This window comes from Mytilus edulis, chromosome 11, assembly GCF_963676685.1.
Source record: "Mytilus edulis chromosome 11, xbMytEdul2.2, whole genome shotgun sequence".
NCBI lineage: Eukaryota > Metazoa > Mollusca > Bivalvia > Mytilida > Mytilidae > Mytilus > Mytilus edulis.
Window position 1 is genome coordinate 43,627,919 of NC_092354.1, and position 144,179 is coordinate 43,772,097.

The 144,179-nt window shown below is 32.0% G+C and overlaps 2 protein-coding genes and 1 long non-coding RNA gene across 16 annotated transcripts in view; 1 reads left to right on the forward strand and 2 right to left on the reverse strand.

Moving 5' to 3' along the window:
* Nucleotides 1–6,161: 6,161 nt before the first annotated feature.
* Nucleotides 6,162–97,004, reverse strand: LOC139495658 (neogenin-like). 14 transcript variants are annotated; one of them, XM_071283949.1, is made up of 27 exons: nt 96,763–97,004; nt 74,453–74,769; nt 68,369–68,561; nt 54,182–54,318; nt 52,801–53,085; nt 48,257–48,422; nt 46,340–46,482; nt 45,561–45,836; nt 42,261–42,501; nt 30,224–30,369; nt 28,765–28,922; nt 25,890–26,069; nt 25,187–25,442; nt 24,393–24,590; nt 22,820–22,915; nt 21,570–21,887; nt 20,562–20,867; nt 19,930–20,025; nt 19,026–19,215; nt 18,407–18,624; nt 17,023–17,139; nt 15,989–16,141; nt 13,675–13,701; nt 13,053–13,136; nt 11,475–11,696; nt 8,191–8,339; nt 6,162–7,295 (listed from the first exon to the last, which is right to left on the reverse strand). In XM_071283949.1, the coding sequence occupies exons 2-27, from the start codon at nt 74,544–74,546 to the stop codon at nt 7,197–7,199; spliced, it is 4,548 nt and encodes a 1,515-aa protein (XP_071140050.1). In that variant the 5' UTR covers nt 74,547–74,769; nt 96,763–97,004; the 3' UTR covers nt 6,162–7,196. The 14 variants fall into 14 exon arrangements, 13 of the variants coding, with proteins under 13 accessions (XP_071140050.1, XP_071140051.1, XP_071140056.1 ...); XM_071283950.1 differs by having other exon boundaries at nt 6,162–7,298; XM_071283953.1 differs by having other exon boundaries at nt 7,065–7,298; nt 42,261–42,447; nt 96,763–97,001.
* Nucleotides 81,404–83,617, reverse strand: LOC139494278 (uncharacterized). The gene has a single exon (XM_071282447.1). The coding sequence runs from the start codon at nt 83,615–83,617 to the stop codon at nt 81,404–81,406; it is 2,214 nt and encodes a 737-aa protein (XP_071138548.1).
* A 42,998-nt stretch (nt 97,005–140,002) lies between the features above and the next one.
* The window catches only part of LOC139495643 (uncharacterized), an 8,429-nt gene continuing 4,252 nt past the window's right edge, over nt 140,003–144,179 (forward strand). Inside the window, exons 1-2 of the long non-coding RNA XR_011657422.1 lie at nt 140,003–140,954; nt 141,328–141,439. This is a non-coding gene — a long non-coding RNA (uncharacterized lncRNA). The remainder of the gene's footprint in view (nt 140,955–141,327; nt 141,440–144,179) is intronic.

The following is a 144,179-nucleotide window of genomic DNA, read 5'->3' on the forward strand; positions in this document are numbered from 1 at the left end:
AACAATGAGCAAAGCCCATACCGCATAGTCCGCTATGAAAGACAATGTAAATCAATTCAAACGAGAGAACTAACGGCCTTGTTTATTTAAAAAAAAAAGGAAGTTTAGGAAATAAAAATGAAAAATAAGCGTTGATGAAAATAAGTTTACATATTAATCAATGAGGATAATATTGGATGTCTGTTCAACATAGACTGTCACTTTAAAATAGAGGGATGAGATACCAAACGGACATTCAGAAGCCAAATTACACACCATGACAAATCAACTTAATTTTGCTAGACCCAAAACACTGAATAGTCAATAAGAAACTTGGCTTAATACATAAACAGATTATTCAGACTCTGTTCCTACCAGTCTAACTCCTAAATGCCACATACTTAGTGGAGATGCAGCTTAAAGTCTTTGGTTTGATTTACTTTGGTATCAAACTCAATCCTTTTCCCACTGGAAGTGATCATGCAAGAAGGGGGGTAGGAGGGGTCCTGATCCTAAAATCCCAGGCTTAAAAACAGGAAATCCTGAGGTCCTGAATTTAAATAAATTTAAATCCCAACATCCCGAAATTCGAAAAATAGAATTCCCGGATCCAGAAAGAGTCAATCCTGAAATCCCGACCTTAAAAACACCCGATCCCGGAGTCCTGATAAAGGTCCTATCCCCCCTCATGCAACCATCAGGTTTATTATCAATGAAACAAAACAGAACTACTTAGAAAAAGATTTTATTTTAAGTCAGTGTATAAATTATTCTCAAAAATGTCACATTTCATCCATTACTGACACACCAGCATATAATCACATGATATTTACAAATGATGATTGATGATGGAGTTTATACACAATGTTTTAATTTACTATTGTTGCATATATGATTTTATAATGACACAGAGGTGAAAGTTCATGGATGATAACCGCTCAATCACATTGGAAGTACATGTATTGTCTATTTAAAATATGCACGAAATGAAACTGTTGTTTAGCATTAGTCTAATTAGTATAAATTGTAAAATAGCTTTCAGTATTCTACCAAATTTGGCAACTCCTAGAAATGTTTTAATATAATTTTTAGGTCAAGATGATTTTAACACACAATTTGGTTTCGAATGGCTTTCCATTTTCCATGCACGCTTTGTATAATTTACAAGATAAAGAGAGTTCCATACATGTTGATCTACTTATCATTTACTTCCAATACTAAAATGATTTATAAATGAACAAAAAAAAAACCTATAAGCCAAAATAAATTTTCTGAATGACAATAAAGAATTCAAATTAATCATTAAATAAACTTGTACAAAGGCAATTTCTTCTTAAGGTATTTTTTTTTCTAAATAGTCAAAAATACAAATAAAAATTCACAGCAAATGACTATTACACAACATTCATGCATGCTCCATCTTTCAGACTAAACATCTGAGAGTTCACATCCATTACCTAAATAGATATTGAAAATAATGATCGATTCACTAACTCAGTATAAATGTTTATAAAACTAGAGGCTCTAAAGAGCCTGTGTCGCTCACCTTGGTTTTTGTGAATATTAAACAAAGGACGTAGATGGATTCATGACAAAATTGTGTTTTGGTGATGGTGATGTGTTTGTTCATCTTACTTTACTGAACATTCTAACTGCTTACAATTATCTTTATCTATAATTAACTTGGCTTAGTAGTTTCAGAGAAGATTTTTGTAAAACCCAACAACAGGTTGTCCGATTCACCTGAAAAATTCAGGGCAGATAGATCTGGACCTGATGAACATTTACCCCATGTCAGATTTGCTCTAAATGCTTTGGTTTTTGAGTTATAAGCCAAAAACTGAATTTTACCCCTATGTTCTACTTTTAGCCATGGCGGCCATCATGGTAAGTTGACCGGGTCACGCCACACATTTTTAAAACTAAATACCCAAATGATGATTGTGGCCAAGTTTGGTTTAATTTGGCCATGTATTATCAGAGGAGAAGATTTTTGTAAAAGATAACTAAGATTTACAAAAAATTGTTAAAAATTGACTATAAAGGGAAATAACTCCTAAAGGGGTCAACTGACCATTTCGGTCATGTTAACTTATTTGTAAATCTTACTTTGCTGAACATTATTGCTGTTTACAGTTTATCTCTATCTATAATAATATTCAAGATAATAACCAAAAACGGGAAAATTTCCTTAAAATTACCAATTTAGGGGCAGCAACCCAACAACAGGTTGTCCGATTCACCTGAAAAATTCAGGGCAGATAGATCTTGACCTGATGAACATTTTTACCCCTGTCAGATTTGCTCTAAATGCTTTGGTTTTTGAGTTATAAGCCAAAAACTGCATTTTACCCCTATGTTCTATTTTTAGCCGGGGTGGCCATCTTGGTTGGTTGGCGGGGTCACGCCACACAATTTCTAAACTAGATACCCCAATGATGATGATGGCCAAGTTTGGATTAATTTGGCCCAGCAGTTTCAGAGGAGAAGATTTTTGTAAAAGATAACTAAGATCTACAAAAAATGGTTAAAAATTGACTATAAAGGGCAATAACTCTTAAAGGGGTCATTTGACCATTTCTGTCATGTTAACTTATTTGTAAATCTTACTTTGCTGAACATTATTGCTGTTTACAGTTTATCTCTATCTATAATAATATTCAAGATAATAACCAAAAACAGCAAAATTTCCTTAAAATTACCAATTTAGGGGCAGCAACCCAACAACTGGTTGTCTGATTCATCTGAAAATTTCAGGGCAGATAGATCTTGACCTGATGAACATTTTTACCCCATGTCAGATTTGCTCTAAATGCTTTGGTTTTTGAGTTATAAGCCAAAAACTGCATTTTACCCCTATGTTCTATTTTTAGCCGTGGCGGCCATCTTGGTTGGTTGGCGGGGTCACGCCACACAATTTCTAAACTAGAAACCCCAATGATGATTATGGCCAAGTTTGGATTAATTTGGCCCAACAGTTTCAGAGGAGAAGATTTTTGTAAAAGTTAACGACGACGGACGCAGGACGACGACGGACGACGACGGACGCCGGACGCCAAGTGATGAGAAAAGCTCACTTGGCCCTTCGGGCCAGGTGAGCTAAAAAGTACTTTGATAAAATGGATAAAGAAACAAAATAAAATTGCCATTACAGATAAGTGCTTCTAAAACCTGTATGCCCCTAAAAATATAACTTCACAACCTATCTATAAAGCAGCAATGTAAAATTAAGCTTATCACAAAACATATACCTGTATTTTATAAGACACCTAATTGAGATATTAAGGGGAGATAATTTTGATAGTTTAGCTGAAATATTCTACATATGATTTATTATTTTTCAAAATAAAAATTAATGTAACTTACAATTTTTTTAAATTGAATTTAATCTTATTTTTTTCAAGAAGAGTTACAATGTTGTAAAAGTTTAACAATCAGTCCTAAAGCCTAAATGACAATAAAATAATTCTACATTAATGACATTTCTTTTTCAAAATAAAGATGTCCTATAAAATGTCTTTATAAGTAAACAAATAAAATTCACATTTGAAAAATAAATTTTATGTTTTCTGATTTTGACATTATCAAATTTTTATTCAAACTGATAAGTTTGTTTGTCCCTTTTCGTAGTTTTAAATTTATTTTCCCTTAAAGTTGACTAAATCTTTTAGTCTGTCTGAATTTATTCAACATAATGATAAAAGCAAATGGCCATGACCCTATAACACAAAGATTGTAGTACATGACCAGGTAGATGTCTGATAAATGAATTATGGCACACTATTTAAAAATTCTCTTATTAATGACAAAAAGCTAATGGTTTTTGGTGATGCTGAACACTTAATGATTGATTGATTGATTGTTGGTTATTTAACACTATACATATTAAACCTGAAAAACAACATAGCACTGTTGTTCAACTTATCTTAACAAGGTTAGAATTTAACCTCAGGTTAAATGCTTTACATTAGTAATAATATTTTATACCAGTTAAACTAGTTGAACAACTGATTTTTAATTGATAGATGAAACAAAATTTGAAGAAACAAATTTCAATGTTTGTAAATTATTGATACACCTATATCAAAGTCGGGAAAAAAAGAAGTACATTTAACAATGCCAGCCATGAAAAAAACTTTAAATTACGTGTTACAAATTTTGGTAAAGCTACTATTAGAATTTCATGTCAATATTTTATTTAGAATAGTGAAATGAATTTTGTGTTTGTTTGACAAATCTTTCAAAAAATATTTCCTTGAAATACATTATTGATAATTTTGATGCAGTACAATATTTTTTTCACTGATGTTATAAAATGATATCAAAAACTTAAATAAGAAATAAAAATAAAACGGAAACACTATCCCCCGACACAAATTCATTAAATCTACAAAAATAAAAAATAAAATAATCTCACTTTAAGTTCAGATCTATGTTTCAATAAACTTTAAGTGCCGATCTATGTATTAATAAACCAATATCTTTGTTACCAATGATGATCTCATAATATATCATTTCAAAAGGGAAGTAACGATTAATTGGTCAAACTGGTTGCCGATGCAATCTCGATAAAGAAGAATTTTATATTCCACAATACTTTCAAAGATGTGATGATGTTTTATGAACCAAACATATTTTTTCATTATTGTAAGCCATTTTAGTATTAACTCATGACATTTAAACCGTTTTTTTTTTTAACAGGTTACAAAAATTGAAAATATTACATAACACATGTTTGGGAAACCAGTTTGTTTACAGTAGTGAATCGCCTCCCTTTTAAAAAATAATAAAAGAATCAACTTGGGTCATCTTAGAATTGCCTTTACTAAGTGTAGCCGAACGAGAGAGGGCTTAACAGCCAGTCAAGGTCGTTAAAACCACCTAGATACTAATTGTAAGCCTTATCTACACTGCATAGAAGATTTTGACATACAATACATTAAAACTAAGTATTCATATTATATCTCAATTTAATAAGTACTATCTCCTTAAGTCAGCACACAACACAAAGAATGCTGCCTCTACTAATTAATAATTATAATAATAGCCACAACAAAATAATTCTAAGATTTTTTTTTTAATTTTCATTTTTTCTCTTAATTCTAAGATTTATTCCTTTAAAATTGGGTACATAATTTCTTTTCATAGATATTTTTTTTTTATTTTGAACTGTATTCATTAGATGTGACTGTTAAAGAAATATTTGTATTCAACAATTTTTTCTTTTCATATCAAATAATTTTAAAGATTTACCAAAAATTAAAATTAATTGTTTTTTTAGCATTTACATTGCATGTAAGTGGAGATAGCGTACCATTCAAATTGTAAAGGCATGTGCTACACTAAAATTTTGATCCTTTTAATAGCTTTCGAATCTAGCTTCCATTTTGAATGGCTTATTATCCAATAATACTTTGAAAAAAAATTCATAGAATTATTTTGATGTAATATTATTATCAATCAAAATAAAATTTACATCAAATTAAAAAAAATATTAATAAATATATCTATGACAAATTTTAACACTACTGACATCTTACAAAGCACAACATTCAAATATGAATTAAAATTATTTATTTTTAATAACACTACTCTAATTGTGAATGACATCTAAATATGACATTTTAATAACAGGGACCATCTCAATATGAAAATACTTATGCATTTTGAGACAATCCCTATCTAATGCACACCCTTCACACACATATTGACCTATACATACATTTTCAATCATTCTTGTACAATACACTTTTTATAAAATCTTTCCACACTTACAATTTTTGATTGGATTTTACATATGAATTGAGAACTATATGTATTTCACTGTACAAAAATCGTAAAAATATTCAAAGTTTGTTCAAGGTATTGTTCTCAAATTTATCACAAACTATTTACTTCAAGGCAAGAGAAATAATTTGTTTGAATAATTGACAGCAATTTAATTGAAAATGTCTTAAAAAAAAGGGTAAATAAACCCTTCATGAAAAATAAACCGTAATTGAACTGCTAAAAAATACAACAACCATAAATTAAAACATGACTGCATTTTGAGGTACATGTAATATACATTTATCCATTTCAAAAAGACATCATTTATGAAAAAGTCAATATTTTAAGTACCATGTCCTTGTAATGCTTCTAGGAAATCTTTGAACGTTAAGTATGATAGATAAGTATTCTAGTTTTTGTAGATTTTAAATTATATATTGCAACTAAACATTAATCTAAAACTATTCAAAACTATAAAGTTCTAATTAGAATTGTAAATTCACTCATGTCTATAAAACTGTCAAATAACAAAAATAATTTTCATAAAACAATACAGTCAAAAAACATGATTTACATAGTAATGAAACTAGCAATGCACTTTCTGCTATGTTGACTTATTCACTTTGCAGAATTTGGTTGTTTGATCCATAGAAGTCTGATCCATAAAATTTTGTTCGACTTCTTGTGTAGATGAAAAATGAAAAATAGCAAGAAATTGATTGCTCTTAAACTTGCAATTTCTGTGTATGTTTAAGATTTTCACTGTTCAGAATTTGCTTGTTCAGCTTCTTGCATTGATGGAGATTGATTTGGTGATTTAAGTAATTGATTTGTGGGTGTTTATGATGATAGTATGCTTACGTCTCTAGCACCTAAACAGCTTTGGCTTTATAATATGGTCCTTGACAAGCGTCGCTCATTTATGTAAGAATTTACTCTAGTTCTCATCGCATCAATTTAGAATTCCATTTTAACAAGCCAATTGTCAGGCTAAAATGTAGAGTCCTTGTACTCTTGTACGAATATACTCTATTTCTTGTCATACCAATTTAGAATTCAACTTCAAGAAGTCATTTGCGTGGCTTCATTGTAGAGTCATTGGCAATTGTAACTCGTGTATGAATCAACTCTATTTTTTGTCATATCAAATTAGAGTTCAAATTCAACAAGCTATTTCTCTTGATTCATAGTAATGTCTCCTATGTACTAATTTACTTGATATCCTGGTCACGTCAACCAAGAATTCAATAATCAACAATAACTCTTTTCCACATTTTTCAAATACCAGTAAATTGTTACTATCATTACAAAACTGGAATTTTTCTTTCAAACAGCTATAGATGAAATTGTTCAAATTCTCACTGGCCGTCAGATAATTTAGATGGTTCATGAAAATGTATGCATAAACGATGTGCTATCACAAATCTATATGACTAATTCTCTAACTGTTAGCACTGGAAGTCTTGTTGTGTAATAGCATTTAAGTCTTTCATTAAACAATCTAAGTTCTCCATTTCTGCTGTTAATTCTTCAGTACTGGCTGACTTCTGCTGTGGAGAAAGCAGAAAATAAATGTTACAATATGCCTCAGTAAATGTAAAAGCAGATAATTTTCGAGGCCTTTAATAGCTGACTACATGTATGTCGTATGTGCTTTGCTCATTGTTGAAAGCCATACAGTGACCTATAGCTGTTAATTTTTGTGTCATTTGGTCTCTTGTTAAGAGTTGTCCCATTGGCTATCATACCACATCACCTTTTTATATTTAGAATTGTTCATAATAACTAGATCCAAGTCTTGTTTAAAAGACTTTGTATCATCTGATAAATGTTGTTATACTAGCATACTGTGGATTCATTTATTTTCGTGGGTATCAATTTTCGTGGATTGCTGAAAACTTGTATATTCGTGGATATTTGATTTCGTGGTTTTAATAATCTCTGTATACAAAGCCTATTTAAAGTATGTTTTTCCTCGAACATTTGATTTCGTGGTTCACCTGCACCCACGAAATCCACGAAAATTGGTATCCAACGAATAATAATGAATCCACAGTACCATTTTCACTGAAATTTTAGTTAGTGTCTTTTTTTTTATGGTCCTTGGTGGCCTTGGGATGTTTTCTGCACTTTGGTCAATTGTCTCTTCCACATATTCACCTTTTCCATTCTCAATTTTATGTTATATACAGTACTAAAGATTTTTTTCTAAGCTTAAATAATTGTTAATAGACCTCTTAAGTTTTTTCTCATAAAAGATAAATATTGTGTCAATCGGCAAAAAATACAAAGAAAAGATACATTTATATATATGTGGCCTCTGGGATCAAAATTATTGTCCAAAGTTCGGAAAAAACACTATTAAAACTCACTCCTTTAACAATGCTTTGCACTAAAATGTACCCAACCCCCCAATTAACAAGCAACATGCACTGTACTCACCTGAAGTTCTCCCTCCGGTTCTTTCCCTGCTTTCAGTATTATATCAGGAGCTTTAGGTGGTGGTGTGCTAATGACCGTCATTGTCCGTGGTTTGATTGGTACACTAGATATAGGTGTTGTCTTCTTGTAAGGAGACTGCTGAGGTTTCACTGTAAAAAAACAAAAATAAAACTCATTATATTGACATACTGAAATTACACTCTGCATTCTTCCCCCCTAACTTAACTTATTGATTTCACATGTTTCAACTTCAATATCTATGTTTTTATTTTGTTCATTTTTTAGAGTTGGTTGTGTTGACTTGCCTCCCTTCCAAACAGGGACTTTGTACTGTAAATTTCCTGAAGTATCTGAAAATTTTCACACCCTAACTCGATAACTGGCTAATAAAATAATGGGTATTAAAACCTGTGATAAAATAAGTATTGATGTATTTCTATAAAACTCTGATCATTATATCAAAGTCCATTCAAACAAAAATATTTTCTGAAATATCAATTATCAAACCAGTTTTAATAATAAATGTATGCCAAAAAATGGAATTTACAGTACAGAAATTTTTCTGTAAACTATCATTGTTTTTGATCTATTGCTCACTAATAAAGTAAACAGGTGTTATTTTAACCATACTGAGCTTTCATTCTCATGCACCTCCTCTGTTACCTTAAATATAAATTATTTAATGACCTTTTAACCTTGGTCATTTGTTTAAATCTACCATTGTTACACCTACAACAAGTTCAAATATAATCCTCCTACAAAATTTCTATCCTACTGTGGATTCATTTGTTTTCATGATTGCAGAAAACTCGCCATTTCATCATGATTGCAGAAAACTCGCCATTTCATCATGATTGCAGAAAACTCGCCATTTCATCATGATTGCAGAAAACTCGCCTTTCATGATGCTGTGAATTCATTTATTTTCGTGGGTACAAACTTTCGTGGATTGAACAAAACTTGGACTTTCGTGGATATTTAATTTCGTGGTTCTGACAAAATCTGCAATGCAAGTCTATGGAAAATTTGAATTCGTTGATCAAATAAATTCGTGGTTCATCTGTACCCACGAAATCCACGAATATTGGTATCCAACGAAAAATAATGAATCCACAGCATGTGATTTTCATGGTTTTGCCAAAGTCTGCAAACAACCAGATAGTATTTTGTTATTTCTTTAATATTTAAATTGAAGATTTAAATTCATGGTTGACTTGAACCCACAACGAAAATCCACAGTAAATTGTAATTGTTTGTTAAAGTATCACTATTATCTACAAAGGAACATAAACTAAAACTAAAGGAAAAAGCCAGAAGCAAACTAAAAATGAAATAGAATGAAATATCTATGACTCTATAAATAACTGGAGTTTAAGGTGTCTTTGTATAGTGTTTTGGGTGTGTTTGGTTTATAAGATAATAGAAAACAGACAAAAACTTGATAGTTAAAACTTAATTTATAAGATTCTCAACTTTTCATTTTTAAGAAGTAATTATTCATTTAATCCTTTTATTATATGGGGTTGTATTTGTGTTGATCTAAATGAAAGAGTTTGAATATGCTGATAAAGGGAACCAGATGCTCCGCAGGGCGCAGCTTTATACGACCGCATAGGTTGAACCCTGAACGGTTGGGGCAAGTATGGACACAACATTCAAGCTGGATTCAGCTCGTAATTTGGATTGTGATTAAATAGTTGACACAGCATAGGTTTTGGACACAGAATGAATGTGGTCTAATGAACTTAAAATAATTTTTTTGTCTTTGAGCAATCACTATGCTGTTGAATATTAATCCTCTCAAAAAAATGTTTGAAGAAATTTTCTTTTTATTTATGAAATCTGAAATGAGAAAAATTACCCCCCCCCCCCCCCACCATTTTTTTTTCACATCCCCCTTTCCCTTTTTTCAAAACTGATCTCAATTCAAAATTCTAATGGAGTTTGCAACAATAACTACTCATTTAAATACATCATAAAACATTAAAATGTAACAAAAAGTGCTTGTTATCACTGAATGGTAAAGAGTGTTTTAATTTATCAGTTGGTAGTAAAAGTGAATATACATTGTGCATTGTATAAAACAATGATTTAAGTTGATTCAACTACTATTCTGGACAAAGAAAGATAACTCCAATCAATTGAAAATTTCTTGCTATTGCACAATATTGTGCAATTAGATATTTCTTGCTATTGCACAATACTGTGCAATTGAAAATATTTGCTATTGCACAATACTGTGCAATTAAACGGGACTAAAAATTAAGAATCTACATACACAGTTAGATTTGGCATATCAAAGAACCCCAATTATTCAATTTTTGATGAAATCAAACAAAGTTTAATTTTGGACCCCGATTTGGACCAACTTGAAAACTGGGCCAATAATCAAAAATCTAAGTACATTTTTAGATTCAGCATATCAAAGAACCCCAAGGATTCAATTTTTGTTAAAATCAAACTAAGTTTAATTTTGGACCCTTTGGACCTTAATGTAGACCAATTGGAAAACGGGACCAAAAATTAAGAATCTACATACACAGTTAGATCCAGCATATCAAAGAACCCCAATTTTTCAATTTTTGATGAAATCAAACAAAGTTCAATTTTGGACCCTTTGGGCCCCTTATTCCTAAAAACCTATTGGGACCAAAACCCCCAAAATGAAACCCAACTTTCCTTTTATGGTCATAAAGTTATGGTGCGAAAACAAAGAATAATGCTTACTTGGGCCCCTTTTTGGCCCCTAATTCCTAAACTGTTCAGACCTTAACTCCCAAAATCAATCCCAACCTTCCTTTTGTGGTTATAAACCTTGTGTTAAAATTTCATAGATTTCTATTCACTTTTACTAAAGTTAGAGTGCGAAAACTAAAAGTATTCGGACGACGACGACGACGACGCAGACGACAACGACGCCAAGGTGATAGCAATATACGACGAAAAATTAAAACTTTTGCGGTCGTATAAAAAGCTCTTTGTCCACGAGAAGTTACATAAATATTTGCATATAGAATAATTCTAATGTTAGGAAATAACAAGAAATAACACACATGTGCTGAACCCCATGTTTAAATTTTGTTATTCAAAAAAGAAAAGCCCCAAGTTTGTTTTTCCAACATTCTGCCAAGCAAATTTATTTTGGTCTGTTTTCATCACATTTAAAATTTATTTTTGTCTGTTTTCAACACAGTTAAATTCATTTTTGTCTGTTTTCAACACAGATAATTAATTCAAACATTCCATCACCACCTAAAGGTTATCATCTATAGGTAGATACATACCAATCTGATGTTTGGGGGTCAGGCCACCATGTTTATGTCCAAGAGGGGGTGGGGTTGGCACACTGAAACTTCTCATGGGATGCATGTTTCTGGGTAGACTTTTGTGATGGACCTCACAATGTCGAGGAAGACTTTTATGGCCATCGTTTATCCGTTTATCTGGAGTAACGATGGCCGTGGGTTGAGAACGTCCGGTAATGGACAGGGCTTCTGTGGAACGAGCTGAAAACATGGATTTCAGTTTTATAGACTTTTTTCAGGATGTTTTTTTTTCATTTTTCTTTGACAAATTCTTGTTGATCATATAAAGAATATTTTATTTAAATACTGGTTGGTACAGTACTCATTTTCAATGCTTTTTAGCTTCCTGGATTCCTGAAGACATGTAACTCTACATGGACTGACCAGTCTTAGCTCATAATCCTATAAGATGCAAGCTTGCTTGAAAAGCTTCAAATGCTAGTTTTAAAGATTTTGGTATGGCCTGAGGGTGTTCAAACTACAAGGTCTGGAAGACAATCTAACATATTATTTTTTTACATTAAGTTACTGGTATATAAATTAACTGCATATCTGTTAAAAATTCAGAGATAACTGTGAGCTAGTACAAACTTATGATACCCCCTATAAGTTTAAAACCTAGAGGTTTATGAACAAAAGTGAAAATATCTCACAGCAGGACAGGGTATATAGCATGCTCATTGAGCATGGGGTAAAAAAAGACAAAAATTTCTTAACATTATTTAAATTTTAAATTGAATTGAGATTGGACAATTGTTACAAATCTGAAAATTGTACCACACTTTCTTACCATCCATGTAAATTTTCTCAAAACCTTATATGATCAACAAGAAGTTGTGAAGTCTTTTAAATGATGTATGATTTGGATGCAATATGAATCTAAATGATAAAAACCCAATTACTGTCATATTTGAAGGAACAAGTTTACAATTTTCTGTGTAAAGAAAACTTTGATATACTGGTTATACAATATGTTTAATTCTTAAGACATTTTCTACCTAGAAATATTATTTCTAAAGTTTCATTTTCACTCATAATAACGCAGCCCAATACAACTAGTACAAGTCATGCAAAATTGCCCCAAATTAGCATAGATTGTTCATGAAAAAAATATTTTTTGTGAATTAGAATTTTTACATAATCAATGATAACTTTTTTCCATAATTTAAAGAATTGTTCAGCTTTAACTCTTTTCAAATATGACAGCATACATGCATTACAACCATGCAATAAAAATGCAACATTGAAAATGAAATCTGGACCTTATTAATTTAGTAAAAAAATAATAAAAATATGATCTTACAATGATATAATGTGCTAAAAGCATTAACTAAACTTTGCCAAAATGCAAAAAGAAATAATCAAGCTTTAATAATAAGCTTTAAATATGCGTTGCAAAACAAAAACATTAAATATTTAATAGTTTTATGCGAGCGTTTAGCAAACTTATTCACACAAATATTCAAACATATTCATATTTTGTAATTTTTTCAGCAAAATGCAAAGTTTTAAATATTTGAACTGGTAACTGTTGCATAATATTTTCAAAATACATGCCATAGCCAACTCTAGCAGGGTAGCAGTCTTCCATCATGTCGTTAGCACTGCTGAAATCATCTTCGTCCAAGGTACACAATTTATCTGTCAAAATACACAACATTGATACATGCAAAAACATGCTAGGAGGTAAAGGTCAAACAAAGGTCAAGAACGTGCAGGTATTGCAAAGCATACTTTAACTAGAATAATTCTAGCAAATTTATATTGTTATTGATTATATATTCACTGAATTTCTAAAGTATGCTTAACATATCTAATTAACGAACACTTAAATAACAATATTTACGAAAAAACTTTCACAAAAAATCTAAACATTTAAAGGAAAATTACAGAAATAAAGAAGTGCATTAAGGTCATACAAAATAATTATCTGGTTGTAAAATAAGTCTGATAGTGAGGGGGGACCTTTATTCTCAAGATTGGATTACTTATTTGAGACATTGTAAAACAACTTTTTTCAGAACTGGTAACACCATATTTTTTTTTTAAAGGCTGTACATATAAAATGTTCTCAACATGTAGAAACAAGGAGCTGTTTGTATTTTCTGATACCCTATCATACCTCCACCATTGCCCTCCCCTTATATCTCATCCTACTATTTACTGAAATATAACTTACAATGATAATCTGTGGTCAGAAGGGGCACTGTTGAAAAATAAACAAAAAGACTTTATTAAAACTAGTCTACAGATCAACAACATACACTAAACACAGTTGTGCTATAAATAACAGTTTTAATAATTATCAAAACTTGTAGAAAGTACACAGATTAAAAAGTTTGCTGTTTTGCTAAGTTAACTCCTAATGCAATGATTCAAGGATCTGAAAACACTCCACTCTACTTCAGTTTAAAAATCTTTGGTGATCCTCTGTTTTTATGGTGACAAGACACACCATCATTAATTTGAAGGCGTAAATTTAATTAACTTAAGTACAAAATGTAATATCTACAAGAACAGATAGCAGATTTTTGTAAGCAAGGCATGGAAACATGTTCACTTTTTTAATCAGACTGCTATGAATTTTGTTATTAGATTTGATAAATACTTGAACCAGACAGTCTAATAGGTATAAATGACACTGACAAGAAATAATGAAAAAAACAATTTCTATTGATTTCATGGTTCATTTAACAAACAAGCAAACTTGAATTCACTGTACTTTATACACAATCACAGTGTTAAGGAAACTGGCTCGTCATGTTTTGGATTTTTTGTCAGATTTTCGAAATCCTCTGGTTTTATCCATTTGACTGCCTTGAAATATTTTGCCCCATGACACCCATTTTTCTTTTTGTAAAACTTTTACATGTACAAAGATAAGCCATCTGTTAAAGTTTTATAAAATTTTAACTACTTTTTAACAGTTTCTGAGATCTTCAACTTGTCAATGATAAATCTATAAAAAGTCAAAAGAGAATATTTTCCCGCCAAAATTTCAATGGCTAATATCTCGAAAACAAGCAGGGTGACCTATTTATTTTATTTGCTATTTGGATTCATTTATTAATCCCCTATCAATATAAGCTAGTGTTTTGAAAAGTTAATTACTTTGAAACTGAGAAGCGAACTTCCTTAACCTGTAAAAACAACACACATTCAAACTTCAATAAATGCAAATTTTATGTATTTTTCAAATATTACAACAATAATGCATCAAGTCTTACAGAAAGTGACTCCTATGGTGTTAACACTGCTACACAGCACATTGTAAAGTTGTGTAAAAACAAAACTGAAGCACATTCTGATTGGTTGCAATTTTTTCGTTCATGATAACATGCTCTAATAAATTCCACATGTGTAAGCATTATATTCATTCATCTGCAAATTACATGCAAGTGAGATGAAATGAGTAGGACATCAACACTTTAGGTTTAAGGTGGTACCCAACACTTTCACTAAAATTAATTTGGCTTGTTTCATTTTCATAAACTTTTCTCAAAGTATTTACTTTGACACAAAGTATTTACTTTGACACTTTAACAAAATTATAAAAATTTAAAAAATTTTGAACCAACCGTTTTGTCAGAAAAATTACACTGGTTATATCGCAATTTGACAACCACCAATTTTGATCATGAAGAAGCTTAATTTTCCTTTTACAACACAACGTAATTAAAACGTTTAGCTGACTTTACAGAGTTATCTCCTTGTAGTATTAGGTACCACCTTAAATGTTCGTAATATGATGCTAAAATGATGATATAATAAATTAAAATGATATCATTAATTATATTTGTATCTTGACAACCTTTTCATTTTAAAAGATGGTGTGTTACACTTACCTGATTACCTCCCTTTGTTTGGTTTCCAAAGCCACAATTATATTTATACTTATGTTCTAATATATAAATTATATTTAATAAAGGGAATTATTGCATAGCAATATAATATTTCCTACAGAAGGTAACCAAAATTTAGCGTGCAATAAATTCTAATATTGCACTAGTTCAATAAATTCTAATATTGCACTAGTGCAATAAATCTTCAAAATTCATGATGTCAGCAACGACAAAATCTTAGTTTAAACCAATATTACTTTCAAATATTATATTGCTATACAATACAAGGGTTATTGCATGAATATTGGGGAATATTGTCCCTTGTAGAACATATATCGTAAGCTCGTGCAATATAAAATTCTACTCGGGACAATATTCCCTAATATACATGCACAATAACCCTATATTATCACTTCAGTTCCCACCTGTACTGCATGTTTGCATGCATTACATCTAAAAAACAAGATCATGGCTTTATGGCACATGCATTATTATTACAAATGCTCATAAGTGCACCAAGCCTTACACCAGAACTAGGCAGTTGTTTAGTCATACCAGATCAGGTTAAATCAATTGAGCAGTACTTACATTTAAGCAGAAGCATGGTTTAGTTGTTTTTTCACAACCATATTACCGACTTTTTGTACTTACTTGAAGAAGGCTGTGGCATATCCCCAGCATTCACTCTTGGTGTACTACTGTACTGCATATTGTATTGAGTCCTAGGGAACCCTGGTCTGGGATGACCTTGAGACTGGTTGTCCTGAGACATACCATTTGGGAGGGCTGTTACCATAGCAACTGCTGAAAACATTATTTAAATTGATTTTGAAATCTATGATCTATAAATAATCTGAATACAGTGAAACCTGTCTTTACTGAACCTCTTTTAGGGACTGAAGATTTTATTAAGTTTTGACAGATGTTAGGTTTATCAGGTTCACAACACATACAGTTTAATATGACTGGGCTTAAGGATATGTTTGGTTTAACAAGGTCTTCTGTGTATACAGTTACCCTTTAGCCAGGTTTCACTGTATATAAGTATCAAATATATGTGAAATTAATTTATTGTTCAAAAGTTCAATAAGTGTCTATTTACAGAATTTAAAATTCCTACATTTTAAAAGTATATTGTCAAACCTCTATTCAATTTGTCTAGATCTTTTCTTTAACTTAGATACTTAAACCATAGATGACTAATATAACAAGGTTTGTTTAAGGAATATAAAAGCTACCTTTTATTATATAGACATACTGAAGTCCTGTAATAAGCATATTATATTTAAACTGAACATTAGGTAGTCTTTATTGATATTCTATAGTGTTTCTTTCTTTATTGTAATGTTACACCACTACTTCAAGTTAGGGTGAAGGTTGGCATCTGTTTAAATGTTTAAACCTGCTGATTTTTTTGCACCTGTCCTTATCCAGAAAGCTGTTGTTCAGTGATGATTGTTTGTTGATGTGGTTCCTAAGTTTTCTTGTTTCTCTTTTTTTCATATAGACTAGACCCTTGGTTTGGCCTCCTTAAACCTACAGCGGTTCTCTTTTTTAATAATTGTGACTTGGATGGAGAGTAGTCTCATTGACACTCATACCACATCTTCTTACATTTATTTAATTAAATAACAGCAGTGTCACATTTCGTGCCCACTTTATTTTTATGAATATTGAATACTAACGTTCCCTCTGTGGACCTTGGGTGTCCACTGATATAGAAAGTTTGGATGGTTTGGATCTCATCATTCCTTGTGAACGACGAGGGAAACTGTCTTCACCACAGTAATATACATCGGAATCTGAAAAATAATAAAAATTGGTGATCTCCCTTTTCGTTGTAAACATAGCGGATTTGATGAGACTGTTATACAAGTGAGAGGTTTAGTGTTATAAATCCAGGTTCAATCCACCATTTTCTACATTTTAAAATGTCTGTACCTAGTCAGGATTATATGACAGTTGTTTTCTATTTGTTTAATGTGTTTTGTCATTTGATTTTGCTATTTTATAATGGACTTTACGATTGAATTTTCCTCAGAATTCAATATTTTTGTGATTTTACTTTTTATACAATATTCAGTGTTCAATATGATTCAAACAAGTTCTACAATAAACAGGTATTAATTATGGTTATTTAATTGGTACCCAACTCATTATGACATCATGCCATTGGTAACTTTGTTAGAGATAGAACGTGAATACAAATTATACATTTAAAAAACAGAAACACATGGATGAAACAAAAACCCTTTCTGATTGCTTGTGAAATTCAATATTTATACACTGTTGGTAGTTGGTTTTAGATTTTAAGATGCATTCTACAGCTCCTTTTGGAAAGAATGTTTTATATTGCTGTGTATAGCTATCTTAGAGATAGAAATATAAATGTTTACACACGTAAACATGTTCCCTAAAACTTCTTTATAGATGGAATATTTGTTTCTATTCCTTATACTTAAAGATAAACATTGAATATTTTCAGAGTATAAGGCCATAAAAAAGAATAGGTTTGTTTGCCCAAACCCTACCTACCCAGAAAAAAGCTGCCTACTCAAATTCTTTGATTTTAAGATGCATTCTACAGCTCCTTTTGGAAAGAATGTTTTATATTGCTGTGTATAGCTATCTTAGAGATACAAATATAAATGTTTACACACGTAAACATGTTCCCTAAAACTTCTTTATAGATGGAATATTTGTTTCTATTCCTTATACTTAAAGATAAACATTGAATATTTTCAGAGTATAAGGCCATAAAAAAGAATAGGTTTGTTTGCCCAAACCCTACCTACCCAGAAAAAAGCTGCCTACTCAAATTCTTTTATTGTCTTGATTTGAAGAAGTTGTTTTAATCAGATAGGCATGAAGTTTAATAAACATCCGATATGTAAATATCTTTAAAAAAAAGAAAGAAAGAAAATGCCTACCTACCTACCCACTATCCAACCTTGGGTAGGGTTTGGGCAAACCAAAATATTTTTAATTGTGGCCTAAACTTATCTATCTTAAAATAGAAATAAGAACCTTCACACCTGCTTAATAATCTAACAATTGCATATAACTTACTAGATTTGTCAATATCTGGTCTGTATGGTGGCAGATTATCGTCAATGGATTTAGAATCCTGAGAATTCCGTCTAAGTGTACTCATCGTCAACATGGAGTCACTACGATCAGGCTTGTTTAAACTTTTCAGTTCCATTGGATCATGGTGTATCCATAGGTCTGGAGGTTTTAAATCTTTCTGTCCTGGTTTTTTACTGGGAGACTGCGTTCCTTGTGGCCTTTAATAAAATAACATTATATATTAAATTATAGTAAGTGTAATTAAATGTAGATGTAGTGGCTCTATATATTTTCCTATTTTCAATAAAGGCTAGGTTTCTTGTTGGTTTTTATAAAATCAAGTTAGGTTAATAAATCAAAATTGTCATACAAGGAAAGTGTATGCAAAATTAATACAATATGATATTTCCTAGTATGCAGTTAACAGCCTTGACAAAATAGTACAGGCCAAAGGCTAATGGCACTAAACATTTTGCAAACGTTTTCTTCAGTAGTCCACTTTAATGCTAAACTATTTATGCTTCATTGCAGAGTGGTACTGAAAAATACAGGCGAGGCCAATAAATGTAATTTCACTTGACCACAATAGCCATCTAGTACAAAATTGTTGAACACTTACGGTCTTTTCCCTCTTTCTCCATAATCCCTCCTCCTACAGAAAACAATGGCCACCACAATAATCACAACACAGAACACAGCTCCAACCACTGAAGCTATAATTATGATGATAATGTTGGTGGACAGTCCCCCTACTTTATCCTTCCCTTCATCTGCTTTATTTGGTTCTTGGCCTTCTGGTTGTACAGGAGCTGTAAATTAAAATATACACTGATAGATAATGGTAGTTTTTTTGTTTTTTTTTAAAATTTAGACTGTTATTGCTAGAAATGTTTAAAATAAAGACTTAATGCTAGATATTCTTCAAATTTAGACTGTTAATGCTGGAAATTATTAAAATTTAGACTGTTAATGCAAAAAATGTTTAAAAATTAAGAATGCTTCTGCTAGAAATGTTTAAAATTAAGACCCTTCCGGAGCAATTGAGATCACCTCTGGTTTTTGGTGGGGTAAGTGATGCTTATTCTTTAGTTTTCTATGTTGTGTCATGTGTACTATTGTTTGTTTGTCTTCTTCATTTTTAGCCATGGTGTTGTCAGTTTATTTTGGATTTATGAGTTCAACTGTCCCTCTGGTATCTTCCATCCCTCTTTTAAAGCTAGAAATGTTTTTTTTAAAAATTGACAATGTATATATCACAAAAATGATTCAAAAAGCTTGGCATTGGTGCTGACATCCTTTTTTCCATTTTTTTTATTGCCTCCTAGAACTGCAATGACCTTTCGACCTTTTCTGACAAGAGTTCTAACTGTCTCAAATTAATTGACATATGCTATAATATGCATTCAGAGATCTGCTACAACCAGCACAGTAATTTAAGAATAGGATTCACTTTTAGTTTAAAGGAAGAGATCTTTCAAGTCCAAAAACATTATTACATACACTAACTAGTATTGTCAACTTACGAAAATAATCTTTTGGTGGAAAATTGTCTGTATTGAACTGATTTTCAAAATCTGGTGGGTATTCTGGGTTAATCTTTCCACCACCAGTACCATCAGCTGAAAACATAGAGAATGCACCATGTTTAATTTACCATTGCAAATATCAGAACTTGAAGTTGTACTTTTTATAGATGTTTTGTGAGAAGTGAAATTGAAAGTATGCCATTTTAAAGGGTTAGCATTGGACTTATGATTTTAATATTTTCTAAAACAAGTCAAAATACTATGAATTTTATATAATAATAGTTGTGACATTGCTCTAGATTCCTTGTAAAAAATACTGAAAGTTCAATTTCTTTATTTAATCAATATTTTTTACTCCTGTCTTTGTGAGTTGAGCTAAGAATAAATGAGGGCCCTCATGGGGTTTTTGATTATGTGATTACTTGGCCGTTTTTTTAATGATTATTTGATTATTAAGCCAAATATTTCATCATTATTTGATTACCTAGGACTGTATTTTTAGTTTATGATTATTTGATTACTAAAGATAAGCAAATATTTAATGATTATGTGATTATATTGGCAAAAAAATGGTGATTATGTGATTACTAGGACCCCCCCCATGAGGGGCCTCATAAATAGTTTCTTACATTTTGGTGTTTTATAAATAACAGTAGGTGAAATCGGTCCATATCCTTTACTATTTCGAGTCTGCATTTTGAAATAATACGTTGTGTCTGGGGTAAGACCTTTGATTGTTGTGGTCAACCTTTCACCAGGCAGTACACCTTCCACGACCCAGTCTACATCCTCCAAGTTAGGATCAGTGGTGTAGAATATCAGATATCCTGTAATCTGACCGTTAGGGGTGATGGGCGGCTGCCAGTTTAATCTAACAGCCTTTGGATTTTTTTCTATGCTGATTGTTGTCAAGTCCCGAGGGGCTGATCCTGGCCCTATAAATAAAACACATATTTATACAATGCTGGAACTGTGGATTCATTATTATTTGTTGGATACCAATTTTCATGGTTTTCTTGGGTACAGGTGAACCACAAATTCAAATGTTCAACAAATTACACATTTTCTATAGGCTTTGTCTGTAGAGATTGGCAAAGCCACAAATTCAAATACCCACACCATGAAATTGTTGGTTTTCCTCACTCCACGAAATAAATGAATCCTCAGTAATAGGTTTAATCAACAAATATATAAATGGGTTTACACAGTACTATTTTCTATCTGATAATGTCAGATTTTTTTTTAACTTTAAATGTCATTTTGACAAAAATCCCCATGGGAACACTACTTAAAATTAGATGTTATTTGGTTTTAGTCAAATGTGGAAAATCATATTGTGTGAACAGAAAGCAGTACAATTAACTAGGGAAATGATAAAAATTCAGATTATAACTAATGCTTTGAATTATAAACAACCTTTAGCATGCTTTGAATTATAAACAACCTTTAGAATGTTTTTTATAGTACACGCCTTGATCAATTGAATGAATGAATTTTTTTGCCTATTTTATTGTCAATTTTTTTTTTCCATTTTTCTATAGTATTTGTCTAATTTTCTCTATTGTGTTAACCCCACCCTGACCCTCTTAAAACTGCACTTGTATAAGAGATATAAAACTATTCAAGGGATTCCATACCAGCTTCCTCTGTTGTGTTGAGAACACTCATACTCCAGGTACTCTGTCTTCGACCTTTGATGACCTTGACACTGAACTCGTACTTTGTGTATGGCTTTAGATTATCTATGTGACAGTTCAGTCCTGTTGAGTTGACGTCTCTATTACGACGACCTGATCCTTGTAAAGGAGTGTATCGAACAGTATAGAATCTGTTATCTGTGTTCCGCTGACTGCTTCCAAGTGACGTGTCTGTCCATGTTAGCAGCACAGTCGAGGATGACAACACAATGGTCTTTAATCCAACAGGTGGCATCATTGGCGTCAAATGCTCAACAACTACAACAGAGAATGGAAATGTTTACTTAATAATCATTAAATTTTCTAATAGTCTGGCAAAAATGGACATTACAGACATTCCCAAGAAATTTTGATAATTTACGGGTGCGGGAGTTTCTCGCTACATTGAAGACCTGTTGGTGACCCTCTGCTGTTGTTTTTTATTTGGTCGGGTTGTTGTCTCTTTGACACATTCCCCATTTCCATTCTCAATTTTATATCTAATGGCAAAAAAAACAGTGATTAGTGTATGATGTCAAAAGTTGAAATCTCTCAAATAGCTGTAAGTTCTATGGTGAAAGTATTAGAATTTAGATGCAGTTTTTTGTTTTGAGTCAGATTGGAGCTAGAATAACAGTGACTCTAACTTAATTTTACTTATCTCAATAGCCCAGATTGACATTATCTTGTTATTGATTTTGAAAGATTTTTCAAACAACCAAAAGTTTTTTGAAACTACTGTCAGACTTCTTAGGTACTGTATACTTCTGGTTGTAAATAATATCAAATTCATTAATACAAAGGTTCCTGGTTCGATTCCCGTCTGGGATGAAAATTTCAGGGACTTAATTTTCGGCTCTCCCTTGACACCATTTGCGAGTATGGTCTCGAGGAAACCATGATAGTCCGTTGGAAGGGGATGATAAATGGCTGACCCGTGTTAAGAGAGAGCCATATCTCTTGCACGTTAAAGACACCCTTGTAGATTTCGAAAAAGAGCAGGCTAATGCCGTTACAAGGCAGCACTCGCACCCGCAAAGTGGAAAGGGATTAATATAAGTTGCAAAACTTGTTTCCCAATCCACTATAAATAAATATGTTTAAACTAAATCAATATTAGAAAACATTTTTTGTTATGCTTTCTTGTGCACTTGCTTTACAAACATTAATTTAACAGCTAATCTTAAAAAATAAATAAAACAAGTTTATACCTTCTGCTTCACTAGTTTTCGCTGTCTGATATTTTGGTGGACCATCTCCTTTCTTGTTATAAGCTCTTACAGTAATGACATACTCAGCATTTGGTTCTAAAAATAGAATACAAACTTAATTAGAAACAAATTTTCCAATTCATTTTCTAATTATCTTTTTTTCTTTCTACAGGGCAGGTAATTAGTCTTCCCTTCATTATATCACATTTTTCAAATTTTTCATTAAAACGTTATTTGCTTAAAAACCTGATCTGTGTTTGTTAATTATATTGTAAAAATAATGTATAGTGACAACTGATAATACATCAAGCTTTTGTTAAGGATAAATTCATGGCTTTTAAAAAATTAAATATTACTTAATATGCACTTAAGGTGGTACCTAACACTACAGGGAGATAACTCTGTAAAGTCAGCTAAACGTTTTAATTACGTTGTGTTGTAAAAGGAATATTAAGCTTCTCAATGATCAAAATTGGCGTTTATCAAATTGCTATATAACCAGTGTAATTTTTCTGACAAAACGGTTGGTCCAAATTTTTTTTAATTTTCATATTTTTGTTAAAGTGTCAAAGTAAATACTTTGACAAAATTTTATGAAAATTAAACGAGCCAAATTAATTTTAGTGAAAGTGTTGGGTACCACCTTAATACAGATAAATCAGAAATTATTGCATGCATTTTTGAAATGTGATTTTTGAAGAATGGAGAAAATGTGTGATTAATTATCATGATTTAAGGAAAAAAGACATACTGATATATGTATCAGATATCAGAATTCAAGTTCGTATATTCCAATACTTATTTAGTTGTTCTATTCACATTAATAAAATCTCACATTATTTCTGAATTGACAGTACCATTAAATATGTACTGCAAAATAAGTGAAAGTAAACCACGAAAAAAACCTATAAATTTTAGAAAGAAATTCTGGTTAACCAATACATTCTTTTTCATAGGTCTAAAAAATTCCAAAGTTACTGCTGTCGATATATATCATAAAATTAAATAGAAGTTTGTTGGGTATATATATCTAAAATCTATTTAGCATCATAATGCTCGATATATATCATAAATTTAAATAGAAGTTTGTTGGGTATATATATTTAAAATCTATTTAGCATCATAATGCTTATGTTTGATAGATAAGGAGAGGGTTTGGCACCAGAAAACATGTTAGATCCTGCTACGTGTCTGTCCAAAGTCTAGTGTCAAGCCTGTGATTCAACGAAATGCCTGTGTTGCTGTGTATCATATTTGCTTTTTGGTTATCACTTTGTACAAAAATTAGGCCATTAGTTTTCTAGTCTTACTTGTTTTACATTTGTCCTTTTGTAGCCTATTAAAGCTTATTATGTGGCAATGGTTTTTGGTCATTTTTTAAGTCAGTACTTAGACACCTATAAATTTGTTAGTTCGAAGTCATTTGGTCTCTGGTGGAAACCGACTGTGCAAGGGCTGTATAGCCAGTCAAGGTCATTAAAAACTTCAATTGTCATCTGGTGGATAGTCGAGCAATTGGAAATCATACCACATCTATTTTCATATTTAAGTATTAATGACAGTAAAATGTTACCTAGACTTTCTATAGTGAAGACGTTAACATCTGGCCCCAAGACTTCCATGTAAACATCAGCGATTCCTTTACCATACCCCAGTGTGTATCCTCTCACCATGATCTTAGATTCTGGCTCTGGTGCCGTCCAGGATACTCTGATTGATGTGGCATAAGATGTCACTCGTAACTTCCTGGGTGTTGTTGGTACCACAGATTCTGTAAAAAAATATGAAATATGTGGAAATGTTTTCAAAATAACTCAGAATACAAAAGTATTGATAAATTTAGTCAGATATGAAATCTAATAGTAAACATATTATATATCTGAAAGATTTTTGTGCCAAAGATCTTTTGGTTTAGGTAAATCTTTTGAAATAATTGAAAACTTCAGCATCACAATTTAGATATTAGGACATTGTAAATAAGCATGTATGTTGAAAATGAAAGTAAAGAAACAGTGTTTGTATATATACCCGAGACAATGATCCAATGACATAAAATGCTTACAGAGGTCAAAATAGTGGTCATCAATAAACAAATAACGACTTTTTTAAACAATGATTGTTAGAGTTGATTTTCACTTATCAAAAACGAAGAAAGTAGCTGTAATTTAAATGTAAATTATTTTAAGCATACATCTGATTAAAAACTGAATAAACCAATCCAAATCTTACTAATAAAAATGCTAAGAACAGTGTGTGAAGCCTCTGTTGGCCATAGTCAAGAGAGGTAATGTATTGAGCAAGGACTAATCATTGGCAAATCGCCTCGATGGCTAGCGGTAATTGTTTTTAATAGTACAAAAATCTCACCATCCAAATCATCCCTGAACGTGGTAGCCCTCAGCTTATTAGTATAGGGTCCTGTACCATTGACATTGATAGGAGCTATTTTAACCTGGTACTGTGTGTTCTTCTCAAGATTGACTAGAGCATACAGACGACGATTCCCATCAGTGGTAACAGTCCGACTTCTCATGTCAGTCTTTTTCTTGAATCTGATCTTATAACCAGTGATGAGACCATTTCTTGTTTCTTCTGGAGGTGGTTCCCATCTCAATATTAAACTCTAAATACAAAACAGATTTATTTTAGTGATTAAGTGAATAAAAGTTATATACAGTGGCGGATCCAGGGGGGGGGGGGGGGTTCCGGGGGTGCGTACCCCCCTTTATTTTTGCCGATCAATGCATTTGTATCGGGACATATGTTTTGCACCCCCCCCTCCTTTGCCCTGTTTGCCCTGGGTTAGCACCCCCCCTTTCGAAAATTCCTGCATCCGCCCCTGATATATCTCTCAATTTAAACTTTTAAGATGTGGTAATTTTAAATCATATTTTATCAATACATTTCTACTAGGTACTTTCATTAAATTTAAATTTTTGTCATATTTACTCTTTTTTCTGCTTTTATCATAAGTTAATTATTATAATTTTATTCTTTATCATCACAAGCTATAAGGTTGGTGCACCTTAAAAGGCTTTACATACAAGTAGAACAATAAGTATAAGCTTACCGTGGCACTAGCTGCCTCTAGTGTGACGTTCTGTGGGATGTCACTGGGACGGTCAGATAATGTTCTGGCCTCTATCTCATCTGACCGTCCACCTTCACCGTTCTCATTGAAAGCTACTACACTGATGCTGTACTCTTTAAATGTCTTCAGACCTTGCAGCATGTGATTGGTTTTTATGATCTGCAAAGGAAATATAAATACTGTAAACGTTTGATCAATATAAAGAGTAAATCTTGATGATGGTCTTCATATGTGTATTCTTTAACTTTTTAGCCAATTTTAATCTATTCTTTTTTTTAAGGATCATAATCCTGGTACTGTTAATTCAGTATTATTTGTTTTTACTTTCAATGTGAGAGTGCAAATATCACATTTATAAAAACTTGCATCTTAAGTATTTGTATTAGAATATAATTATATCTGTGCAGCATTTCACTTGTTCAATAAAAGGGGTTTATTGAAATATATGTATAAAAAAAGATAGAACTTGTTATGCCTAATTCTTTTTACTGATACATGTATAACCAAATTCCTCCACAAAACAAAATATTTCAATATGTACACCAAGGAGTTGATAAAATCTTAAGGTGGTACCCAACACTTTCACTAAAATTAATTTGGCTTGTTTAAATTTCATAAAATTTTGACAAAGTATTTACTTTGTCCCTTTGACAAAAATATAAAAATTTCAAATAATTTGAACCAACTGTTTTGTCAGAAAAATTACATTGGTTATATAGCAATTTGACAAACACCAATTTTGATCATTGAGTAGCTTAATATTCCCTTTACAACACAACGTAATTAAAACGTTTAGGTGATTTTACAGAGTTATCTCCCTGTAGTGTTAGGTACCACCTTAAGATCAATAGAACGAAATAGATGCGTCATTAAATTTTAATGGATAATAGCTTAGTGCAACTGACTTGTACATGTTACAAACACTTGAGGCAAAAATAAATAAAAGTTGCATAATGTGTCACTGTTACAGAAGAAAATAATACTCATGGGATTTCACAGTATAGTACGTTACAAACATAATAGTATTAACAGTGCTAATTTTACTGCAACAGATGTGCATCTAAACAATTAATGTCTCTTCAGTGAAACTTGAGGTGAAAAATATTTGTAAAACAAAAGTGCTGATAGTTTTTAAAACCAAAAAGATTAAAAACATCATCAAGGTATCGATTGGGTATTCATTGTACAGGGAATTGTAAATACAAAGATTATATTTATATGTACAGTTTGGGAAATATTTCCTGAAAGTCATCGGATCATGAAAATTAAAATAAGTTCTAAAAGTCAAAGCCTATATACTCTTACTAAAATGCTCTGTTTTTGAGGTTATAAGCAAATAATTGTGTATAATTTCATAACATTTTGTTTAGGCAAACTTAAATCAAAGAATGGAAACGGAAATTCAGCAATTTTTCATTTGTACAGGGGTTAAGAAATTTTGTTGTAGCTCACTAGCCCAGGGCTAATTGGTAGCAGGATTTTACTAGCCCTGTTGGAAAAACTACTAGCCCAGCAAAACTGACCTGCTAGCCCTAGTATGACTTACAAATTCAGAGTTTGCTGCAATGAATTCTATAAAGTTAACAATTTTTTTTCCATTGTACAGTAGATTTTTGCAAATCGGATACCCAAAACTTATGTTAGCAGACACTATCCGATTACTGACATTAGCAGATATATTCAATTAATTGATAATTGAATATTTACTGAATATTCTGTAATAATGAGTTGACCAAATCCCAAGATGATACAATTCTTGACCACTGCTATACATGGGTATATAAAGGATTGGAGGGTTTATATCAGATACATCATCACGTTTGTGTAAAAGAATTATCAGCTGGTTAATTATGTAATGCTCATATTTGTTTTCAGTTTTAAAATTCTAACTATTTAAATAAATTAAATGACCTCAAATATTTATGTGAATAAATATCACTATCAATAGTTTTGGTCTTTTATAATTGTTTTATAAACGAAGTACAGTAATGTCTATATTTACATTTATCACAGGTAAGCTAATTGTGGGCTATAAATAAATAGATTACAATATAAGCACAGTCTCTAAACTAATATTGTATTTGTTATAAATTTTATTTCTTTAAAAACTCGAATTCATTTGAATATCAATGAAGATTATCATGATTGATATTATTGCATAAAGTTTAAGTTTTCTGAAGACTGTTAATGTTTAGATCATGGTCTGGAGTCTTTTTCACAGTATGTAAACAAAAACAAAATGACGTCCATAACATGTGCACGTGTTTCAAAAGTTATATCTAACAAAAGTCAGGTTTCTGCTGTCAAAAAGGATTCACATTTATATTGCAATAAATCATTCAGAAGGAGGTACAATCAGGTTGCATAAGCAATGTACACTACCCCTGTACTGATACATCGACATTGAAAGTACGGGATCCATCCGGAGTTATTTGTTCTATTTAAAAACTTGTACAAAATCAGTTCAAATTCTGGGAATCCCCGATGACGTAGTCAAATCTGATTGGCTAAGATAGAAAAGTGATGAGGGGAGTTTCCCTTTCTATTTTAGAAACGCCAAGAATTTTTTGTCACTAGTCCGTCGGGCATATTGGGTTACAAGTTTTGGTTGCCCGAGGCCTAAATACTGTAGTCCCGGGCGTCGGGCTAGTGGATTTTTTAACCCCTGTTGTAAAGGGGCATAACTCTAGAATGTTTAAAGTGAGGCCATATAAATTAATTGAGGCAAACTAGGGTTAGAGAATAGAAATCAACTTTGGAATGTACAGACAGAAGTATAGAAGGACAACAGTAAAACTTAATGCCCCCTCTGTTATGGAGGGGGCATTAAAATACAAGAATTTAAGAGACCTACCTCAATTCTATGTTCCTGTGCATCTCCTTTCATATAATACATCAGTTTATATTTAGTTATTTTCCCTTTGGGTTGGACTGGTTCATCCCACGACACACGAATGGACTCTGGACTCTTAGCTTCAGCTCGTACATTAGTTGGAGGTGTAGGCACATCAACTGAAACAATGCAATATTGATTGTTATTTTGGACTTCAGAAAGATAATTTTCGAACTTTCTGTCATATTACAGCAGTTTATTTTGCACTGTAGCTCCCATAGAGTTTCTATTGATATACAAAATAAAAGAGTGTTTATGATCTCTGCTAGCACATCATAATAACGAATTTCCATAGTTAAATGTGAAAATAATATAAATTCTTTGCCCCAGAAGAGATCACCTAGTTATATGTGACACCTTGCGGAAATTTTTGTCCCCAATGCTCTTCAACGTCATACTTATTTTACTTTCTAACTATTTTTTTTTTAATGTCATTGAAATTTTTGGTCTGCAATGCTCTTTAACTTTGTATTTTACTTGGCCTTTAAACTTTTTATATTTGATAGTGACTGCACGATAAGTCTTTATTAGACAAACACATGCGTCTGCCACTCTTGTGTACAAAATGATAGGCCTGGTTTCTTTGATTAGTTCTGAAGTAGTGCATAGTTTTGTAATGAATAGGATTTTCAGATATGTCCATAGAGACTGAAGAACTACTATATATACAGCTATTTACTATCACAATTTGCTTTTAAATCATATACAGATCATGCTTTTATTATTAATGAATACACAGTAGTGTCTTAAAAACTATAATAGAATTTGAAATTCTGCTGCAGACTCTCAGGAGGAAGATCATTTGTTCTTATCAGATGACGAACTCTACATTTTTATCATGGAATCAAACTCTCTAACAATTAGATGGAAATGGCGGTGAAAGGTTATTTTATACACATGTTGGTAATTTATAATATACATGGTTTTGTATTCAAAGCTCATTATTTATTGTATTTCATGAAAATTTGTAAAAAACTCCAACATGTAAGCTCTTTTATTTTATTGGGAAATGGCAATTTCATTTCCAGTGTACCCATACAAATACTTCCCCCTCCCTTTACAGCCTGCATTGCAGTATTTTACTGTGTATTCTTTAATTTTCCTTGGATACTAATTTTCATGGATTTCCTGGGTACAGAGGAACCAATTTAAGTGACAAAAATGTTCAACGAAACTTTTTCACAATCCACGAAAATTGGTACGCACAAAAATATAAATGAATCCATCGTATGCCACATTACAGAAATCTAATAAATCTTCTATGAGTAGTGATGTTCTGAGTAAAAATTTTCCCTTTTTTTTTTTGCCAGTAAAAATCTTTCTTTCATTGCTTAACTGCTGTTCAAAAGTTCTTATTAGACCTCAGCCATTATGGACTCCCAACCATTTACTTATTTAGATGAAGATTCTATAAACTTACTGTCTCTTTCAGTTGTAATGGAGAGCCTAGCAAAACTGGGACTTGGTCCATTGTTGTTATAGGTCCTGATCCTGAACTCATAACTGGTATCTGGTTTGAGATGTTGGATGTTAGCTTCATTCAGTGTGGTGTTTAACACTCTCTCTCTAAAATGACAAAGAATATAATTTTCAACTTTTCTTTTAAATTGGCATTTTAAATATTTAACCTTTCTTAAAATCGACCGCTATTGATGATTCTTAAAGGCAAAACCTGGTGTAAAAGCCTGGTTTCTGTGAGATTCTGTCAAACATATGCAATTCGCCTTTTCAGAATCTAAAGGACTATGGGTAATTTCATTGTTTGTACACCAAAATGAAAATAACATTACGTTATTGGTTGAGTTTCTATTGTTTATCCCGTTTAAAACCAATAACAACATTTTGGTGTACGCTTTTGAAAACATTACCCATAATGCATTAGATTCTGAAACGGCCAATTGACAATGTGCTGTGGGCTTTTACATTTTTTACACAAATCATCAACTTTCAACAGTTTTTTTTACATGCAGTGTATCTAATTTATAAAAATAAAAAAAAGTAAGGATAAAAGAACCATGAAACTGAAAGTAAAGAAACCTCTAACAACCGCTTACAATGTCTAAAGATAAAATGTACTTTACAGATTTAACAGTGGAGGCTGGTAGCTGCAACAAGTTACATTTCAACACATACAGATCCCCATACATAAATTTTAATCTAAACAATTTCTCCCAAATTTATGAACTTTTGTAATTCTAGAATCTCTCACCTGGCATATAAAACCCTAACTGTTACTACTTCAAACTTCTAACACTGGATTAATTACAATTTTCCTCCAATAAATTATGTTTTTGATTTACAAAGGTCATTAAAGGTCAGGTTTTATTGTACAAGATATGTATCTCTCAATTTTTTCTCTAATCTCCTGCCACTTGATACAATGCTTCAATATTCCCCTGCCATGAATTTTATTACAAATAAATGTAATGTTTTCTTAAACAGTAGATGAAAACGAAAGATACTGCTAATAAAACCACTAAAACCAGCATGAAACACAAAAAATAAGGAATATAAACAATGAAAAAAATCTCTAAGCTATCAACACTTTCAAACTTTAAATTGCATCTTAATCTGAAATCCTCTTGATAGAAAAACAACAAAGTCCCACTTGTAAAACATAGAAGTGACTTATCAACACTGATTTGTATCAGTATATTTATGATGACATAGTGCTTTGTAAAAAGTGGCAGAAATGCTTAATGTTAGGCAATTTATACAATGTACTAATTTGTACAAGTGGGTATGTTAAAAAGTAAAATCACAAAAATACTGAACTTAGAGGAAGATCAATTGGGAAAGTCCATAATCACATGGCAAAATCAAATAACAAAACGCATCAAAAACGAATGGACAAAAACTGTCATATTCCTGACTTGGTACAGGCATTTTCAAATGTAGAAAATGGTGGATTAAACCTGGTTCTATAGCGCTAACCCTCTCACTTTAATGACAGTCTCATCAATATCTTAGCCAAAGTGTAACCTCCAAGATGCACTTATGTTTGAAGTGTCTTCTAAGTTTTTTTTAAGGGGGAGTGACAGCAATAATAGTGATGACCTTCTTCAAAATAATGTAAATTCAGAAATTATTACCACGTTTTTATTAATGCAAAAAAAATAAATAATAGCAACAGCATCAGGTTTCAAATAATAAAACCTAGCAGTAATAAAATATTGATTTTCCATCAAAAAAAATCTGCAATCCCATTAAAAAGACTTTGGACTTATGGCTGTGGTCAAGGATTAGGAATAACAAATACACACCATTTGATGTGGAATTTTCTTGCTGTGTTGGAGACCCATAATTAGTGTTAATTTTCATGGATTTTCATTTGCGGTTTGGCAAAAGTCTGTATACACTATACAGGCCCCAAATTTGTTTTACTTCATTGAACATTGAGACCTATGGTTGCCCTATACTGACAAAAATAATGAAATATGAAGATAGATGGATAGATAGTTTGGTTTGTAAGACTATGAATTAAGATGTCTACTTTGGGTAAATTGCTATGCTGTGTCGCTATTTGTCGACTATAACCGTATATCTCCTTTCATTAAAATTCATGCATTCTAAAAACATCTACAGACTTTTTTTTACAGAAATAATCTTTTAAAGCCATTTCTAAAGTATTACCCCTTCACATTACTAACTAAAAATTACCATTAGTGACTTACAGATTTAGTTTACTGTAAATTGAAGAAAAAAAAAACAATTTTGTTTTAAGAAAAAAAAATCAATTAAAGCAGCCAGACTGAAAAATTAGTGACTTACAGAATAATTTTACTTTAAATTGAAAAACAAAGTTCTTTTTAGGAAAAAATAAAGCAGCCAGACTGAAAAATGGTACAGAAAAGATTAAAATTTTCATAAATAGCTCTTCCTAATCAATTATAAACCTACTCGCACAAGAAAATATCTTTTAAGCCATATCATAGATTTTTATTAGATTTTAAGACAAACTAATTCATCCCACATCAGACAGACGATATATTAAGACTGGGAGATAATCGTTAAAATTTCCGAAATAAATGATCAGTCTTTTGACATGCTGATAACAATAGTCAAACTGCTATAAAGTAATACATGTTTCTTCCAAATTCTAGTCAGTGAAATATACACCATTTTTCACCTTTCAAATTCTAATCGGTAAATATATATCCTTTGATTAGATACATGTCTCCTGCTAAATTCAAGTTAGGGAAATATTCATCATTTCATAAGATATAGGTTACTTCCAAATTCTACTCCTCAAGGGAAATATACTTCATTATTTAATAAGATGCATGATACTTTCAGATTCTACTCAGTGAAATATACATCATTAGATTGATACATGTTACCTTCAGATTCTAGTACTCGAAAGATACATTATTTAATTATCACTAAAATAATGTTAATTGATATGCACATATTTATCTCTTTGTAAAGATGATTCCTGTTAAATATTATGAAAAGATCTTTCCAAATTGTAGTCAGTGATATATTTATCATTTCATGAGGTTCATGCTACTTTCACTTTCTACTCAGTGAAATATTCATCATTCTATAAGAAACATGTTACTTTCAGATTCTAATATCTAAAAGATACATTATTTAATTATCACTAAAAGAATGTTAATAGATATGTATATTGATGAAATATTTATCATTTTATAAGATACATGCTACTTTCAGATTCTGCAAGGTGAAATATACATCATTTAGACGTTACTTTTAGATTCTAGTAATTGAAAGATACATCATTTTATTCTTTCAGATTCTACTCAGTGAAATATTCATTATTTGATTAGATATATGTTACATTCAGATTCTAGAACTTGAAAGATACATTATTTACTAAAAGAATGTTAATACATATGCTGCATTATATGATGCACAAATCTATCTCTTTGTAAAGATGATTTCTGTCATATTTTAAGAAAAGTTCTTTCCAAATTGTAGTCAGTAAAATATTTATCATTTTATAAGATACATGCTACTTTCAGATTCTGCATGGTGAAATATACATCATACGATAAGATACATGTTACTTTCAGATTCTAGTACCAGAAAGATACATCGTTTAATTATCGCTAAAAGAATGTTAATAGAAACATGTATATTGATGAAATATTTATCATTTTATAAGATACATGCTACTTTCAGATTCTGCAAGGTGAAATATACATCATTTAGACGTTACTTTTAGATTCTAGTAACTGAAAGATAAACTATTTTATTCTTTCAGATTCTACTCAGTGAAATATTCATTATTTGATTAGGTACATGTTACTTTCAGAGATACATTATTTAATTATCACTAAAAGAATGTTAATAGATATACTGCATTAGGCCTTTTTTTTTTAATTAGTTGGTTTACGGATCCGCCGACCCGATTTTGTTTAAAAGTGAAATAAAATTAAAATTTGATTTCGTGTTGTTTTTTATTCCGCCGACCCGATTTTTCGAGTGCTGTGAATAAAAAAATCCGAGGCGTTCCAAAACGTTTTGTCTGTGTCAATAAAGCGTTTGTAGTGAACAGCGTATTTTGAAAAGCTTCGAAATGACGCAGACGAATTCAAAAACCCAACGAGGGAGGACCATGGAGTCTGACGGCTTCATCTACTTTCAGTTGAATATTAACTTTGATGGTCAACGTACTGAGAGCACTTTTATCAAATGCAAACCTAAGCAAACAATCGGCGATGCCATATTCGACAATATGGCTGATGAAAATCTTGTCTGTACAAAATATGTGTTTTAGTCAAACTTTGGTACATTGCTATTTCTTCATCAGCATGATAGGATCATGAACACAGTTGATTATCAAACATTTCATAAATCAAAGAAATTTGTTTATGTCAAGTATATTGTCCTCAAAAGATTTTTGGGTCAAACATGCACATATATTCATACGTGAAGACCATGTGCACCTTAAATGTGATGGTATTGTGTTCACCTGGAGAGTGAGAGATCTTGGGTTTGAACCTTGACCCGGTCAAATCAAAGACTTAAAAATTGGTATCTGCTGCTTCTTCGCCAAGCACGCTGCAATTGCAATTATAAAAGGAGTCAGAATAATGTGTTTGGGTAAGGTAACATATCTTTGGGGGAACTGTTACCTTGTGAGCTACCACATTTAAATTCTGGCTCAGTGTGTCAGTTTAGCATTTCATTTCTCATTATCATATTCTCATCCTAATTATGCATCTGATTAGCCACTAGACATTAAACAACAATTGACCATCCATCCATCAAATGCAAAGCATATCAAGATAAGAGCTAAACTATTTCTCCTCCTCAACCCCTGTAATGTCATGAATGAACAGCATTTTTTTTTTTTTTTCCCTCCAACTCAAATTTTTCAGAACAGTTATACGTGAACAAAAAAAAAATCTAAGATTGCTATTTTATTTTTATTTTTTTTACCTCCTCCGACCCTAACCTTTGACACTAGTTGTCCGCAAACCAACTAATTAAAAAAAAAAAGGCCTTATATGCACAAATCTATCTCTTTGTAAAGATGATTTCTGTCAAATATTATGAAAAGTTCTTTCCAAATTGTAGTCGGTGAAATATTTATCATTTCATAAAAACATGCTACTTTCAGATTCTACTCAGTGAAATATACATCATTCTGTAAGAAACATGTTACTTTCAGATTCTAGTATCTAAAAGATACATTATTTAATTATCACAAAAAGAATGTTGATACTAATAGATATGTATATTGATGAAATATTTATCATTTTATAAGATACATGCTACTTTCAGATTCTGCAAGGTGAAATATACATCATTTAGATGTTACTTTTAGATTCTAGTAACTGATAGATAAATCATTTTATTCTTTCAGATTCTACTCAGTGAAATATTCATCATTTGATCAGGTACATGTTACTTTCAGAGATACATTATTTAATTATCACTAAAAGAATGTAAATAGATATACTGCATTATATGCACACATATATATCTATTTGTAAAGATGATTCCTGTCAAATTTTATGACATGTGATGTTTGGTAATTTACTTCCTTATCAAAAGAAATAAATCAACCAGGAAGTTATATTAAGATTTCTGGCAACTGCTTTTTTCCCCCAATTCCATTTATTTTTATGAAATGCACTTTGCAGCAGATTTTAATTTATTTACAGAAAACAAAGATAAGAATTTAACAGTACATAAAAACCTATTCATTTTGGTGCATTAAAGGTGGTACCTAACACTACAGGGAGATAACTCTGTAAAGTCAGCTAAACGTTTTAATTACGTTGTGTTGTAAAAGGAATATTAAGCTTCTCTAATTTTTGTGCTATTTTCACATTTCCTGACCGGTGTGAGAAAAATATTTCTCCTCACTAGTGAAAAATCTGTTCTCGGCAAATGATTAGTCGAAATTTGATTATGACGTCAAAATGTTTTGTTTTCTTCTCAATTTTCCTATTGTGACGTCATGAAAAAAGGCGACCTTGCCTGATGACGTCGCATATAAAGAGCACAATTTTCTGAAAATCTTTGAAAAAGAACGATAAAAAGCATTAAAGAAACAGATTCCGACACTATAACTCGTGTATTACAATATTTCTCCACTCTCGACAGTTAAATTTTATTATTTAAAGGGCTCGGCAAGCCTCGCGCTTTAAATAATAAAATTTAACTGTCTCGAGTGGAGAAATATCGTAATACACTTGTTGCAGTGTAAGAATCTATATTTCTCAATGATCAAAATTGGTGTTTTTCAAATTGCTATATAACCAGTGTAATATTTCTGACAAAACGGTTGGTTCAAATTTTTTTTAATTTTTATATTTTTTTTAAAGTGTCAAAGTAAATACTTTGACAAAATTTTATGAAAATTAAACGAGACAAATTAATTTTAGTGAAAGTGTTGGGTACCACCTTAAATTTGTGTTTTGATTCTTTTGTCTAATGTGTGGTGTTTTGTATCTATCTTCTGCAAGTGTTTTTGTCTTACTGTTTTTGTACTCCCCTTTTTCTTAATCAATTTTCCACAGGTAAGATAGCTACTAAATAGTTAAATGTAAGATTGGGAGTTTATTGTTTTCAATGAAAGAGAAATATAGACTTTTAATTTGAGTAAAAGAAGAATGCTAACATGGGTCACTCTTAAACCATGTAAGTGACACCAAACAAATTCATATTTGATCTGTGGTTGTTGTTATATACATTCTATAGTTCCATATTTGGTTGAGGAAAACTAAAGTAAAAGTGGTGAAACAACAAATTTGTCATTTTTTATTTCATAAAGAAACATAACTAGAGAATGGTAAAAATTACGCTATCCATATTCAAACTTAATCCCTCAGCAGTGGGGGCATAAAAATCAAAATGCACCATAATCTAACATGTCTAAAAAAAAATTAAAGTTTTGACAGAAGATATACTATACTTATCAATGAAGGTTTCCATTTCTTACAACTATGAATAAAAACAAATACTTGACATGAGCTGTTTCTTTTCTGCGTTTTTCTGTTTGTCTCTATCACATTTCAACATTTGAACATAAAACACAGGTGTCACAAGTTTCAAATTTGAGTTTTATTTATTTTTGAAGACTTTCTTTCAATTATGATGGACAGTGACTGACACTAAAGACAACACAGATTCACTCAAATTTAACCAGCTAATTATCTCTGACAAGTTAAAGTATTGAACTTATCATTGGAGTTCAGTTTTGCTGATCTACATGTTTTGAAAGTATAATTTTTCACAGCAAAATTTCTACCAGAGATTACCACCAAAACAGTGTAAAAAAAATTTCAAAATAAAAAAAAAAAAAATTTCTACAGACGTTTTAATATATCATTTCTTTTCATAGCTTTTGTAAGTTTAAGTTTCACTGCAATATTTGTGAATATTGTATTCCCGTTTGTATTTTACAATTAATTATCTGCTAAACCATTTTACAAAATTCTGTATATCAAAAAAACAAAAAATTTCTCCAGACATTCACATTATTTCCTTTAAGGTTCAGTCACTTTACACTTTAATGGCCTTTATATAATGTTGTAAAAAGCAGCCTTTTAAAAATTTAATGGAACAAATTTTTGTTGGAAAATAGGACAAAATTTGATTTCCAAGATTTCTCTATTTCTAATCCTTAGTAAATTGACTCTAGTGAAAAAAATTCTATCTATTTGTTTCTAAATGTCATTGTTAGTTTACTCAATCATGACAGTTTTTGTCTGGCCTTTTACTAGTTTAAACATTTCCTCCTGATATATGTGTAAATGTTCACAAAGTCTTTTCTAAGATGATTCATTTAACTTTGTGGATATCAATTTTCGTAGACTACAGAAAAAGTCCCTTTTTGTGGATATTTTATAACTGCATGGTTTCGCCAAAGTTTGCATACAAGCATATAGAACAGTATAAAATCCAGAACTTTTTGAAAAGGGGAGGGCCTACTGACTTACCTAAGGTAGGGCCTGCTTCAGTTATTCCTTTAATAATCAACCAAATTTTCCCACAAAAAAAGAGGGGGGCAGGCCCTCCCCTTGTATCCCCTTATGGAAGATGTGTAATTTGTTGAACATTTTAATACACCTTATCGCTATTTGTCCACCATAACTGGATATCACACTGGTTCCCGTAAATTTTTGATGTCACAAAACAAAATATCTGGAAAAGTGATCGTTGAATGCATCAAAAGTTTAAGCAGCCGGTGTCATTTATACCGCATGGTATTTTGACCCCGGGTTCACTTTTTAGGGGGTTCAAAATACCATATGACACAGGGATTAGCGATAAGATGTATTAATAACTCGAATATTTTCACCCATGAAATCCCCCCAAATTGGTATCCCACTAATAATAAACAGCTGCGCCATGAGCGCATGATACGCCCGACGTCTTGTATGGAAGTTTTATGCAATGATCATAAATAGTTTCTGAGAAAGTTTTAAGCAATTACCATTTATTGCTTTTGAGACATGGCGGGACATGTGAAACCCCCCCCACCCTGTTTTCTTTTTACAAATATCACTAAAATAAAATTTTGAATCAAACCAAAAAGTATACAGATCTTTAGATTAATATAACAAAGAAGTGTGTACAGTTTCAAGCAATAATCATAAATTGTTTTTGAGATACGGCGCGACATGTAAAATCAAAGAGCTGATAGCTCTGAAGTGGAAGAAGGTGAATAAAAGGTAACTTGAATTACCATAAAAGCAGCCCCACTAACCCAGGCTGCTTTGTTCCATTATCGTTATAATGTATTTTTTTTCTTCAAACAAGAAAAGGTCATAAGTACATGGATTTCCCATCCGTACAATCATTTTCTATGTTCAGTTGACTATGAAAATTAGGTAAAATCTTTAATTTGGCAGTAAAATTAAGAAGATCATATCATAAGGAACACATGTGTACTAAGTTTCAAGTTGATTGGATTTCAACTTCATCAAAAACTACCTCGACCCTAAACTTTATAACCAGAAGCAGGACGGACGGACAGACTAGAAAACATATTGCCCACAAATGGAGCTTAAAAAAGTAAGGCTCGTTACATACCCGCCAACTTTTGAAAGTTCCCAATTCCCATATGGGTTTTTCCTGCACAAATTTTTTTTTAAAGGTTACAATTTTTAGCGATGTATTTTGCACGATCTTGATTGTCTAGAAAAAGTGTCATATTTGTATGATTAACTTACATGCCTTTTTCTTAAGTCTGTTTGCATGATTCTAGTTTTAATTCGGTAGAAAAAATATACATGAAGCTAGCAGACCAGGGTTTATTTTCCAGAGTAAGAATATTGGATGCTTGTTGAAATTTCCAATTTTAAATTATGCACAAAGATGGACCTTTAACAGGTTGGGAACAACACTCCAAATGAGATTAACCTAACTGGAAGATCAGTATAACCCACTGTAAAAAATGAGCACCAAAAAAAAGTCATTTATATTCATATTATTTGGTGAAACTTTACCCCAAGAACTATGCATCTATAAAGTACTGAATAGTCAAAACATGTCAAACGAATTTTCTGTTCAGTTGTTTCTAAACTTATATCTTTTTTAATAATTTGACCCCTCATTTAGAAAAGTTGTTCCAAATATGAATTTTCCCACTTTTGAGTTTAATACAAATCTTCAAAATGTACTTTATTTTTTTTCAACAGTAAAATGACCCCTTGTTTTAGGGACAGTCCCTCATTTAAGGGACACCACTCATAATTGGGGTGGGGGTGGGGTGGGGGGTCCCAACCTAAATACAAAAATAAAATATGTTACAACCAGTATTGTCAATAAATTGTCAATAAATTAGTGAAAAAATACTATTTACTATCTTTATCATGTTTTTGGTAGTACAGTAGACTCCGGCCAATGGGATACCCAGATTGTCAGCTAAAAATATCTGATTACCCGATATATTCAATAAGACGATGAATGTATATTCATTAAATATTCTACAATAATGAGTAGATCTATTGCTTAATATGTGAAAGGGCTGGAGGATTGATGGAGTGATTTTTATCAATAACATCACCACGATGTTTGTGAAATAAAATTATCAGCTGATTATGTAGCTAATGAATAAATTTGTTTCCACTTGCAGTTTTTAAATCCTATATTTATTAAAATCAATTAAATGTCCTGAAGTATTTATGTAAATTATTATCTTCCATCCATAGTTTGTCTTTACTTGTTTAGTAAACAAATTATTTACATTTTCACACAGGTAAACTAATTTGGCTATAAATAGATTAAAGCAGAGACATATATACACATGTATATATGTCTCTGATTAAAGCATGTCTGTGTAGAATCTCTTATCAAAAATCGTAATTGTTATAATTTTATTTCTTTAAATAATCAAATTTAAATTTATGAAAATATTCATGATTGATAAAATAGTATTGCTTGAAGTTTACGCTTTCAGAGACTATTTATGTTTAGGTCATGGTTCTTAACATAGTTGTAAACAAACCAATATGGCCGACACACGTGATTACCTTTGCACATGTGAAAAAAATATTTCTGACAAAAGTCAGATTTCTCTTGTCAAAAGGAATTTATATTTATATTGCAATACATTCTTCAGAAGGAGGTACATTGAGTTTCAATTATATTTCTTTTTCTATGAGCTTAGATTTTAATCACATTCTCCAAACAGCAACGTATTGCTCTTGTCAACTGAGTCTTGAATAATTTTATAAATAGATTCAAACCATTTGGAGTAGAAGGGCATCTAATTCACATGACAAAGGAAAACAATGAATTAAGACAACAATTTAATAAGAAATATATCCTTTTTATTTACAAAAAAACAAAATCTTCTTGTCTGCAGGATTGCAAATTCGTAACTTCAAGGGCGAACTTGTAAACAGGGCGAGTTGTCCCGATACCAAATTCACGCATGCGTAATACAAATATCTACAGTTAAAACATCCTGTGACAAGTAAACAAATAACGTTCATGTGGATGAGATGAAATCTGATAATTTACATAAATAAAAGGGTCATATTTACGATAGTGATTGTTTTTCAATCCTAATTTACAAATTAAATGATTCAGATGCCTAATCATGTGTAAAAATCGGTGTCAGGAATCTTAAGTTGTTATGAAATTGTAATACACGAAACGAATGCGGCATACGGAGGCTCAATGCCGAAGGTCAGCCCCTTAAGTCTTCAGAAGACTTGACGTCTTCTTCCACTAAAAAAAACTCCCCTTTTTTACAAAAAACTCAATAATAAAATTTTGAGTCATCACCAAAAAGTATACAGATCTTTAGATTAATATAACAAAGAAGTGTGTAAAGTTTTAAGCAATAATCATAAATCTTTTTTGAGATACGGCACAACATGTAAAAACCCCCTCCCCCTTTTTTACAAAATACTCAATAACTCAAAAATGAAATTTTGAATCATCACCAAAAAGTATACAGATCTTTAGATTAATATAACAAAGAAGTGTGTAAAGTTTTAAGCAATAATCATAAATCGTTTTTGAGATACGGCGCGACATGTAAAAAACCCTCCCCCTTTTTTACAAAATACTCAATAACTCAAAAATTAAATTTTGAATCATCACCAAAAAGTATACAGATATTAAGATTAATATAACTAAGAAGTGTGTAAAGTTTTAAGCAATAATCAAGAATCGTTTTTGAGATACGGTGCGACATGTGAAAAAAAACACACCCCTGTTTTAGTTACAAAGTGCCGTAACTCAAAAAGTTTAAATCTTATTTTCACCAAAAAGTATACAGATCATTTGACCATCATAAAAAACAACTATATGAAGTTTCATGAAATTTAGATAAGTCGTTCTCAAGTTACGGTGCGACATGTTTACGCCGGACAGACAGACAGACAGACAGACGGACGGACAGACGGACGGACGGACACCGGACATTTGTATACCATAATACGTCCCGTCAAAATTTTGACGGGCGTATAAAAATGAGTCCACAGTGTGTGTGTTTCTCTGAAACAAGAATCGTTTCTCACCTCTCAGAATCCTTATCCTTCCAGAAGACAGAGTATACTAGACTCCCTTCATTTAATGGACCAGTCTTCTCTAGACCACTCTTTTCTGGGTCGTTCCATTTCAGTGTGACGAAATCCTTTGAGACGATGACAGCTTGGAGGTCCTTCGGTTCACTTGGTAGGTTGATCTCGTTACCAATGTTGCCACCTAGATAAGTTGGTAGTCTGTAGTTTCGGGTTGTTGTTGGAGGAAGGGGTACATCTAAAGGGAGGGGTGAAAAGAAGGAGAAACAACATAAGCAAAACAAAAAATAAAACAACATGCAATAACAGATGCCCAGTGCTCAAACCTTTTTAATTCTTTTTCCTTTTTCTATATAGTGCTAAAATTGTTATACTAAGTTATTTCACCATGTTTTCCACTAACTTTGAGGTACATTCTTAGTTTAAGAAACGTGATCTGTGAACATTTGGTATACATTTGAATGGCAATGTTTATTGAAAATATAGGACACAGTTTCTCTTCCTTTGCTAATAGTTAACAAAATTGTGTAGCATTTAAATTATGCTGCCCAACCAGGTTGAAATAATACAGTAATACTGTAATAAAAATATTCTTAAACGTCTCTCTTTATTTTACCAATTCAACAAAATTAGCTAAGCTTTCTGAAATTGCCTATGCTAAATAAACTCATCATAGATGCCAGGACTAAATTTTGTATAAACGCCAGATGCGCCTTTTGTCTACACAAGACTCATCAGTGACGCTCGAATCCAAAAAAGTTAAAAGGGCCAATATTTTCTTAACTTTGCTAGTTTGAGCACTGGATAATTAGATGGAAAATTCAAACACATTCAATTAATGCTTTTTATAAAATCTAAAGAAAATAACCCAAGATAATAAATAGTAAACCACACCATAAATTAAATCAATATACATCAAGAGTTTATAAGAAACATATATATACCTATACATGTCATAGGGGTACTTAATTAATACATTAGTACTATATTTTGAAAAACAGTATCAAAATGAATGTGAAAACTGTTGAATACTGTAAATTTAGAAATTATTACGGCATTTTTAATATTCCGCAAAAAATGCAACAAGGTTATATTATCCCAATAAATTTATTTAAACTCGCATTTTGGATTTTTTTATATGAATTAAACAGGATTTTTCTCTGTATCACAAAAATTAAGATTGCAATTTTAATATTATATGACAAAATCACAATAATAAATGCATGCAATAATTCTGAATTTACAGTAATTTTTGGAAACAGTATCAAAATGAATGAGAAAACTGTTGAATATATATATATACAAGAGATAACCAACGGGGCTGGTATGCTATAAATACTTAAGAAACATGTGAGTTACAACAATAAATCTAAAGTGACCTGTTCAATCATATTTCATCCAAAGATTTATAACTTTTTATAGTTCTGCTTGTAAAATAACATTGGGCTTAGACTTACTAATAAACAAATCCTTTAAACACTTGAATATGTAAACAAAAGAAGGTTATAAAACATCTTATTTAAACATTTAAATGTAAGCCAAGTGGATAAATCTGAAATCCACAAGATTAAAAGTATTTTTAGTTTATTTTCTCTCCTACTAGATCTACACAAATCATTAACTAACAGCTCTCTAGAATGATTGAAGCATTTTCCATAATAAAAACTGTGAAGAATTTTACAACACATGGAAGTTTTTAACCACCTTGACTGGCTATACAGCCCTTGCATGGTCGGCAGAATTTATCAACTTAAAGAGATTTTTTTATTATGTGTTCCTTGTTAAAAATAACACAGACCTTTAATTTATTTACCAAAATTTAGTCCCAAATCTTATGTTTGGATTGAAATATGATAATTTTTAATGTTAGGCTTAAACCCTATTATAAAGATAGCTGATATTTATTAAGTGGATTAACCTTTGAAATCTGTATTCTATTTTTTTTTTTTAATTGTAAGAGATATAAAATATTCCAGAAACATAGATACCTTAATCTTTTTTCTGGAATTATCATTATTTTTTTAATAAGAATAAAAGATGGACTGTGCATGTTGCCAAAAACAACAAGATACTAAAAATTAACCTGATGTAACAAAATACACAACATGCAAAGGGTCAAAGGGTAGTACTAAAACTTCTAACAATAAAAACAACAATAATTATCTTTTAAGTAATAACAATAAGTTTTAATCCTATCAAGAGCTGTATGAAAAGGTCAAATGGCATTTCTCTGATGCAGTATTTATCACATCTGATGAAGTATTCAGCTAAAATAAAATTAACGGTACCAATTTTCTTGCACCAGATGTGCATTTCGACAATACATGTCTCTTCAGTGATGCTCGTGGCCAAAATATTTGAAATCCAAAGCTTATATAAAAGATGAATATGAACTTATGCTAGAGCCTACTTGAGCTTGCAGTGAAATGTCAGTGTTCAATGTATAAGGCCTAACAAAAAAGTATAAGATGAAGAGCAGCAATTAAATCCCTGTTTCTTTGCCAGAGATTTATGAATAACCCTCTACATTCTTTAAATCCATTTTCAGGATTAAAATCTAATCTTTTTTTAATAAATAAAACTTAATGTTAATCTTAGTTCAAGCAGTCTGCACCAAAAACTACTAGTCCGAAGACCAATATTCTGACATTTTTCTTATTGGTCCAAACAAAATTTTGCAAAAACTTAATAGTCGGAATGAAATTTTACTAGTCTGGGGCATCCGACTAGTGGCTAACCGTGCAGACTGCTTGATTCAAGATATTTGAATAAAGTTGTACATCTTAGTAATTTCTTTCAAGAACTAACAATTTTTTTAAAAAGCTCTTGATAAAATTCAAAACAGAATTAACCAATTGTATGATGGATAGCATTCCCATCAAGGTTAATGTTTTAATAAATTTAAAACTTCAAACTATCTGTATCATTAAATCAAAGGTAACATGATAACACAATAAAATATTACAAATCATTAAAGACATTATCCTCAATGATTTAAATAAGCCTTGTCATTTTCAAGGCATATCTTAACACAAAGAGTAAAACTTAATATTTCTTTGGTTTTTTTTTTAAATGATACATTTACTTGGTTCATTTAAAAAATTATCTATTTTTATCATTTTCTTGGAAAATATGTTACATTTAAAAAAAAAATTCTTATTGCAGTTGAATTTACCATATATCATTGTATATTAAATAAACAGAGATTTTTTTATTTTACACAATTAAAAGAACCTTTTTCATAGTGAGAAAACTCACAAATTAAATGCCCTCATATACAAAGGGGAGATTACTCACTCTGATTGACAACCATTAATTGTACACTGGCCTGTACATTTCCAACTGAGTTATTCCCAAAACACTGATACATCCCTGCATCACTCTCCATCAAGCCAAGTATCCGTAGATGTTTCTTTTCAATGATGTGGAAATAATCGGACGGTTTTAACAACTGTCCATCTTTCATCCAAACGACTTCTGGTTGGGGACTCCCAATGATGTCACATTTAAATTCAATGTCAGAATTCTTGTGTGCAATCCGGTTCAAAGGTTGTTGATGGAATTTTGGGGGTACTGTAAAAAAAAAAATTCCTTTTGTTACTTTATCATAATTCAAGTTAAAGGAAATAATGTTGAGGCAAAAATATAAAAAATAATTGTGTTCAGTATTTTTCCAAGTATTTTTTTTTAATATATACCAGCAACCTTTCCTTTTTCCATAATTTTTTGGAGCAAGTGTTTTTTATTAAAAGTCTTAAGATTGATAAGTTTTAACTATTAAATATTTAATATTTGATAGTAGATTCTTAACCCCCCCCCCCCCTAAACAATTGGAATCACCCTTTGAAGAACAGAACACAGACAAAAGATTCAAACCTTCCTATTTTCATGACTTTTAACAGCATGTAAATGTAAATCTAATCTAAATGACTGATAATATTTGAACAGGCACCAATAGCTGCAATTGTGAAGTGCATTCCTTAGGTCCAATGTATGTTTTAATGTAACACCTAATGTTGTTTTTCAAATCATTTTTTATTTTAAAATATGACAGAATTGCCTATCTGTACACCTACCAAGCACAATAAGACTGGCATCTGAATCATCTGAGTCGAGGAGATTTTCAGCTCTACATGTGTATGTACCAGAATCAGCCTCATTAGCACTGTAGATCTTGAGACTTCCTCTACCTACAATCTCTAATCTACCCTGAGCTTGTCTGAAAGTAAACAGAAAATGTGAAAATAAAAATATAAACACAAACCCCAATTAAAATGCAAGGAATAATTTCCTTTCCTGAATTAAGATATAATTTGTACTTTGATTAAGGTTTAAAAATTAAACAAGAGTGCACACGCTGAAATGTCTCGGTCTATACTAATCATTGATATTATGTTGATAGTCCTAAGTATAAAGCTAAGCTTTATTACAACTGTCACATAAACTTAACATTAACCAAGATAACTAAACAAAGACCAATGAACCTTGAAAAAGAGGTCCAGGTCAGATGAACCATGCCAGGCAGACAGGTACAGCTAACAATGCTTCTATACAACATATATAGTTGACACATTACTTATAGTTTAAGAAAAATAGACCAAAACACAAAAACTTAACACTGTGCAATGAACCGTGAAAATGAGGTCACGGTTAAATAAAACCTGCTCGACTGACATAAAGATCATAAAATATTTCCATACACCAAATATAGTTGACCTATGGCATATAGCATTAGATAAAAAGACCAAAACTCAAAAACTTAACTTTGACCACTGAACCATGAAAATGAGGTCAAGGTCACATGACATCTGCCCGCTAGACATGTACACTTAACAATCATTCCATACAACAAATATAGTAGACCTATTGCATATGGTATGAGAAAAACAGACCAAAACACAAAAATTTAACTATAACCACTGAACCATGAAAATGAGGTCAAGGTCAGATGACACCTGCCAGTTGGACATGTACACCTTACAGTCCTTCCATACACCGAATATACTAGCCCTATTGCTTATAGTATCTGAGATATGGACTTGACCACCAAAACTTAACCTTGTTCACTGATCCATGAAATGAGGTCAAGGTCAAGTGAAAACTGTCTGACAGACAGGAGGACCTTGCAAGGTACGCACATATCAAATATAGTTATCCTATTACTTATAATAAGAGAGAATTCAACATTACAAAAAATCTGAACTTTTTTTTCAAGTGGTCACTGAACCATGAAAATGAGGTCAAGGATATTGGACATGTGACTGACGGAAACTTCGTAACATGAAGCATCTATATACAAAGTATGAAGCATCCAGGTCTTCCACCTTCTAAAATATAAAGCTTTTAAGAAGTGAGCTAACGCCGCCGCCGCCGGATCACTATCCCTATGTCGAGCTTTCTGCAACAAAAGTTGCAGGCTCGACAAAAATGGTAAAAAGTAAGTTAAAATGTCTGACAGTTAAGTTTCAAAATACTTAAGATTTTTTACGCTTTCAGATATATTTCCACATAAATGTTCTGTTATTACTGTCTATCAAATTTGAAATTCAAAGTAATAAACTATATAATGTTTTCAACATAAGAATCATCAGTATTTAGTAGAGGGTGGTAAAGGGGGGTGCTTGCACAGAAAAAACGTGAAATAAGACATAATTTCACGTTGAACGTGAAATAATTTCTGTAATGAACGTTGCACGAAAAATAAATACTTTTATGTGAACCTTTTGGGACTGAATCACTGTCTTTTTGTATATATTAACTCTTTGTTATACTTGATATTCCCGATTTAGTAAAGCACACACTTCATCAAAGGTCTCAGTGAAGGGTGATAGATAAACTTATCTCCCTCTTATCAACCAATCACAATCTGGCATTTTCCCATGAAGAAAAAAAATAATTTATGGCAAAACCATATATAGTAATTATAAGCTATAAATGTCACCCAAAAACTGTTCTATTCAAGAAGACTAACTTGAGTTCTATGACAAACTTACTTGAAGTCTATGGCATTGCCGTCTTTAAGCCATGTTATTGATGGTTCTTTCTGTTGTGTGTCTCGGCCATTAGCACCACAAAACAACGTTACAGTTGACCCAGCCTCAGCATGTGTGTCCTCAGGCGTGTATACGAAACTGGGTGGTAATCCATTCAGTATCACCTCTGTAATAAAATAGCAAAGATATTAATATATAGTAATACTAGATTAAATTAGGGTTGTTTAGCATAATATATTAGGGGTACCGTAGATTAATATCCTGGGGAATAACTTACTGTGTATTCATTTATTTTTGTGTGTACCAATTTGTTGTGGATTACAGAAAACTTGCATGTATATGGATATTTAATTTCATGGTTTCAGTGAAGTCTACATACAAGCATATAGAAAATGTGTTATTCATTGAACATTTACTTTCGTAGTTCCCTGTACCCACGAAAATTGGTACAGTATTCACAAGAGTTCGCGAAATCTTTTTTCCCCTGGTGGTCCTTAAAGAAAATCTGCTGGTCTTCACTATTAATCTATTGAAAAATACTAAAATTGTGTCAGTCCTATGCAAAATTTTAGTGGTGAAATCCTGAGGACTGACACTTTTCGCGAACTCTGTAATAATTCAGCGAATATTAATGAATCCACAGTACTCTGTTTTATCATCTACCAATATTAAGTTGATAATGTTTTTATATTTATTTTTTTTTATTTCATCAACCGAGAAGAGGAACTTTTTTTTCTATTTTATGCATCTCAATTCGTTCTTGTTGAAAAATTATTGACAAAGCTTTGACAACACCCATTCTAGTAGAAGTCAGAAGAGTCAAATTATAATATGAGCTGCGTCGGATAGAAATCGACCTTATGCAAACAAAAATCAATACCTCTGTTAACCCATTTTGGGTTAAAATAATTTCTACGGAAAGTCTGTGATTGTTCCAAAAGTAGGTTTTCATAAGAAGACAACCCTTTTAAACGAAACAAAATGCAGCTTTTATATCTTAGTTATTCCAAAAGCTATCAAAGTGTCTTAGATATATATATGTGTACACACACTTGCATAAGGTCGATTTCTATCCGACACAGCTCATATTTAGTTTACATATAAAAAAGTTGAATTCATTTCTTTGTAGACAATGAAATAATTAACCTTTAATGGTGAACAATTGCAAACACAAGAACTGACCTTGACATTCAAAAGGATACAACAAAAGTATTCAAACATTTTCTGGCCTTTTAACAGAGAAAATAAAATCTTTGATGTGCAAAATTTACTTATATTTGAAGCCAGCAAACAAAAGCCAAGTTGTGAAATTCTATAGTTCTGTAAAAGAATTACATAACTTCACAGAAGAGCCAGAAAACATCAATCATTTAATTTCTGTGTAGAAATTTCAAACTATTCTCGATTTTCTTTGACAAACAGAGAAAAGTGTCTGTTCAATGCATTACGATCAATACCAAAGAAAATTAAGAAGAATTATTCAAATTTACATACATTTGCCACCTACATCAAAAGACATGTTTAATGTCGTTTCAATTTACATGTCACTGTGACATGACTTGTCGGCCATAAATAAGATATGAAATAGAATTTAAGTATTATATTGTCTGAACCAGAACGATTATTTTTGTTTTACATTGTTGTTATTCAAACAAATAGGATGTTTTTTAACTTTAACATTTCCAAATGGACTAAGCCAATGTATGGAAGAGAGAATTTTGACAAGTGACAAAATTGATATCTTTAACAAGGCCAACATTTTATTTATAAATATGTCTGGCAGAGTTCGCGAAAAGTGGTGGTCCTCAGGATTTTACCATCAAAATTTTGCATAGGACTGACACAATTTTAGTACTTTTCAATAGAATTAACAGTGAGGACCAGCAGATTTTCTTCAAGGACCACTAGGGATAAAAAAGATTTCACGACCTCTGGTCTGGTGGTCAATTATCGCTTACATCCACTTCAATTGAACTATGGTGGAAAGTTGTCTGATTGGCAATCATACCACATATTTTTTTTTATTTATTGAGACCATATGTTATTACTATTATGTTTTTTTGGAAATAAAAGGAGATAGATAGAAAAAAATGTCAAGACACCAACTGGACAACAAACGAAACTTACTTAATTATAGGGGAGGAGGATTTTAAAGGAAATGTACTGGTCTGATATAGAGCTCAAAGTAAATGACATTGCCCAAAACAAATTGAACATGGATGTTATGCCCAACACGATTAGCAAAACTTGAAATAAGGTTATAATGAATGTTCCCTAACAAAACGAATCCTCGTGTCATGGATCAAAAACTAGTAAGATGCTTAAAAATTAAAAACAGTGTAAACATAAAAAGTAATATTACAAAACTCCAAAAGAGATGCATGTATTAACTTAATTAATACATTATATCATATATATTTTGACATGTTCAGCATGACGTTACATAATTATTGTTGTTATCTTAAATCGGTCAACCAATAAACATAAAATCACACTTGTTAGGACAAAGTCAGTCTTGTTTAGTAAGTTGTCGTCTGACAAAAGTAAAGTCATTGGCTAATGATAAACCGGTGCAAGACAAAAAATGAATTTCAACAAAAGATAACAAGTTTTATGGGAAACTACAAAAAAGTTCATTAAACCAATAAAATAAAATCTGTTATTTACCAGACAGATATTTCTTTATTAGGTATAAAACCACTAATTCATAGCCCCATTGGTTTCTATGTTTAATTCTGCAATTTCAAGCATTTACGGCTACTTTTTCTTAAGTTCAAATAAAGTGGCAGTTATGTCATGTCAAAACTGTACCTTATCCTGACTTGTGCTGAAAGAATCAACATACCTTTAATTGCATATTAGAGCGTACTGGTTCCTGGAAGTTTGATAGTACAAAAACAGGAACTTCTGATCTGAACAACAGGCCAAATGTGCCCTCCTATTAAAATTTCCTATACTTCTTTCTTATTCAAGTAAAACAAGGGTTCTACAGTGATCCCAAGTCCGCAAACTTTTATTTGATACAAAAACTACCCAAATATTCCCATTATTGACAAAGATACAGCTATGCTTATGAACTATTTTGTTTCAAATATGTACTACTTTCTTGTATGTTCTTTCCGACCGGGCCTGAATTAGTGGTTCTATACCTTATTATAACCAAATTTACAGAGTGTTCATAATAATTAGTGTTACAGCATGAACTTCATACAAGGTTTTATGATGTATTTTTCATAGATACTAGCTGTTTTAACTGTCAATGTTCTGTCTTTTTCTTTCACACCATTTAAAGTATTAAAAAATTGACATTTGGTAACAACCCTTGTCTTTAAATATAATGACAACCTTATGTTGACCTACAAATGTATTTTTATTGTTCACTTTTTCCGTTTCCTGTCCAAAAACACTTTCTCCTAAATCTCACAATTTCACTTTATTTTGCTATTTCTGTTCTAAACCTTGAAACTTAACTTAAAACATTGAACAAATCTCTGTTCTTAATTGGGAAGTGAATTGTTAAAGATTTCCAAACACTTTCCCTCCCACACTGACTGGTCACTCGAAAGTAATTATCTAAAAGTGGGGAGGATGTAGAAAGAATCTACATTTGGTGTGAACCCCTGTCTCAAGACTCTGACAGTGATGACCTAACATGTATGTTGACCTACAAAATCTATATATTTCTTGTTCCTGTATTCCTTTTCCCATGTTAATTACACTTTCTCCTAAAAATCACATTTTCAGATTATTTTGCACTTTCTGTCCTAATCCTTGAAACTTTTAAAACTCAAAACATTGAACAAATCTCATCCTTAACGAGGAAGTAATTTGCTAACGATTTCCAAACGCTTTCCCTCCCACACTGACTGATCACTCAAAACTAATTATCTAAAAGTGGGGAGGATGTAGTAAAAATTATTCTACAATTTACTTAATGAGTTTATAATGCCGCTTTAGTTTGATATTTATCCGGTACATATATCCCCTTTTATCCACTGTGCATGTTTCATTAAACTCAATTCATTCTGCATGTTACATTCTTTAAATGATTAAAATATCAAAATAGCTACTTGATGCACCAACTACCATGTTAGAGCGAAAATGCACTGCAAGAATAAAGCGATTTTGAGACCTGACAAAACATGTTTAACACCTCCGAAATTTATGTACCAGTCCCAAGTCAAGAGCCTGTGGCCTTTGTTAGTTTTGTATGTTTTTCTATTTCTGGTTTATTTATATGTTTAGAAGTTTTAATAGTGTGAACTCCATTGTCGCTGAACTAGTACACATTTCGTTTAGGGGGAAGCTGAAACTGCCCTCTGGGTGCTAGATTTTCTGGCTGTGTTGAAGACCCATAGGTGGCCTCACTGATTTTTGCTCTCTCATCGAGTTGTTGTCAACTTGTCACTGACACATTTTCATTTCTAGGTTTCAATTTGATGAAAGTTTGCAAGAGGAACTTATACCCTACATATTGCTTTTTATGTTCTTGTTATTTAAGTGTTACATGTCAGAATTCAAATTAATGAAATTCCACTACTAACCAACATTGGCATTTTGTTCTAACTTTGCCATTCGACTGCTCATCTTTTTATCTACATTCTCAGCCAGACAATGGTAGGAACCAAAGTCATTAAACTGTACAGGGTATATTTCCAACACTCCGTCTAGATGGACTCGCACATTTTTCTTCTCTTGCAGTGGTATTCTGTCTTTGTACCATGAGATGTTTGGTTTTGGCACGCCGTCAATGACACAACCAAACATGGCCGCATCATAGAGGTATACTGATAAATCTTGTGGTTCTGTACGAAATGTTTTTGATAAATCTGAAAGTAAAGTGAAATTATTATGAATGGAGTGTTAAAACAAATGCACTAGAACAACTGCAAGAAACCAGAAATGCTTTTTGATCTGTTTGTTGTCTCTTTGGTGGAGTTGTCTCTTTGACACATTCTACTGTTTTTTGGCCGGGTTCTTGTTTTTTGACACCTTCCCCATTTCCATTCTCAATTTTAATTTCCAGTCATTGGTAACAGATACAAGACAATTAAGCTAGAAATTACAGGAAAATTTCTCTTGTGAGCTTGTGCCAATGTTGAGGACCACATGGTGACCTATATTTGTTAACTTCAATGTCATTTGGTCTCTAGTGGAGAGTTGTCTCATTGGCAATCATACCACATCTTCTTATTTAATATTTGATCTTTGCCCTTGTACAAAATATAAATGAACAAAACAAAACATTTAGCTTTTATCACTAATGTGTAATACATATTTACATACTATAAATTAATCAGCTATACGCTAAATTATTCAAAAAATTTACAGGCGTTAATAATTAAACTCATAAAGTATGGTTTTCTCATTAATGTCAATTTTGCATTTATTTTAATTACAGCCGTGCATGAGAAACAAGTTGTTGTTTTGTTTCCCACAATGCATCTGGATTTCTTTCATGTCAGCTTCAAAAAAGCTTATCTTCTCTTTTCATTTCATAAGAGTACATTAAAACGTTTAAAGCAAAGATAATTCTATTTGATCTCAATTATATTTGAAGAATGGTTGCATTCACATCACATAGTACAAACAAACCTTTGAATTTTATGATTCAATCATAGTTCTCATCTGAAATTTTGATAACATCCTAAAGACATTTTGCCTCCATTTTTGCTGCCACAAGGCCTACTCATTTTTCTTAGAGACATTTATGTTAAGACTCTATTGGCCTGTAGTTGAAATTCCAACATGATCGATTCAAATTTTACAAGTTTGGGATGATGGGCCTGTATCAAAGCATGATGACTGCTTGTGATACAATTGAGATATATGCTTTTCTTTAACCCACCATTTATCATTCATCATCATTATCATCTAATGATAAAACTGATATCTGAAAAAAAAAAGAGAATATTTGATACTTACGAGCTATATGAAGATAGGCTTTTCTGCTAACAAGCGTTCCAAGCTCAGGCACTGTGGTTTTACACTGATAAAACCCCATATCTGTCCCCCCTGAATGAACTGGTGAAATAAGTAATGAGCCATTCTTTTGTATTAACCTGAAAATAGAATAAAACTTGAGTTATTCAACATGCAAACATTTGTATGTGTATGTAAAACATTCTTTTATACCAACTGAAATGTCAAAGAGAACAAGCAAATATAGGTAAAACATAATCCACCATAAATCGGAATATAATGTTTTATTTACTTTGCACCCGGCTTCTCTAGTCGATCCTTTTTAAGGTCAGAAACTTCAGAAAAAACTGCAGTCTAAAAACCAAATTAAAAGTAAGGTCTAATGATCATGATTAGAAACAGAAAAAAAGACAGTGTTGTGTGTTATTTGCTCTGCTAGTTCTGATTTTGTCCATATCCTTTTTTTTTTTCTTTTATGTTTTAGCATGCAATACATCAAGATTCAAGAATTCGTTTGTCAACACTCTAATAAATAATTCTTTTACAACAAGAGAACTGGCTTTCTGTTTCAATGATAACAAAATATCTATGTATTGTAGGGCATAAGTTACATGTACATAAGTTACAATATTTCACTCTTTTTTGTTTGTTATTCCACTTCAATTACTAGAATTGCTAGTACTTTTATAACACTTTTGAGCTCTGATAGATATGAGTCATTAATATAAAAATTATGACTGGACAATAATGATTTAGCAATTAACCATATTTTATAATTCAGAGATAAATTTCTCTCTGATGAAAATAGGTTACACCAGGAAAATATAATTCCAAAATTACTGATCCTTTTTTCTGTAACTTGAGATATAATTATTTGCATTTATATCAGATTGAAGAAAACACCTTTATATCTTGCAATGCTGCTAATTTCTATTTAAAATGTGCAATAAAAAAACAGTGCTTTGTGGGAAAATAGTTGGAATTCCCCCAAAATGGCCCCTGTCCAATATATCAATGGTGATGGTCAAGCTTTTTATAGTGCAACATAAAACACGAATATTAATGTCCAGCCGATGATTTGAAATCAATATATCCATATACAGGAAGTTTATGGAGAGAATAAATAATTTCATCAACCTAACAATGACAACAATCCAGGAAACTGTTTCCTGAAGTAAAAATATTTCCAGACAATTTATATATTTAAGTGTTTCATTTTTCACATGATATCAGCCATAAAATTATATTTATTACTGAAAAATCTCATAAATAATTTAATTCAAACATGTTTCATGGGTTTTATGAAAGTGTTCATTAGATTGCAAAAATAAAAATGATTTTTTTTTTATTCTGAATTAAATCTAGTACAAACATAATAAACCTTACTTTTTTTAAAGTAAAATACTAAAATAAAACATGTGATATTTTTTTACCTACTATCATTATCCTTTAAAGCATGTTGTAAATGTTTATAATTAGGTCAAGTCAGCATCCATTATAAAGTCAAAAAACTTTGTAAATATTTTTAATTAGGTCGAGTCATCATATAATATTCTTACAAAGAATTTTATGAATGTTTATAATTAGGTCAAGTCAGCATCCATTATAAAGTCAAAAAACTGTAAATATTTTTAATTAGGTCGAGTCATCATATAATATTCTTTCAAAGAATTTAATGAATGTTTATAATTAGGTCAAGTCAGCATATGATATTTGAAGATCAAAAATATTCCAGAATCTTCAAGTCAAGCATTGATGCTTTGAAAACGACATATCCAATCCCGTTATGTAGATATTCCCAGTACAAAACGTCTGTAACTAAAGCAAAGTTCACTCAATTGAATCTTTGAACCAAACATTAGCGGCTTCCTCTCTCTGGAGGGAACACACTGCACTCTATGCTCTTTTAATAAAGTTACAGTAAGTTTTTTAACATCAATAAGAAATGTTCCAGTTCAGATGTACTTGTAGATATGATCAGATTTACTGATAATATTTAATCTATTTTAAAACTAGTAGAAAAATTAATTATAACTTCATAAATATTTAATAATCTGATGCTTTTTATTCTGCCGCTATCAAAATCATAGGGTTATTACTTTTTAAGCAAGCTAGATCACTAAAAAACGTTAGGATTTTTGGGCTATATACTTTGGGAATCATTGGGGTCTAAGGGTGACACAGGATTGCCGATTTTTTTGTAAGCGTGACATGTGAAAGTCAAATAATTGTGCTGTGAAAACGTGAAATGAAGAATAGCGGGATACGAGAAATCACAAAAAAATGAGAATTGCTTACGTACATAGTGTAAGAGGGATACGGGAATCTGACAAAACAATAAGCAGGATCCAGGATCAGAACCCCCCAATGAGACCCCCTACACTGTATAACATTTGTTGGCAAGGAAAATAATTTTGATTTTCAAACCAATTTCAATCTGACAAAGGTCATTCTACTTTTTCACTTTTTAACAAATTCACTGTTATTTCAAACAAATTCTGACAACCCTTTATTAAAACAGTATAATCTATTAGGCCAATTAAAATTAATTGATAGATTTTCATCCCCGCCCGCCCCTCTGAAATCGTCCCGCCCCGAATTTTTTTATTTTATAAAATTTACGATTTCCGGATTTCGTTCATTCCCGTTACCGGTAACCGTTAAAATTTCGTTTCATCCTCAAAGCTTCCTGTTTCAAATTTCGGTTTTGTACCTCAAGTAAATCTAACAAAAATGATTAAGTCGACCTTTCCGCTGCTCTATGATGACAACATCATCTTCCGAGAGTAAAGATTGATAACGAGAATGACGTGAAATATTGGTGTTAAGAGAAACACGCTGTTACCTTTTACTTTAGTCTGTACCGTTCCGCCTATATCAGTTACCAAGACTGCAAATCGCGGTATGTCACAAATTTCTGAGATTAGAAAACTGCGGACTTTTTTTTATTTATGCAATGACTTTGTCTCAGGAAATTTAAACTGTAAATGATACCCAAAGCGCAAGATTCGTGGAAACCATTGATACAGAAAACATGACTGGATTATAGATATTGAAATACAAGCACGAACTTGTCAGATTTATGACCGTTTATTGAAATTAAAAAGTCGACTAACATATGCATTTTATTTATGCAAGCCCTTTGATTTTACCGTCTTTTTATGTTGACAAACAGCAAATGTCCCAATACACCCAAAAAGAGTCATTAAACAACAACTTTTTTTTTTTATTATTAAGTTCATGTTTTACATGATAATTATATTTTCATCTTGCATATAAAGTACCAACCCTATTATTTTCAACACTCTCTGAGTTTTCGTTTTATTCTGTACTCATAATAATTGTGTTGCATACCAATGCATTTGCTTCATTTTATTGGAATACAAACCATTGTTTAGAAACCCAAATACATTTGGTGTACAATGTAGGTAGTCTAACTGAAGAGAGTATTTCTCACACGCTTTTGTTGTTAGGTTTTAAAGCCGCAATTAGATATATTTATTTAAGGATTTGAAAAATTATGTAAGATTCCTCATACTTGTGTATATAAAAAAGAAGATGTGGTATGATTGCCAATGAGACAACTATCCACAAAAGACCAAAATGACACAGACATTAACAACTATACATGTAGGTCACTGAACGGCCTTAACAATACATGATATAAGCTTATTATTACACTTGCATATATGAAGAACTCGTCACAAAACATGCAAAAGGGTTTCATATGAAATAAAATTTAAAAAATAAAATCCTCCCACCCGCCCCATTTTAAAAAAAAATTTGGATGAAAATCTACTAATTAATTTTAGTTGGCCTTATATAAAAAAAGCAAAAAATACAAAATTAAAGATTTACTTTCAATTTTTTTTTAAAACATGTTCAACCTCTCAAATAATAAGTTGAATCAAGCATTCTTAATATGGCGGAACAGCTTGAGTTCATAAATACAACAGCTCAACAACATTATCAGATACTATCAATCCTCAGTCAATATGTCCTCCGTCAATATTGCATGTCTAACAGTAATATAGTTACGGTAATCATATCATCAAATTGCTTTTTTTCTGTAATTTTTACATCGATGATGCAGGTCGGCTGTCATCGAAAGCCTGTTATAACACAAGATGGAAGATACGAATAAAAAAAAAACAAAAAAAATGTTAGGTTCAACAATTAATTTCGATTATTTTTGCCGTATTTTTGACAAGGGAGAGGCATGTCAGCTGTCATCTTTAGCATGTTTAACCACAAGATTGTAGATATACTGAAGTTTGAATGGCAGGAACAATTAATTCCATGCAATTAGAGAAAATCTGAGAAATCATAAACTCCTGAATGAATATAATTATATCTTTTGAAACCTCCCCCTTTTTTATCATGTTTTTGACAGAGATCTCAAAGACTGTAAATAACCAAAAGCTGTTCATTGAATGTCTATTTTATAATTGGAATTCAATTTTTTTCAATTTATTTTAATTCAGATTATTATCAATTTCTACAAGCAGTGAGTTCTGGTACATTGTACTTAATATTGTGGCATAATTAAGGAACCTGTACATGTAGTATAGATGATTATCTAGTGCAAGTTTAAAATTTGCAGAGACCCGCATCAACTGGAACACTGAAAACCCCACCCTGTCTGTGTTATTCTACATGTATTTAGTTATACATGACTAGCGTATTCTCATGGCGGCCCATGACTAGTGGAACTCATGACTGCCCACCAAATTATATCAATTTCAAACAGAACCCTCTAATCTAGATGTCATTACTAAAATAGAATATATATTGGCGATTTTAAATTATAATGCAGAGACCTGCATCAACTGGAACACTGAACAACCGACCCTGTGTCTGTTTTATTCCCCAGGTATAAAGTTCTAGAAAAGCTTAGCTCATGAAGATTCACAAACTAAATTTTTTTCTAGATGTTATTTCTAAAATAAAATATATTTGCAAGTTTAAATTTTGCATCAACTGGTGCTCTCAGAACACTGCACCTATATTCATTAAGTTAAACTCATCAAGGTCCCAAAACTAAATTGTATTAACCATTCAGCAGAATCAGCACTTGCAGAGACCGGCTCTTATTGAAACACTCACATTCAGTCAAATTAAACACCACCCCTTCATGATTCTCCAGGAATTAGTTCTAGGCTAGTCTAAGTTCAACTCATTGATGGCCCGCCAAACTATTACCTTTTCAAGCATACTCTGACACCCTTATCAAAAGATATTTATAAGACAATCAAAACACCACGCCTACGATTTCTTCTTGTATTTAGTTCTAGACTAGTCAAAGCTTAACTCCTCGAAGGCCCCGCCAAACTATTACATGTACCTTTCAAACAAACTCTGACATTCTTATCAAAGGATATTAAGACAAAAAAACACCACGCCTATGTTTTCTACAGCCAGTACAGATTTTAAGTTCTAGACTAGTCTAAGCTTAACTCATCACAGGGCCGACAAACTATTACCTTTTCAAACACAATTTGACACCCTCGTCAAAAGATACTGTATTGAGACAATCAAAACACAACGCCTACATTTTCTACTGGTATTTAGTACTAGACTATAGTCTAAGCTTAACTCATCCAAGGCCCGCCAAACTATTACTTTTTCAAACAAAATTTGACACCCTCATCAAAAGATATTAAGATAATAAAAACACCACGCCTACGTTTTCTACTGGTATAATAATTCTAGAGCTTAACTCATCGAAGGCCCGCCAAACTATTACTTTTTTCAAACACACTTTGACACCCTATTCAAAAGGTATTAAGATGAGAAGCCACCACACCTACATTTACTACAGGTATTTAGTTCTAGACTAGTCTAAGCTTAACTCATGGAAAGGCCCATCAAACTATTGCAGCCAAACTATTACCTTTTGAAAAACACTCTGACACCCTTATCAAAGGATATAAAGACAAGAGACCACTCTATTAAACCATTAAATGAGACAGACATCCATTGAATAAAGATCACAAACATCTATGTTTTTACAAGATTAAACAGTGCACTGTAGACAGATGTCGATTTTGTCTGGAGTAGATAATTTCAATTACAAAAATACATTGACTTTTGCAAAAATCATCAACTTATCTTGTCAAGTGCAATTTTGTCAATGAATGGATCTCAATAAATAGAAAGGATGTTTTAGATGTACAAACTTATTGGATAGTACAAAACTAGAAAGAGAGTTAATTTGACCCAATATCTAACTATTTTACAAATTTACGAAAATAGTATGTTGAATATCAAGCTTTAATCATAGGTTACTGGTAGTAAACCAAATTCAATAAATTTCAGTCAATAGAACAATACTAGACAATTCACTTTTTTCGAGAGAATTTGATTCACAAAATATCTTATTCATTACACAATTTACAAATCTATTTATGTTAAATATTTGAAGCTATCAATAATAGGACCTGAACAAATTTTAAAAAATTCAGTTATTAATAGAACAAGACTATTCACTATTATTCAAGAGTTAAATTGAAATTATCAAACTTTTTCACAAATTAACAGAATATTTTTACAGTGAACATCACAGACTTGTTCACAAATTAACAGAATATTTTTACAGTGAACATCAGACTATTAGTTAGGAGACCAAATGCAATTGCTCACATCTAGTCAAACATGCAATACACAGTACATTTAATATCATTTTTTCCTTTATTATTGATATGAAACCCCAGAAAACCTCAGACAATTTCTACAATCTTTTTTCTGCATCATAAAACAGACCAGAATTTATCAGGATGTATTGACATCCATTTCCAATACTTCAGAACAGTTATACTATGAGTTAAAATGATGACCTTAACGACCTTTCCTCACATTTTATTGCCATTATCATGCATGATGGGATATGTCATGAGGAAGCCATTATGATACTGATGATTTATGGGTAAAATAATCCCAAGGGTAACCTCATTATTATTGTCATAACATCACATTAGGAAAGTGCTTTCTATTGTGAAAATAAAACTGTGACCACTGAAATCCAGAAAAAACAAACCAAAACTTCAATGACAGATCTAATTTCGCAAACTTAAGTTGTATTTCCAGATATTATTGGGGCAAATGTTTACCTACGTTTAAGGTGGACTTATACTTCTCTGGGTTGATCACAACAGGCTTTTATATAATTACGAATAGCAGTATGATGCAATGCCAATGAGACAACTCTAAGACAAAAGGACAAGATGTAAACAACTACAATATATAGGTGACAGCATGGCCTTTAACAATGAGGAAAATACATACCCCCTTTAAACCTATAAAAGGTCCCAGGATAACAAATGGAAAACAATTCAAAAGAGAAAACAAACCACCTAATTCATGAGGGGGGATAGGACCTTTATCGGGACTCCGGGATCGGGTGTTTTTAAGCTCGGGAATTCGGAATGGACCCTTTTGGGATCCGGGAATCCTTTTTTTCTGATTTCGGGACTTCGGGATTTACTTTATTTAAATTCAGGACCTCAGGATTTCGTTTTTTTAAGTCTGGGATTTCGGGATCAGGACCCCTCTTATCCCCTCTCATTCACATATATATACTACAACAAAAACAATGCATTGTCACATAGCTCCCTAGATCAGCTATTTCACTTTCTATAGGGACCAAAGCTCTCCCCCTTTTTATAATTTCTTCAAATAAATGCATCTGTCTTACCTCTTTTAAAATTCAATTACCACCCAAGATAACGTTTATGATAAGCTCTCTGAATTTTAAACACATAAATTATAATCAAATGGTAATTACCTTTATCAGTATAATGATTTATTTATTACACAACTTATATTCAATTAAAGATTTGATAAACAAACTTTGTAGGGGGTTCTAAGGTTAGAGATTAATATTTATTACAAACAACAATGTCTGGTAGTAACTGGGAAAAAATTGTTTATTTCCCCCCTCTTTAACCTTAATTGAGTGTTTTGATGAAGAATAGAAGGTTCATTGCTGAATGGTAATATTTGTTGAATACTGTAAATTCAGAAAATATTCCAACATTTTTATTGTTGCAAATATTGCGACTGGTAAGTTTAGTTAAAATGAAAACCTTTGAGCATTTTAAATTTAAATGAAGCATTTCCTGAAACCACAATAATCAGTGGCGGATCCAGAACTTTTCCTAAGGGGGGCCCACTGACTGACCAAATGGGGGCCCACTCCAGTCATGCTTCAATGATTCCCTATATAATCAACCAAATTTTTCTCACGAAAGGGGGCCCCCAAGCGGTCTAATATTCAATTTAGGCAATTGCACCATTAAGGTTATTTCAAATAACTTCATTTTCTCTCACATGGGAATGTATTTTTAGAATTATGGATAATCATATTGTGATGAAAACACAGGGCTTTCATAACTATGTCATAGACAGCAGATTGCTATTGGCTTACACCAATAACAGTAGTTAAAAATAATTTCAATTTTCTCTCACATGTGAATATATTTTTAGTGTTATTGGCGATAATTTTGATGAAAACACAGCGCTTTCAAACTAAGCCATAGACAGCAGATTGCTATTGGCTGTTATACCAATAACAGTGATTCAAAATAATTTCAAATTTTCTCTCCCATGTGAATGTATTTTTAGAATTATGGATGATCATTTTGTGTTGAAAAAACTTGGCTTTAAAATTATGTCATAGACAAGGGATTTCTATCTTCGTCTCAACTCTTACTATTTGTTATTTCAATTAAAATTAGCATGGAGATGAAACTGTGAATAGTGAAAAATGTACACAAAAGACTGTTATTTCAAACAAATTTCCATACAGTCCACAAATAAAAGCCCCTTGAGGCTTTTTCAATTATTACAACTGAAAATGTAATATATCTTATGTATGAAACTTATCAGAAAATGGATTTTACATGTATTGAATCTAATAATTGGCCATTAACGACATCCATTTTAGCTTTTATCTGAAAAATATTGGATAAAAAAATTGACTGTCAATTTAAATAACTAGAGCATTCAGCATAAAAGATTACAAATAATTTTCGTGTTCCGATTAAATGTTTAAACATCAAATTAATTTCTTGTAAGTGAATAGATTTTGAAGTTTTAAATCCCTGTGTAAATCTAGAATTTATTCAAACTTTGTGTGGATGTCATTCAAGTTGACCTTCAGGGTTGACATCTTGTCACAACCATAAATAAAGATTACATTTCACGTTTATCCACATGTCATAATAAGTACAAGCACATGAACAAATATCTAAGAACAATTCTGCTTTTGTATCTTTCTAAAACTACTAATTCTTTCAAAGATAATTTGGGCATTTTTATTCTACATCCATAGCATTCAATTGTTGCTTTGCTTGCAAGTGTTTTTGCTGAAGATAAATCTTATCAGGTACTCTGATGCACCAATTCTTTATACCTGGAAAGGCTTATTTAGTATTATATCAAATAAGAAAATGTATGTATGATAGCCAATAGGACTACTGTCAACTATCCACCAGAGTTCTAAGGATTTAGATGTTAGCTACATTAAGTTGCATTACAAACTTCAACAATGGACAAAACACATACTGCATAGCATTAGCTACAAAAGCTAAGGCCCAAACATGACAACTTTTAAACAATCATCAACCTGATTTATGAAAAAAACACCAAATGAAAAAAAATATGATATACACTTATAAGAAGATTTCTGCCCATGAAACAACCTGAGGCAAATTAGTTTACCAAGCGTTACTCTTGTTATTTTTCATGTTCACAATTCCATAATATAGCCATTGTATGCAAAAGAGGCATTAAGAAACAAACAATCAATCAACTTAGTTGTCTGCAGCTGAATGACAAATCAGAGAACAATATTACACAAACAATCCATAGAACAGATGCACAGCATGGTTATGTCTTTTGCACATTTCAATAAATCTAAACAAACTAAACAGATTAAAGATTCATTTGTCTCTTAACTACTGCATAAAGATGCTTTATTGTGCAACAAAACTCATACATAGTGTTCACACTTGAAGTTGTCTTTAATTTGGCAAGACAGGGGCCTATTCAGGGGAGATCTCTTACTGACTTATAAAACTCAATAAAATGTTTTGTGTAGATAGAGAGGGGGTAGGAGGGGTCCTGATCCCGAAATCACGGACTAAAAAACACCTGATCCCGAAATCCTGGGCTTAAAAACACGAAATCCCGAGGTCCCGAAATTCGAAAAAAAGAATTCCCCGATCCCAAAAGGGTCAATCCGGAAATCCCGAGCTTAAAACACCCGATCCCGGAGTCCCGATAATGGTCCTATCCCCCCTCTAGATAAGGGATTCTGTCTCTCACTGACAATATCTAATACCTCCTGTTATTTCTGCATGACAAAAATTTCTTGGAAAAAGTCATAAAAATGAAATAAAGAATTAAAGATACTGTAATACAGCTTCTTCCTCTAAGTCTCACATCTGTCACAGATTAATGAGTTCTAAGGAAATGTTATATCGCCTTTGTCAAAAAGACCAAAAATTACAAAGACTATCAAACAGGCTGCCAATATTACCAAATTTATACTGGCACTTCTATAAAAATAAAAGACAAATCTATCACATAAACCATGTTGCCTGTAAAACCAATTATTTAAACTTGACGAATGTATTAAAGAGAGACCTTTGCCATCTGTTAGACTAAAACACATCATGGACAAATGACGATTATTACACTTCACTGAATTCCACGATTTTTTTCTCTTCAGACAAAGAAAGAAATTAATTTCTTATTTTGGATTCCCTTTTGAATCTACCGATAAGAATTGATTTTTTAATCCAGTTTGATTTACATTGTAAAGTGGCTAGGCTTTTGTAGCAATATTTATTAATATTAGAGTATGTTCTTGAATTACTTTCCAATATACCGTTATTAAAATCAGATTTAAGATTACTTTGTTAAATTCCTTTTAACAATTGTCAGATAAATTCTAAATAACATTGTTAAAATATTATAAAACAATAGCTCAATGCTATTATATCTGGAGGCAAAGCTGTGAAATTATACAATCTTATTTAAAAAGTTAAATCAACTAAAAGTAAAAATCCTCTTTGTGTTGGAAGAAGTCAATCTTCTTAACACATTCAAATCTCGTTTCAAAAGAACCGATACAACACAACGCTGGATGAACGAATTTGAAAGACAGACAAAATTGAAAAGACGACAAAAACTCCATTGCTGATCATATCATGCAAGAGCACCAGATTAACTTTGGTAGACAATTAGATAAAATAATTACTCTTTTCTGCATTTTGCATGTTACTCGTCACCTAGTATGACCCGATATCCTCAATGTTGCAAAATAAAGGCCATAATAGGGTAACAATATTATTTTTATTGTAAAATCTAAAAAGACTATCAAATGTTCGTCTAATGTACATGATATATTGTTAAAACTGTTAAATCCTAACCGTTTTTTTTTTTAATTTTCTTTTTTTTTTTATATAAATTTCAACTTTTTTACACAAATTTTAACACATTTCCCCTAACTTGTACCTTAAAGTTATTCACAGCTATAAGCACCAAGATGTATTCAGGAGACAGACATATTGGCATTTTTAATTATAATAATTACGAAACTATTACAATCATTTTTTTTCTTCTTTTGTCATGTACTGAGATGATTCACTTTTTATCAAGATTGTCAACTAACTCTTTAGTCATGTTAGTGCCTAATACAAAATTTCATTTAGATCATTTCTTTTTTTTGCAATTAACCATAATACCTGCGATATTATTAATATCGATAATGATTTCAAAACAGGAAAAGAGATATTAAGAACGTTACAAAGTCCCCTTTCATTTAAACAAAGAATGAAAGCTGACAAATTGAGAAACAAATATGATTAAATCCAAGTTCTTTATATGAATCATTTAATTTTTTTTCTCTCTGGTAAATAGTCATTTTTATTGGTTTTCAATAAAATAACAAGTCTTAATTGCTGTTTAAAAACAATTTTTATAAATGAATAATTTTTCTCACTTTTAGTAGGCTTCACATAATTTTTTATCTAAATCTACTTTATTTAATGGCCTATTTTACAAGTTGTATTATTAATTATTCCTTTATAAGTTAATAATATTCAATAAATTTGCAAGCTAAACTTGCTATTCTGAAAACATTTTTTCATAATGATTTTTTCTTCTTCTGGTTTTTAGTAAACTTGACATCTTTTTCAATAATATTATTAATATATTGCTTAATTTTACATGTTCATCATTTACATTTCATTAATTATCTATAATTGAAAATCTTTGAACAATGTATCTCTACAAGGTAAAATTAAATTATAATGCATTTCGTACATTACAACAGAAAAGAAGGAATATAGTTTACAGGCCCGTAGCCAGGAATTTCCAAAGGGGGGTTATTTGGCCTCAAAAACTCGACTTTAACAGTCACAATTCGAACAGAACATTGACTTTAACAGTCACAAATCGAACAGAACGTTGACTTTAACAGTCATTATTTGTTTTCAAGGGGGGTTCGTCCGAACCCTCCGAGGCTACGGGTATGGTTTATCACTCAACGTGTGCATCAAACAGTAAAGTGTTGTTCCTTCTCAAGGTCATTTGTAATGCCTTCAACATACATGTAGAGCAAAAACTCTAAACCTCACTGCAAATGTGAGATGGCCTCTAGTTTGATTATTTAGTGGTATTATTTATAAAATGTTGTTCTTACTACATGTACAAGCACTAAGAGACTCGACAGCTGCAGCATGCACTTAATGTGTTCCTATAATTTTAAATTCAATTTTTTAAATTTTCCACACTGTTTATTTTTAAATCCTTTTTGGCATGTTAATTTTTTTCCTATTTTCTTGGTAAACTAGAAATTTGTTCCATTTCAGATCCTCCTCCTATTAAAATAAGCATTAAAACCAAGAATTTGGAAGGAAACATGTTTAAACACATGTAAGATTCAGAAAATTTTGTTCCTCCAGTCTCAAGAAATCTGATCATGGTTCACATGTACTGCATGGCAACATTAAAATATTTATTACTGAAAAAATTTACATTTTTGCAATAACTCTTTCTTTTGTGAATAATATCCCCATTTTGTAGAAATGATTTCTTGTAATTGCAAACAAAGAAATAATCAATTTGACAAAATAAACAAATACCCATGTAATTACAAAAATCTAAGCTATAAATCTTTCTCTTTTCCATATAAAGTCTATTCTTGGGTAATAATTTATTTAACCATTAGATAACAATCCCGTCCATTTCTCTATGAACTAAGATTGTTGTAGGGTTCTCTTTAATCAATTCTAACTTCTGTCACAAAAATACTTTTTAACTAAGGCAAGGAAATTTTGTCATTCAAATTAATCAGTTTAATGATAAAATTGCATGCTAACAAATGCCCATATTGTCAACAAATATTAATGCAATTCATTAAAATTGTTCAATTCTGTTAACTAATTAAAGCTATGCTGAATATTAATCATTTCTAACAAAAAATGTATAAAACCAATTTAATTATCCATCGATCAAGATATAAAAGAAGGATATTTTTTTTTTCTATTGCCAGAAAAATATTGAATAATATTGATAGTAAAATTTCAATTTACATGTAGCTTATCAAATTTTGCATTTCGATGTCATTTTCATTTTAATGTTTAAGGAATAAGGAAGGACGACTGATCTTGGGGGATATCTGTCTTCTAAGAGACAGAACAAAGTAAATCTTCAAAACCGATTAATCAAAAGACATCTTGGCCAAACAAGTCCATTGCAACTCCATAAAACACTACACTGAGAATGAATAAGAGACCAATTATTATAATACTTTAGAACAGTAGGCAGGTCATACTGCACAATTTACTGACGCATGTTCCATAAGTCAAATAACATTATGATGTCATAAACAAGGATTTAAGTAAAAACATGTGAATCTGTGGATATCTGTCACAAACAAAATCCCTAACAGTCAAATTACAACCAAATCAGAATGGTGCTTTTATTTTCCAAGTCTGTAAATTTTCAGAAGTCTTCAACTTTAACACCTCTTGGTTCAGTATCTGTCATGTACATGTATAGGTCATTATTTTTTCTTTTCGGTTCTTTAAACAACCTGTCTCTGAAGAACATTTATGATCTAAAGATTTTTAGGCAAAACAATATGTTTTTAAAATTATTCATTTTGGAAATGGTACAAACCTTCTATTATCATCTTGTAAATTTAATTTTTGGCCATCTTTAATCCACTCTATTGTAGGAGTTATCTCCCCATTAGCAGTTAAGTCCCCTACAAAGACAGCACAATCAAACTGTGCTGATTGGTCCCTGATAGCTATCACATTCGTTGGTTCCACAGAGAAATAAAAATCGGTAAATTTTGGCACATCAACAGCTGAAAAAATTAAAATACAATGTTAACATAATTATAATCATAATATAATATTTTAAAAGAAGTGTAATGGCCTGTCCTCTTTAAAGACACCAATGGATGTTGGTAAAGTTTGCTAACCCTGTAAGGTAAGAGGTGAAATCCAACTTTAATCCCGCCACATTAGTGGTTGTCGTTTGTTTATGTGCTACATATTTGTTTTTCGTTCATTTTTTTACATAAATAAGGCCGTTAGTTTTCTCGTTTGAATTGTTTTACATTGTCTTATCGGGGCCTATTATAGCCGACTATGCGGTATGGGCTTTGCTCATTGTTGAAGGCTGTACGGTGACCTATAGTTGTAAATGTCTGTGTCATTTTGGTCTTTTGTGGACAGTTGTCTCATTGGCAATCATACCACATCTTCTATTTAATAATAGCTGTATTGGTTGAATTTGAGTGCACATGTAACGTTAGGACTAATGTTTGTTTTTTGAAGACAGAGCTGTAAACTCTGATTTAATTGCCTATCTTCAGTAAATACATTTATGTGTTGTTGTCAGATTTGCAAGTTGTTTTGACTTTATAATGGATGTACTTTAAATATTATTTTTTCAAGGCATATAGCCATCAGACACAAATAATGAAATATTTTAGCATCAATTACATGACTTTGTCAGTTAAATCTATTTCAAAGATGTACTTTATGGCAACATATATAATCCAAAACAAATTGTTTTGATTTTTACATGTATGAACTTTTAAACTTATTTTTCAAGGCAAATAAACATTAGAAACAAATATTTGTCAGCCAGTAAAATCTATTTCAAAGATGTACTTTATGGCAACATATGGAATGTCCTAAACAAGTTGTTTTGATTTTACATGATTAATTTTTAAAACTATTTTTCAAGGCAAATAGCCATTAGAAACAAATATTTAGCATCAATCTCAGCATCCCATAAACTCCTCAGTCGAATCTATTTCTCTGGAACATTAGACAAGACAACATATGGAATCTGTCATGCCTCTGTGAAAAAACAAATTTCATCAGCAATGTTTTGATTGCTCATAATCGTGTAAGTTTCTGATTAACCAGGATAGTCAGTTTCCACAAGGGGGGGAATATATGTAGCTCAAAAAGTTTTTAAATCCTTGGGGTAAGATTTGTCTATGTAAATACAGTTTTTCCCAATTACCAGTGAATTCACGATCAGATATGTCAAGCCAAAGATCTGATTTTTCGATATAAATATACAAAAAGATGTTCTATCAACAAGATGAGTTCTATAATGTTGATTCAGGATTTTAATAGCAGTCTAAAAATTTATGTAATGTTCATACTTATCTAATTCTAGTCTTAATTTTTGTTTAAGAATTTCGCACTTATCTTTGTCTTGAAAAAATACAAATTTATAAGCAGTTACTTCAGTGCTGTGGTTTTTGGTTTATATAACATATAAGAGAACCAGATGCTCCGCAGGGCGTAGCTTTATACGACCGCAGAGGTTGAACCCTGAACGGTTGGGGCAAGTATGGACACAACATTCAAGCTGGATTCAGCTCTAAATTTGGATTGTGATTAAATAGTTGACACAGCATAGGTTTCTGACACAGAATGAATGTGTTCTAATGAACTTAAAATTTTTGTTTTCTCTTAGAGCAATTCACTATGCTGTTGAATATTAATCCTCTCAAAACAAGAATGTGTCCTCAGTACACCAATGCCCCACTCGCTTTATCATTTTCCATGTTCAGTGGACCGTGAAATTGGGGTAAAAACTCTAATTTGGCATTAAAATTAGAAAGATCATATCATAGGGGACATGTGTACTAAGTTTGAAGTCGATTGGACTTAAACTTCATCAAAAACTACCTTGACCAAAAACTTTAACCTGAAGCGGGACAGACGGACGGACGAACGGACGGACGAACGAACGGACAGACGGACGCACAGACCAGAAAACATAATGCCCCTCTACAATCGTAGGTGGGGCATAAAAATGTTTGAAGAAATTTTCTTTTTTATTTATGAAATTTCAAATGAGAAAAATTGAACCCAATTTTTTTAATCACATCCCCCTTTCCCTTATTCCAAAACTAATCTCAATTAAAATTTCTAATGGAGTTTGCAACAATAACTACTCATTTAAATACATCATAAAATATTAAGATGTAAAAAAAACTGCTTGTTATCACTGAATGTTATTTATTATAATTTATCAGTTGGTAGCAAAAAGTGAATATACATTGTATATTGTATATAACAAAGATTTAAGTTGATTCTGGACAAAGAAAGATAACTCCAATTAAAAAAAATCTTGCTATTGCACAATATTTTGCAATTAGATATTTCTTGCTTACTATTCTGGACAAAGAAAGATAACTCTAATTAAAAAAAAATTTGCTATTTCACAATATTGTGCAATTAGATATTTCTTGCCATTGCGCAATACTGTGCAATTGAAAAGACTTGCTATTGCACAACACTTAATATAATAATTTTAGATCCTGATTTGGACCAACTTGAAAACTGGGCCCATAATAAAAAATCTAAGTACATTTTTGGATTCAGCATATCAAAGAACCCCAAGATTTCAATTTTTGTTGAAATCAGACTAAGTTTAATTTTGGACCCTTTGGACTTTAGTGTAGACCAATTTGAAAACAGGACCAAAAATGAAGAATCTACATACACAGTTAGATTTGGTATATCAAAGAACCCCATTTATTCATTTTTTGATGAAATCAAACAAAGTTTAATTTTGGACCCCGATTTGGACCAACTTGAAAACTGGGCCAATAATCAAGAATCTAAGTACATTTTTAGATTCAGCATATCAAAGAACCTAACTGATTCATTTTTTGTCAAAATCAAACTAAGTTTAATTTTGGACCCTTTGGACCTTAATGTAGACCAATTTGAAAACGGGACCAAAAGTTAAGAATCTACATACACAGTCATGACAGTTAGATTCGGCATATCAAAGAACCCCAATTATTCAATTTTGATGAAATCAAACAAAGTTTAATTTTGGACCCTTTGGGCCCCTTATTCTGTTGGGACCAAAACTCCCAAAATCAATACCAACCTTCCTTTTATGGTCATAAACCTTGTGTTTAAATTTCATAGATTTCTATTTACTTATACTAACGTTATGGTGCGAAAACCAAGAAAAATGCTTATTTGGGTCCCTTTTTGGCCCCTAATTCCTAAACTGTTGGGACCTAAACTCCCAAAATCAATACCAACCTTCCTTTTGTAGTCATTAACATTGTGTTTAAATTTCATTGATTTCTATTTACTTAAACTAAAGTTATTGTGCGAAAACCAAGAATAATGCTTATTTGGGCCCTTTTTTGGCCCCTAATTCCTAAACTGTTGAAACCTAAACTCCCAAAATCAATCCCAACCGTTCTTTTGTGGTCATAAACCTTGTGTCAAAATTTCATAGATTTCTATTAACTTAAACTAAAGTTATAGTGCGAAAACCAAGAAAATGCTTATTTGGGCCCTTTTTGGCCCCTAATTCCTAAAATGTTGGGACCAAAACTCCCAAAATCAATACCAACCTTCCTTTTGTGGTCATAAACCTTGTGTTAAAATTTCATAGATTTCCATTCACTTTTACTAAAGTTAGAGTGCGAAAACTAAAAGTATTCGGACGCCGGACGACGACGCAGACGACGACGACGACGACGACGACGCCAACGTGATAGCAATATACGACGAAATTTTTTTCAAATTTTGCGGTCGTATAAAAAATTACAGAAGCATTTTATTATTTCAATGAGCTTAATAAGGGATTTTTTATCTGTCCCAATTTCCAATATTTAGTTCTGGCAAGACTTCCATTTGAAGCCCATCAACCTGTGTTATTATGCTTTAAAAATTCTGACAATAGTCTTTTATCCATTGCATGATTAGCCTGATGTAGACTAGAATATAATTTTTTTTAGGAAATGAATTTATTGTTGGAGGGGCACTGGTTATAAAAGACTTGACATTCATGATTCTTTGTCTTGTAAACTTTACATTTGGACTGACATAATCAAAAAATTTGTCAGTCCTCGGATTCCAATCTATTGAAAAATTAACTCATTTCTGTACCAGAGGCCTATGGACTGAAACTTTCAAAGATTGACTATTTGGGCCATAAAAAAAGAATAGGTTTGTTTGCCCAAATGCTACCTACCCAGAAAAAAGCTGCCTACTCAAATTCTTTTATTGTCCTGATTTGAAGAAGTTTTTTTTAATCAAATAGGCATGAAGACTAATAATTATAAACACCCAATACTTCAATTTCTTTTTTTGAAAAAAAAAAAGAAAATGCCTACCTACCTTTCCACTTTCTCAACCTTTGGGTAGGGTTTGGGCAAACCAAAATTTTTTTAATTGTGGCCTTAGGCTTATATTTTACAGAATCTACATGAAGAAGACCTGCCATTCAGACTCTTCACATACAGGTTAACATTGTTGGCTTTGCTCACTGTTGAAGCTGTCAGTGACAGGCAGTATAATTGTTAATTTCTGTGTCATTTGGTCTCTTGTGAAGGCCTATGTCTTGGCAATTATACCAAACCTTCTTTTTTATATTGGTAGTGGATCATATATAAATGTATATTGTGTTGGTATAATTATAATTATAATTTACATGAAACATGTCAAATGTAAAATTTGTGTATAAAGGGTAGATATATATATGCATTTTGTTTAAATATACTTTTTCACTTATTTGGTCTTTTGGAAAATGTTGTTTGTGCTGTATTTAGACCCTTCTACAACGAAATTTGTTTGACATGCACACATATAAAAATTGCAGTTTTTATCCAATGCAATCATAGGTTTGAACGTAGTTTTCAATTTAGACTCGTGTGTGTATATATATATATAAATATATTTAAGATTTAAATTTTTACTCTGATTTGCTAAGGGAATCAATGAATATCAAATTTCTGAACTGTCCTTGAATTTAAGTGTGTAAATGTCATTTGTTTTATGAATCACAGGGGCAATAAAATATAATTTAACAATGACTGAACATTTACAAATACTTATTAAAAGTGAAAGTTTATAAATTGATCTTTGATAAACTTGTGCCACTTTGTTTAATCATTCTATGCAGTGGCAGATCCAGCCATTTTAAAAAGTTCCCAACCCAGAGTAAAGGGGGGGTTCCAACTATATGCTCCCATTCAAATGCATTGATCTGCCAAAAAAAAGTGGGGTTCCAACCCCCCGGAACCCCCCCCCCCTGGATCCGCCACTGCTATGTAGGAAAACAGGAGCCTGTAACTCAGTGGTTGTCGTTTGTTTATGTGTTACATATTTGTCTTTTGTTCATTTTTTTTATATAAATAAGGCCGTTACTTTTCTCGTTTGAATTGTTTTACACTGTCATTTCAGGGCCTTTTATAGCTGACTATGCGGTATGGGCTTTGCTCATTGTTGAAGGCCATACAGTGACCCATAATAGTTGTTTTAAATTTCTGTTTTATTTTGGTCTCTTGTGGAAGGTTGTCTCATTGGCAATCATACCACATCTTCTTTTTTATATGGATAATTTTTTTTGTCGATTGTCTGTCTAATAATATCTTTTTTTTTAACCATTGAGTATGGGTATCGAACATTCAAACTGGTTTCTTTCTTTCACAATAAAAACATTAAGAAGTATTCACATTTAAGGAGGTAGACCTAGGTTAAGGGAAATAACTCTTAAAATCATCAGTACGTTTATGTCAACCATTTTGTAAGAATATATTCTAAGCTTCTAGGTTACATAGATTATTTTCAATCTGTTTCAGGTAAATGCTTAAAATACATGGATGAACTTGACTTTTACAAACGCTTAACTGATTTAAAGAGTTATCTCCCTGAACCAACATCTACCCCCTTAAGTCATACCAATACCTACCATACAATTGCTGTAAAACATCCAAAATCACAAACAGTGAAAACGTCACATAAAATGTTTCTCTCATTTTGAGCATCACAGAAAAAATAAACATAAATCCAAAATTATTCCCTTTATGGAGTTGTCTACCCTTTCTGTCACAAATAAATTATCTCCCTTTGTCAATTTGAATAAAAACACTTATTAACTATATATAATTCTACATGGTTACTTGTATCCATTTTATCCAATCTTATATTTCACATGGTAAACTTTGAAATCCATATTGAATGGTTTTTTTGGTTGACTGTGTTAATTACATGCTTTTGATGTTCTTGCTGAAAAAGAAAATGTAAAACATTTCAGAAATCTGTTACAAATCATGTCAATATAATAAGGATATATATACTTTTAAAACTGTCTACAGTTGAGTCTGGATGCTTCACATTGCTTGTTATACTATTTCTAAATTTTGTTTTTGTTTTCACATTCCATTTTCAAAACAATTAACACATGCAGCTACTTAACACATACAGCATAGTTAAACATGTGTCAAAATATTTCCAAAGACTTGCACTGGCCAAAAATATTTCAGATATCAAGACAAGTGAGAGCCTAATCCAATTTAGTTTCACCATTTAATGATAATTTTAATAAACCCCTTGGTAAAACTGCAGCCATCACTCAAACCGTTTTACTTTGAACACTGTATAATTAACTAACAATTTTATCTATGTTTTTTTGCATAATTCAAGGTTCCACAGACAATATATCAAGTGTACATTCCTTTCCAATATAATCAAATTACAAGATATTAGCCACTTTATACTTAAACTGTTGTAGGAAGTACATTCCTTACCAATATAATCAAATTACAAGATATTAGCCACTTGATACTTCAACTATTATAGGAGGTATACAGACTAATAATGATGATTTTACTACAGTTTTGTGAGCAAATATTGCTTGATTTTGTTACTAAAATTTCCAATACCATTCAAAGTTTATGCTTACATAACGGGCTAAGGTTACCATGTTCATAAATTATTTGCCATTTGTAACATCCTTAATTGATTAGATAAATGTAGTTTAGACATTCAATCACACAATCGGAAAATGTCACTTCTAATAAAATAGATGTTTTGTACAAAACTACATGTTTTATTCTGTTAGTCTTAATTATATAACAATCAATTCTTCAGCTTAATATCTATCCACAACAGATTATAAAATATCCCTGTCCTTGCTAGGTTTATGTTTACTTGAAAATAAACTGGAATCTGTAGAACTTTTCAATGTTTGCTATGGTATACCTACTGCCAACTGAGGACAAATACAAAACAACAATAGAATCTAAGCCATAACAAATGGCATGTTTACACCTGTAATTCATCATACATGCAATTAAGAATGTGAACATCTTGAAAAAATAAGCTTAAGCTATTTTGATTAATATTTACTTCATCCATCATCTAGGGAACATAATTCTACTCATTAAAATTTCATCAATATCTCATAAAGGGGAGATAATTGGTAGGTTGTCTCCCCTTTCTCTTGTATGAAGTTCAAGATCAGTGAACTGCAAAACATCCATTTATCATATCTACCCTCTGCATCAATATACTGTTACAGTAAATGGTGGTCTATTCATTTTCTATACAGACTTGGTGAAATAATGAGAAAATAAATGCAGAGATTTTTTATCCCTCATTGATTGAGTTCAAGATTGCTGACCTGTTCGATGTCCTCATTTATCATAAATGCCAGAAAAGATACAACAAAAGAATATCAGTTCTATACATATTAACAGACTTTTCTTTGTCCATCACTATTGTATTCTGTCTTATTTTGATTTTTAAATTCTACATTGGAAAATTTCATTAAGATACTGGGCTAACATGCTTTGTCAGATCTAAATATACAATCATAGATTTTCAATGAAATTTTTTAATTTAGAGTATCTCGATTCTGCAAAAAAAACAGCCTAACATGATCAGATGTGTGAAATAAATCTAATAATATATTTCAATGGTATTTTGAAACATAGCATATCTGCAACTGTTATTATAAAATGCATATTCTGTTGCACTTAACAGTACATTAAACTTTTTACTAACTGCTGCTATTTCATTTAATAAATGAAAGCAAAATTTGAATTTCATAATTATATAGTAAGTGTACCTACACAACAAAATTTCACTTAGCCAAACATCTGAAGCCAATTAGACCTTGCAAAGATTGCAAAATATTCATCACCCCCTGGGATAATTACATTTTTCTTGTTTAGTGCCTTTTCTTCCACTTCTAATCTTTTCTTTGAAGATTAGGATGTCACGCTGACACTATAGTATTCACTAATTACATACCTAGCAAAAATTTTGATAACTTTTCAGCAACTAATTCATACACCTCAACACAAACATATGGACATTATTGATGGTTTGTAGCTGACCTTCAACATAATGGCTCTAGAATGTTAGCCAGGAATTAGACAAATCCTTACCAACTAAACAACTACTGTACTAAACTGAAAAATTCAGACAACTTGCAAGTGCAATGGTCAAGATCAGGAAAAATTGAATGCATATATATAAATTTCTCCATCTGAGATTACTTTACCAGTAGATTAAAACACAAGATTTTATTTTATTTTGACCTTATCAATAAAAATCAAAGTACTGAATTATTGAACATCAGATGATCACGGTCATCCGCTGTAAAAAAAAAAATCCTAGCCTTATGCGTAGCGTACTACAGTAGAATAAGGGTAAAAAAATAACAAAATGTTTAGTCTAGAAATTACCTGACCTTACCTGCCCATATTGCAAGAACTTATCAAGGTTCAGACCAACCTACAATTGCTTTTCTCCATGTAACCGTAACGAATCAACATTCTTCATTAATTCCGAAACTGTCTGAGAATTTGGAAAATCGTCAAACTTTCTCCTACTTTAGAATGACATACAACCTAATTACCACCTGTATAACACCTGAGATTGTGATATACCTGTTAATTACATTCTCTACTCCAAGACCCATCAGCCATGTAATTGCACGCTTATTTACTTTTATTAGCAGTTAACAAGTTTTCTTACAATTTTACAACAAGACTTTACCTAAATGAATTCAAACTTTACAGATTTATCTGTGTTTGAATGGGCTCTTTACAAATTAACTATCAGACAATCCATTAACAATAAACTCTATAGAAGAGGGTAGGATGGGGGGTTCTTCATTTCTGTTTTTCTTTAATTTTCTCACTCATTATTCTTTATCTCTAACAATAATGGCCATTCTGCAAATACTTGACCACTGTGTTCTGGACATCGTTCTTTTTCTGTAATCAGTATATTTTTATCCAGTTTTGAAGTTTTATTCTTTATATTTTAGCACCTCATTGTTCTCTATTAAATTTTATTTTGCCCGTTATTCTCTATTCTGTAAACCCCCATTCACACCCTCCTCTATAGAACAGTGTTTAATTGTACTTTTTGTTATCTCAAAAACTTGTAAAATGCTTTCAGTTGGTTTTTAGTTGTGATTGCTTTCCTAAGTAAAAATCCAGATAATAAACAAATTTTATAACTCTTGAATCGTGGAAAACTAAAGATAATTATAGTTTTGCTTAAAAGGAGCTAAAAAAAATGCATTCTAGAGGTCACCATATGACCTTAATGACTGTTGATCATGAAACAGTAACTTGAGTCAAGTTCAGAGTTTAACTTTCCAATAATTCAACCTTCAAGAAAACCCAACATTTAAGAATATTTATTACTCTTTGTGTAAAAAGACCCAACCTTCCTTTTCTCAAGAAAGAACTCCCTATATAATCTAAGGTGTAGTTTTCATACACTTTTCCTCGATTTGAATCCTGAACTTTTCTTCTCAATTCATAAGATATTGAATGAAAGTCAAACTGTTAACATTTTTCATAAAACAGTACTATAATTTGTAAATGATATGTCATGGGAATTGGAAAATTGTTCCAGTGGTTGTCCATAATACCTATATTATTATATAACCTTAAAAAAAATAATAAAATCTCTACTCTTCAAAGAATTAATGCATTTGTCTTTAATGTACATTAAACATAATTTTTAAAAGTGGATCAATTATAGACATCAAAGGAACTTAAGTAACATTTTTCAAAAACATCTGATATATGTCTACAAATATAATAATTCATTTTAATTTATGTATTTTTTTTTTATTTACATGTATTTGTATCAGATTTATCCAATAAATATTTTAAAACTACATGATACAAATATCAAAGTCACAAATGTTCTATCCTCAATAACCTATTTCCAATATAAATGTATATATGTAAACTCACTGCAATTCATTTTTAAATGATTCAACAATTACTCAAAATTTTATCCCACATGTTTCATTTTTACAAAATCTCCATAAATTAAGTATCAAACTAATTCTCACTTTGTATTTTCTGTATGTAATCCTCCGGTTACATAGATAAGACTGACATATCACACAGATAAAGTTTAAAACCACAGAAAGGATAATTAAATCCCAAGATGATAAGTGTCATAAATTTATGAAATTGACATCACAATAACAATAACATGTGCTTGTTTTTAATTATTTAAATTTATTTTTGCCCTGTCAGTTCTCCTTTTAATTAGCTGTATATATATATATATAGCCCTCTAATCAACAGCTGTATCGTTATAAATTTAATAATCACTTTATAGATATATCTTTCTTCAGGTTTCAGGGCATACTGTAAAATATGGATCAATCAATTATGGCCTTTTTACCAATTGAACAAATTTTAAGTACATGTAACTGTCTTTTGAAGGTAGATTCAATAATAATTGCAATTATTAGAATAATTATAAACTAATTTAAATAACATAGTATTTGAAATGTGAAGGTTACCTTGAGGGTGTTATCATGATGCTTTTCTTTAAGACAATTTTTAAACTTTTTTTCTATTAATTTGGTCAGAATTTTTATCTTCAGTTGCTTTACCATGTAAAAATGTACAGATCAATTTGGTTAATAATTACATGTAAAAAGTAAAATCACAAAAATACTGAACTCAGAGGAAAATCAATTCGGAAAGTCCCTAATCACATGGCAAAATCAAATAACAAAACGCATCAAAAACGAATGGACAAGAACTGTCATATTCCTGACTTGGTACAGGCATTTTCAAATGTAGAAAATGGTGGATTGAACCTGGTTTTATAGCTAGCTAAACCTATCACTTGTATGACAGTTGCATCAAATTCCATTATTACAATAATATTAAGCAGATTTCTGAAAAAAATATAGTACTTTGTATAAATGCTTTGCTTGAATTGAAGTCAAATAAAATCCAACTAGAAATTACCTCATAATAATTTTGTGAAAAAAAACATAGTTTTATATGAAATATTTACATGATATATAGCAGAAAATTGCAGGTGACGAATGCTTATTGCATAACACTATTAAGTCGGTTAAGATATATATGTATTTCACCTCCCTTAAAATTAAGAATAGAAATCGGGAATTAAATGTAAAAGAGACAACTACCCAACACAGCAAACAACAGTCAAAGGCCACCAATGGTTCTTCAACACAGTGAGAAAATTCTCCACCCCGAGATGGATCTCAGCTTGCCCCTACTGGCCATAGGCTTTAAATATTCAATTATAAATTTTTAATTTTCAACATGCAAGCTGCAGGGAATGAGACAATGATAGTAGAATATGATATTCTAATAAACAAATAAATGATAGACAATGATAGCAAATTATGATATTCTAATAAACAAACAAACAACAAACTTCAATGAAAATCTAACCAATAAAACATGTTTCCCTGACCAATAAAACATGTTGCCCTGACCAATAAAGATGAAGGGATAAAAGGATAAATTACCTGGTCAATAAGATTGTAGATGATAAAAGGATATACAGTACCATGGTCAATAGATTCCAAAGATAATTGATAAATAAACTATAAGATTGAAATCAACACACACTGACACTAAACAATGACTACTTAGTCATCACAAGATTAGTCCAGAATCAACAATACCACAAGTCTGCATGAATAATGAATTATTAAGTGACTCTTATTTAATCCCACAAGATGTCACAATGACCACTTCTCATAATAGAAATATATGCACATCTAATTAAATTCTTTCTAAATATCAGATTGGTATGTACATGTATATGCATTTTATCATATACTGCATGGATTCTTTTATTTTCATGGGTACCAATTTTCATGGATTGATTAACATGGATAATTTTTATTTGATGTCCTGGTTTTGCTAAAAGTCTGCATAATTTTCTACACAAAACTTATAATTTGTTGTACACTGAAATTCATAGTTCCCAGGTAACCACGAATCCATGGAAATTCAGATCCAATGAGTACGGTAATAATGAATCCACAGTATACATACATTGTGGATTCAATATTTTTCATTGGATAACAAGAACCACCAATTTAAATGTTCAACAGAGTATTTTTTTTTATATAGGCTAATTGCATTCTAGCAAAACCATGATGATGATATCAAATATTGACACAAAAAAAAACTTTTACAAAATCCTGGAAAATTGGTTCCTGTGGAGGTTAAAAGTATGATATTTTCGCTAATATAAACAAACACGTCTGTTCAGCCATAACTTTTAATAACAACTCAAAGAGCCCACGGCGACGTCACTGAAGTCGCCAACGTCGCCAATGGTAATGTACAAAGATCTACAAACTTAGGAACGTCGTAATCCCGCGGTAATCTCGACATACTGGGGGCCGCAAAAAGTGCAAATTATCTTAAATTTTACATTAACTGTCCATATTTGTAAATAAATCAAATTAAAAAAGTCTCTATCTCCATGAATGAACTGAATTGAATTAACTAAGTTTTTGTTCACATGAATGAAAAATTTGAATTAACTTTGAAAGTCCTTTTGAAAATTGTTAACTAGTCTTCCTCATCATGTTCGTCTATGATTGGTAATTCGTACGCTTCCGTATCTTCTTCCGGACCTTGGCACTTGCTAATCGTCTAGATTGAGTACTTCTGTGTGTTGTGTTTAGAGAGGTTTTTATATCGTGTTCCTCTGGTTTGTTCGAAACAAGAATGCTTAATATGTTGGTACATATCAATGCGTGTTCGCTTTTGTCCCTTATTGAACCGGAAAGTAAGAAACCTAACTTTGACTTTACGGCGGTTGGACCATTTCCTCTTACGACTTCATTCTCGACTAAGTCCCAGTAGTAGTCTGCTCCGATTAATAACGATATTTCGAAAGACTCTTCCTGTGTTACTGGATGTGCTAACTTAAGTCCCCGTAAATAATTCAGTCCTCTGTTGATGTGGGGAATATTGTTCTGCAAAGGTACGGCAATCATTGGTACAATTAGAACGTGTATCGGTATTTTCTGTCCTGCATTTGATTCTACGAACACTGTTGATTTATCTAAATGTCGTACGTTTTTGTTTCTATCTCCAAATGACGATAATTGTAGAATTTCAATTCCCTCTGTATGTAAATTAAGTTTTCTTGCTAAATCTTCGGTCACAAATGATCGCTGTGATCCCTCGTCAAAAAGTATATGAGTATCTATACATAAGTTGTCTGACCATACTGGTGCGACGGCAGTTTTCAAAAGTACATGCGTGCGTACGTCATTTGACGAGGAGTGTAGAATTGTAGTGTCCTCTTCTTTCTGATTTGTATCATTTACAATATTTACAGATGTCTGATTCAAATTTGGTGAGTTCTGCAAATGTCCATTGCTAATAGGAGAATTCGTATTCTGTGGGCTGTCATTTGCATTTTGCTGGATATGTCTGCTGGTGTCATTATCATGGACAATGTTGCTGTTAAATGGGTTATCGGTACACAGACTTGTGTGATGTCTTTCATTGCAAATGCGGCAAAACTGATTTGAATAACATTCGTGTATACGGTGTGTACCTAGACAGTTGAAACACAAGTGTTCGCGTTTTACAATATCCATGCGTGTTTCTGGATCAGATACGTTCGCGCAATGCGCTGGTGTGTGTACATCGTGGCAAAATACACATGGTTTATATTGCAAAATCTGGTGTGTATGTCTCCTATCTAGAGTTTGGTTTGGTGGTTTTATCCATTTTGTCCCGGTAAAGAAAGACGATGCACTCGGTAAATTGTTAGAAGTTTCAGTGTCTTGTCCCGCGTCAATTATGTTTATTTCATTGCAAATACTTTTCCGGAGGTCTCGTAATAACCAGTTTTCTGTTCCATGTTCACGGGCAAGGTTTTTTTTAATTTCTCCCGGTAATTTATTCAAAATAATTGGTACAAGTAGTGTTCCGTACGAGTCTTGTGATTGGCCTAAAGATTCTAGCCCTCTCACATAAGTTTCCATTTTATCATAGAATTGTCTCAAACTGATAAGATTGTTTCGTGGTGATGGAATTTCTAATAATGCTTGAATGTATGCTTGCGTGATTTTGTGTGTTTGTCCGAATCTCTCCTTCAACAAAATAATGGCGTCTGCGTAGTTTGCATTAGTAAGCGCAAAACCTGCTATGGTGCGTAATGCTTCATTCTGTAATTGTGCTTTGAGGTAATTAAATTTCTGGACATCGGTCAATGAAGGGTTTAAATGTATAGCGCATTCATACGAATCCCAGAAAGTTTGCCACTCTAATATGTTCCCTGTGAATATCGGAAGTGTTAGTTTGGGTAAGTAATGATTCTGACTGCTTGTGGATGTATACGGATTTATATTAGTACTCACTGTGTTACTAGCTTGAGAGAACGGATTTTGGAACGGCTGCGTGCATGAATTTTCTGTGAGGTTTGCTGTGACGAACGGTTGATGTTCAACATTTAGTATTTGTGATGAAGTTTCGCTCTGACGTGACTGTGATGTGGTATGCGTATCTTGAATAAAATTTTGTATGTGTCTGATTTTTGTTTCTAAATTTATACAATACTCATCTGAGTCTAGGATTTCATCTTCTATATCTTCTGCTTCCGTTAGGTTAAGTATCTGTTCGTTCAAGTTGTTCAATAACTTTTGCTTCTGGATAAGGTTGTCAAATGTTGCGGTTAATTCTTCTGGATCGAAATCTATATCATGCTTCGCTGCATCTATCTTTCGAATGAGTTTGGTAACAGCACTTCTGTTCCCGGATCGTATCGACTTGAGCTTCTTTAAATCCATTGGTCACGGTACCATAAATGTGGAGGTTAAAAGTATGATATTTTCGCTAATATAAACAAACACGTCTGTTCAGCCATAACTTTTAATAACAACTCAAAGAGCCCACGGCGACGTCACTGAAGTCGCCAACGTCGCCAATGGTAATGTACAAAGATCTACAAACTTAGGAACGTCGTAATCCCGCGGTAATCTCGACAGTTCCCACGAAAATATATGAATCCACAACAGTAATGGAAATTTCCTTTATTTTTAACGTCATCAATGTCTACTCCCCCCCCCCATTTATTGAGTCAAATTCTGGACTCACTCCTGTAAATTTCATATTTTATTCCAAAAATGTTGAACATACAATGTACATTTGTTTTTTAGTTTTGTAGCAACAGATGATGAGACATAATTTTCAACACTTTTTAATAAATCAGGCTAAACACAATCCCAGAAATCCCTGAGGACTAAAACTATTATCAATCTTATGGCTTCTTTATTTGATATTGCCTAACTTATAATCAGATTAGCTGCTCAGGTCTACATAATCATAGAAAAACAAAAATGATTAGCTCTATATCTAGATTTCATTCTTATAACAATATTATTACTCAGATTGTCGATAAGCTGATGTTTGATAAACTGGCTCTTGCTTATCTCAAATGTAAGCCTTTCTTGCTTTTATTAGTTTCTAAGAAAGTTCCCAATCTCAATTACTTATGTAAGATTATTATAGGCATATGCTTTCTTTAAAAGTTTTTTTAAAAAGATTATTAAAGGACTTATATTAAATACAAGGAGTCTAAAAAATAATAAAGATTCTAACATTCACAAAGACTTTTATTTGGACTTTACAGTCAATGTACATTTTGTAATGGTTTAAAGCTCATTGACATATGTACTGTATGTTTCAGTCAGATCTGAATTTTATTTGTTCCTATTGATAATTGGGAGTAATGTCAAAAGACAACAACCCTAAGACACAATACATCAAAAACACAAAACACCACAAAGACCTGTAGAGGTCAACATACATGTGCAGTCTTCAACAATTGACAGGTGTCTGTCACAAGATAGATCCCTGAAGTCTACAGGCCCCTACACAGGAAGCCTTTGAGGGTGTCCTAACCACCCTGGCTACCCCTGTTAAAATTTCTCATTTTTTTAGAACTAAGTTTTATACCACAAACATTTGAACAGTGTTTAGTAGTGCTGTCCAGGAAAATCTAATAGTGAGGGCTAAAATGTCAAAGATAAATAACAAGATATCCATATATTCATACATCAAGTTGAACAGACTAATAGTAAATTACTTGTTCATTCCATAAAAGGTTAAATTCAGGATATATTCTTAATCAAGTACAAATTTCCAGTAAATTTAAGGCACACAATATATTAATCAATCACTCAACTTATTAATTCTCAGATTGAATACCTTTTTAGTTTCTTTACATTTTCTGATGGAATAAATGATAAACCAATGGTTTGTATGGATTATTTACTGCATACCCATAGCCAGGGGGGGTTCGTGGGGTTAGAACGATCCCCCCTTGAAAACAAACAAGCACTGTTAAAGTCTACATTCTGTTCGAATTGTGACTGTTAAATAATTTGAAGACCAAAAATCATTGCTCAGGTAAATAATTGTGACTTGCAATTGTCAGATAGAAATTTGAAAAGAACAATGTCAAATCTTTGTTAGCAATCATGGACGAAGACACTTTACAAACCATGCTTAGGCTGTATAGACAGTCAAGGTCGTTAAAAACTCTCAGACTCTTTACCATTTTTCTCATCCTAATTACATATATACCCCAAACCAACCCTTACATTTTACATGTCAATATATTGTTCAAGCCTCAGAAGAAATTACACTGTAGTTTTTGGTTTTTGTCTTTTCTTTTTCCATTTGGAGATCCAGAGTTGTCTTCCCCTCATTATTTTGAATTTCCTTCAGTATCTTTCTCCTCTCTCTTTTATTATTTCAATGACAGGATCTTATGTTTACAATATACAATAAATCATTCAATTCCACCGATAAAAAAAATAATAATTCACACAAAATGACATTTACGTGGCATTTCCCATTTTTCTTTTTGAGAAACATAAAAATTCCACTTTTAATTTCTGCCACACTGACAAGATGTTTAAATAATTTCTCCAGTAAGAAGAGAAGATATTTGGAATATTATATTGTAGGGCTCTCGAATTGTGACTGGTTTTAATTATTTCTATAGCCATTTGGAAATGTGAAATTGATTTTCATGAAAGGAGAGACAACAGAAAGAACTCTAGCAATGCATTTCATTACTATTTTGTTGAGAATACAGAATTTCTATAGTCTCATAGCCATATAAATTTATTTGGAATTAAAAAAAAATGTGGTCAGAGCAAAAAAATTTCACACCTTGCTTACCGATTTGAGTCTACATGTAAATGATATTATGTCCACATGTGACTTGATTTTTGAAACCAAAAATAGCATAAACAAAATGCCTATGTAAAGATGTGGTATAAAATTGAGAAAGGAAATGGGGAATGTGTCAAAGCGACAACAACCCGACCATAGAGCAGAAAACAGCCGAAGGCCACCAATATATATATTGTCCATAATTTGCCATGGGAGTTCTAAATACTTCTATAATTAAAAGGTATAACTTTCTCTACAGTTTACTTAGAAATCAATCCACTGGTTTCAAAGAAATTTTGTAATTAGAAAATAGACAGCTTCTAGATCACTTTTCACTTTTAATTATTCCATCAGAAGGTTACCAATATATATAACCAATGCAAAAAATGTCAACAAAATGTATGTACAAAAAAAATTTGTACTTGTTTGATGTGGATTCAAGGTTTGAGACAAAGATGCTATTGGGAGAGGTTTTATTTAAGAATTGAATGCTTCTTTTTGTAACTTTATTGGGGTGTAAAAGCGTTGATCGAAGTACATTTTGTATGAAGCGCGGATTGTTTTTTATTTGGTCGGGTTGTTGTCTCTTTGACACATTCCCCATTTCCATTCTCAATTTTATTCAATACTTATAATTACATTTTTTAGCTAGGATCATGAAAACACGATTTACATCAAGTTTTTATTTAATTTACCTATGCACTTTATTATGGGACCTCGTGTCATCGATGAATGATAAGTTTTATTGTGTGATACAACTGCTTAAGGAATAACACGTGATGTGCAGTTAGCCAATCAGAATAACGTATTATAATGAAACATACATCTAATGTAATTATTAAGTGATGGTTTTATCATTATGGTCACTTTCAAATAACAAAAGAATTGGAATTTAGTTGAGTACTAAAATTCATTCCTTACATACAAATGTACATACATAAGTACATTACTCACAAAATTTGAGACTGAGAGTTTTAACAAATCTTCAGAGTTCTAACGAATCTACAGAGTGTGTAAAACCTTGACAGATGTCTTTGTTGATGTACAAACCCACCCCCAATCTGTTTAATCATCGAGCAATTCAAAATACAAATTCCAACATGTAAAACTACAAACTCAGTTTAAAATGTCAACACCATAACAGTTACAAATGTATTTAAATCAATGCTAATTTCCGTTGCAAAGTGAAAGCTATAACTTTGGCCCGTTTGATTACTTCAAACATTTATTTCTGCCTTCGTCAGATTGAAATGCATGTATACAGTTCAAGATTAGAAAACAATATCTAATTGGTTTGTTATAGACCTGTATGTTGGAAAGTTTATATAAATTACCTCGTAAGAAGGTTGTTTATTTGTATAAAATATATAATACATCCTTAATAAAGATGTCAACGAACCAAATAAAACACAGGTGTTCATGCAGGTAAATTCTCACCTGGAAAATCTTTTGAGAAATTACTTTTTTATCTTATAAATATAAGACGATACAGTATGAGTGCAGATGAGACATCTCTCCATCCAAGTCACAAATTGTAAAAGTAAATCATTGTCCTTCAAAGTACCAGCTGTCTTCAACACAGAGCCTTTGCTCACACCAAACAGCTAGCTACAATGTATAAAGAAAGGGCCCCAAAAATGACTAGTGTAAAACCATTTAATTGGGAAAATCAATGGTATAATCTATATAAAAATCGAGAAACAAAAAACACTTATGAACCACACCAACAAAAGACAACTACTGAACATCAAATTCCTTATGCCTACATTTTCATGGAAGTTGACCCTTGACAATTTTTATTTTCTGCTGTGCCTTTTATTTTTTTATGAAAAGATTACCGGTACGTCATTCATTGTAAATCAAGCAACATTTACAAGATTTTATAGGCTTGATTTATTCACCATATATTTATAGAAATTTTTTGGAACAAACAAATGTTAGGGGGAACAACATATTTTGCAAGAGGTAGTTGTACAGTCCAGACCTCTTAAATCATTTCAGAGATTCAAAGGATAAAAGTCTATAGCATTTACTTTTCAATAATAAAATGCAACAAACTACGTGTATAATAAAAGTCAAGTCTTGCATTTTGCGCTAGTAATAAATTGTCTAAAGCGTTAGTTGTAACAAGCAGTTATTCCTGGACTTAAATATCATGATAATCATGATAAACTAATTATTCTCACAAACATGTCTGTTGTTGATCAACACCAATAAGAAATCCTCTAAAAAATTAAAACAGAAAATGAATTCATAACAAATTTTGAAGAAATCCAGCTTTTAAAGCAATAAATAAAATTCTCACCACTTCAGAGGAGCAGACCAAGTAAATATCACCTACTTGAGGAAGATGAATACCAGCACACTTCTAAGATAAACAAAGCCTGGCATATTCTAAATGATCCTGGTCTTTGAACTAAGAGTACTTACTGATAATTAGTAAATAAATTTGACTTTTATTACTTTGATGTGTTCCTCCCCATGATAAAGGAAGTAAAACTCATCAAGAAAGGGAGATAAGCAGGGAATGTGTATTCCTTTTGAAAAATAACTAAATATAACTCTACTTTTATCTAATTAAGTTGTTTTGCATCACATTTATATCTGTATGAATTTCCTTCCATTCAAATTTACAACGTACTTTCATAATCATGTAAGTGTACATGATAATTGAGGGAGGGGTGAGTGACTGGAGGTGTCCTGATCCCGAAATCCTTAGGGCTTAAAAACAAGGAATCCCAAGGCCAAGGTCCCAAATTTAAAGAAATTTAAACCCAACATCCTGAAATTTGAAAAAAGAATTCCCAGATCCTGAAAGGATCAATTCTGAAATCCCAAGCTTAAAACACCCAATCCCAGGGTTCGGATAAAGGTCCTACCCACCCCCATAATATGATCTGGATGTCTAAGATTATAATTAACTGCATTTATTTTTATAAACTGAAAAGGTTTTAAAAAGTGTAATTTTAGGTAGAGGTGTGCCAATGAAAGGTTATAAATTTTAAGATAATTTAATTTCACTGCATAGCAAAAGTTAATTTTACTTAGAAACAAGAAAATTGTGGTCAAATCCAGTCTTTTAAACTTTTTCATCTCACTGTACATTATACAAAATTTCTTTTCCAATACAAAATTTTATAATAAGTTTAAAACCACAAATCCTATTTCACACGTAAGTATGCAATCTACAGATATTTACTTATCAATCCTTTATTTTGCAGTAAAAGGAATTATCAGCTATAGTGACTTCTACCAAAATTAGTCCAAAACCTTTAGGGTTAAAACTGCACACGTAATCCACAGCCACGGCTATTATAACTTGATTATATACTCTCCTGCAGACAAGTTATATTTTATTACAAAGAGTTCTGAAATAATCAATCCAAAACTGTCATTGCCATTCTACGTGTATTGTTTACACACAATTAATGTTACAATTTCTCCTTTATTGGATTTTGTTTAAGCTTGCATTTAATTTTCTATTTTACATGTTTACGTTTAATTCCCAATGATCAGGTCATTAAGGCCTCCAGTTATTTTTTTATCCATCTGATTCCCTTATGAACATGAACATGTATATGTATTTAATCTGTTGCAACTTGCAGGGTTATGTTAGATCAGTCTTTATTCATATAATGCTTCCATCATGTCCATTTTTCAAGTTCTCGCACAGTCACTCAGGTTCTCTGAATTGCAAATTAAGGGTTTAAGAAATCAGCTGGGCATTCAGGGGGGGGGGGGGGTATCAAGCCATTTTCAAAAAGGGGGGTTCCAAACTTAAGCATAAAGGGGGAGGTCCAACTATATGTCCTTATTCAAATGCATTGATCGTCCAAAAAAAAATGGGGGGTTCCAACCCTGAGAACCACCCCTTTGGATCAGCCCCTGGCTTTTCATTCTATTAAGACAAATTCTTAACTGGACTGGTCATTTACTCTTATGATTTGGACAAAGTTAAAAATTATACTGGTCTTTTGGTCAAGTACATGTAATTAATGCATTGTCACTTAATTGGACCAAACATATTTTTTCTGGACGTGGACCAATGTCTGGCAACATTGGGAATGACAGTCCTCATGTTAAAGCAAAAACCAAGTTTATATAAATATATAATTAAAATACTTTTATACTTTTATACATGAAGACACATAAAAATGTGTTCACCCTAATATAAACATCTAGTACCACTTATTATCGATCTGAATGTACCGTTATTAAAGAAAATAGAATTTGTAAAAAAAAATATTAAAACAAAAAAAATCACCTGCCAAATTGACCAAGTCTATTGATGCATGCCACACGGGTTTTACATGTAAATGTTTCTGGTCCCATAAGTGAAAAATCTTTTTATAGGGTTGCTTTAATTTTCATAATCCATATTACAACGACTGACTCACAAAAACACATTAGGTTAGTCATTCAATTATGAATTTTTTATAAGACCAACAAATTCGAAATTAAGCCAAAAATGCCTTCAGGCAATAAAATGTGTAATATACAAATTTAATAATCTGTTTACACTTTGTCACATTCTTTTCACTGACTAATTGAACAGATTTACATGTAAATGGTCCAATAAATAAGCTATTTCTTTAATATCGAACTTGTTAGGGTCAACATCTTACTTTAAATATGCAGAACAACATCTTTGTTCCACCTTAGACTTTGATGAGATATCTTTATAATAGAGGGCCCTCATGGGGTTTTTGATTATGTGATTACTTGGCCGTTTTTTTAATGATTATTTGATTATTAAGCCAAATATTTCATGATTATTTGATTACCTAGGACTGTATTTTTAGTTTATGATAATTTGATTACTAAAGATAAGCAAATATTTAATGATTATGTGATTATATTGGCAAAAAAATGGTGATTATGTGATTACTAGGACCCCCCCATGAGGGGCCTCATAATATATTCCAGTCAGACCTAAAATCATTAAGTCATCTAACATATCATTGCATGTAATTGATACATGTAAATTTGTTAAAGAAATTGACATTCTAATTTGAATGGCAATGCATGTCAGGATACATCTCTGGTATAATTTGCTTCAAGGATTCTTATTTTTGGAATTTTTAATTCAACATTTTCAAAACCCATTACATATGTTTGATTAAGAAAATAAATTCAAATTTCAAAGATAACAATGTACACAAGAGTGACAATGTGCATTTGAATCAACAGAAAAAAATACCCCATGCCTTTTTAATTTTCAAAATTTCAAACTGATATATATATATTATATATATTTACATGTGACCAGTGGCAGATGTAGAAATTTTCATAAGTGGGGGCAGGTCCACTGGCTGCCTCAGAAGGGGCCCGCTCCTGTAACACCTCAGTGATTCGCTAAAAAAAAAAATCTGAAAAGGGGGGGGGGGGACGACAAACAGAGATAAACATGAACTTTCAACGTATATATACACTTAGACCGAATAATGTGTCTCTTGTGTGGGTACATTTGTCATTTCATATTTTCTTTTCATCATTTCGCTATTTAATTTTTCAATTTAATTTTTTTTCACACCGTGTGACACAAAAAAATAATTTAAATAGCCAAATGATGAAAATAAAATATGAAATGACAAATGTTCCCACACAAGAGACAGATTATTTGGTCTAATATACACTGAGCTATGGTGGATTATACTAACAGGAATTTTAGGAGGCCCTGTAAATGTATAATGTAATTTTAGGAGGCCCTGTAAATGTACAATGTAATACACACAGAGATAATTTACTGTACTCTTTACACTGCCAAATGCAGCCTCTTGTAACCACAAGGCTGTTTGTATAGACAGCAATCTGAAACATTAACAGGTTCACTTCTGTTGTACTACCTGAACTAAGTTGTAAAACATCCCAATAAATATAATTACTCCATGTAAATTACTAAAACAGACAAGGGTAATTGTAATATGCCCAAAACTCCTAAAAATAGACACAAAATCTGCTTCACTGATCTCTATCAATAAACTGTTTGATTGCATTGTCTTGTATGCTGTTAATTAAAACATTTAAAACATCAAAAAGCTAAATGGTAAAAGATCAAAAGGCACTGTAAGAATTGCAACAAAAGTTGAAAAGAACAACAGAATATTGACCAGACAGAATATCATTTAAAGTCTGAATGGCAACAAGCTATCTAAAAGCTAGAGTTCTGCATCAATAGTAAAAATAAAAGAAATCTTTACAATGTTTCAAACGTTACAGTCCAGCTACAATGTAGCTAGCTATTGTTTCTTCAATTTTCACCTGAAACGGTCTTTGAAAACACCTTTAAACTAAATTAATCATAACTTAACAATTTAATACAAATTAATCAAATTAATATATGAATTGCAGATATAATCAAAGTTGCTTTTACCAGGCTTGTTAAAACATTCTAGACTGAAGAACAAAGAGTGCATGTAGACAACATGTGTATTTGTATTATGGCACCAAACAGTCTTAAATTTTTAGCACCTCATCTATTTGTATTATGGCACCGAACAGTCTTAAATTTCTAGCACCCCATCTATTTCTTCAATCTAATAATAATTAAAGGTCTCTCAAACTATATATTACATCACATTTAATGCCTGGATTGACACAGTCAGATCATTACCATAAACCAATTAGTGTAATTACAGTAATGACAAACACCCTACAGGAGAAACTTGCAGGGAATCACTATAAACCCAATCTAAAGATCAATGAGTTTTATATCCCTTATCATGTAAATATTGACACAAGACAATTGACTTGTATTTCTAAATATTGACATTTCTGCCTGCTTATTATACAATAATTCTGTAATTTATTGGTCTGTGGAAAGATAGACCTTGTTCAAGTGCAATTTATTTGAAAATTGATTGTGGTCCGGTTTTAAACATATTTTACTTCCTGTTGCCAATTTCAGGAATTTTTAAAGCTTCAGATTCACTTGTTCTTTTGCACATGAATTTTACATGTATATAAAGGAGCAACCATTCAACTTAAAGGGGGTTATGGTTTTTAATCCGAGTCAGAAAATCTTTTAGGGTCAATTTTTCAAAATTAAAGGAGACCTTAAAATTAGTCTACAGTCAGACTACATACATTGTACATGTACAGTCCAACCTTTATATGGTACTATCAATTAATTAATTATTGTGAGGTTTTTATTATTGTGAAAATGCGACAGAGTTGCAAACGCAATAATTTAATCTCGCATTTTGAAATATTCTATATGAATTAAACAGCATTTTTCTCAAAACAGTAAAAGTAAAAATTAAAATCGCATTTTAGGTTAAAATGGCAAAATCACATTAATAAATGCATGCAATAATTTCTGAATTTACAGTAAATATCATAAAACACCAGCATGACCAGTAATATAAACAGCAACATTATGTACATTAACAAATTTTAATTAGGAAAACACAAAGTATAAATCAAGGTAAGGTCAGTGGGGCCATAATAAATAATAGGTTTGTTTGCCCAAACGCTACCTTCCCAGAAAAAAGCTGCCTACTCAAATTCTTTTATTGTCCTGATTTGAAGAAGGTTTTTTTTAATCAAATAGGCATGAAGACTAGTTAATAAACATCTGATACTTCAATTTCTTTTTAAAAAAATTGCCTACCTACCTACCCACTGTCTCAACCTTTGGGTAGGGTTTAGGCAAACCAAAATATTTTTAAGTGTGGCCTGGCGGATCCAGGGGCCAGGAGGAGGGTTCTAGGGGTTGGAACCCCCCACTTCTTTTTTGGACGATCAATGCATTTGAATGGGGACATATAGTTGGAACCCCCCTTTTTAAAATGGCTGGATCGGCCCCTGACGGTAGTATCACTGCCAATGTCAGAGACGACTACTCGCCAGACAGATGATAGCCAAAATACAACATGTGGGTTCCCAAACAACTTTAACAATGGGCAAAGCTCATTCTGCATGTGGTGCATAAAATACAATTCTGATTCACTTAAAATTAAAGTCTTTTTTCCCCAATCACAAATGGATGGAATCACAGTAAATGGAAGTAATTCAAATGATTCCCTGTGTTTCTCTCCGACTTCCTAAAACATGTTACTGTTTAAAGGTTAAAAACTTGTCCACCCCACCACTGGTTACTAAACTTTCGCTGTTTCCTTTTCAATACAACCATCTTATACTTTTAACTACATTTATACCACTTTATTTACAATAATCTTTAAGTGAGAAATACAAGATGTACTTCTTATAAAACTGAATCAATTAAAATTTGATTAGTCTCTTAGGCACCAACTGCAAAATCGTCTTTTATGAAAGCTTGATTATCTATCAATTATTCATATTGCACAAACATGGAATTACGCTATAGAATCTCCTTACTATTAAGGCATGTTAAAATGACATTCTTTCCAATAAGACTTGCCTTGCATTGAAGTACAAAATAATCATGTCTCTTGGGAGAATGTTAAATACGGTTTTTCTTGTATACTAAATTACATTCAACAGATCTAATATAAGAGGTTCTCATTTGGGAGAATTTTTTGTTTATTTTAGAGGCTCAGATTTGAAGTTATTACATACATGTATACAAATACAATATATACATTGTACATGTAACAGGCTGTTATTTGAACTTGGAATTATTTTTAATTATGGAATTTGCATAATTTCTTGTGTTTAAAATTTTTCATAAATTCCATGTTATATTTGGCATTATGATCTTTCGACAGTAAATAACACTTTCCACACAATGTATTTTGGTTAGATAGTGTTGTGCGCAGCACAGTACATTCTATTGAAAAATACTATTTTCTTTGTAATAGAAAGTGTTATGCGCATGACAGAATATTTCAGTACAGAATAAACGTGGAATTTATTGAAAATTTCAATAACAAAGAAATCAAGCAAATTCCATAATTAAAAATAATTACAAGTCCAAATAATAGTCTGTTATGTATATAAACTAAAAATTTTAATTAGTTATAATTTCATCAAAAATTGAACTTGAGCTGTAACTTGTCATGATAAAAACAATATACCAAATTTCAAATCAATATCTTTAAGCATAAAGAAAGAAAGTCCAGAAAACTGATTTGAAAACAGACTGACATACAGACAGTGTAAACCTAAAGTCCCCTTCGACTTGTCAGTAGGGGGGTCGGGACTAATAACTATCATATCAATGCAATGCCTAATTCACATTTAAATATGCAGACACAACCAGAGCTTTAACATGTTTAAGCAGGAAGCAGCATGGTATGGTGCTATTTGAATAGATGTTATATACATATTTTAACATGTTCTTTAAAACTCATGCTACATTTGTACAGGTACATAACTTAAAATCAAGCATATAATGCTTCATATTTTTTTTACATGTACTCAGAATTCTTACTAAGACAAGTCCATGAATTCTGGACTCTGGAAGATCTATCTGGCCTTTTTTTTTTTAAATGTACATCAGAATTGAAAAGCACAATTTATAAACATTTTTTAAACAAAAGTTTACCAATAACTAAAACTTGATATCATCCTTGCTCTATATTATACATGTATAGCTATTTTATCATGGTGACTACTCCTAAAATAATAAATTATGTAACACTTAAATTTCATTGTCTCACTGATAAAATTGCCATGGCCAATAATGAAGAGTCACTGGACTTGCCTTCGAAATTTCTTGCATACTTCCATTCCCATGATGCTGCTTTAAAACAGTGGGAGAAAATGTTCCCTGGTACATTTTTGTCGTGCATTACATGGTACATGTACTTCAATCTATTTTATGTTAGCAATGATTACTAGATTGATTGGTTGATTGTTAGGTTACTTATAACATACAGTGGCAAATATTTTAGGAGGACAATAAAAGTTTTGGCATTAGTACATGTATAGCAAAAAGAAATAAACTAGCCAGAGGTGACGCCACTGTTGAATAGGACAGGAACATATATATGCATCTGTTTTCATTTTCATAGTGGTTTATATCTATTTGTCATGAGTGGGACAAGTTGGCTTACCTGATAATTATTTCTGCGGGATTTGAACCCTCTACAAAAGTGCGTTGACTTGGAAAACAAGAGTGGGGTGATTATATATAATTATTTTAAAAGTGGAGTGAGTTGGTGAAAAAGTGGGACCATTTGTCTGTGGGGTGATTTGCCATGGATTCATCATTTTTCACAAGTGGGGCGATTTGGTGTAGGGCAATTTGTCCTGCTTCCACTTGGGCCTACATGTACATAAGGGAGACAGGAAGATACCCAGGATGATATGGGGGTATCGGGATAATAACTTGGGCGACCCGATATTTTTTTATCTTTGAAGCCTTACATCCCGGGAAAGCATCAAAGCAAAGCAAAAATTAAAATAGCTCTCCAAGACGTTATAATTATTTGGACTAGGAAAAGGACATGTTACTGTATTTATAAATCTGTATTTCCCACGCTTACAAAATGTACATGGACCTCTTTTTTAGAGAGATTTTAGCTGTCACATTTTATCAACTATTAAACATGTACACCTGGATGTCTACTAAAATAAAATGATTTGTTTGCCTTTTAAAGTAGCAATTTACGGTGATTTATAGCACTACCTTGCCGTCATCAAGTTTGAAATTAGTTTTTCGAGACAGACTTTCAAACTTCTTTTCAAAATTATAATTAACAGACAACTCCTCATGCTAACGTACTATTTTCAATCTGGTTAGTTTAAAAAAATTATCATACTGTTAAATTTACAGATATGTATGTCTTCTTTAAGAAATCTTAATGTGAAACTTAAAACAAACCTTTCAAATCTCTTTCTGAAGTTCGACAACACAATAACAAAAAGTTTAACCTAATCACACAGCGTATCCAAACTTGTAGAGCAAATTCTTTGCTTCTTCTCTGATAAAGTTATGAAATATGATTCTTAAACACAATAAAGCTCCAATTTACGACTCTTAATGAACTAAAAACAGTTAAAATTCCAATGAGAAGCCTTTCTTTACCCGTACGCCATGTTGGTTTCTTTCACAATGAGAACGATTGGGTGAAAGGTGAAGTCCGCCATATAAGGAACTCATTTGCATATATACAGATGTCGCTTTTTCGCGCACTTGTTTAAAAACTCGCAAGAAAACATGAGGATTTGTATAGTAATACTATATATACAAATCCTTGATGTCATTTATGGCAAAACAGTAAATATGCAATCCTTTGATATTTATTTTTTTTATTATTTTAAATGCATAATAAGAGTTGATATGATCTATAATTCCTCTCTTTTTAGGCTCTGACGGAGATGTAATACAATATTATGATGTTACGAGGGTCTTGAATGATCACATCCTTGGATGGTCAAACAAGTTAATGAAAAGACAAAAAACTGAAAGCCCCCCTTTTAAAGACAAAAATATAGCAGAGAATTATAGGTGTAAAATTTGAGGAATAAATCTGGAAAATAAATACTTAAATTTATATATATAAGTTGCTATTGGCTTTCAACTTGTTCTCTCAGAGCTGTTCTTCGTTGTTTTTTTGTTGTTGTTGTCGTTGTTTGTTTTACTTGCTTTGTTACGATTCGATAGTCGATACCTTTCTAACTGATTTTTTTTATGATGTTTAGGCCCCAGGGGCGGATGCAGGAATTTTCGAAAGGGGGGTGCTAACCCAGGGCAAAAGGGGGGGGTGCAAAACATATGTCCCGATACAAATGCATTGATCGGCAAAAATAAAGGGGGGGTGCGCACCCCCGGAACCAATGGATCCGCCACTGGGCCCTGCAAATATATGCACGTTTAACCCCGCTACGTCAGGGCCTATTATGAATTTAGTGTTTATCCTTTTATCATGGCGTCTCCCCGAGCTAAGCAATCAATTTACCATATATACCAGTATGTCTATATATGTTCCTGCACATTCGAATTATACATTGTATTCTTGTATACTGTATATTGGTTGTTTTAACCTAATCAGTATTACTGTATTTGTCATTAACCACTGGGATAGCTTTGCGATATTGGATCACTCTTTTTAGTCTTGACCATGCAGTGGACTAATGAAGTATACCTTTTATAAAATGCCACAACTACCCATAGTACATTATTCAATAGCATTGTTATTGAAGTTTTCCACTTTTGAACCCATGATGCATTTTGTCTGTATCAGATAGGTATGTAGACAACTCTTACTCCAGTGTTGTCAAACATGGTTCGATTTCCATTATATAACCTTAGTAAAAGTGAACATATATATAAAGTAAATACCAATCATCCAAAAACATCTAAGCTTGGTTGACTGATGGACAAGCTTTCATCAGTATCAACAATGTCCACAAACAAGATAAGATATTATAGCGTTTTACGAAATATCTATACTACTAAAATAACGAGGTCCAATTTGTTAGCTATATAGCATGACGTAAAAAGACGAATTAAAGAATTCAACTGTATATATAACTACATGGTTTAAGACATGGGTCCTTAAATCTGTCTGAGACGATGTCGCGGGTACCACCAAAAACATTGAAGCCTTGTTGGCTGATGGACAAGCTTATACATAAGTATCAACAAAGTGCAAACTGATAGTTATATCCGTAATAAGGTTAGTAGATATAAGAAGGTGTGGTTTGAGTGCCAATGAGAATGAGGCAGATCTCCATCCAATTCACAATTTATAAAAGTGAACCATTATATGTCAAAGTATATATACGGTCTTCAAAACGGATCCTTAAGTCACACCGAACAGCCCCAACAATGACTTAGTGGTTACAAACTAAAACTGAGGGAGACACATCAAATATAGAACTACGGCACAACAGAAACACAACACCAAAATTTAACACACACAGAAACGAACTTTTATATAACAATGGCCATGCTTGTTCCTGACTTGGTACAGGACATTTTAAGAAAATGGTGGGTTGAACTTGGTTTTGTGGATAGCCACCCCCACCCCCCGTTTTAATGGCAATGTTAAATATAACATTAAAATTACAACATTATTACATGACAGGACTACAATAAAAATGAATCGGAGAACATATAGGACAGAGAAACACGAATAATATATGAGGAGACCATGCAAACGGGAAAACCAACGGCCTTATCTATATAAAAAAATAGAGAAACATGCATGTACGAACCACGTCAACAATGGTCGGCCGCCAACAATATGCAACTACTAAACATGGAGTGTATTAGAGAGCAGCGAGAGCAGTAGTCATTATAAAAGATAATTTTACAATTTTGCATTTAATGGAGAGAATCAGTAATTTCAACACTGCATGCTGGTAGGAACATACAACACGTGACATGGAATTTTGAACTACCAACCTGCTTATGCTTTGTTTGTGTTTTGTTGTTGTTGTCAATATCTTACCACGTCTAGTCTGTGTTTTTTTTAAATTTTTTTTTTTCTGCTTTATATCGATTTGATGAGATAAATCTTTTTAACTGGTTTGTATATAGTTTGTTCTTCGTGATTTTGTACTGTTACACCAATGCCCAAGGTTTAGAGAGGGTTGGCGTTTTCAAACAACAACTACCCATAAGATAAAGTAGATTATTGAATAACAGTGTTTTCCAATTTTTAACCTATAGTGCATTTTGTCTGTATCGGATCGAGATGTAGACATCTCGTACATCAGTGTTGTCAAATAAGGTTCGATTTCCTATAACCTTAGTAAAAGTAAACAAATAAAGTAAATACTAATCATCAAAAACATCAGAGCTTAGTTGTCTGATGGACAAGCTTACATAAGTATCAACCTCTGTACAAGGAAGATAAGATATAATAGCTATTTCTGAAATATCTATACTACTATAAAATAACGAGGTCCAATTTGTTAGCCGGCATGACCTAAAACGATGAATCAAAGATTTCAACTTTTATATAATAGTATAGGACATAGCAGGAACATATATATTGACATACAGTTTCCAGGACATAGATGTACACGAAATCAGTCACAGACCATCGATGTCGCGGGTATCACCAAAAAACATCGCGGCTGTATTAACTGATGGACAAGCTTACATATATAAGTACCAACCAAGTGCAAAAGGAAGATAAGATATTATAGTAACTTATTTCCGAAATAAGCTTATTGAAGAAAAAGATTTCCTAGAGTTTGATTGTATCAGTAAGATGTGATAAAGAGAGAGCAGTAATCACTGTAAAAGTTAATTGATACAATTTAGCATTTTGTTAAAAGAACAATTATTTTCAACACTGCATGCAAGTATAGGAACATGCGACACGTGACATGGAATTTATAACTAACATGCTGCTTATTCTTTGTTTGTATTTTTTGTCAATAATATACCCAAACCAGGTCTGTGTTTTTGTTAGATGTTTTTTTCCTGCTTTGTATCGATTTGATGAGTTAAGCACTTAATTTTATTGAATTGTATAGTTTGTTCTTATGTTGATCGCTAATGCTACACCACTGTGCCAGGTTTGGAGAGGATTGGCGCTTTTAAACATGTTTAACCTCGACGCATTCGATGTGCATGTCCAAAGTAAGGAGTCTGTAGTTCAGTAGTTGATGTTGGCTCTTGTCTGCCATATTTAGTTTTCGTAAAATGTTTTTTTTTATAAATAAGACCGTTACTTTTCTAGTTTAAATTGTTTTATATTTTTCATGTCAGGGCCTTTCAAAAACGACTATTTGGTATATGTATTTTACTCATTGTTGAAGGCCGTACGATTGCTTATAATTGCTTACATCCACTTTATTAAACTGTGTTGAATAGTTGTTTTCATTGGCAACACTATCAACCAAATGTCCTTTTTTTATATCAATGTGTAAACCCTCCAAAGAATACGTGTGTTTCTCACTTAGCAGTTACTGTTTCACTATATTGATTAAAATTGAGAATGGAAATGGGGAATGTGCCAAAGAGACAACAACCCGACCATAGAAAAAAAAAAACAACAGAAGGTCACCAACAGGTCTTCAATGTAGCGAGAAATTCCCGCACCCGGAGGAGTCCTTCAACTGGCCCCTCAACAAATATATACTAGTTCAGTGATAATGAACGCCATACTAATTTCCAAATTGTACACAAGAAACTAAAATTAAAATAATACAAGACTAACAAAGGCCAGAGGCTCCTGACTTGGGACAGGCGCAAAAATGCGGCGGGGTTAAACATGTTTGTGAGATCTCAACCCTCCCCCTATACCTCTAGCCAATGTAGAAAAGTAAACGCATAACAATACGTACATTAAAATTCCGTTCAAGAGAAGTCCGAGTCTGATGTCAGAAGATGTAACCAAAGAAAATAAACAAAATGACAATAATACATAAATAACAACAGACTACTAGCATATAGAATACTTGCAACTCCCCTCTGGAAAACACAATACAAAATGCATCACCCATGCAGATATCTAAGGATTCGAATATTCACAAATCCCTTCTGGAAAACACAATACACAATGCATCACCCCATGCACGTATCTTTAGATTATAATACTTGCACATCTTCCCTGGAAAACACAATACCCAATGCATCCTCCGTGCACGTATATGTGTTGCATTCAAATTAAAGCTTAAAGACATCAAGTCTACTAAACATATCGTAAAGATGGTGTGTCTGATTGGTTATATTTCATTAAACAGTTAACGAGATGAATTGTTGACATAGCTAACGTATAATCAAGTAATACTGCGTGTCAAATTAGCCGAATATATTGATAACCTTTTACTCGAACGTGCTAATGCGCGTGCCGTTCTCTCATCATTGCTTTATCTCCAGGCTGATCGACTCCAGTAAGCAGAATAAAAATTAGTTTTGATTTCAATTTCAATCTCAGGATAGTGATAATGATGTGAATCATCACTCTGTAAACCTGCTACGAAGATGCAGTTTTAGTTTATTTGATAATTACCGCTGTGAAATGATAATCAACATTGAGTGGCTTTAACAATATATGAAAATATGTACTTAATAAATGTGTACTGTGGGGTCGCAAGTTTAATATACCATTGGACACTCTATCAAGCTTTGAAAAGTGAACTGACGGAGGGGTAAAAGTTCGATATCTCTCTCCAATATTTTAACACTTATAATACTAAAGAACTGAACACTGTTATACCTATACTTAGGTGGGTTTACGGTGACATGTAGTTGTTAATTTCTGTGTCATTCTGGTCTCTTGTGGAGAGTTGTCTCATTGGCAATCATACCACATCTTCTTTTTTATATTTACGTATATATGTCCTAACATAAAACTTACGTATTTATTTTAATTACTTAAAGTTAAATTGTTTGCTGAATTGTTTTTTGAGGGGTTAAAATTTACCGTATATATAAAAAAAAAACGATAAAGTTTTTGTATTTATAGAGAGACAAAGGGAGGGGTATTTAAACACGTAAAACTGCGTTTACCCCCCTTTTTACCACCACCACCACCACCACATGGTGTGCCTTTAACTACATTTGCATCATGTTCTGATCGTAATGGTATGTATACGTTTGTATGCGAATATAAAAATAGGAAAATTTGGTATGTTTGTCAATGACACAATTTTCCACAAGGGAACAACTGAATGACACAGAAGTTAACAACTATATATATATATATATAGGTCACCGTACGGTCTTCATCCATACCAAATAAGTTTGTACGGACCGGGAATCTGATATCGATCTATCGTATCATGTATATCAGTAAAACGAAATCAGAGATCTATATTGTGATAACCAACCTGGTTCGGACGGGTGTTGGTTTTGCATTGTGTGGTCTTTTATATCATTATTTAAAACTTTTGGTTATTCCTGTTATCCTGATTACGTATAATAAGAATATTAAGAGAGGGCACTGCACTAGAGGAACCATTTAAGAGTTTCATATTACCAGACCCATGGACATAATCTAAGCAATTTCAAACTAAGCACCTTATGCATGGATGAGTGTGACATTAAGCTATGTTTGTTTCGGTTGCCCACATTTTTGACAATATAACGGAACTATATATAACAAAACCTTTAAACCGATTTATTAGAAAGGGATATAGTTACGATACGGTTGCCATGTCATTAAAGATTGCATATTTTGGCTGTAATATTGATTCACTTATAGGGTCTTTGCATCAGAATTAAACACATTAACTCTAAAACCAGTTGTTGGCATGATTCTGACATCGGATTCCTACTTCTTTAAAACGATTTTTACTGTGCGTATTGTTGTGCGTTTTTTTTCTTTCTTTTCTACATAGGCTAGAGGTTTAAAGGGGAGGTTTGAGATCTAAAAAATCATGTTAAATTCCGCCGCAATTTTGCGCCTGCCTCAAGTGAGAAAGATTATGTCTTCATCATATGAATATCAGACACAATCCCTCCTGTTAGGGGTTTAGTATTATACCATCATGAAATATATGATCACATGTAGGCGCTTGGGTACATGATGTAGATATAACTTTTTTTGTTGTTGAATAAAATATTCAATTTTCTATATTTATACTACATATCTATCACTTCTGTGCATGTCTCACCTAGTTTCGAGTGATTTAATCGACTCAGAGAAAAATCCCAATTTTACTATCCATACTAAGAAAGCCAATCTCTAATGACATGACAACAGTATCGTAACTATATCCCTATAAGTCTGTTTAAAGGTTTTGTTAGCTCATATGTAGATTTTATGGATTTATTAAAGTAAAACTAGTAAATAACAATTATTAGGACTCGGAACCGCGATGGTTCTCCGAACCGCGATGGTCATGCTGAAGTGCGATGGTGCACGCTGAGGTGCGATGGTGCACGCTGAGGTGCGATGGTTTTACACGCTGAAGTGCGATGGTGGTATTGTGACGTTAACTTTGTTGATAGCTACGCTGAAGTTCGATGGGGGTTACGCTGAAGTGCGATGGTCTGTCTGTTCCATGGAGTATAACAGCAAAATAGACATGGGCTGCTGAAATTAAATACAAAAAAAAAAATGTACCATTTAACTTCCAAAAAGGGGGGGGGGGGGGGTGAATTCTTATCTAAGTAAGAAATATTTTTCACTCAAAGCGGTAACATTTTTTTTTGTTTTTTCGACGCTTTAACAAAATAATCATATTAAAATTTAACACTATTAAGTATCAGGAAAAACAGAAGTAGGGGTTCAGAAAATATATGGTGTCGAAGGGCAAAATAAAAAAGATAATGAACGTGTAGGTCTATATAATAGTACTAAGCAGGGTCCATCTCATTATATCAAATGTTATGACAAAACTTAGAAATTGCTCACAACAATTATTCATCAATTTACATATACCTGATGTCGGAAAAGTGTCCACGAAGTTAAAAAAAACACCGCCAAATACATTAATGCTTGACTAAATAATAGCGAGACTTGTTAATTATTTCACAGTTTTCAAACTTAGTTGAGAACGCTAAATTGGGAAGTACACGTATATATAGGGACCATTCATGTTATTTTGGCATGTTACAATTGACACTGTAACCAAAATAAAATAAGACTGCAGCGAATGTGTTCTTACAAGTCAGGATTTATCTTTGAAATAAAACAACATAATATCAACTTCATATGACAAAAGCATTGCTAATACATGTTCTAGCAGTTTATTATTTTTTTTTCTTTATCAAATTGTCTACATAAAATCATGTGAAGCTTACTTAAAGATAAATCAAAATTAATTTTTAGATCAAAATACTTTATTTATCGTTCGAAAAGTTTGCGGCATAATTCTGAACAATGTTAAGCCCATTTGCTGATCAAGTTCATCTTTCAGCCGCTTTGCGCCCCATGATTTGCCTCCACATGAATTGCTCATAAACCTTCATCTACAAACCTATCATCCTGCATGCGGATTCATGTTGTATTTGAAAACATCGCAATATCCAAACGTCATGTAAACCATCGCACCTCAGCGAAAGGACCATCGCACTTCGGCGTGGACCATCGCACTTCAGCGTGACCATCGCACTTCAGCGTCCCCATCGCACCTCCGAGTTCTACATGTATAGAAACGTTAGGAGCAATATGTTCAAAGGACACAAAAAGACTATAGCTTACCTGAGGAAGTTCGAACCTTAGTTCCTTATAGTAATATATGATGGCCGATTTCACTACGAATATATATGCTAAGCTTTTATTCCAGTTCTGGTTTGTATATGCAAAGAATGACAACTCGTGTTTTCCTACAAAGTGTGCTGTATTTTAGAGGACCTGGGGCCTGGTTTTCGAAAGTATCTTATGACTAAGACATGTCTTATGATGGTCTTAGGACATGTCATAGTCGTAAGATATGTTTTCGAAAGTGTCCTAAGTTACGATTTGTCATAAATTTTGTCGTAAACTTAAGACCTCTCGCGACATGACTTATGATAGTCTTATGATTGTCAGCTAAAATTTTAATTACTTTTCATGACTTTTTTGGCATAATTTCATATTAATTGTAATAAAAATATGTGTTGCGTTTCTCGGTTAGCTAAATAGTAAAGAGTTTATTACTACGTGAATTAAAATTTGAATCTCCTGCGACATACAATTTGGAATTATTTTCTAACTTATGGTTTTGTACAATAGATAATCATATTATTTCGTTCCTTGTATATTTAATAGTACTATATTTACGTATGTGCGCGGGCATTTCGTTAAGCGGGTACTCGATGTACCGAATCTAAAAAGTATTCACAGTTAAATAACAATGCATGTATGATAATGATGATACACGAAAGCGAAGTTCAAGATTAAACATATATTACAAACTAAATTTAAACAAATTATGAACTCATATTTCAATTCCTTTTAGTATAAAATTTCAGGTTCATTATAATGAAAAAATAAAATATTCGTAAATATTAAGAATAGTAATAACTAATATGTTCATACATACATTTTCATTCTTATATTTTATACTTTTAAAACATTATTTAAAATAATAGAAAATAATGTTCACTTAAGACAGTCATAAGAGCATCATAGCTATGACTCTCTTAAGACAGCTTTGATTTACATCCTATGACATATCATATGATAGTCATAAGATGATCATAAAATATGTCCTAAGATATATCTTATGACATATCTTATGATACTTTCGAAAACCAGGCCCCTGATGTATATATATTTGGCTAAATCCTTTCATTTCTGATATGTGAGTAGCATTTTGGTTTGTAAAAAACTGAAAGGAAAATTATTTAACAGGGGATATCTACTACATACCATATACAATCGTATAACTGTACTGAAAAAAACCTAATGTTATATTAATGCAAATCAAAATCTCCATAGTTTGTTTTTGACAATGAGAGACTTTTACAAAAAAACAGCGGCTTAAGCATGCAAGGAGTAATTGATAGATTTTACCTAAATCAAATCGAAACGTGGATCATATCTTCTTAAGATTGGAAAAAGAAAGGAGTAGGTCCAGTAAGACCCCTTTTTGGCCCCAAAATATAGCAGTTTTACAAAATTGTTAAAATGTAAACTTTTAGTTATTTATTGGACAGTAGAATGCTTCTGCTACATAAATATGGGCTGTTTTTGACAATATAATGCACATATATCCGGTACTAGCACCATTAAGTCATGCTAAATTACTGATATCTTCACAATTCTAGCAATTTAGTTAAATTTTAGAAGGTTTCCGTGTAAAACGAAAGTGGCCGCATTCGTGTTCATCCTAAATATTGAAATGTAAGTTGTATTTGATGATAATACATAACATATATAAAGGTTGAGGATGAACACGGATGCGGCCACTTTCATTTTTGACAAAAACCAAGTGACATTTTTCGGCAGATTTGGTAGATTGTTCATAAATCGGATCGTTTTTAATGACTTAATTAGTTAAAATCTTTCACACAAATTAATTGAATCAAAGGAAATAGACACTAAAGTGTTTGGAAAATGGTCAAAATCTTTCGTCAGATCAAGGAGGTTATATTATAATATAACCTCCTTGGTCAGATGAACCTGAAATTTGGGACCAAAATCGGTCCTAACCGGACCTACTCCTTTCGTCAGTTGGAAGATATATTTGGTCATAATCGCAACAGATATTATTGGGGTTCGACTAAGAACTTGGTTCTGAAGAATTTAGCAAGATAAACTGAAACGACACTGTAACAGTACCTTTTTGAAGTCATGCTTGCTTGCTAGTTCGCTGATTTGCTAATAATGACAACTTTTGTTGAAGGAAAGTTCTATTGTCATTGACCCGAAGCTATTCTAGATACAGATATGCAAGCTGAAGTAATGTTAAAATTCTGGGTTTGCAATCGAAATAGACGATTTTCATAATACCAACTGTTATCTCCGGAGAATGTATATTTTTTGGACAATTAATACGAGCCGTAAAAGTAAGAATAAATAACTTTTTAAAAGATTAGAGCGAAGTAAAATCGATTAAAGTCAGTGCAATTTCGGAAGAAAAAAAATCCTTTTCGACGATTTTGTTTTGCATAGAAATCATAAAAATAGTTTATAAGATTAAAACTTGAAGCATACATGAATAAAATTACCACCAAACAGTAGACTTGCTACAGTCGTTACATCATTTTAATTGTATGACGAGACCTCACTGCTGTGGTAATTCTCCTGTATTAAGACAGTAAAGTTACGTGAAAACACATGAATAACAGCCGAACATAACATAGAACAAGGACAATGATATGGTGACTGGTTAAGACCATTTCGCGTTTTTGCCTTTCATATTCTATAGGGCGAAAACACGAAGTCGAAAACACGAAAACGTTTCGCGAAGTCGAAAACGAGAAGTCGACTTCGCGTTTTCGCGTTTTCGACTTCGCTTTTCGCGTTTTCGCATTTTCGCGATTTCGCCTTTTCGCGTTTTTACGATATACATGTTATTATAACATAACATTTTAATATAATTGGAGACAAGACTACAAAGTATAAGTCATTCAAATGATTGTCATATAAATTTCATTATGTGTGGTTTACTTTAAATATTTTCATAAATTAGACAATTCCTTTACATTTTTTGTTTAAAATACTTTTAATAAGTCATTATCTTTTTAAAAGTGTCAAATTTATAAGTTAAACCACAATGCAAATTATAGGCGGTTTTGTTGTTGTAATTATATTTTGTTTATATACATCTATTGTTTACATGTGTATATTACACCCTGTATAACCCCGATACAGATGGAACCGGACGTTGACGCGTTCGAATCGAACACACCATGTAACACTGAGTTCAGACAGTAAGGAATTCATACTTTAAAAGACAATCCAATGTCTATTCTTCGGATATTTTGCTCCAATATATTCTTTGCCATAATACTCATTAGTTACTAAAAGCTTTTTCAAAAATGTGACATTTTTATATACAAACATCAAAAAACGCACGACGATATCAATGATAAAACGTGCTTGGTACTTTTAAACATTCGAAACTTAATGTTTCTCGTACCTCATAGTTTTTAAAACATACATTTTTGAAAACTTTATATTATAAATTAACAAACTTATAAAGATCGTTTGTTTATGTTGTGTCTAGAAACAAAAAAATACACGTTTTAAAGTGTCTTTATTTTCATGTTGTGTACGCTTCGTTGTCATTACACCTTTTTATACTGTACGCTTCGTTGACACAATATTGCGTTTGTCAATGAATTTTGCATGTACTAAATTATGCTTTGATATGATTATAACCAATATGCATGTTTGAAAATAATAATTTACCACAATAACATGCAGACCGCAACCCATAATGTCCGTTGTATTGTCGAAAAACTCTTGGAGGAAATTTTTACATGTATACGAAAGTGTGAATTGGTAGGAAAATACAATAACTCGACAGATGCAACTATGACTAAGCATACAGATACACACGTCCGATTTCTAATTTGATAGCATTTTTGAAAGTGTTTACCATACAACAGTCAATGTAGGTTAGGTGGTGGGTTGGGTGCCCGCTAACATGTTTAATCCCGCCATATTCTGTATGTGCCTGTCCGAAGCCAGGAGCGTGTAACTCAGTAGTTATATATATTTTTTTGTTCACTATCTTTTGCATAAATTGGGCCGTTAGTTTTGTCGTATGAATTGTACTACATTTCTCATTTCGGTGTGTTTTATAGCGGTGTGGGCTTTGTTCATTGTTAAACTGGCCGTACGGTGACCTATAGTTGTTTGTTTTTGTTTCGTGTTGTCTCTTGAGAAGACCACATCATATTTTTGATACAGAAATCAATCAAAAACAATCAATGGATTATAGGTTAAGCCTTTTGGCCTGAATCTAAGAGGCGGGTCCTAGGGGATCATAGATTACCATAGAGTTACATTAAGGCTAAAGAATAGGTGTATACAAGGATCATGTAACTGATAGCCCTCAATAGTAATACAGTTACTTTAATGTGAAGATATAAAGATGAAGAATAATTCTTAATATTAACTGGTTTGCTTTCTTCAATTATGTTTTTGTGTTTGTTTAATTTTTAAGGTATAAAGATTATACTTAAATTCCTCGAACATTACAGTAATTCTACTGTGGTGCAAAAATCTAAATGATTGGTCAGGTCATTCTGGTTATTATATTAAGCACCTTAAAGTATATACCCACCCAAATGCAATTCATTCAAATTTTGATTTATTTCGCAGAAGACCACAGGGACCATATTTATATTCCCCAGTTACCCTTTGCGTCATTGGTAAATTATGGGTTGAGCAAATCATCAATCACCAACCTAACCTTAGACATTTGCTGTGTTTTTTCTTTACTGTTGGTACTTAACAATTTATGGACCCTTTTTATTTGTTTATGACACGCGTACGTAATGGCTGATTGTTGGTTGCTTAACGTTCACTTGCAAATATGTCATGCATGTTTAGGATAAGCACAAAGTAGCAACACATACTACATGTAAGTCCTGGAAGGAGGCCCTCCACAATTACGTCAGGGACGTTTGGACTGCCACTGGATAAAATGATGTATATTTTATATGGACACAAATGTTGCCTTTCAACAGCCTATTTATGGACCTCTCTTGAAGTTTTTGCAGGGCTTCGTACAGTGGAGTTAGCGTTGTACTCTCTTTACACGAGACATTTGATTTTATATTCCCACTCGGACTGGACGTGACTGTGTACTTTTGCATCCCACACAATTGAACGGGTGGCCAACTTCGGTCAGTTTTTACTACCGGTCGGAATAAGACCAAAATGATCATATCTAATAGTATATTTCCCAGTCACCCTTCACCAAATTCTTTCATAAAAAAAATGGCCACAATAAGTTTTGCTGTACCTGTTAAATCAAAACATCACTTAACATTATTACAATGTATTCACACTTATGAGAACTCATAATACCGTACATCCTCTCGATACCGTTTATATTTGGCATTGCACAAGTTCATGCGTTTTATTACGTCTTTACCTAAAAGCGTAGGATATACTGATTAACACTTTAGATACATGATTTACTTCTTTGTTGTAATTCGCTTTGAAATAACTATCAGTTACTACAATTACTCCGTTGTCGATATTTTATGTATATGGTTTTTGTGCCTTGTACCGACATTTTGAGTTTAGCCAATTGCAACTGAACTTTTTTATCATGTTGTGCTGTTACACCAGTGTTCTAGGTTAGGGAGAGGGTTGGGGGCTCACATGTATAATCCCGCTGCACTTTTTTTGTGTCGGTCCAACGTCAGGATCCTGTTGTAAATTGGTTATATAGATCTGTCATTTTTTTCTTCTTTAATACATAATTCATAAGTTATAAATTAATAACCGTTAGTTTTATCGTTTTAATTTTTCATATTTTTTTTTATATCGGGACCTTTTTTAGCCGACTTATATAGGTTTTCCTCATTGTTTAATGTTGTATATTGGACTATAATAGTTGCTTTATACACCCACTTCATTAAACTTTGGTGGAAAGTTGTCTCACTGGCCATCACACCACATCTACAAAGCTTTATATGTAAAAAAAATAAAGCAGTTGGAATGTCATCTATGGCATTCGGCAAATTAAGTTCAACGAGCTCCTACATGTATGTCTGCTTTAGTCTAGGCGAATTTGGACCAACATCGGCATTTGGAAGGGTCTCAAATTGTGAAAAGGAAGTCATTAAAGTTTTAATGACTGTACTATACTTTTGGAAACTTTATTTCCTCTGGAATATATTTATTAACTGTTCATTTCATCTGGAATAACATTGAAAGTCTCAATTTTCAATAGAAACATTCCAAGCAGATGTACGCTGGTTAAATATTTCAATTTTGGCTTTGTATGAAAGATATTTTAAGTTCAACCACTTTGACTAAGTTAACAGATAAACATTTACAATAAAATATAGAAAAAGGGTCGCCGACACCATCTCGAAAACCTTGACAAGAAAGTGATTTCTGACGATTTTTGTCAACGAACTGTACAGTGATTATTATAAAACGCACAACGAACGCGACACATTTGGTGGAACAGTAAGAGAAAATTTATTTTGTATGATATTGCGTTTATTCTAAGTTCTAGGGCACATTTGAAGGCACGTAGTTATTCAATGTATAGTTATTTAGTATTGCTTAAGGTATAAATACGCAAAGGTGTATGCACGAAAAGATATTCAGCATTGTTTATATCATAAACCGTATGAAATTGCACCATGTCTGTGCGTTTTGCATCTAGTAGTTTTATCAAACGTGTTATACAATATCTAAAACTTACAACAACTGTATAATTGAATAAATAAACTAACATGCACATTGACATATTTATCTATACTCAAATAAGTTCTAGAGAGGCATTCGAAATTGTTGTCATCCCAAATGATATCCTAATTATCGCTTCGAACGCGTCAACGTCCGGATTCATTTGTATCGGGGTTATACGGGGTGTATTAGTAGAGTTATGTAGTTGATATTGTATTTAGAGAGCCTTATTTAAAATTGGTGTAATTCAAATGAGTTACTCTCTTTAAATAAAGATATTATTATTATTATTATTATTACTATTATTGTATAGCAATATAATATTTCCAACAGAAAGTAACCAAAATTTAGCGTGCAATAAATTCTAATATTGCACTAGTGCAATAAATCATCAAAATTCATGACGTCATCAACGACAAAATCTTAGTTTAAATCATTTTTTACTTTCAAATATTATATTGCTATACAATAAAAGGGTTATTGCATGAATATTGGGAAATATTGTCCCTCGTAGAAAATATATTGCACTCGCAAGCTCGTGCAATATAAAATTCTACTCGGGACAATATTTCCCAATATTCATGCAATAACCCTATATTATTATTATTATTTGTCAAAGAACAAATTTCCATCTTTGAAAATTTGAAATATTAATCAATGAGTTTAGTAATATATGGGAAACAAATTATCAAGTGGGTGAAATAAAAGGAAGTCAATAGGTATAATCTGTATTGCCTGATATAAATATTTTTTCAATATATTACAAAATACAATATATCATAAATAATTAAATACACAAATGAAAATACATAAACATAGATATATAACCAAATTTTTTGGCAAACATCCGCCACTATAAATTTATAAAAGGAAAAAAAAAATTTAACGAGGGAGGGAGGGTGGGTAATTTCAACGTAATATCAAATTCAAAAATGAAAGAAAACACTTTGCAATAGTATAAATAAACAATTAACAACAAAGGAAAAGTTTATATCCGATAAAAAGAGCGAAATAATATAGTGAGTAAATTTAATGCAAGAGTTTATACTAATGAAAATCTAGTTTGAACCAGTGTGATCACCGAGGTGTAAAATATAAATTTCACTGTTTTGCTAATTAAATAATTTAAATCTTAAATTAAACCAATTATCAAGTGGGTGAAATAAAAGGAAGTCAATAGGTATAATCTGTATTGCCTGATATAAATATTTTTTCAATATATTACAAAATACAATATATCATAAATAATTAAAAAACAAATGAAAATACATAAACATAGATATATAGCCAAATTTTTTGGCAAACATCCGCCAAGCCTGCAAGACCGCCAAAAAAATTTAAAGATAAAATAATAACTATCAAAACAGTTATAATGATGATAAAAACCAGACATACTATCATCACTCTTTTTTCTCACTTCAAATAAGCTCCATCCTTTCAAAATGTGTATAGATAATGAAAGGACAAAACAGCAAACCAACTCAAAATATATGTAGATCTTGAGTAGTTAGAGGAAAACCAGCATCATATTCAGGATGCAAGTTCTCTGAAAAGAGAAAAAAGAATAATTACAGTAAACAATATACATGTATGAAGTAAATAAAAAACACAATTGTAACACATTACAATTTATATACTCTGATGCTTAATAATATTGATTATCTTTTTTCTGAAAAGTTCTGTACCAGCAAAATTTAAATGAAGCCCATCTCTCGGAGCAAATAAGGAAGAATCTGGAATATTGTCGAGTAAGAAACTCCTATACAAATTACAATATAATAAATTATTTCTTTTACACAATCTTTTTAACTCAGTATTAACTTTATTAACTTTAGCTCCAGTTTTCATGTGATCAACTGGTCTAGGAAGAATAGAAGTAAAGATCAACTTAGCAAATGTCATCTTTTTTAACTTGTGAATTAAATCTCCGAAATATGACATAATAGTATCTACGGATTGAGACGAAGAAATATTATTAGTACCAACATGAACTATAACGAAATCTAATGAATTTAAATCTACTTTCCCAGATGAAATTAACTCAGTAAGACGACCAATAGTGGCACCAGGAAAGGCCTGAGTTGTACACCCATCTATTCCACTAACATATTTAGGTATAGATGCAGACACAATAGTCGCCCTTTTTTCAAAGAAATTCCCTGTAAAAATTTATAATAAAACATCTGAAATATGTGCCGTCATCTTTTCTGCTACTGAAATCTTATCATCTAATGAAAATTTTAAATATCTTCATTTAAATCTTAAATTAAACCCATTCTACATTTACATGAATTTTCCATAAATCCAGGTTACTTTTTGTTTAAATTAAAAGAACATGCGACAGGTTTAGGATATCTTTGCTAAGATCAACGACAGTTTTTTGGTGAGGTCTTGGATAGTCCTAAGAGGATCATAGGACATGTCATAAGGTATTCTAGTATCTTATAACAGGTCTTAGGATAGCTTCGCGAAACCGTCCCAAGTTTTACTTGACAAAAGTCTTATCTCAATAATGTATTAAATTTTAAACTTTTTTTCATACAAGCTTATTTAAATATTAAATTTTTTAGATTCACAACAAGAGCATAAAATGAAAGATTATGTATTTTAAGTAACCATGGCGATAATAATGATAAATTTCGTTTATTCTAAAATGTCCAAACTATAACTTCCAGCAAATGGTATATTCAAAGGCATTGTATACAAATGCATCTGTTTTAAAATTTGTTCAGTAATTGTCAACAAAGAATGTAAATAATAATAATAATTATTATAATAACAATATCTTTATTTAGAGAGAGTAACTCATTCTTTGTCTAATACGTTCTCCTATTTATTTGTATTGTAGTCCTGTAATATTATGTTGTCATTTCAGGGTTATATTTAACATTGCCATTAAAGTGCGAGGTTTGGCATGCCACAAAACCAGGTTCAACCCACCATTTTTTCCTTTAAAAATGTCCTGTACCAAATCAGGAATATGGCAATTGTTATAGTATTGTTCGTTTCTGTGTGTGTTACATTTTAACGTTGCGTCGTTTGTTTTCTCTTATTTTTGAGTGTAATTTCATATTGCGATAAGACGTGTCACGGTACCTGTATATCCCAAATTCATGTATTTGGTTTTGATGTTATATTTGTTATTCTCGTGGGATTTTGTCTGATGTTTGGTCCGTTTCTGTGTGTGTTACATTTTAGTGTTGTGTCGTTGTCACGGTGGGTATGGTTGTCCTGCGAGAGAAGTTTCTGTGCTGGTGATTCGGTCCTGACGGGTGCTGGTGATCAATGAAAAAATGTAAACAAAGACGAAAATGATGATTTTTTACGTTTTCACTCATAAAAAATGGAAGAAATCAGTTGAGATTTTTCAATTTCGTTTCTTATGGGTTCATATGTAAACCATTAAAAAGTTGACCCTCTAAACTGTTTTAGTAAGCGTAACACAAAAATGCTCATTTTCAGAAAATCTAGAACTGAAAAAATAAAACAAAAATGCTCATAGAGTCCGCTTTCTATACCGCAATCCACACGACAAAACTAATTTGTGAAAAAACATTGCAATTTATTAAAATTTAGCATTTTCTCAATTTATTCATGTCCTGATACTGTGCTGGTGGGTCCTGTCATTGTGCTGGTGGGTCCTGATACGGTGCTGGTGATTTTGGATAAGAAGTTGGTCATATTTGAAACAAATGTTACAAAATCAATAAAATTGGGCAGATAATTGTTGTCAATAGGATCTATGACTCCTATTTTAGCTCTTGTGCATCCATTTGGCTGTTTAATATGTGTTTTTCAAATGATCGTAACTTGTATTACATAATTACATAAAAGGGCAACATCTTTCGTCCAATATCAGATAACAATATATAGTATCTAAAATAAGAATAGTTTTATTAAGCTTACATTGATGCTTCAACAATGATCAAAGCCCATGCCGCATAGACATGTTTGTTAGCGCTCCGCATACCCCTCCCCACTTCCACCCAACCAACCCTCCTCATTTCCTCCTTCATTGTTACAGTGGTGTACCAACACAACAATTTATCACATAAAATAATAATACAAAGACACACATTATTGAACAACGAATGCTCGCAGGTACTGAAAGCTAGTTCAAAGCCGCATTTTCAATTAATAGATAAACCATGTTCTCATATACAAAAATTCCAATCGTGTCGATTAAAAAAGTCTCAAAACTTATGTTCACATTTTAATGTTTGATGAAGCAGAACTTTAAAAGTGTGCAGTGAATCTTGTGCTCACAACAGTTATTGTCATAATTATGTTTACATAAGACTTATAAAGGAATTAAGAAGGTACCAAGAAATATTTTACAGTTCAATTTAATGATCATGAATGGAAGGAAATGGTACGGAAGTTTACATAGGACAAAAAGAAATTGATAGTATTTTTTGGCGAAAGACTTAAACGCTACTTTGCATTATATAGTACAGCTCTTCTTTAAAAGCATGCAAAACAAAACTTTGATTGACTTGCTTGCTATATTTGCTTGGATGTTTTCAAACAATAGGTAGGCGGAGTTTCAATACATACTGGGATTTAATTGGACAAATACAAACTGACAGGAATTGAAGTTAATGTTTATTGTCCAAACAAATTCTAGTATATAGTAAACAGACTACTTACCTGTCGTTTACAAACATCCAAACAATCATAGCAACCAATTTGATCAATGGTTTGCTTTGCATATATTTATAGAAGAGCTGTAAATTCTAAAAAAAAATTCTTGTTGTCGTAGATGGTTAAATCCTCAACAAAATCTCAATAACTTTGTTGGAACGAATAAAGGTTTTAAATCAAATTTTCGTGGACTTTTTAGCTTCCACCCTGACGAGGCATGTTAGCTGTTCGTATGCTGTTGCACCTGACGCACGGAAACTTTCACATTTCCATCTTCTTTTCTGAAATATTTTTCCCAGCTCATACTTGACAGGATTGTTATCCTAGTAAAAGGTGTAACCAATGAACTGAACACAAGTTAAAAATTCCACAATACTATATAATTCATTTTATGTGTCAATTTGTTCGAAAAAAGTCGAAAAGAAGAGAGTTTTTTTAATGTCATGATTATCTGTCGCTTTCTAGATCTATGCTTAGCATTTATTTAAGATGACATGGACTCCTCACCCTGGTGACCCTTCTGCCTTTCATAACTTTATCCGTATACATATATTAATAGATAAACAAAAGGCTGCATGCAACTGGTATTTTTGTATTTAAAATGATTCGTCACGTTGTAACGAGAATATTTGTGGCACTGGTGAATGGAAACTGTGAGGGTCAAAATCTTAAATTGCTTATAAATGTTGCTGGACCCAGTTTCGTTATCTGATCTGAATTTTCTGAAATGTGCAAGGTAGATAGACATTGGCCTTTTGATTTTTTTTACTCGGTAAGTTTTGCCCTAATTGCTTGAACTTTTGCAATATTAAAGCCGATTTCAATGAGTGTGTAGACAAAGGGAATATCTTTGGTTATCTTGCTTGCTGAACAGAAAAGTCATTGTTAGGTTATGTAAACTTTCCTAATTTAAGAGTAGACTAGTCCGACAAATGACACATCTTTCGGTCTGTAGGACCAGGCTACTTCAAAGGAGGGTAGTATACCTTAACTTACAATGACTTCAGGGTTTAGCTAACAAGCAAGCTAACCAAAGATATTACCTTTGCCTACATACTCAACGGAATCGGCTGTAACTAAAAACTCGAATACATTTTAACAGACAGTGGTCATGTTTGTTGATGAATATTTTTTTCCCTAGATTCACTCTTGAAAAATCATTTGGTAACATTTGGTCGAGTAATTTCAGAAAAGATCTTTTTGTAATTGCGGACGCCAAGACAATACATGAACCTCACACGACCCCTCTACACAGGTGAGCTTATATATGATTTAATAGCGATTCGGGTTGATAACCAGTTGAAATTAAGCCAGTTCTTTTTGTGTGTGTAGATTTGTATTGTTTTAAACTGTTATGACCTTTTAAAGTTAAATGTAGGTGTTTAATATAAGAATTTCTTTTTTAAACTTATATACTTGTTTTATACTCAATTGGTAGTATGAAGCTACGAGATATTTTAATTTTTGAAATTGAAGATACAATTAACAAAGCAAACGGTAGTTTCAAATAGATCTTTAAGGATAATGCACCCTTGTGTTGATCCCATGCTAAACATAACAAAAATCTCTGTACAAAGGTTATCTCGTCTTCATTCTCTGACATATTCTAGTCTGCCCTTTCATAAAATAGTGATTTTTTTTTAGTGTTATCGAACTTTCGAAAAAAAAAAATTACCTGATAACCGTTCAGATAAAAAAAATATGTTGAAAACATCTTACAGATACAGCAAGTGATTCTTAATAGCTATAAGATACATTTTTTTTTAAAAATACAACTTTTAAATCTTACGAGAAACTATTCCAAGCTTAAAACTTTCACTGTAACCTCGCTCTAACTTATCCCCCATCACCCCCAAAAAAACCCCAAAAAAAACCAAACAAACCCGCAATACTATTGTCATTCTTATTGTCAGCACTAAATTGTTCACAAACAAATGCGTTTTAAGCTGCTAAAGACATATGATTCAAACGCTCAGAAAGTCCTTTGTTCTATATTTTTGCTCTCCATTTTTATGCAAAACCTTTTACATTTTTATTTTATGGGTTATTGTTGAAGGTCGTACGATGACGTATTGTTGTTAACACATACTTCCTTTGGTTTCTTATGGAAATTTGTCCATTGACAACAAACATACCATATCATCTACGTTATATAAGTATTGTATAAATTACAACGTATTTTGGTGATCTTGCAAAATGATCGTTATCCAGAAAATCGTAAACATATTTTCTTATCTTAAAAGGGGGCAAGAAGGGTTCCATTAACAGGCCAATAAATAAGATTACAGTTAATTTAAAAAAAAATAAAAAAAATAGGGGTATTTTTTCTCTCATAATAACAGTAAACAGATTCACAACAATGTCAATTTCAAGAAAGCAGACAACAGTTAATTAGTCAATAACAGTACAGCATCAATGATCTTGAATATATGCCACTTTTAACTAAAATATAAAGGCACAGAACCAGGACATAGGAGCACAGAACCAGGACCGTTTTTCTTATCACCAGCACAGCGTCAGGACAATTCCGTTTAACGAACTTGCACGACTTTTGCAATATAATATTGTTGTAATATACTTTGCATGGTACTTATGACGCATCAGAGAAAAAATAAGCTACAAAACAGTCGTTTTATTGCCGTTCTGATACAATGTAAACAAACCCACCAGCACAGAATCAGGACCAACCAGCACCTGACAGGACCAAATCACCAGCACAGAACGTTCTCTCGCAGGACAACCATACCCACCGTGGTTGTTCTCCACTTATATTTAAATCGTTTCCCTCAGTTTTAGTTCGTTACCCCGATTTTGTTTTTTGTCCATGGATTTATGAGTTTTGAACAGCGGTATAATACTTGTGCCTTTATTGGATTACACCAATGTTTTATAAGGCTCTCTAAATACAATAATAAATACATTAAAAATAAACAATGCATCAATAATAATGCTAAGTAAAGATTATATTCAATTTTAAATACAATAAACAATTATGAAATGGCATTACAGTACAAATATGATGGTTATGTTAAAAGTACATAGATTTGTATGTATGTTTAAATTCTGATACTGTATTTGATTTTTTGATTGAATTAGGAAGAGCATTCCACACTTTTGGTCCAGTGTACGAGAAACTAGACTTTCGACAACTCTGTATTTGGTTTTGGAATTATAAAATTATCTGAGGATGAAAATCTAGTATTATATTTTTGGTTTGCAGAAGCTGATAAAATAAGACTGGACATATATTCTGGAGCTAAGCCAGGTTTTTCCATATACATTAGTAATGATTTGTGACAAAGTATTCTTTGTGTGATTGGCACAATGTTACATTCGTGAAATAATTCTCTTGAAGGTTTAATGTAATCATGTTCGTCTAAAACTGTTCTTGCTGCCTTTTTTTTGCAGTTTTAGTAAACTATCCAATAGAAAGTTATTAAAGTTTCCCCATATTGAACAACAATAATCTAAGTGAGGTAAAACGTAAGCGTTATAATACATTTGTCTAGAGCTTTATGATTTAAATATTTCTTTATTCTTTTTAGTAAAGCTAAAGAAGAGTTAACTTTTTTGATGAGAAGACCAATATAGAGATGCATCGAAACAACATCTAACACACAAATTTAATAATACTTTTAGATATTTGGATGGTATTTTGGCTCTCAACAATGACGACTTCAGTATACTAAAGAAATCTATCCTGTTGAACTTACTTTAAATAAAGCTTATACTAACAATGACCACAGCCCTTTCCTGGATCTTGATATCTATATCATTAACGGAAAACTTTATACTAAAATTTATGATAAAAGAGATAATTTCTCATTTCCTATCGTTAATTATCCATTTTTAGATGGTGACGTTCCCTTGTCACCATCTTACAGTGTTTATATATCTCAACTTGTACGATTCGCTCGTGTATGTAACAATGTTTTAGATTTTAACGAGAGAAATTTACGTATAACTGAAAAATTATAACACCAGGGTTTTCGATATCACAAACTAGTCAAAACATTTACTAAATTTTATCATCGGTATAAGGACATCATTCGTAAATATAGCTCAACATGCAGAATTCTTATAAGTTCAGGTATTTCACATCCAATATTTTATGGAAATATTCTTTATAAAGCACAAAAATGTCAGTATTCACCTCAGAAGCTAACAAAACCTTTAAATAGACTTATTAAGAAGGGATATAGTTACAATACTGTTGTCAGGTCATTAAAGATTGCATATTTTGGCGCTAATATTGATTCACTTATAGGGTCTTTGCATCGGAACTAAACACATTTATTCAAAAACCAGTTGTTGGCATGACACGGGTTATGTTCTTCTCATATATGTTATGATAGTATGATACTAAACCCCTCACGGGAAGGATTGTGCCTGATATTCATATGATGACGACATAATCTTTCAATCCGTTTAATTGAAGCTTGGAGCTGGCATGTCAGTTAATAAAATCAACGGTACCAATTTTGTTGCACCAGATGCGCATTTCGACAATACATGTCTCTTCAGTGATGCTCGTGGCCAAAATATTTGAAATCCAAAGCATATATAAAAGATGAAGAGCTATAATCCAAAAGGTCCAAAAAGTATAGCCAAATTCGTGAAAGGAATCAGAGCTTTGCATGAGGGAGATACATTCCTTAATTTATAATAATTTCTAATATTTTGTAACAGCAAATTTTAATAACACAAAAAATCCGTATTTTCATGCCAGCACCGAAGTACAGGCTACTGGGCTGGTGATACCCTCGGGGACTAATAGTCCACCAGCAGAGGCATCGACCCAGTGGAAGTAATAAAATCAACGGTACCAATTTTGTTGCACCAGATGCGCATTTCGACAATACATGTCTCTTCAGTGATGCTCGTGGCCAAAATATTTGAAATCCAAAGCATATATAAAAGATGAAGAGCTATAATCCAAAAGGTCCAAAAAGTATAGCCAAATTCGTGAAAGGAATCAGAGCTTTGCATGAGGGAGATACATTCCTTAATTTATAATAATTTCTAATATTTTGTAACAGCAAATTTTAATAACACAAAAAATCCGTATTTTCATGCCAGCACCGAAGTACAGGCTACTGGGCTGGTGATACCCTCGGGGACTAATAGTCCACCAGCAGAGGCATCGACCCAGTGGAAGTAATAAAATCAACGGTACCAATTTTGTTGCACCAGATGCGCATTTCGACAATACATTTAACTGCTAGTAGTCTGATGTTTTTTTTTTATGTATTATTGTCATTTTGTTTATTTTCTTTGGTTATATTTTTTGACATCAGACTCGGACTTCTCTTGAACAGAATTTTAATGTGCGTATTGTTATGCGTTTACTTTTCTGCATTGGCTAGATGTATAGGGGGAGGGGGGAGATCTCATAAACATGTTTAACCCCGCCGCATTTTTGCGCCTGTCCCAAGTCAGGAGGCTCTGGCCTTTGTTAGTCTTGTATTATTTTTATTTTAGTTTCTTGTGTACAATTTTGAGTTTAGTATGACGTTCATTATCACTGAACTGGTATGAATATTTGTTTAGGGGCCAACTGAAGGACGCCTCCGGGTGCGGAAAGTTCTCGCTGCATTGAAGACCTGTTTGTGACCTTCTGCTGTTGTCTGCTCTATGGCCGGGTTGTTGTCTCATTGACATATTCCCCATTTCCATTCTCAATTTTATTATCAATAAAAATACCCAGAACCTTTTCACGGTGACACATGCACTTTCTATAATTTGTTGTCCATTTAAAGCAAGATTAAGGTTTTCATTTGATGTAACGGAAAGCTTTTGTTTAGATCCAATTCATATAGCTTTCGTTTTAGATACATTTCCAGCCATTTTATTGTCATCACACCAGCGAAAATTATCTTGTAAAACCGTATGAAGTTTTTGACTGATGCAACTTTTGTTTTGTCCAATGACTGATATGGTGCTATCATCAGCAAATAAAGCGGTGCTATGATAAGGTTTAGTCAAAGGAAGATCATTAATAAAAATTAAAAACAACACCGGTCCTAATATGGATCCTTGAGGTACACCCGTTTTTTGTTTTTGTACGTCTGATAATGTATTTGAAATAGATACTTTTTGATATCTGTCAGCCAAATATGATGTAAACCAACGTAAGGAAGTATACACAAATTTGTATTTGTTTAATTTTTTTGAATAAGTAGTTCATGGTTGAGAAGATCAAAGGCTTTTGCTAGATCTAGAAACACTGCTCCAACAAGATCGCCATCATCACTGGCTTTAAGCCTCTTATCTTTTAAAGCGGTTAACGCAGTTTGACAAGAATTGTTTGCACGAAAGACTGACTGCATTCTATACAATAAGTTGTATTTATTAAGATATTTTACTAAGTGTGTTTTCACAAGTTTTTCAAGGATTTTAGAAATGAGTGAAAAAATTACAATTGGTCTGTAATTAAAAGTAAATAAAAAACATCTTGTTTTGAGTCTTTATTATTATAAACTGGTATGACTTTTGCCAGTTTAAATGAAGATGGAAAAATACATTTTTTGATACTTAAATTAAAAAGGGCAAGGTACACTAAGGGCCGTATTTGGCCCCCTATTTTGTCAAAAAAATCATTTTCATCTTATAAATGAACTGAGCATCATAAAATATCTTAATATATTTGTTCTTCAATACCACATGCCCAATTTGTCTTCTAGTATGTCAGAAACCTGATTTTGGGTTGGCTAACATGTGTTGATAACGTCAAAAGATAGAAAAATGTCCATTTGTGGACTGCAATCCTTCGTTTTTAAAGGCCTCCGCCAACGTGAGCCACAGTAATAATTAGTGATAAAGATGGCATACAAGCGGAGTTTTCCGAATATGAAAAGAAATTATTGGCTCACGTTGGCGGAGGTGCTCAAAAATTAAAAAAATCTCTCGTAAAAAAACAACAATTTGTGTCAAAATAGTAGAATTGGGTCGAAATCGGAGAAAGAGCTGAAAATATCCGCATTCGGCTGTTACGGCAAGAAACCCTCAACTAAGCAAGAATACTTCGATAGGTGCTGAAGGTTTACAGTTGTAGGATTTTGCCATCATTCAGTTTCAAATTGTATTTTTTTTTTATCTTTATATCAAGGTGGAGTGTGTTTTATCGATTTAAATCAAGAAGATCAATCAACACCTTACATAGTGAAAACATATGCACTCGGCACACACGATGAACAGGCGTTTTGCAAGTGTCCCCCTCATAAAATAAAGCGAAAATGTTTGAATATCTTTTTTTTTCCTTTTTTGGGTTCTTTGGAATAATGTGTAAATTCGGGACAAGATACCATGGGTCGAGTCTGTAATTGCATACGACTTTGCAAAAGACCACCGCCGAAAAGAACAAGGCAATTCTGTTTAATATTAACGTGAATCTTTTTTGTTTCGAGTACACATCGTCTCATATAAAGGAAACAAATTGAGAGGTAGTCCTGGGAAGGTAGTTAGCCCTAGTCACAGATTTCTTTTTTCATTTCTATCATGACTTTACAGTATGCCTATAAATACATACATTTACCTCATTTGAGACATTGTGGTGGTATCGCGTCGGCTTTTGAATGCCGCGATTTACGTTCGAATCTCACAATGTATATATATATATTTTTGTCCAATACGTTTTTCTTCTAATAATATTTAAAAATATTTCAACGAGATAGAATGGCTGGAGTATTTGTTTTGATTATAATAGCTATATTTAGTTGGTTGTCATTACACATTCTTTTTAGTATTTTTCAATAGGATGTTTAGGGACATTCTTCACGGTTCTAGTCCAGGCTGGTACAGGATTGGGGAAATGTTCGCCAACCCGCCAACCTTGTCGCCAACGTCGCCAACATTCTGAACAGTACCCTGTTCGCCAATGCCGCCAACATTCTGAACAGTACCCCTATTCGCCAACGTCGCCAACATCGCCAACATTCTAACCAGTAAACCTGTTCGCCAACTTCGCCAACATCGCCAACATGCTAACCAGTACCCCAGTTCGCCAACGTCGCCAACATTCTAACCAGTACCCCTGTTCGCCAACGTCGCCAACATTCTAAACAGTACCCCTGTTCGCCAACGTCGCCTACATTCTAACCAGTACCCCTGTTCGCCAACGTCGCCAACTTCGCCTACATTCTGAACAGTACCCCTGTTCGCCAACGTCGCCAACTTCGCCAACTTCGCCAACATTCTGAACAGTACCCCTGTTCGCCAACGTCGCCAACTTCGCCAACATTTTAAACAGTACCTCTGTTCGCCAACGTCGCCAACATTCTAACCAGTACCCCTGTTCGCCAATGTCGCCAACATTCTAACCAGTACCCCTGTTCGCCAACGTCGCCAACTTCGCCAACATTCTGAACAGCACCCCTGTTCGCCAACGTCGCCAAATCTAAACATAATAAAGGTTCGCCAACTTAAAATATATTTGATGTTATTTAAATATAACATCTTCTTAGTTTCGCTTGTGTTTGTAACAATGCATTTAATTTAAATTAAAAAAATCTCAGCATTACTAAAAAATTATTACACCAGGGTTTTCATTATCACTGACTAGTTATTACATTAAATAAATTTCATCATTGATACAAAGACATAATTCATAAATAAATCAACATGCAGACATCTTATATGTCATGTTCAGGACAATTAGGTATTTGATAACCAACCTTTTATGGTAATATACTATACAAAACACAAAAATGTTGTCATTCCTCAAAGCTAACAAAACCTAGTTATTCAGAAGGGATATCGATATATAGATATAATCCCATAATCCTGTTCGCCAAATTCCACAACTTCCAAATGATTTTAACAAGTACCCCTGTTCTACAGTTTAAGAGTATTTCAAACAAGTACCACCTGTTTGCCTTAAAATTGCCAACATTCAAATCATTAAAAAAAACATATAAAAATAAGAATAAATAAAAAACTCATAATGACAAATTCAATCAATACTTAGGAATATAAGGGATATATACTTGACCATCTTTTGTGAGAAAAAAAAATCATGCAAATCTAATACCATCTCTAAAAATTAATAGTTTAATCAAGTTGAACAATTGCAACCTATCCAGAACTAAATAGTGCTACATTTTTTATAATTAAATAGCTATAGCCCATAAATAGTTTCCAAAAAGGAATACAAAAATCTTCAAAAAAGACTAACCAGCCTGCTAACAGCCATTTAAACATCATTATAAAATGTAACTGTTGCTTTTAAATTTAAATAAAAAGCAGTAACTCAACAGTGAAAATCAGGTCAATGACATGTACATATGACAGACATTTATAACTTCGTATCATTATATATCTGCATAAAAAAAAATGTAAAAAGCATTCAATTCTTTAACTTTAAAATAACTATAGGCTCTAAAGAGCCTATGTTGTTGACCTTAGTCTAAGTGCATATTCTTCAGAGGACACATACTCTCCAACATTGCTCTTGTCAGATTATCTCAATTCATTACAGTTAATAACTAAATAATTCAATTCAATTCAATTCAATATTTTATTGGAAAGAGCACAATAGAGGCGTGATCCAAATACAGACAATTATAATATTAAAACAACACATAAATGAAATAAAGATTCATGTAACAAGTCATGAGCCAATTCTATGTATACATACAAATACATTATAAACTGATATTGATACCATAAGTTCAGTATTGTTCTAGATTTTCATATATTTACTTAAAACACACAATATAAGATTTATATATATATATATATATATGCATATGCACAAACTAATGTAAAAGATTATTATCTGGTGAAACGGTATGGTGGTCTCTCAAATCAAGAGCTTCTTCAATATACATACAAATAGATTTTAATTCCTTTTCAGACTTAGGATTTAACATTTTGGTAAAATTTTCATTCAAATTATTTGAATTAATATCATTAATTTTATATTTAGATCTAATTTTGTTATATTGCGGACATTCAATCAAGAAATGAATCTCATTTTCAATTTTTCCTGTGCAAAATTTACAAAATCTCTCATTAGATGGTATTTTTGGTCTTGCATACCTCCCAGTTTCTATTGCTAATGAGTGTGCACTAATGAGGGCCCTCATGGGGTTTTTGATTATGTGATTACTTGGCCGTTTTTTTTAATGATTATTTGATTATTAAGCCAAATATTTCATGATTATTTGATTACCTAGGACTGTATTTTTAGTTAATGATTATTTGATTACTAAAGATAAGCAAATATTTAATGATTATGTGATTATATTGGCAAAAAAATGGTGATTATGTGATTACTAGGACCCCCCCCCATGAGGGGCCTCACTAATTCTTAATTTAGTGAGTTTTTTTCTAAGGTATTTAGGAATATTAAAATTTAAATATTTTTGTTGTTTAAATTTAGTATAAATTTTACTAAAAAATAAAAGTTTACCACAGTTTCCATCTTTTATCTTAGAAAGTTCAAATATAATTTTATTTTTGTAGAAATCTTCTAGTTTCTGTTTGAAATTACTATTACAATGCTTGTTAAAGGGTATTCCAATATATTTCATTAATTCAGATAGTTTATAAGACCATGAATTTTCTCTATTTGTGAGAGTTTTGTCCACTTGAGAATTTCATGCGGACCACCAAACTGTTCACCAATATCACTGAGACGCTCATAATATTTATACATAAGTTGATAACATTTAATGCTAATGGGTAAAGTGCCCAATTCACACCGCACTGCTAGATTGGAAGACTTTCCATGAACCCCAAGTATGTTTTTAAATATGGAGTTTTGTGTTTTTTCTAATTTACTTTGGCTAATGCTTCACAATTTGGTTTGAATTCTGATATCCATACTTCTGATCCATAAGTTAAAATAGGAGTTATCATTGAATTAAAAAGCTGGAGCCAAGTCTTAACAGACAAATTTTCACTATATGGTAGTTTTGACTTCAATGCAAAATAAGCTTTTTTAGCTTTATCTGAGAGGCTTGACACTGCCTGTATAAATTTTCCAGAGCTATGAAAATCAACTCCTAAGTATTTATAACAATCAACAATTTCAATTGCATTGGAACTGTAATAAAAGTAAAAGTTTTCTTTATTTACTTTAATTTTAGAGAAAATTATAATTTTTGTTTTCTTAAGGTTCACGTCCAGTTTCCATTCAGTACTATATTTTTGTAAAGAATCAAGAGAGTTCTGGCGACCATCTGCAGATTCTGATATCAACAATAAATCATCAGCATACAATAAATGGTTCACTTTTTTACCATTTAAATTAACTGCACTAGTTAAGTTTGTATCTAAGTATTTTCCTATGTCATCAACAAATATATTAAATAAAGTTGGCCTTAAACTGTCACCTTGTTTGACTCCCTGATTAGCAAGAAAAGGCTTGGTAAACATATTTTGATATTTACATGAATATAAGGTATTAGAGTACATGTCATGCAGTATATTATAAAATTTGCCTTGTATTCCTTTATTTTGTAATTTTAAGAACAGAGCTGATCTCCAGACACTGTCAAAAGCCTTTTTAAAATCTACAAAACACACATATAGTTTCTTTTTACATTTAAACAAATATTTGTTTATTATTGTTTTTAAAATAAAGACATGATCTACAGTTCTGTAATTTTTTCTAAAACCACCTTGATTTGAAGATAATAAATTATGTGTTTCAAGAAAATCACTAAGTCGTTTTTGTAAAATGGATGTAAAGACTTTACCAAGACAGCTTGTTATGCTTATACCTCTATAGTTCCCACAATCAGATGGGTCACCAGATTTATAAATTGATGTCAATAGAGAAATGTTCCAAATTTTGGGGAATTTTTCTGAGTTAAGTATCTTATTAAAAAGTTTTGTCAGAAGTAAAACTAGAGTGTTTGACCCCACCTTTAGAAATTCATTAATTATCGTATCAGAACCTCCAGATTTTCCCTTTTTTAACTTCTTAATGCAGTCTTTGATTTCTTTACATGTAATAGGGACATTAAGGGATGTATTAGAAAAGTTGTGATTTTTGTTCTCTATATTTTGATTTGTATCAGTTTTATCATTATTACTTGAAGCAAGCAAATTTTTATAATGAATCTCCCATTCTTTGGCAGAAATAGCAGGCTCACAGTTATTATTCTTTTTTTTGTAATTATTTATGCTTCCCCAAAATTCTTTGGTGTTTTTTGGGTTTATCTCATTTATTTGTTTTATCAAGGAATGAAAAAAATCCTTTTTTAATTTATTTTTCAATTTATTGTACTCTCTTTTACAGTTGCAATAAGTCAATCTTAATGCATTGTTATTAGGGGCTTTAGCTAATCTATTTCCAAGGGAACACACTTCTTTTCTAAGGAGTAAGCAATCATTTGACATCCATACTTTTTTAGGTTTTGCCTTTTTTGTGTGTTTTTGCATTTTGGATTTTTTAAAATTTGCTTTAAAAGAAACTGATTTTTTTGCAGCTTCTAAATAGATTTCATTAGTTTTGGTCACTAAGAAGTCAATATCATTAAAATTATTATCATCAATTAGTTTGTTTAAAGATAGAATGTCTTCTACACTCATTTCTTCTAATAAAGCATCAATATAAATGTCCTCACTCTGATCCGCCCATTTAAATGTACCAGGAAGGGACCATAGTTCTTCCTTATCTATTTCTTTAGAATTTTTAAAATTAAAAATATTCAACGCTATTAAACAATGATCTGATAGATCAGTAGGTGGTTTTACCAAAAAGTTATTGATGGTATAAAATAAATTCTGTGATGTCAACATATAATCTACTGTGCTCTTACCATTACTATTATAAAATGTAAAGTAGCCAAGTGAGTCACCAAGGAATCTTCCATTCACAATTCTCATTTGAGAGGACTTACAGATATTTACAAGTAAATTCCCATGTAAATTGTTTTTTTGATCTAATTGATTTCTTTCTAAGGGTAAATCAGGTGTATAATCTTCCGGTACTGGACAGTCTTTAAAATTGTCATTAACACCATTATTTTGAATAAAATCATTTAACCCTCCTGTGCGTGCGTTAAAATCACCACTTAAAATCACCTCACCTTTCGATAGGAAAAAAGAAATATCATTTTCAATTTTTGTGAATGTCAGTTCAGAAATATCCTTATTAATATAAGGTTTGATGTAGGTAAAACAAAGAAAAATGTTTTTCTCCAAATTGAGAAAAAATCTATCTATTTTCAACCATATTGAGAAGTTGTTCTGTTTTATTTCAGAAATAACATTTTTAAATTTGGCTTTTATAAATATAAGCATGCCACCTGATGGTCTCCCCCCTTTTTTTGCCTTAATAGGCTTGGGGCCTTTTTTTTGGGGCCCTTTATAGCTTGTTGTTCGGTGTGAGCCAAGGCTCTGTGTTGAAGGCCGTACTTTAACCTATAATGGTTTACTTTTTAAATTGTTATTTGTATGGAGAGTTGTCTCATTGGCACTCACACCACATCTTCCTATATCTATTAACTATATAGGGAGATGTAAAACCTGGAAGATTTCCTGGAGACTCTCTCAACATTGTTTCTGCAAAACAAACTATATCATATTTACAAACATTTTCAATAAACAAATCATCCTGGAATTTATCTTCATTTAAACCATGAATATTCCAGTAGGCAATATTCATATAGCAAGTCAAAAATCTATCTATTTACAAAGGACATGGGGAAAGGGAAATAACTCAATTATTATTACTTTAAAGATCTTTTGGTTAATAAAACATATATATGCAGGGACATATATATTTGTAAAATCATTGATATGTGTAATGTATATTTTTCTTTTTCTTTCAGTTATCAAAATTATATATAAATTCATAAGTTTCTTTTACTTTAACTTGAAACACCAAAATGAGACTCAAACATCGAACAAGGGTAGAAATTTTAAATTTTTGTTTCTTGAAATGTATGCTAATTTCATGTATCATAAACATTGTTAGCAATATGTGTGTAATACTGCTTATACTATATAGTAACCATAGACTTTTAAAAAGTGTATAATACAATATACATGTATATGTTATTAATGACATTTTCAAGCAACTTAAATAATATAAAACATACTATTGTGATTTTTGTACAAAAATAAAAATAATAACAACTAGAATAAATGCTTATAATTCCAATTGGTCATAATCAAAGTATAACTTAGGTATAACTAAATGTACTGTACTATATGCTTTTTTCTCTTTAATGATTTATAACTGAATTATCGTACAAGTTCAATAAGTCTACTGAGAAGTTGGTTCATCTCACTTTGGTTGGATAATAGACAAAATTGCATTTTACACTGTGTTATTTTTTTTACCATGTCTGCCATCTTCATTGGCAGGCGGACAGGGTCAGAGTACATATTTTACAAAAAAAATACATACTCCAATTATTATTGTAGCCATGTCTGGTAAAATTTTACCTACAAGTTTCAGATTATATTTTTGTTAAAGTAAACCATGTAAATAGACAATTTTAAATGAACATTGTATAAATTTTTATTCAATTTATATTCAACTAAAGATTTCTTGCTGTTGTGCAATACACTGTGCTGTTGCGCAATACTAAGTATGCTGTTGGGCAATACTTAGTAAATCTTTTGTCAGTTTGACACATTCCCCATTTCCTTTCTCAATTTTATTCAATAACTTCTCAATGTTTCATCAAAAATTTATAAAAAAAACTAAAGGGAGGTTATCTTAATAAATAAAAATAAGTCATCAAATCTTAATAAAAACTGCTTTAAGCACTTTAAGGATATTGTCCATACTCGGAAGCGTAAAATCTTCAATTTATAAAAACCAAAAGAAAGCTTACAACAATATAGATATAAACAATTAAAATTGACATTTTTAAGTTACTGTCCGAAAAATGGAAAATCCCCCTTTTTGTATAGAATTAAACCCCATAAATCAAAAAAGGTATAGTATAAAATTTATAAAAATCAAAAGGAAGCTCATGTAAATAGAATTAAACAATTCACCACAGTTTCTTGCAAGTTGGTGAAATTATTTTTAAGGGTATTGTCTGTAAACTGGAGAATCTCCCCTTTTTTAATAAATAAAAGTAGGAAACGGTAACTCCAGTATATCATTATAAAAAAGAAAAGCAACTCACGTCAATAGATATAAACAATTTACCAAAGTTTTATGCATATTAGTTAAATAGTTATCAAAAGTACCAGGATTATAATTTTATACGCCAGACGCGCGTTTCGTCTACATAAGACTCATCAGTGACGCTCAGATCAAAATAGTTAAAAAGCCAAACAAATACAAAGTTGAAGAGCATTGAGGACCCAAAATTCCAAAAAGTTGTGCCAAATACGGCTAAAGTAATCTACTCCTGGGGTAAGAAAATCCTAAGTTTTAAAGCGTTTTTCAGTTAATGTCCAACATGTTAAAAACGAACGAACACACAGACGGACAAACTTTCAATGATAAACCATAATACATCAGTCAGGAGTAATACTTGTACAAGTTATTTTTAATTACTTGCAGAAGTAATATTAATTTAAATATATTTTTAAAATAATATTGGCTGAGTTATGTCCCTTAAACATTCAGATTTTTTTACTTTTGAAAGTAAAAAAGTCATCCTATCTTCTTTTATTAAATTTTTATAATTTCTTTGCTGTAATAGAATTTTAAATTATCTGTCCTTTGCAGATGTCTTTACTAATCATTTAAGTGTAATTTAATAGACAATGAAAATCTCATTTGTCTGTTATCTTCAGAACACTGCTCATTTACAAGCTCCCAAGGAGCAATTTTTGAAGGCCTTGCGCAATTACTTAAGATCTTTGCGCAATCAGTTTCTTTGTTGAATTAATGAGATGAAACATTGAACTCTAATAAAAAAAAATTCAGCAAACCAGGGAAAAATCATGAAAGGCATAAATTTACATCTCAAAACTTAATGACTTTTGTGGGATTGTAAGAAAAATTTACTTATACAAGTAAATTTTTAAGAAAATTAAGGGGAGATTATTAAAAAATTATTTATTTACTTATTTTTTTAATTCTTCAAGTAAATAAAAATGAATTGTACAAGTAGTACCCCTGACTGTAAACGGGCGTACAACAAGCATTCTGTGAGTATTGCATGGCAATGCAAAATCCCCTACAAGTTAAAAAATTCATTGTATTGGAACAAAATTGTAACTTGATTTATAACTTGTCATTGTAAACATTAAAACAAATATCAAGTCAATGTATTTAAGCATGACAAAAAAAGTGTTTAAAACTGATTATTTCAGATAATTTTCTAATCCCAACAACCATTACTCTGCACAAAATTATCAGACCAAATAAAAAATTTAAACTTGAACTGTTACTTGTTATGATAAATTTATATACTAATTATCAAATCCATATATTCAAGAATGACAAAAAAGGTGAGGAAAACTGATTATTTTAGTGAATTTTCAAAAGTAAAAGGACCATAACTCTGCCCAAAATCATTACACTGCAACAAAATTCATACTTCTTTGTAACTTGCAATGATAAAATAAAAAACCAAACATCAAATTAATATCTTCAAAAAAATGCTTATTTGGACCCCTTTTTAGGACCTTAATTCCTAAACTGTTTGGAACATAACCCCCAAAATCAATCCCAACTTTACTTTTCAAGTTTCCATCCTTGAGTTTAAATTTCATACAGATTCATTCACTTAAACTAAAGTTATGTAAGGAAATTAACTATTCCTACTCATAATTTTTCTTTATTAAAGTTTTTATCTATGTACATGTTGTACATTTATGACAAATGTTAAGGTACATTGTAATACATTAAAAGGTAACAAGAATTAAGTTGTAAAATTTAATTAACATCAAATTGGGTTCGCGTTTTCAGGTGTTTATAACCATCAACATGCTATGCCTATTTTCATATTTATAAAGTACCATAATTCTTAAACAGAAAAATAAATATATTACAAATATTTAAATTAATCACAATTTTGTAATGCAGTAACCATGGTTAAAGCATATCAATAAACATAATAAAAGCATTGGCTTAACAATTCATTAGTAAATTGCATAAAAACAACATAAAGTGCAAATTTCCAATCTATAAAGAACTATAAGTCAATAATAAAAATTGTCAAAATTTCAATGTATATATTTAAGTTTACCATGTTCACTATTGTATTATTACTAGAATTAATACCACCATTGTTTTCCTATATTTATGATATCAGTCTTTGTTATTTTTTTTTTTTTAAAGTGTGCATAATTTATTTGTGTCAACATATTCAAATAAAAAAATACTTGATATGAATAAAGTTTTATCCTGTCCAGTAAATCAGCAAAATTTCACATAAGATTTCATTGTATTTAAAATAAAATGACAATCACTGCACAAAGCTGGAAGAGTGGAAGTAAACAAATTTTCAACACCTTTTTTCCTGTTTACAAGCTTTTGAAATACATGTATCCTCAAAAATGAAATTTCAAAAACATTTTATAATTTTATAAAAATAAAACAGTGCGATGAAACTCCCAAGATATATGTTAAAAAAATTTTCTTCAGTGAAAAGCAGTTTTATCTTGACATCATATGCATATAACTGTCAAATTCAAGAAAACACATTTTTCTATCCTTTTTTTTACTTTATATCAAACAGGATGTCATAAACATGATAGATATAAGAAGATGTGGTACATGTATCAGTTACAATGACACAACTTTCCATCCAAGTCACAATTCATAAAAATAAACCATTATAGGTAAAAGTACAGTCTTCAACACGGAGCCTTGGCTCACACTAAACAGCAAGCTATAAAGGGGCCCAAAAATTACTAGTAAAAAAAACCAGGAAAACTAATGGTCTAATCTACATAAAAAAAAACGAGAAACACTTATGAACCACATCAACAAACGACAATTACTGAACATCAGATTAAAAGAAAAATCAAAATCATGCGGGTAATAACTAGAGGCTCTCAAGGGCCTGTGTTGCTCACCTTGGTCTATGTGCATATTAAACAATGGACACAGATAAATTCATGACAAAATTGTGTTTTGGTGATCATGATGTGTTTGTAGATCTTACTTTACTTGACATTCTTCTTGCTACAATTATCTCTATCTATAATGAACTTGGCAAAGTCATTACAGTGGAAAATATATTCTAAAAATTTACAAAAATTTACAAAAATTTATGAAAATGGTTAAAAAATGACTATAAAGGGCAATAACTCCTTAAGGGGTAAACTGACCATTTTGGTCATTTGACTTATTTGTAGATCTTACTTTGTTGAACATTATTGCTGTTTACAGTTTATCTCTATCTATTATAATATTCAAGAAAATAACCAAAAACTGCAAAATTTCCTTAAAATTACTAATTCTGGGGCAGCAACCCAACAACAGGTTGTCTGTTTTGTCTGAAAATTGCAGGGCAGATAGATCTTGACCTGATAAACAATTTATCCTTGTCAGATTTCCTCTAAATGCTTTGGTTTCAGAGATATAAGCCAAAATCTACATTTCGCCACTATGTACTATTTTTAGCCATGGCCGCCATTTTGGTTGGTTGGCAGGGTCACGCCACACATTTTTAAAACTAAATACCCAAATGATGATTGTGGCCAAGTTTGGTTAAATTTGGCCTAGTAGTTTCAGAGGAGAAGATTTTTTTTTTAAAACAATACTAAAATTTTAGAAAAAATGGTTAAAAATTGACTATAAAGGGCAATTACTCCTTAATTGGTTAACTGACAATTTTGGTCATGTTGACTTATTTGTAGATCTTACTTTACTGAACATTATTGCTGTTTACAGTTTATCTCTATCTATAATAATATTCAAGATAATAAGCAAAAACTGCAAAATTTCCTTAAAATTACTAATTCAGGGGCAGCAACCCAACAACGGTTGTCCGATTTGTCTGAAAATTTCAGGGCAGATAGATCTTGACCTAATAGATTATTTAACCCCCTATCAGATTTGCTCTTAATGCTTTGGTTTTAGAGTTATAAGCCAAAATCTACATTTTACCCCTATGTTCTATTTTTATACGACCGCAAAATTTGAAAATTTTTTCGTCGTATATTGCATGTATGTGAAGTTAGCAGCCGGTTCGTTATTCGATATTCGATATTCAATATCCAACCGGCTGCTAGCAGTCGGTTGGATATTCAAAAATAATAATACTTGATAACATTAAAAACATGATTTTCATAGTTAAGATGACTGATAAGAAACGTAGGAAATCGTAAAATGACCTCTTCAAGCTGTTGTAAGTTCTCGTTGTCCTCGAATATAAACCCTTTTCTATGTTGCTTATTTGTCTTTATATAAATAGATTGTTGTCAATAAAACAACTTCAAAGATTTACTTTTATACATCATATTTCTTTAAAAACAAAAAGAAAAACCACTACATATGTAACTCTAGAAAACATTATGAAATATAAATAGAAATATTTATGGAATGCCCAAAAAAGAAATATATAGTGAAAACCTACCTGAGACCGCTTAAATGAGTGTGAGACCCCCTTGGTCTTTCAATGTCCGTAAAATTTAATTAAATCATGGACTCTGTATATGTTAAGGTTGTATTAGAAGGATTTCCCAGAATATTGTCATATTCAATATCTATGGAGGGCTTTTATTGTCACTTTTCACTTAAAAATTATCAAAATTTTAGGACAAAGGGCACAGGGCAATGATGATAGCTCCCTGATCTTTCAATCTGTCTAATATTATACAGACATTTAGTCAATAGATAGATACAAACGTGACTAAAAGGAATTTGGGTACACTTCCTGTCTTTCATGTTTATGGAGCGCCCAAAGTGCCAGTTGGATATTCAAAATATACAGTGAAAACCTACCCGAGACCGCTAAAATGAGTGTGAGACCCCCTTGGTCTTTCAATGTCCGTAAAATTTAATTAAATCATGGACTCTGTATATGTTAAGGTTGTATTAGAAGGATTTCCCAGAATATTGTCATATTCAATATCTATGGAGGGCTTATATTGTCACTTTTCACTTAAAAATTATCAAAATTTTAGGACAAAGGGCACAGGGCAATAGTGATAGCTCCCTGATCTTTCAATCTGTCTAATATTAAGCAGACATTTAGTCAATAGGTAGATACAAACGTGACTAAAAGGAATTTGGGTACACTTCCTGTCTTTCATGTTTATGGAGCGCCCAAAGTGCCAGTTGGATATTCAAAATATACAGTGAAAACCTACCCGAGACCGCTTAAATGAGTGTGAGACCCCCTTGGTCTTTCAATGTCCGCAAAATTTAATTAAATCATGGACTCTGTATATGTTAAGGTTGTATTAGAAGGATTTCCCAGAATATTGTCATATTCAATATCTATGGAGGGCTTATATTGTCACTTTTCACTTAAAAATTATCAAAATTTTAGGACAAAGGGCACAGGGCAATGGTGATAGCTCCCTGATCTTTCAATCTGTCTAATATTAAGCAGACATTTAGTCAATAGGTAGATACAAACGTGACTAAAAGGAATTTGGGTACACTTCCTGTCTTTCATGTTTATGGAGCGCCCAAAGTGCCAGTTGGATATTCAAAATATACAGTGAAAACCTACCCGAGACCGCTTAAATGAGTGTGAGACCCCCTTGGTCTTTCAATGTCCGTAAAATTTAATTAAATCATAGACTCTGTATATGTTAAGGTTGTATTAGAAGGATTTCCCAGAATATTGTCATATTCAATATCTATGGAGGGCTTATATTGTCACTTTTCACTTAAAAATTATCAAAATTTTAGGACAAAGGGCACAGGGCAATGGTGATAGTTCCCTGATCTTTCAATCTGTCTAATATTATACAGACATTTAGTCAATAGGTAGATACAAACGTTACTAAAAGGAATTTGGGTACACTTCCTGTCTTTCATGTTTATGGAGCGCCCAAAGTGCCAGTTGGATATTCAAAATATACAGTGAAAACCTACTTGAGACCGCTTAAATGAGTGTGAGACCCCCTTGGTCTTTCAATGTCCGTAAAATTTAATTAAATCATAGACTCTGTATATGTGAAGGTTGTATTAGAAGGATTTCCCAGAATATTGTCATATTCGATATCTACATGTATGGAGGGCTTATATTGTCACTTTTCACTTAAAAATTATCAAAATTTTAGGACATAGGGCACAGGGCAATGGTGATAGCTCCCTGATCTTTCAATCTGTCTAATATTAAGCAGACATTTAGTCAATAGGTAGATACAAACGTGACTAAAAGGAATTTGGGTACACTTCATGTCTTTCATGTTTATGGAGCGCCCAAAGTGCCAGTTGGATATTCAAAATATACAGTGAAAACCTACCTGAGACCGCTTAAATGAGTGTGAGACCCCCTTGGTCTTTCAATGTACGTAAAATTTATTTAAATCATAGACTCTGTATATGTTAATATTGTATTAGAAGGATTTCCCAGAATATTGTCATATTCGATATCTATGGAGGGCTTATATTGTCACTTTTCACTTAAAAATTATCAAAAGTTTAGGACAAAGGGCACAGGGCAATGGTGATAGCTCCCTGATCTTTCAATCTGTCTAATATTAAGCAGACATTTAGTCAATAGGTAGATACAAACGTGACTAAAAGGAATTTGGGTACACTTCATGTCTTTCATGTTTATGGAGCGCCCAAAGTGCCAGTTGGATATTCAAAATATACAGCGAAAACCTACCTGAGACCGCTTAAATGAGTGTGAGACCCCCTTGGTCTTTCAATGTACGTAAAATTTATTTGAATCATAGACTCTGTATATGTAAATGTTGTATTAGAAGGATTTCCCGGAATATTGTCATATTCAATATCTATGTAGGGCTTATATTGTCACTTTTCACTTAAAAATTATCAAAATTTTAGGACAAAGGGCACAGGGCAATGGTGATAGCTCCCTGGTCTTTCAATCTGTCGAATATTAAGCAGACATTTAGTTAATAGGTAGATACAAACGTGACTAAAAGGAATTTGGGTACACTTCCTGTTTTTCATGTTTACGGAGCGCCCAAAGTGCCAGTTGGATATTCAAAATATACAGTGAAAACCTACCTGAGACCGCTTAAATGAGTGTGAGACCCCCCTGGTCTTTCAATGTACGTACAATTTAATTAAATCATAGACTCTGTATATATAAAGGTTGTATTAGAAGGATTTTCCAGAATATTGTCATATTCGATATCTATGGAGGGCTTATATTGTCACTTTTCACTTAAAAATTATCAAAATTTTAGGACAAAAGGCACAGGGCAATGGTGATAGCCCCCTGATCTTTCTATCTGCCTAATATTAAGCAAATATTAAGTTAATAGGTAGACAAACATTATTACCTTATGTTGGAAGGGGCAACTTTCCCCACTTGAGGTTGTGAGATCGAGATTAAGCAAGCAGGTGACCACAGTCTTGTCAAAGAGAGAGACCCAATTGAGCTCTGCAAATTATGAGCTATTGGATGAAAAAACCAATCGCACCGGGTATGATTACCACGAATTTTATAGTTTTTTTATATGGACGATAGGATAGAAAGATCAAAAACCGGGTCTAAAAAACATTGAATTGGGGATAGCGGTTTTGGGTGACCTAAATTGATTTTAATTTGGATTGTTAGGATAAAGACATGGATCCAACAGCTAAAATTAGCTCGAACTAGTTGTTGAAAACGTCAAAGCCCTGAGAGGTATTATCAAAATGAAGCACCTCCGATAGTACTTCCAGATAAGGAAAGATCAGTTGATTAAGTTGATCTGAACGAAGACCAACATTATTTGAGCGTTGTCCCAACCCTATACGAGGAAGGATATTATCACCCAGGTCAAACAGCATGGGTTGAGAGGGGTTAAAAGGATGTCGAAAGATCGACTACTGGAGATGTTACAGGAAAAGATCAGAGAAGATAGGAAAGCCATTGGGGATAAAATTGAGGTACATCCACTGAAGAAAGTCTTTAAAGATGTATTTACTAACTGAAAGATGATCCCCATTATTGACATAGAGGTGCAGACCTTCCTTGAGGTCTCTTGAATCTCAAGGATGGAAATTATAGACGATTGGGCATTGAAAGAATAGAAAGTCAATATGATGCTGCACTGTGAAGATTAACCAAACAGGTAAGATGGATGATGAGAACGTGGGATTCTTATACTAGGGAAACTCAATTTTCACTTCAACCACGTGCACTGACTTGCTTAAAACACTTGAGGAGATGGATGAAAAGATCGGAGAAAAGAGAGTGTACCTCTGAAAAAAGTGGCTGGACATTGAAGGCAATTGTTAAATTTCAAGTCAATTTAAACAAACACCGACCGATGGGACCAGGGTTTCCCCTGGGTCAATTATTTTTTTCGCCACCTCTTTCGCCAAAACAATATATTTTTCGCCACTTTATTATTTTTTTCGCCAAGTAACATAAATACATTTTTCGTTTAAAATTTACCTTTTTTTCTACCCTCCCCCTTTCCCTCCTTCCCTTAAATAAGATGATTTCGCCCTTTTGTACTAAGAAGTGGTTTTTACAACAAAACAAAAGCTTTTATCACATGAAATTAATCCCTTATTTTATGTGAAGTCATTACGTTGAAGGATTACTCTCATTCGAGGGTTTGTTCCCAACCTTTTGGATGTACTTCTTCATAACGACAGTTTTCTTTTCTTGACCATCATAAATGAAAAAGTTGATACGTAAAACTATGCTTGAAACCGTGACGTCTGTCACTCAAACGACGTTAAAGTAGTCTCCCTAATAAATTACTTATATTAAGTAAATGGATTGTCACCGGATATATTTATCCATTTTGGTTCATTATTATGCATTTCATATTAATTGTGTTTTCCGTGTTATATGTTTTCCATTCATATCATATTCATATTTCATATCATCATGTTTCTTGACGATTGACGACAATAGTTTTGCGCTGCATATTTTGAAATAGACTATAGCTTTATACGCTATGCTTTGCTTTACGTACTCAATATTTAAATTAGTACAATAGAAAGTTAAAGCGATTCTTATTATTTAAATGATATATATTTATATTTAAATAGCATGAGTTTTGCATGAGCTCAAAGCGCGGCAATACTAACCATATATATATTAATACAATTTCACTTTTAAAGTTAGTCACTGGTCATTATTACAATCGGGGAGGCGGCAGACTAATGTCTACGCTGCAGGTACTTGTAAATTTATTTATTCTTTTAGCAATGTTTAAAATGTTTCAATTAAAGTAAAGTTATTTTAGTATTTCATATATAGAATTCAGTATGGCTTGAAAGCCGCATTTTGGTATATAAGTTAAGGTCAGAATAAAGCTCCGTTGCATGCAAATATTTCAGTATAGATATTGTTCATATTTATTGGAACATAATTGTAAACTTGGGTTACAATTTGTATACTTGCAGATTATATAATAAAGTATTTATATATTGGACGACTCATTAAATGCAGAAATGGCCCACATGCATTACAACGACAAGTTTATGGGTTTATGGTGATTTATCCCTCATCCCAAGTCGATTTTATATGGTGTTCCATTCTTCCTGCGACATTTTGGAGGTTCCACCGAGATCGTCCAACGTTTATTGTTATACAGTCAAATTCGAGAAAATGGTTCCGGAACAATTAGTACCGCTACTTCATGGTGAGACAACAACCACTTGTCAACTTTGATGTCAGCAACTGCTTTATATATTGTGAATTTACGACTGTGAAACCCTGTTGTTTGAAAGGTATATTTGAAATTCATATTTCTTATAGTGCGCATATCTACCGGGAAGCTCATACTACATCATGTAAATATGTTTGATGTTATTTATTATTAGTGAAAGTCAATTTACAAATTTCAACTGAAACATGCACGGTCAGCATACCTGTGAAGGTGAATGTGTATTGCTTTATCACGTGACAACCTAGACATAGAAGGAATTTAATCGATCAACGTTCCGCACGGATGGAGATTTTTACAACTGTTGCCGGTGAACTGTAGTAGTATTTATTTGACATTCATTTATGAAAACAAACTGTTATAAATATTTATTGATTTAAAAATTCATTGTGTTTTATTGTTTGAATATATTTTATCATCTTTACTGTATTTTACAGATTTGATTATTGTTTGTGCATGAATAGAAGCACGCACCTGATTTAACAAGTTACGCACTAATAGTTACAGCAGCGACGTAAGAAAGCGACTTGCATTGACACAGACATATGAGTAAGTTCATCATCATTACATCATTTTCATTTCATTCATGTGTATTGTCCTTGTTTTGTTTTGTTTATTTTGTGTTGTTTTTGTCGTTGGTTAAAGTTCAAGTGATGGCTGACGCGGAGTCAAAACAAGGTTTAAAAACTGAACCTAAGATTTCAGAAGAACACGTTCAGAAAATGATTGAGTTTTTGAATCATAATACAAGCTTTAGAGTTGTAACATCAGATGAGTTTGATAAATTAAGTAGTGAGAAGCATGTATCTTTTGGACATAGTACTCCTATAAGGGGAACTACTGCTCATACTAAGCCTCCTTTGGCACCTGTTAGGTCTTCGTCTATAGCAAGAGTGGCAACTTATGCTGCAGGTTTTGGTAATAATACTACCGTTTCTTGTTCAAACTCTTCATATGCAAAACCCAAGATACCTGTATTTTCTGGGGAAGAAAAAAGTGAAGTGTCTTTTGACGTATGGAAGTTCGAAGTTAAATGTATAATACGGGAAGGTAATTATACAGATACTATATTATTGCAGTGTATAAGAGGGTCCCTAAAAGGTAAAGCTAGGGGTTTATTGTTATCACTCCCAGATGGGGCTACACCCACACAGATTATTGAAAAATTAGATGGGATATATGGAAATGTGTTCAGTAGTGAAGCATTGCTTCAAAAGTTTTACATGGAAACTCAGAAACAAGGTCAGTCTGTTGCTGATTATGGTATGAGACTTGAAGATATTGCCCAAAAAGCTGTTGAAAAAGGTCAAATTAGCTCACAGGCTAAAAACGACATGCTTAGATCAAAGCTGTGGTCAGGTCTCAGAGATCCCCTTTTGAAAAATGCTAGTCGTTATAAATACGATACTGTTGAAAAATTTGATCAGTTATTAAAAGAGATCCGATCTATTGAATTGGACTTATCAAATTATGCCTCAGGTTCTGACAATAAGATTCAACATCAACCTGCGGTTGTTGAACAGTCAGGTATGCAAGAGATGATTAAGTCCATGAAGCTCTTGAATACTAGAATGGAATCATTTGAGGGAGAGTTAAAGAAATTAAAAGAAAGTAAACCTGATGATCATACAAGTTCGTCAAATAGTCAGTTTCGTGGCCAAGGTCGCGGGAACTATCGAGGGTCTGATAGAAGGGGTAGATTTAATAATAACCGGGGCTGGCGTGGCCGTGGTTATACAGGAAACCAACAAAACCAGAATTATAATTCTCAGACGAGGGGTTTAAACGGGTAAAGGTCTCGGTTGAGGGACAAACCAGAGACTTATATAGGCCTGAGAATGTGCCTAGTCCCAAACTTGTTGATACTTGTACGCAGAGCATTCTTGCTCAACGTATGATTGGTTTAGCAAATGAATCTTTTATTTACATTAATAATACAAAGTGTAAGGCTTTGATTGATACAGGGTCCATGATATCAACAATATCTGAAGGTATGTTGAATGAGTTAACACCTCCACCTGAATTGAAAAGTTTAGATGACTTTAGCTTATCAATTAGTGTGGCAGGAGGTACCACTTTACCGTATTTAGGTTACATAGAAGCTAGTATAAAGGTTGATTTTGTAGAGCAAGATTTTATGATACCATTGTTGGTTGTCTCTCTTACTGATTATAACAAAAATGTACCTGTTATTATTGGTACAAATGTTATCAGATTGTTAGATTCATGTTCTATGGTTGGTAGACAGCAAACTAACATAGACAAGATCCCAAGAGAGTGGGATATTGCTTTTAATTCTATCAAAGATGAAGCAATAGGTCAAGTTTACTCTACGAATAAAAATCCCATCAAGATCAAACCTTTATCTGTCTTAAATGTATCTGGTTTAGCAAGGTCTAAGACACCAGAAGCATGTACAGTAGTGACTGAGAGTCTGTCAGATGACTTGTCAGATGTGTCAGTATGTCCACGGGTAGTAAACGTTAAGGGGTCAACTTGTCGGGTCCCAGTTAGAATATTTAACATGACGGCCAAAGCTATGGTCATAAAACCTAAAACACACTTGTGTTCTCTGAACGAGGTTAAGGTTGTCCGTCATGTAGATGTGCACAGTGCTGAAAGCGCTGTTGATGAAGACAAAGGGAGTTTGTCTGATCAGGAGTTATCATCCCTAGGAATTAACTTAGAGAGTTTCGATGTTCCTGAGGATACTAAACTCAGATTGAAAGGTTTAATTAGCAGGTATAGGTCTATTTTCTCCCAAGGACCCACTGACATTGGGCTCACAGATCTGATGGAGCACGAGATCCAGTTATCAGATGACAAACCCTTTAGACAACCTTACAGGCGTATTCCTCCAGCATTGTTCGATGAGGTAAGAGAACATGTACGTGAAATGCTGGAGGCGGGCTGTATAAGGGAGTCTAACAGTCCTTACGCCAGTAACGCGGTTCTCGTGCGTAAGAAGGACAGTTCTTTGCGCTTCTGTTTAGATTTTAGATCTTTAAACAAGAAGACAATTCGGGACAGTTATTCTTTGCCTCGCATTGACGAGACAATTGATTGTCTAGCTGGGGCTAAATACTTTACGCGACTGGACCTTCGATCGGCATATTGGCAAATGGGCATTAAAGAGTCAGACAAGCATAAGACCGCGTTTTCGTTAGGTCCATTGGGGTTCTATGAATTTAATAGGCTCCCCTTTGGTCTGACAAACGCAGGGGCATCGTTTCAAAGATTGATGGAAAGATGCATGGGAGAAGCTCATTTACGTGAATGCTTAGTATTT

Coding starts and splice junctions, on each gene's coding strand:
- LOC139494278 (XM_071282447.1), bottom strand. CDS start 83,617: ATGGATTTAAAGAAGCTCAAGTCGATACGATCCGGGAACAGAAGTGCT.
- LOC139495658 (XM_071283950.1), bottom strand. CDS start 74,546: ATGTTTATTTTTTCTGTGATGCTCAAAATGAGAGAAACATTTTATGTG. Junction 20,868..21,569: donor CAACACAACAGAGGAAGCTG/GTATGGAATCCC, acceptor TTTTATTTATAG/GGCCAGGATCAGCCCCTCGG. Junction 13,137..13,674: donor TCTGACCACAGATTATCATT/GTAAGTTATATT, acceptor GTATTTTGACAG/ATAAATTGTGTACCTTGGAC.